Genomic DNA, 144179 nt, shown 5'->3' with positions numbered 1-144179 from the left:
GCCCTTTTAAATTCTGGTTTAAACAACCATTAAGCATACATGGATCTTTATTTCTGCTAAATTTATTTTGAGGCTGCTAAACCTAAAACGTTTGTTCAAGTTATTTAGTTGTCTTTGTAGGCCCACGTAAGTCACCAATGAAATGATCAAATCATTTACATGTGCTTGGTGACTATCCCTCTCATCACCGATCTTAGGAGTGAAATCTTCAAAATGATCCAGAAATCTAGGAGATCAGAATGTAAGGGGTACAAAAGTGCATCCTTGCTTCAGACCACTAGGAGTGTAGATTCTGGACATTATGCCTCCCCATTCAACAACCTAATGTATGAGAATTACAAATTCAACTAAAAAGACTTTCAAATTATCTTACGTATGAATAAATCATTACCTTTACTAAACTTTGCATTTGTGTTCCTTGCATCAGTTCTGCTTAATAATGCTCTTGGATTTGGTGTGAACATATGTGCCAGAATTTTAACAGCAAAATGCCCAAGTATGGGCCGGGAGTCAGGTACTGAGACACTTCATATTAATTTAAGGGTCAATACACTCCTACTGGGAGTAGAATGCAGGTTTATGAGGAGTAAGGGCTGAAAAGTACTATAAAATATGTTTGCTTTAGGACCACTTTGCCTGGTATCCATTTGTCATTAAAGTGGCTTCCCCCTTCGATAGCTCGTTCATCATTTAGGCCCGATTACGAGTTTGGCGGTCTTTTGGCAAGACTGCTGCAGTTGCCAAAGACCGCTAGTGTTGACAGTATCCCACCCGCCTTATTACGAGTCACACACAGCACACAGCCAAAAGACAGCCACAAATCTGAAACCGGCAGGACGACCGAGGGCCGGATGTAGGCGGTCCCACCACCAGCACAGCCACACCGACCACATTCCGCCCTCCATATTACGACCCACAAATCAGCACAGCGGTCATTGCACGGAGGAAAACCATTGGAAGTGAGAACTGCCACGGTCAAAAACACACCTCAGCCAGAACATCACACCACATTGGACAGTTCGAATACCCCACACCTGGCACACATTCAGACACACCTACATACACCACTATAACACACCCCCATACAATCCACAGTCCTTTGCAACTCAAACAACGATCACAGACAGCGAGGAGCTAACATCATATGATTTTGCGCGTGTACACCATAGACACTTTTACACATCTCACTTAGCACACACCACTCAACTGCATGAACAACACTATACACACATAGACATAGCACATAAACACCACAAAACAACCAGCACACACAACCTAGCACCCCCACCTCATCAAGCACCCTACACTGCACCCTTGCACACAACACCCCATTATTTACAACACAACCACCATGTCCCATCAAAAGCACCCATGCTTTACAGACAAATAGTTGTGGGTCATGGTTGAAGAAATCATCAGGGTAGAACTACAACTGTTAGGAGCACTAGTCCAGCAAACATCGATTGCCAGGAAAATGGAGTTATGGCAGAGGATCTTCGACAGGGTCAACTCACGCACAAAGGAGGACATCAGGAAGAGGTAGAACGACCTACGAGGGAAGGTGCATTCCATGGCATCACAACATCAGATTGCCATCAACAAAACTTGCCACGTTCCCCCACCTCCAACCCCAGAGTTTGCATTGTGGGAGGAAAAGATGTTGGCCATCCTGCATCCTGAGGGCCTGACTGGAATAACCGGAGTGGGCTCTGGTAAGTCACTAACACTCTCCTCGTACCAAGTACTCCTGTCCAGCATGCAGCCCTACCACACGTCACTCCCCAAGTCACTCTATCTTTGACTCCACCTCCCACCCAATCACCAAATGCCTCTCCCGTGCATGCCACTCCACCACTCAGCCACTATCCCCACACAGTCCCTGCCCATTGCATGGATACCACAACCAAGAACCATCACTACAACTCCCACAATTCACCCACCCAGCCACATGACAACCTGAAATGGCCACGTCACAGTGCAACACCTGAAAGCCTAACTACTGCACCCGCTACACCTTCTGCATGCTACGAGTGAGGACCACTACATGGCAATTGCAGCAATGCAATCTTGATTCCTCAATTCGGAATGGAACATGGTACACATTTCTATATTCATGACACACAAATTATATCAACAGTGCTGCATCTGCCATTGCCATAACTGGGGTACAAGTCGATCCACAGTATGCATCACATAATGTCAATACCAATCACACCTCCACTCTATAACTCGCTCTCATTCCATCCACAGGTACCCTTGTCACTACCACCATGCAGAGGATGCATGAGACAGCCAGCCCTCCCCAGGATGAAGGCCCCAGTGAGGACTACGCTTCTGGATGTCTGGACAGTGACGACTTACCTGGCCCATCTTTTGTTATTGGTTAGTCTACCACTACCAGCCTCACCCTGCTCACATCAGAGCCCCCCTCACCCTGTGGCATCAACAGCACAACCAAACACTCGTCCCCAGACCTGTGTCCCAAGGAATGTTCAATGATCAGTGTGCCCCCACAGTGCAGGGACCAGAGTTGACCCCTCACACCCAAGACAATGAAGGTTCTGGTCTAACTGGGAGTGGGCACACAAAGCCAGGGGCGCAGGCACAGGGGTCAGGGTGTGTGGGAGAGATGCTGTAGAAATGAGGATGGGGACCTCAAGGGACTCAACTGACCAGGAAACTATCTCCCAAGCCCTGGGAGCATACCAGCAATCCTAGGACAAGATGGGCCAGATACTCACCATTTTGCAGGTAAACCAGAGGCTGCAGAGGGAAAGACATCAGGAGGCCATGCAGCAGTGGCAGACTCACAATGCCACCATGGCCTCCATTGCAGGGGTCCTAAAGGAACTCACCACCATCCTGCATGCTACCTCCACCCACCAGCAGGCCCCTTCCACTAACCACATACCAATGAAGCCTTCAACATCTGCTGCAGCTAGTGGAATGGAAGCCCTGCCTGAGAAACCAAAAGCCACTGGTATCCATCCCTCTGTAGTCGAGGAACCCCCCCATAGACATGATCATCCATCCAGACATCCTACAGGAACAGATGCCAAGACCAAACCCACTGCCAGGAAGTGACCCTCTCCTGAACATTCTCCCTTGTATGCCACTGAGATACCCTACTGGCTGGCTAATGTCATGTCTCCAATATTCCATTGGCCCTTGGACACTGGACCTGTAACACCTACAGCTTGGCTACCTACTCTGATAATTTAATTCACCATGCCCACACTCATCACCTATTGGACAATAGATACACAATAAACACCATAGAACACAGCTACTGCATTTGTGTCTTTAATGTAACATGTCCCAATGTGTGCTCAGCAGAAAGAAATGCGTGTCAATCCACATTCACCATAGGTCTGTTACAGGAACAGCAGAGGGAGGAATCACCAGCAGGTCACAGAGAACCTCAGGCATGTTCCAAAATCCATTTTTCAAAGGAGCCACTAGTTCAGGTAGACACCAGAGTAGCTCCACTAATTCAACCTGCAAATAGACCAAGACAGGGACAACCATCAGGATAGGAGTCATGGTGGCACACACAACACCTATGCAGTACATTGTAGCAAACACCAGTGTGATATGTCATGTGGTATGGGAAAACAGTATACCATGCCATATCCACAATCTCTGGAAACACATTGCCATTGCTCGCTAGCTCACAGCTGATATGAGCCAACAAACAACACTTACAACTGTTAGGAAAGGCCAGTGTCCATTAATGGCAATGGGAATAGTCAGGATAAGGAGTGATACACACTACCCAAGCTATAGTTGTCAAAACATTTGCATTGGAGTTTGCAGGACTGAGAACACACCACATGCCTGTACATAGGAGATGTCAACCTACCAACCTGCATTATCAACACATGTCAGACTTGATATGAGTAAGACAGCTCCTGATGGACAATCCGTCTCCCACCACAGGCCACACAGAGGGATAGGTACACTGAACACCTCCACTGATGTAGCTGACCAGGAGGAGCAATGTCAGGAGGCAGATATGAAATCAGAGACTTGACAATAAACATTATACATACCTGAAGGTCACTGGAAGTATTGGTTGATCAGCTCAGTCCTAGAGTCAGCTGTACCTTCATCATCAGCCTCAACATCACTTCGTATGTCACCATCATCAGCCACTGGTCCAGCTGCCATGCCCTCATCATCCAGTAATGCTATGTGATGTCTCAGGGCCAGATTATGTAGTATGCAGCAGGCCACAATGTTCTGGCAGACCTTTTGCGGAGTGTAGAGCAGGGCACCTCCAGATAAGTGGAGGCACCTGAATCTGGCCTTCAGTAGCCCAAAAGTCCTTTCTATTACACGCCTTGTTGTGCTGTGGGCCTCATTGAAATGGTATTCCCCATCTGTTGTAGGATATCTCACTGGTGTCAATAGCCAGGGAAGGTTAGGATAGCCAGAGTCACCTGTGTGCACAAAGGTAGGACCAATCGCTCTACCTGTAGAGACACATGGCAGAATGTGATGATGTGACATCACAGTTGCACACATAATATTGCATACATACCAATTACCAAGGCCCTCTGTCTCTGTAGTTGTGCCATCATGTGTGGGACATTGCTGTTCCTAAGAATGTAGGAGTGATGCACAGATCTAGGAAACTTGGCCGTAACTTGGGAGATACACTGGTCAGTGAGACACACCACCTGGACATTGATGGAGTAAAAGTGTTTCCTTTTCCTGTACACTTGTTCATTGGCCTGGGGATGAACCAAAGCAATGTGGATACCATCTATGGCCCCTATCACATGAGGGATTTGTCCCAAATCATAGAAGTCAGCTTTCACAGTGGGCAAATCCGCACATTTGGGGAACTGATGTAGCAGTCCAAGTGTTTCAGAAAAGCACATAGTACATCCTTCAACACAAGACTGAACATGGGCTGTGACATCCCTACTGCCAAGCCCACTGTAATCTGGAAGGAGCCTGAGGCAAGGAAGTGTAGCACTGACGAAACTTGTAGTGTGAGAGGCATGGGATAGGGATTACATATGGCAGCCAAGATATCTGGCTCCAACTTATTACACAGTTCCATGATGGTCCGATGATTTAGACAATAGATGTGTCTGATGTGCCTCTCCTCTGGGGTAGCAAGGTGGACTAAGGGGTGATACACCTGTGCATGTCTCATTCTCGCCATTGCACGGTATCTGGGACATAGAGAGGGAAATGTACAAATTGATGTCCACTATACACAAGCTAGCTAACACTAAACTTGTATCACACAATAAACACTATAGACATGGTGCTAAAGTTTACACATTCCATTTAGGGCATGTTGCCATCCTAGCTGCCCATTGCAGCCCCAGACTAACAGCATGTCACACACAAACCATGTGTTATGTTCCATGTTACAGCAGCCTATATCCCCAGAATGGTACACGCATGTACCAATTCAGTACCACATACGGTTACCCCACCTATGAGGCAGCAAGTAGCTGCACATGTACTGGAATTGACAGCCGCACATCTTACTCTACAGTGCCATTATTGGCACATGTATGGGCCCAGTCATGAGGGCAAAACATGTGCCAAATCTGCATGATGAACAAAGGGCTGGCGTGACGCACTTGTTTTTGAAATGTGTCTAAAATGGTAGCCATCTTTCCTACATGCACAGAATAGATGGAAGAGAACTAATTCCGACTCCGTATGTCGTCATGGTGGTAGGCGGTTTCAACCACGTTGCAGCTCCTCATTAGATAACATTGTTGCTAATGGGAGAATGGCGCCATCAGTGAGGTCATGTACGTGGCGGCTGTGACCGCCATTTTCTGCCGTCTAGCTCACTTGACTCCTGACACTTGTGCAAGCAAGACCTCCACTACATGATCTACTGTGTACTGTCTCTGGGAGTCATCATGCCACGTCCTGCAGGTGATAGGGCTCCAGCCTTCACTCAGGAGGAGTTGGAGAAACTTGTGGATGGGGTCCTACCCCAAAATTCACAGCTGTATGGGCACCAGAGAAGTTCAATTGTCCTGTGTGATAGGGTGTGTGTGTGGCTGTAAGGTGTTGCCACAGTGCACAGGGAATGGATGCATGCTGGGGGCATGGTATAAATGTGTTTGTGGCGTGAAGACACATTAGTGTGGGCATGTGATGTGTATGATGTGTAAAGTCCACTGTTGCTTATGTGGTGCCATTCTACATGACTTTTTCCTTCGGTCTGTGTCACCCATGCAGGTCAGCGCCCATCAGGAAAATGGGATCTGGCGTGCTGTTGCCAAGCAAGTGGGGACCCTGGGGGTCCATAGCCGGTGGAGCACCCACTGCAGAAAGTGGTGGGAGGACCTGAGACGCTGGGCTCAGAAGATCACGGAGGTCCAGCTGGGCCCATTCTCCCAAGGAGGGAGGAGTGCCCATCGGACTCTGTCCCCCTAATGGCCCGAACTTTTGGTGCTGGCCTACCCTGAGGCAGATGGGCGCTTGAGAACAGCATAGCAGCCACAAGGGAGTAAGTACAGGCTCTCACCTCACACATGACAGGCCTTGTTTGGGATTGGGTGGCTTACTTGTGGGCAGATGTGCATGTGGTCAGTGGTAGATGCACATCGACAATGGGTATCAATCACCGTGGCAGGCTCTGAATCGATTGTGTTTGACAATACAATGCTGTCAGTGTATAAACAAATGACATATTTGATGGCTGGGTGAGTGTGGACACCCTACGCTTGTCTCAGACCAGCTTCTTCCATGTGCATCAATGTACCTGAGGTGAAAGTGCTATCACATCAGTATTTGTCTCCCACAATTACTAAAGCTATCATTCTGTGGACTTGCCTTTCCAGCAATGGTATGGTCCTAGATGTGGTAAGTCCCCTGGGAGGTCCCTTGAGGCTAATCATAATGTTTGCATGTCATGCATGACGTTGCGCTGGCAATTACAATGCTGCTATGCAGTGTTTCAGCCTTGACTGAGTCACTAAGAGAAAAGGTTCCCACAGTATCAGGTTTTTGACCCTTGCAACTTGTTTACCCAATGTGTATTTGCAGAACAGGAGTGTCATTTTAATGGTGTGGCCTGCCATAATATAATTGAAGAGATGTACATGTTGATCTGCCTAAATGGTAGGTAGGTATTGACCCTTTTTCTCCCTCTCCTCCTCTGTGTTTGTGTGCATCAGTATCATCAGGTGAAGGAGAAGGGGCACCGGAGAGTGGGAAAGCAGCAGCCTACCGGACCCAGGAGGCTGATACCAGCGTAGCTGAGGGAACCAATGGGATGGAGAGTGAGGGGAGTGCCACGAGGGAGACTAGATTGTCTACATCATCTTCAGATTCCTCCTCTGGTGGGCACTCCCTGGTGGTGGCAGACCCATGTGGGACCAGTCCAGCACCATCCTTGTCCGCCATCCCCCTTACCAGCACTTCCCTCCCTGTAGCTTCTCACCCAGTTGCCTGTGTCTGCCACCCAGGAGGGTGGGCATCTCCTTTGCTGCAGGCACCTCTGCCCCTGCCCCAGTCAGCTCTGCTGCCCTCAGTCAGGAGGCTATTGACCTCCTGAGGTCCATATCTGTGGGTCAGTCAATCATTGTGAATGCCATCCAGGGACTGGCAGCTCAGGTACAGCAGAGCAATGCCTGCCTGGAAGGCATTCACGGTGCCCTGTCTGGCCTGCAGATATCCTTTCAGGCTCTGGCCTCCTCACTGATGTCAGCCAGTGTCCCTTTGTCTTCTGTGCCCCTCCAGCTTCCTCTGTACAATCTCATACCCTTTTCCCCACACCCATCCAGAGCGCACAGTCAGACCGCCATTAATCCACGTCAACAGACATGGTTCGCAGTGACAAACACAAACACCACTGGCATGAATACAGTGTTCTGCTTTCCTTCTCTTATCTTATGAACGAGCTTACAAAACCTCTCTGGAATGCACTTCTTAGTTTAAAGAAGACATTTATTGTTATTATTACCTCACCAGGAGGTTCCTGAAAGACGAAATTAGTAGGTTGGAAGCACACGTTCAAAAGTAGTCGCAGCAATGAAAGCAAAATATATCAAAGTACTTCTCAGTTGCAATGTACACAGCAAATACATGTGATTATATTATAGCATAACTTCAAAGCAAAGTATAAAAGTTCAAATTGCATCACCGTAGGGCCTATCACTCCGCTTCATCTTTCTGGGGCCTGCAAGTTGATGACTCTGGTTCAACTGCAAGAAAGAGATTTTCTACCCTAACTGGAGACAGGCAACTGATGTCCGTTCCTGTCTGAAGTCAAGATATTTCTCCCTCGCTGTTGCCCAGGGCCATCATTAAAAGCAAACTCAGTGTGAGAACCGAATAAACCTGGAGAGAGGCCAATTCTCCAAACTTCACTCGCTCTCAGACTGGATTGAGAGGTAAACACAAAATCTACACGCTCTTATCAGCTAGGGTTTGGTGTGAAAAACACAGCTTGGTCTATCATGTGGAAAAACACAGCTTGGAAAAACACAGCTCATCTGCAATGTCTCAACTGCAATGTCTAACTCCACGTTAAAGCCAATAGGCAGCTAACCTAAATACCAAATGTAATGTCTAATGCCATGTTAAGGCCAATAGGCAGCTAAACTGAATACAGAATGTAATGGCTAATGCTATGTTAAAGCCAATAGGCAGCTAACCTAAATACCAAATGTAATTTCTAATGCCAGGTTAAAACCAATAGGCAACATTGAACAACTAGTATGCGCAGTTGTGAAACACAAAGTCATTGGTGAAACACAATTAATAGCATAACACTCCACCCTATGACCAATGAATTTTTGATTACGTACCTCTTATTTCAAACAAAAACAAAAAAACAAAAACATCAACACCATAAAAAAAGCATTAAAAGCAAATCAGATTTGAATGATAAAAGCAATCACTGTAAAGCAATGGAAGCGGATTAACATATTGATCTCATACCCTTTTAAATCAGATACATCTACAATGAAAATACTGAAACTTATATACTCTGATAGAGATAATAACTGATTGAGCAGTGTCTTTAAAACAGCAAGTGGATGTAGCATGAGTTCTACTCATGTAAAGGTGCACGGTCCACCTGAAAGGTTTGCTGGAATGTAAGCGAAAGTCAGAGTTTCACACGAAAAAACACAGACTGTTAACTGGTAAGGTTGCTTAGTTCCAGTGGAAGAATGTAATCAAACAAGTTGACAAACTTTATATTGATCCCATGTAGAACTTGAACTGAAGGCGCCAGTTGCGCAAAATGGATCCATGGGGTTTGTACTTTAGTCAATCAGGTTCAGGTTGGGGGTTCGGTCCCTCCCCAGGCCCCACACGCACACACCCGAAGGGAGACCACACAGCATACTCATGGTCAGTGGCGAGTCGTGGTAGGATCTGCAAAAGAAAAAAGTATGACTTTTCTTGCAAATAACATTTGTCATCTGAAATGTGCCCTCCCTTTTCCTTTCTTTGTTTTATAAACAGCAGGATGTTACTGGGGCCCTTTGTTATGATTTCTGCAGGTTCTGGAGGGTCATTTGGGGATTCAAACCGCACCTTAGCACTGAGGTTTTTATCTGATGCACCACAGCTTCCCATTCCTTGCACTGTAAGAAGGGCTGGGCAGACTCCTTCTCTACCAAACCTCCATGCACTGCACTTTTGACAAGTTGGGCAATTCTGTCTCCAATCTGTATGAATGAATCAGTTTATTTTCTAGTTATCAGCACAATTTTGATTTCTCCTTGGTAATCTGCAGCAATCACTCCCCCTAAAACCTGATCAATTTGCCATATCTGTCCTGGTAACTTTCCTCTCCCCAACTAATCTTTGACTGTTTGTGGGACAGATTGCTGTTGTGCATGCTGACAAATAGGACATTGCAAAATCACAGTTTTTATCAAATCTAGGGGAATGTGCATCTCTCTAATGTCTGCCCACCTGTAAGTGGCTTTTTCTCCCAGATGTCCACATTTCTGGTACACCCACTTAGCCATCCCCACTATGTCAGAATTCTGAGTGGACACTTCAGACTCAGATTTTTTCTCTTTAACATCTGTAAGGGAATTGAACCAGTTATGTACAAGCCACGTGGAAAACCAAACGGCTAAACCATTGGCAGTGAAACAAGAATCAGTGTAACAATGACACATCTCAAGCAGCTCTTGCTTTAAAGTCTGACACACATTGTACAACTCTGTTCCTTTTCCTGTGGTAGACAACAACTTTTCAGTCAATGAATCATTAGTCAAACAAACATGCCTTTTATCCTCAGGGGACACAACTTCAAATGGTGCTCTCCATCTCGTTGGTGACTCTTTTACCTGTGGTACTCCCTGCACCCTCTCCTCCTCCTGAAAAGGGGTTTGTGACACCTGTTCATGTAGGGCTGCAGTGACTCTAGCCCTGTCTTGCAAGTACCAGATCCAGTGTATGATACTAGCCTCCTGTGCCTGTCCTAAACTGTGAGATTCAGGTGAACTCATCACCCACTGCATGCTTGATATTTCAGGTTTCAGAATTACATTATCATTTAATGTCATTTTCTCAGTATTCACTAGAGCCCAATAACAAGTCAAAAGCTTAATCCAAAGTTCCAGGGGCACTCTTGTCCTCCCCTGTTCCTGGTTTACATGTATATCAATGTTTCCCTCTTGCACTGCGCAGAAACATAAAGTCTGAATTATTTCATTTGCCAAATCAAAAGCGCACAGTTGCTCATGTTTTTTCCTAGTTACTTTGTACCAAAGTGTTAAGATTTCACTCTGATGAGGGCTATACTGTTTCCAAAAATCAAACAAGCTCATGAAACTCGGTGTCTCTTGCTTAGTGCAAATAGTAAGAAACTCTAAAATCTTTTGTTTTACTTGTGACAACATCTGTCTATTTTCTGGGTTCCACTGAATTCCCAGAAACTGCACATTTTGCGACAGTACTTCTGCCTTGTCTGAATGAATTTTAAACATCGTACTTTGCAAAAGCGGTCTGAAAATAACATTCCTAACTCTGTTCTCAGTGTTATATGTTAAGGAATGCACTTCAACTGCCAAAAACTGTGGGCTGCTCTGCAGATCTGTGCTCTGCTCACACTGGCCCACAGCTGTTTTAACCTCCTCATTACTTGAATGGGAAAAGCCAGATTCTTCTAAAACAGCAGTTTCATAGATTTCTGCATTATCTTGCAATAATGTGTTCTGGCTACTTTGCTCACGTTAATTCTTATTTTCATGTTCTAACTGCCTACATCTCTCCTGCATTTTTCTGTAAGCAGACAAAGGTATCCAAACCCTTCTGTCAAGAACAAAAGGAACATCATTTCTTTCAAAAGGCACATTTTCTAAATATTCTTTCAAGCACTCATCCCAAGACGCACACAGTCCTGATAAACATGAAAACATGTTTTTCACAGCACCATAAGGCCGTTCAACTTCACATTCATTTTCAAACATGGTCTGCCGTGCTTTTTTAATTCTCTAAACAACAAAAAACAATTATACTTTTAAATAGTGCACTTCCAATCTCTAACTCGGACTCACAGACTGACGATTCATGCCAAAATGTACTGCTTTCCTTCTCTTATCTTATGACCAAGCTTAGAAAACCTCTCTGGAATGCACTTCTTAGTTTAAAGAAGACATTTATTGTTAATATTACTTCACCACGAGGTTCCTGAAAGATGAAATTAGTAGGTTGGAAGCACACGTTCAAAAGTAGTCGCAGCAATGAAAGCAAAATATATCAAAGTACTTCTCAGTTGCAATGTACACAGCAATTACATGTGAATATATTATAGCATAACTTCAAAGCAAAGCATAAAAGTCAAAATTGCATCACCGTAGGGCCTATCACTCCGCTTCATCTTTTTGGGGCCTGCAAGTTGATGACTCCGGTTCAACTGCAAAAAAGAGATTTTCTACCCAAACGGGAGACAGGCAACTGACGTCCGTTCCTGTCTGAAGTCAAGATATTTCTCCCTCGCTGTTGCCCAGGGCCATCGCTAAAAGCAAACTCAGTGTGAGAACCGAATTAACCTGGAGAGTGGCCAATTCTCCAAATTTCACTCGTTCTCAGACTGGATTGAGAGGTAAACACAAAATCTACGCGCTCTTATCAGCTAGGGTTTGGTGTGAAAAACACAGCTTGGTCTATCATGTGGAAAAACACAGCTTGGAAAATCACAGCTCATCTGCAATGCCTCAACTGAAATGTCTAACTCGACGTTAAAGCCAATAGGCAGCTAACCTAAATGCCAAATGTAATGTCTAATGCCATGTTAAAGCCAATAGGCAGCTAAACTGAATACAGAATGTAATGGCTAATGCCATGTTAAAGCCAATAGGAAGCTAACCTAAATACCAAATGTAATGTCTAATGCAAGGTTAAAGTCAATAGGCAACATTGAGCAACTAATATGCGCAGTGTTGAAACACAAAGTCATTGACCAAACACAATTAATAGCATAACATACAGACAACACTTACCTGCACACACAACAACATCCACTCCCTACACTGACCCCCAACCATCCCCTCCTTCACAGACACTACATGACTCACATCTGCTGGCACGACACCAACACTCCCTAATCTAGTCACTAGTCCCATCATACCTACAGGCACCACACTTCCAGACCTGCATACATCCACCCAATTCACCACATCCGCATTGACCACAACTACCAACACCCCCACATGCAGCACATCCACCTTACCTGCAGGCACCACCCATCCACCATTGCATCTCCCTGCTCCTCATCCTTCCTCTTCCCAAAACATCTATACGCCCGCACACACACACCCAACAGACACCCAGCACACACATGCCTTTCACCCATGCACCTGCACCCAAGATACCAACAAGAACACACTTCACAACTACTCCCTCTCCCTCCACTCCCAAACGCTTTTCCCATGACTGCCCTTGTGTCCCTAAGAAAAGATTTCTTTACAAGTTTTCGCTCTTCCCTACCACCCTCCCATCCCATGGTTCCTCAAAGCGCCCTGTGTCCCTTTCCGAGCCCAGCACTTCCACCTCCCAGTCCTCCCCTGCCACCTCTGGTATTGCCCATGCCCCTTCTCCTGCAAAAAAAATCAACCCCCCTAAATCCAAGGTCACCCCTCCCAAGCCCAAAGTGAGACAGCCGCCCCCAAAGACTAAAATTAAACCAAAGCCCCCGCCAAAACCAAAGCCCAAGCCCAAAGACCCCCCTCCTAAGCCATAACCCCACCTCCACCATCCCCCTCACCCCTGAGGTGCCTACATGACCCCTTGATGCCCCTTCCATGTGGAGGCCATTTTGCAGGCAGGAGTCAAGTTGGGGCAACGACAAGTGCCATATGTACCTGGGGCACTTGGACATTTTTGACTGGCCAGTTGGCCTATTTTGTATATAGTTTTTCAGAGTTTTATTACTGCCTAATATATATGGGCCAACCACATGTTGGTTTCGATGGTGACATACTTGTCTTCTCTTTCTTTCAACATGGATGTGTTGTATTTCTGCGATTTGGTTTGCGTGTGTTATGTGTATGTGATTGTGTTGCAGCATGAGTTGTGTAGCTAACTTGTGCATGATACTTGGTGTGATGTGTCATGATGGTGTTGTGTGGCATTGTGTGGTTGTTGTGTGTGGGTTCATGTGTGGTGATGGATATGTCATGTGCATTGTGTGTTGTGTGGAGGTGGTGTGACAGCTGATACATAGTATGGCAGTGTTTTAGTATTTATTGGTTGTGAGCGGTTGTTACATGTTGCTGTCAGTATGTGTTGTCATGTGGAGGTGCACAGTGTTCTTACTTGCCAATGCGTTTGTGTGGCTGTGGTAGTGATATCGTTGTGTGAGTCAGTGGTGTTGTGTATGATTGTGTTAGACAGTGGAAGTGATATGTGCATGTGGGGTGGTGTGTGTATGCCACGTGTATGTTGGCTGTGATGTGTGTAGTTTGTGTGTGCGTGTGTGAATGTTGGTGTGTGTGTGTGTGTTGGTATGGGTGTTTGCATGTGTGTGTGGTCATCGCTAGGTGTTCCGGCTGTGTGTGTTGTGTCTGCGTGTATACTAATGGCTTTCCCTCCAGTGTGTGATAGGTGGGCATACTTACGGTTGTTGTCTTCGTCGCTGGGTCAAGTAATGTCCGAGCAGGAGCAGTAGGAAGACTTCAAATTCAGGTTTCCTGGCAGCTCTGGACGTGTCTGTGTTCTTGAAAGTGAATGTCTCCTTTTATACTGTTCGTTTCCGCCAGAGTTTTGGTGTCGGTCTGACCACCCCGGAAATCCTGGCAGTGGACAACCTCATAATGTGCTCGGCGGCAACATGGTCCCCGCCGGACTGGAGATTGCTGCCGGCATCCGCGGCAGTCCGTCTGCACTGGCGGTGCATAGGCTGTGTTCCATTGGGAACATCGCCATGGTAATATTATGGGGTCATCTCCACCAGTCTGGCGGCGGCGTGACCGCCACCGCGGCGTGACCGCCACAGCAGCGGTCCTCAGACCGTCAAACCCATAATGAGGACCTTATTGTATACACTTACGTTGTTCTGAACTGTTCCGTTTCATTTTGATCCCTTCCCTAGCCCCTTGTTTGTTGGAGTCTGTATGTCTTATTTGTTTGAAGTTGATTAGCTGATAGCTGATACATGTTCCCTGATGTCTTCTGGGGAGGTTTGCGGGCAAATGTCAGCTTGGAAGTAAAATGTTTAACATAAAAGTTCCCACCACTGTTACTAACAATTCTCTGAGTACTTTGTTCTCACATTCAAGCCAGAGTTATGGGGCCAAAACTAGGTGTGCCTACCACGCCAGGCAGGGCACAAGCATCAGCGTCATTTAGCGGTAACCAGGAGTCGCAGCTGCGACCCCTGGCTTGCCCTTTGTGACCCTTGGCACTGCCTTTGCAACCCCTGCCTGAAAGGTGGCAAATCTCACTGTCAGGAACACAGTAGCAACTCGTTCAGTTGTGACTCCATTCTCTTTGTTTTCTCTCAATTGTTTTTTACACTATTAGTGAATAATAGCATATCATTCACTAATAGTACAATAAATATGGGGCATAATTAGCTGGAATATACCCTTCTATGGCAGCTGAGGTAAGTGAAAATGCTTTTAAATGTAGGATGTGAGCAAGCTTGAGGGTGAGAGTGTGTTTATGTGAGAGTGTATGTAAGTATGAATTTGTTTGTATGTGTATGAACGTGTGTGTGAGTTAAAGTGGAGGTTAAAGGGCTTGTGATGTCACTTCTGCTACTCCTAGCATTTTGGTGAAGAGACGTCCATGGGCACAAGTCTGAAAAAAAGAAGTGAGGGGATTAACCAAGTTAGGCAGTACACAAATCACATCACAGGAAGTCACATCAGATCTTAGGACCTCACAAATATGTTTTGCAGGTCCCTAATGAGTTAATTTAAGTTCATTATGAGTATACATGCAAACACTCCTGATTTAGACAGAAGACACGTTTTTGTACGGTGCAAATAAAAAAATGTTGCTTTCCTCAACACATAGCTTCCTCTGCCCAAGGACTGTACAAGCTATCTCCCACAAGTATATTAGTCCATATTCAGCACATTTCTATGTAGATGAAATTGCTCTGGCTGTCTGCGCATGTAACACTTACTTGACGCAGGGTAATGCAATGCAATGAAATGTGCTGCCTTGCCTACAAGGTTTTTTTTTTTACACAAATCAACACAACCTGGATTTGTGTGGCACTGTGAATCCCAAAATAGATTTTGCATTAGGGTTGTGCCAGAAAAGTGAAAAAAAACCCTGATGCAAAGTCTGCCCTTCAATTAATACAGTTGTTTTTTTTTTTAATCTTCCATAAAGAAATTGGCCACAAGGAGAAAGGGGACAGTTAATCTGTTCTGCTTAATTGGTTTCAAAGTCTGAATTTTGAAATTTCTTATGGGGTTAAAGCACCTGCTGCAGATATCTTTTGGTTCCCAGTAAATCAGGGGAAATAATACAAATGGTAAGATAACGTTGGTGGTTAATGCATTTGCTGGAAAGATTTGTGTTTTGTCTAGTGGCCGTTTTGACTCAAAATAGCATAGATGGTTGATGTGTCTCCTGCAAAGCACATCATGTAACATGCAGATGACAGATTTTTATATTATGTTAACAGGTAGGTGGGCTACTGCTTTCAGCATAGAGATACTTTTGTTACTTGCAATTCATAAACTGTAATCCTTCTAAAATAACACAGTGAGCTATGAAGGACAATATGTGACTCCTACGCCCTGTAACCCTCACTGTCTTATGTAACATATCCTGATCATTGATGTACAAACTTGTATGATTTATTTTCAGTGTAATGAGTATGTGTGATGTAAAGGGCTCTGGCACCCCGCATTTTGATGAGTAGTTCTATAACAGAAATAAAAAATAGCTCTATTTAAATTGTTATTTTGTGAGAATATTGGAGCAGGCCAACACATCTGATATTCTTACAGGGCACGCATATTTCTCATACACAGGGACTAAACAAAGTAAAAATGTGCCTCTCTTAAGTACCTGTAAAAGTGCTTACGAGCTGTGTGCCTTTGTTTCCCCTCTACTGCATTTGCATCTAGGTGTGAGGCTCTAGATAGATTCAAGACAAGGTTACTCCAACAAAAGGACGCTTTGTGGCCTCTTAAATTCAGCCTTTTTTAAGGCCCCTGGTGGAGTCTGAAATTGGAAAGACACCCTTGCCCCCTCACTGAGTGCACTTTGTTGCTCGGATTAAAAGCAGACATCATGCAGACACTGCTGAATCTATCCTGGTGTATAAAAATTACACAGGGACAAGTGCAGCATTTCACAGTGGAGTGCAACTTCTTGACAGGGTGGAGACATCCACCCGCATGTATTCTCGACTTGTATCGTGAGGGCAGTAGCATAACAAAGGCCCCCACCACCCCTGCTGTGGGGTGGGGAGCCGAGCTCCAGGGAGCCCGCTCAGCACAGTACACTGGCCTGAGACATCCTGAGCGAGTCCAGAGAGGGGGACCCATGAACTGTCCAGGGTAGCCCCATCAGGATCAAGTTTTGTTAGGCCACTGTAGCAGGCAAACCTCTAGGGGTAGTAAGTAGCACACTTGGCGTAGGACACTTGTCCAAGGATGGTCAACAATTGATTATTGATTTATGTTGAGGGAGAGAACTCCATCGTACTTCTCTCATCTTTTTCACACCTAGATTGTGGAGCTGAGATTCTGCCCACCTGTAACTTCAAACAGCTCGGGATTAAGCTGTTAAGAGAAATAAACCGACTCTATCAGGCTGCATGTGCTGCATCAGTCATTTGGGCATAGGTTTTCTGGACGATTTTGTACAGATCTGCCCTTTCTTGCTACAGCATAGGATATGGACCCTACGGGAGGCCTCCTATAATCAACAAATTGTTAGAGACTGTTTAGTTTAAGGAGCCATTGTCAATAAAGTATAAATTGAGATACTGTAGAACAGACTTGATATTTTTACTACACACCTGAGATACTTGTGCCGCACTTTTAGGGTTTCTTCGGTAAGCTCTTTGAATATGCAAAAGCATGGGAAAACCTATATTGAACTCCGTATTTAAAGTGCAAGTATTTCATAATTTGTTCTGCATGACTGCACTTATGGACTAAGGCCATGGTACCCAACCTTTTGACTCCTGAGGACACCCACTGAATCATTGCTGGAAGCTATGGACCCCCAAGCAATTTCTACAATTTAAATTTCAAACATTCATTTAATTTGCAAATTATACATAAACAAGAACACACCAAGCAAATACTAAATTTACTAAAGATATAATTATTGAACAAATATGCAAAAATCAAAACATTTTAATGGGAAGGTTGGCACTGCATCTCTGCAACATTTTCAATGTTTGGTTTTATTTAGGAAAGTTGAACACTCAAGTCAGATTCTACATTTCCCAAGCAATTTCTGTTTTTATTTTTTAGGTACATAAGATCTGAGAAAACGTATTCACATAATTATTGTGGGCAACGGAAGTATAATCATAAGGGCCACTCTCCTCTCCATAACTTCTCTGTCACATGTAATTCACTTTTTATAGCACCTCTCATACCAGTGTAGGGTGTTGGAGCACTTTATAGGGACTACAAGGTGTAGGATTCACATGTCAACCACACTGTTAGGCATCTTCTAGGAGTGCTTGGTCTGGAGAAGCAAAAATTTAGGATTCAGAACATAACATAGTGATTAGCATTGACTTTAGTAATACAAATATATTTCTACGCAAGCAAACCTTTTCTAGCAGCATAAGAAAAATCAAAGACTGGGAAAAAAACATAACTTTCTTATTTATGCCATGCAGTTTGCATGCAGCTCTGTGATGGAAGTTTATAGCTCACTGTGCTAGATTAAGATTGTAATTTATGAACTGCTCAGTAATAAAAGATTCTCTGTACTGTGCTATGCACATAACATACTGTTCTGTGCATGATACACTTTCTTTTCAGAAGGCATATTACCCATCTGTTATCTTAGATGAGTCAAAACTGCCACTAGACAAAACTCCCATCTTTCTCCAGCAGGTACATTAATCACCAGAGTTATCTTGACCGTTTTATTTTTGCTGGAAGAATGACTGTGCAGTGCTTTTAAAACTGCTGCACAAATGAAATGAAAAATATATAAAAACACATCTTTTCTGTCAGAGGCCCCAGCTGGAAAAGGGCCTTCGTGCAGGCCCAGGCCTGTGGACCCCCTGGGAGTGTGTCACGGACCCCTAGGGGGCCGCGGACCACCGGTTGAGAACTGCTGGACAAAGGAATACCTCTGGTAGTAGTGCATGACTGGGGCACGACTGCAGCCTACATAAACATGGGATGTAAATATCTGGCCTGACCGCTTCGAGGATTGTGGTCATGCCTGAGTAATATGTTCTTTGGCCCTATGAGCATGGCGTGACTGGTGCACTGTTTGACCACGTGAGCAAATACGATAAGAGCAAGATTCTTGTAAACATGGTACGAAGTGTGCACTGTTTGGACAAGTATAAAAAACACGATAAGACTATCTAAATGACAGGTGGTTTCTTATTTAATCAGATTGAGAAACACATCTCAAATTGAAGTAGTCACGTACAAATAATTTCAATGTGCAGTGTCCAGGTGACAATTGCTATAAAATCTATTTTCACATAATCGGACGCCGGGGAATTCCCGAGCATCCAGCATCGAGACTCACCAGAAATCTGATGTAGTGATGTTCGGTTGTGTGCATGGAGTGCGTGCATAGCTATCACATTTCAATGTGACCAAGTGACTATAATACACTAATGGTAGTAGTTGATAAAAAGTAATCGAGGTAATCAATGGGGGGGCTTGACAGTCCTGATGAAACCCGGATGACCTACAGAGTAACTCAAAACCAGCTGAAACATGTTTATCAGCATGGAAGTCATTTAGGGGTCGCCAGGCGCCGTTGCTCCAACCTCTGGCTAGTTCGTTGCGACTGCTGTCACTGCCTTTTGGACTCCTCGCCTCAGAGGTGGCAAAATCAGGGCCTGGAGTACAGGTGCAGCTTGGCCTTATGGAAGTTGCTTGGGGCTCCACTTTCCTTTTTTTTCAGTCAGTGTTGTTTTACGCTAATAGCGAATAATACATTATTAACTATTAGTGTAATGAAAGATGGAGTACAATTAGCCCGAATCTGACTCTCCTTGGTTGAAGAGGTACGTAAAAAAACCTTTTAAATGTATGTTGTGTGCATGCTTGCGAGTAAGAGTGTGCTTATGTAAACGAGAATGTGTGTATGAGTGAATGTGTGTATGAGTGAAAGTAAAGTAAAGTAAAGTGAAAGTAAAGATGAAATAGCGTATGACGTCACTCCCTGGCATTCCGGTGAATTGATGTCCATGTTTATCAGGCACATGGAGGAGTTAATATACATTCCAACTACATCTAATTTTGTTTTATTCGACCAAAGGTGGCCTAAGATTAAATTAAAACACAAGGGTGTTCCCCACAGGCAATACATCTACCAGGCGAGGACTCAGTGATGAAGCATACCACACAAAAGTGTGTGGGTGGGAGTCCTTTTATAAAAAGAGGTAATTTTCAATTTTAAAGCTAGGAGTAGGGATAAAACAGTCTAGTTAGGATAGATTAGTTAGGTGATTAGTTAGGTGTACGATGCCAGACATTCAGTGCAATTTCCTTGTGCATGTGGAATGACACTTATGAGCCTCTGTCATCTGTCAAGTCTGTGTGGCCCACTCAGATGGCACTGCAGAACGGACAACAGCAGAGACATATATAGTGACTGTTGTCCAAAAATGAGTTTGTGCTACTTTGCTCTAGTGAGTAGCTAGGTCTAACATCCTTGTAACACTTGGTTGTGTGAGGTGGTGCCTATGGGGCATATTCCGGCTTTGATCTTGCCACAGCAAGGATTGGAGCTACTGTTGGTCCTTGAAATAGTGCTTGCACTGTGTCTGGTCAAAGTATAGGTAATTATTGTTGAGGATTGAGACTGACATATGGTGCAACCTGTTGTCATGTGTGTATTTTACTTGGCCTTCAGCTTGTACCCAGATTAGCTTCTGAGAACACATCTGCCCATTTTCTAGTATCTTCTAGTATGACGGACCTTTTTAGGAGAGGTAAGAAGAAATCAAAACACTTTTAAATCAATTAACAGTGTAGCCCAGTTGGTCACACATTAAATCTCAGAGGCGGAAGTTTAGGTTCAGATGTTTATTACAAGTTTAAGGGCAGAATTGACTTATATAAATGAGTCTCAGAAACATACTATGGAAGTGTAGAAACACCAAAGGTGAAGTACAGCATCTATTCAAATTAAATCGTACAAGCATAAAACATACAAGTATTTCAGTGGCAGCAATACAAAAAGTAAGAAACCATACTTGGGGATCAGAATCCAAATTACGATCCTCATGTTTAATCATCTGAAAACTAACCTAAAAAAATTCTCTGGAAATGCAGGAAATTAATAATAGTCATAAGTGTCAGCATAACAGAAACTTCTGTAGAGATTCTACAAGAGAGATGTGCACAACATGAAGCCACTCAGCCAATTTATGAATAGAGAGATCTTTACCTCTCTAAGGGCCAGATGTAGGTACAAAAAAATGTGCGATTCGGAAATAGTGACTCCTTGCGAATCGCTATTTCTGACTCACAAAACGAGATGCATGTAAAAATCACTATACCAAATAGCGATTTGGTGCGGAGTCGCACCGCAATTTGCGACCTTGCAATTTGTGAAATCGATATTTGCGAGGTTGCAAATTGCGCACGGGTGTGGTCCGGACTCGCAAATTGCGACTGACTTGCAAATTGCACGCAGGTGCAAATAAAATAGGGAAAAACACACTTCCTGGTTCTGAGTGATGACATCAGAACCAGGAAGTACCCCCATGGGACAGGGAGGAGCCTACCCAGCCCAAACAGCAGAGTCACACCCAGCTGAGAGGAGCTACTTCAACAATGGCATCTCAGGACAAGGAGACACCCAGTGCTGGCAGGAAAAGAAAACTGAAGTTTTCAGAGAAGGAGCTGGAGGTGCTAACAGAGGAGTGCTGCCTGCACCATGATGTATTGTTTGGAAGGGCAGCAATGAGTGTCCCTGACTCCCAAAAGAAAAATATCTGTCAGGACATCCTCACCAAGATTAATGCCATTGGAGTCAGCCACCACACCATAGGTGAAGTCCGCAAAAGGTGGTATGATCTCCGGTCCAGGACCAAGGAAAGGGTGGCTGAGCGTATGAGGGAGATGCATGGCACTGGAGGAGGCCCATCTACAGTACCACCCCCTACAGCCATAGAGACCATGGTGGTGACCACTCTGGAGCGGGAGGCAGTACTTGGAATTGGATATTGACAGTTCAGCTCCAGGAACATCCAAAAGTAAGTACCAAAATTAACTTATTTACACCACTTTATGCACCATGCACACAACCACAGTAGACATAAGCATGCACCTCCAGATCAGCTCCATTCCTATATTGCAACCTATAGAACAGTGCATTATGGGCAATGTAGTACAGTAGTCCAAATATTGAGAAGTATTTATTCGGAGACATCAAACATATGTGAGGCACTGACAGTGTTTCCCCTGTGTCCCACAGGTCTCCCACAAGGACCCACCAAAAGCCCTTCTGTGCAGGGGGATGAACCATCCACACACACACAAGACGAAGCAGACATAGAAACTGCTGGGGAGTGCATGACAACACCACTCTTCCAACATGCACCAGAGGACATGGATGAGCCTGATCTGGGTTTTGAGGCAGCCAACGTGACACCGGGGCCAATGATGAGGGAGAGTCGACCGCATAGGTCAGCTGTCTCTGTGCAGAGACGGCAATGCCAAATGTAGTCAGTGAGTGAGGAGGATGTCACCGACGAACAATTGTTGGGACTGGAGGCACCCTTACTGCAAAGTCACCTGCTGCAAAACAGACACATGCGGGTGATGAATAGGAACCTGAATAGACTGCAGCACACACTCTCCCAGGGTTTTGCCAATGTGGACAACCAGTTCACTGCTATGAACACAAACATGGCATACCTTACCAGTTCCATAAACAACTTGGTCATGGAAATGGTGGCAGATAGGGCACATGCAAGGCGCAAGGAGCGCAACACTGCTGCCTGTTTGGACAGACTAAGTGTTTCAATTGGGCACCTTGCAACCACAGCAACCTGCCTGTCAAGGCGCACAGTGAAGCTGCAGGTTGAACTTGGCCATTTTGCAGGTGATGTGGCAAGAGGACTTGGGAGCATCAGCCATGCAGTGGACCTGCTAGAGACCAGCCAGGCAGCAATGGGCATTGGCGATACCCCTCAGGTTAGCGAGGAGATCTCCAGTGTCAGCAGTGTGTCTGCCACTGATGCACGAATCCTGCAGAGTAGCAGTGCCTGGCAAGGATCAGTGGACGAACCTGGATTGAGCCATGGTGGCCGTAGTAGCAGGAGGCTGTCAGCTACCAATCTGTGGTGTGACTGAGGCATATGAACTAAATGTGTCAGACTTTACTTTTTGCTTTCTTCATGCAGTTTAGTTGACTATATTTTCTTCATTACATTCCTGAAATTAAAGGGATAATGTGTTGTACTACACCATTGGGCTATGTGTGTCTTACATTAGTGAGTGTTGTCATGGTTGCCATGTACCTGCCAAAGTAGTGGGTTGCAATGTGGTTCTGTCTCTGTCTGCCCTCCATTGCGATGCTTCCATCCCTAGGCTGTCAGTGTGGTAGCTCTTGCTCCTCATCCTCCGAATCTGTGTCCTCAGGGGTGAGATATAGCCCATGTCTGGTGGCGTTGTTGTGTAGGATGGCACAAGTAGCAACAATCTTGCATGCAGTTTCTGGGGCATACTGGAGTGCGCCTCCACTTTTGTGCAGGCATCGGAATCGTGACTTCAACAAGCCGAACGTCCTCTCTATGACAGATCTGGTCCGAAGATGTCCTATGTTGTATTGCCTCTCAGTCTGATTGGCAGGTGTTAGGTACGGGGTGGGTATCCATGGTCTTATGGCATATGCACTGTCACCTGCGTGACAAAAGAGCCAAAATTAGCAGGACATCACAGGGTTACCCAGTAACATGTATTTAAGACATCAGAGTGTACTACACAGTACCTAATAAATATCCTTCGCCAAACTCCCCACGTTCTAGGCGTTGGTGTACCCAACTGTGCCTGAATATGTATGCATCATGTGTACTACCTGGATATTTAGCCACAATGTCAGTAATTACATTATGGGCATCACATACCATCTGGATGTTTAGTGAGTGGGTACATTTCCTATTGCGGCACACATATTCCAGATTTGCAGGTGGGCAAATTGGTATATGTGACCCATCCACACACCCTATTACATGGGGGAAGTTGGCAATTATGTAGAAGTCCAACTTGGTGCTGTTAATTTCCGACTCATCCCTGGGAAGGTATATCTATCTGGACATGTGTGTGAGTATGGCATCTAGGAAACATCTGAAGAATCTTGAGAGGGCACTTTGGGATGCCCCACCTGCCACTGCAATCACCCCCTGATAGCTACTCGAGGCCAAGAGGTGTAGTGAGCATAGCACTTGCACATGTGTGGGGATGGCGCAGCTGCGCATTGTCTGGCTTTCAAGCTGAGGTTTCAGCAGTTCAATGATCTCTAGGATAACTGTGCTGCTCAGTCTGTATTTATCATAAATCTCCTCCTCAGTCTGTTGAAATAGAATCTGCCTGGTTCGGTATATCCTCTCCTGTCTCTGCCTCCTCCTCCTCTGCTGGGCAGCCTGGACTCTCCTCCTCCATGCAATCACGTATAGTGCAGCCAATGTGAGAAAGCCAGATGCCTTCTGGGTCTCCTTTTATACTTTGGTTCTGGTTACCACCTGTTCAGAATCAGTGCTAATCTGGGTTTGCAAAACGGGCTTTTCTGCGACTAGTCACAATTTGCGATTGGCTTGTGCATTCGGTTTGTGACTCCCAATTTGCGACTTCGTAATTGCAAGTCACAAAATCAGGTTGCAATTTTTGGGAGTCGGTAATGGGTCGCATCGCTATTTGGAACTCCGAAATGGCATTGGTACATACCATTTCGTTTTTTGCGAGGACGCAAATAACGCTGCAATCCATTTGCGACTTGCAAAAGTTTCCTACATTTGGCCCCAAATCTCAAGGGAATCCACTCTGGTCCGAAGGTAGAAAGGGTCTGCCCCTCCTAACTAATTAACACTACTTTAGATCTTGTTGAACCTTCGAGAATCCCAGTCATCATCACCAGTAGTTTTCATCTATTATGTGCAGGTTGTAATTTTCAACTTCCGTTAGACTTTCATCTCACAAACCAAACATCACAACAACCACGGGTACCTATAGTGTCCAGGAGCTCTTTTGTTTGTTAGCTCTCCTTGTCCTTGCCAAAATATCCTCCCCTACCGCTTTATCCTAAATACACAACAAGCCTTTCATTAACTGTATACTTGTGCAGACTCACCTGCAAATAAACAATAATGCAATGTGAGCAAAACTCCTCGTTGCAGGTCAGGCACATTTCAAACCTTCACTTGAGTCAACTTAACAAACACTTCAATGCACATTTGAAATACATAGTTATACATGCATTTCTAATAAGAAAAATAGGTAGTGAATAACTGCGATTATATAACATTTAACCGTAATACCGTAACCCCAATACATTAATATATAAATGCATAATTGTATTATATTGTAGTTGACTAATGTCATTATCAAAAAATACATATAAGGTTTTGCATTTCTACTTGTGAATGTACCATGAATGATGTTTGCTATGCACCCCTCAATATCAATACATTAAAACACATATTACATATGTTGTTGATTACAGTTTTTATGTTCCTTTTTCAGCGCATAATGGCACAGCCAACTTATGCTTTCTCACTTATCTTTCACATGCCTACTTTTTCAAATGTATCTTACCTCACCCATGATGTGTAGCTCCTTTGCTTATGCATTCACTCTGCCCCCTTCTAAGCTATAGTACAAGCTGAGGAGTCAAGGACGTTGACCTCGTTTTCTTTGGTCTTAGTGAAGTTCCTCCTTTTATGTGCAATGTTCAGCATCTCCACAAATGTGGGTCAAGTTGCAAAACTGAAAATGGGGTACAGTGCAGCGCTATGAGCTACTTTTATTTATGTGATGTTAGTGCTGATATGCATGAACTATGAATCTAAAGTTACAAATATATCACTAGGATGTATTTTAGGTGCAAGCGATTGTTCTTTTCTCAGCAGCAAAACTATGTTATTCACAAGGTTCAAGAAAAGAACATGTCTGGACTCCATTCTTGAAACATCAAGATCCAGCATGCATCTGTAAAGGTCATAAGTGAAGATATAAAACAGAGTGTTAGCCAAGATATATTGCCTCAGAACCCAAGCCAAACTCATCCTTAAGTAGATTCACATATCTCATTGGGCAAAGTGACCAGATTCACACCTTCTTTCTAAATGCACCTGGTCAGAAAACTGTATGCACCGAATTCAACACTTGCTTTAATATGATGGATATTGTAGAAGAGTGATCAATTTCACAACCGCTTCGAAACTGATCATGTGCATCAACAATACCTACATTTCTTCCAGACAATTTTCAATTGTATTTTGAAACAAAGTGCCACATTCTTGTTCAAAGGAGGTTATGCAATAATTCACTATGCAGCATTTATCTTCCATTTTATAATCTGGCTTGATTAGATTGCATTGAAGAGCTACATTTTTCCAAGCCAGGTGGAAAATTGTGGGCCACACTTTTTTTCATACAAGGAGCATCCCATTCCATGAAGAATTTTTTTTTTCCCTGTGGAAATAGGTTATATTTTACCAAGCAATTACAGTATTTGACACCACAAAATTATAACGGACACCACACTGCCTCATCATGTCATCTTTACAGTGATACTGCTTAAATGATAGAGTAGCTGTTCTATTAAAAATGTTCCTTGCATCGGGTTTCTAGTCTTACAAACAAACCCCTAGTTTTTATATCAGATGTTTGACCTTATACACTAGTCACGTGTGCATAGGTTTTTCTGTGAGTCTGTCTATGGGGGTCATTATGAACACGGCGGTGTTTACCACCGTGTTCATGCTGGTGGTCATTTCACTGACCGCCAGCCCCCTCGAGACCCTGCCGGCCAAATAAACAACATTCTGCTGGGCCGGCGGGAGGAACAATGTTTCCGCCCGCCAGCCCAGCAGAATGCAGGGCTGGGACATTGTCGGTAGCTGTGCGGCGGGTGCCGTAAATCGGGCAGTGACCTGCACGACGGGGCACTGCACGTGGGCCCCGGAGCACCCCTTTCAACAGGGAAAGGCTGGAGGAAAAGGGATCATTATCAGGAGGGCAGTGCTGCCCTGTCGGATAATGATTTCCGCCATTGTCAAGCTGCCTGTCGGCGGTAGCCTGTCAGTGGTGGAAGGCTGCCTGTGGCGGTCCCCACAGCCTTCATTATTTGGTGGCTGAGACCGCCATGCCGGTGGCCGTCATTAACGCCACCACCGGCATAGCGGTCTCAGCCGCCAATATTCATAATGAAGGCCTATATTTGGTTTCTGTTGTGTTCTACGTGACCCACAATTCCAACATAAAATAGAACCCATGGAACATGCCATACTTTATGTTCTTGGTTGAAGCTTGTAAAACTAGTCACATATGTTACACTTGGTCTCTTATATGTATCTCACAGATTTCAGGGACAATGAATGAGTTTGTATAGTACTACTGCTTCAGTACTACTTCGCATACAAAAACTGCAATTCACCAAGGTACGTGTCGACCTAGGCCTACACTTGTCACATTTCTCATACACAGAGTTCTCTGCCTTGAGTGCCTACAGCTATCTATACATTTAAGATGTAAATGTGGAAGTGGCAAGGTCAAGTGACTGGAAAATACATAATATCTATAACTAAGTTCCAGGAGTAGTAAAATGGGATACAAGGAGGGACCTTGAAATACAAAAACTTACCTACAAAAAAGTCTTAGTTGCAATTCACTTGTTTCACCTGCATTTAATCAAATAGTACTTAGTTCAGGTGAGCCCTGAAATACGTCACACAGCACACACATACAGTCAAAGGTGCTGTAAAGAAATCACATAGAAATCAATGAATTCAGGGAATAACATTACCAACACAAAGGGAAAATGGGGAAATATAAAATGTTAGTGCACCACCTAACGTAGCACATCCATTAGATGCATTTACCTACCGAAATGCCAAACTGATTTGCAAAATACCAGTTCAGAAGCATACACCCACAGGGAACATGTCCAATGGCACACCATGTCAGAGGACTACAGAGACACAGCTAGCATTTTACAGGCAAACCAATCCTGGTTTTTGCTTCAGGTACTAAGATGCATCAACAGCAAGTGCACCACCACATTACCATACCACAATCACTGCTGGTTCGGTGACAGGTGGCAAGGTAATTGTGTATCATTGCCAAAATGCCACTGGTGTTGAGTACTAAGTATGGCAGGTACTTCAGCCACTCCCCAAAAGCGTACAACATTTATGTAACAGACACCACTAACACTCCAATAAATTGGAAGCTGAACAACAACTTGAAATGTTAACTTGCCCTTCTAGAACCTGCACATGTGTTACATCTTGAGGGATGTTAATGCTCACATCTGCCCTAGGGGAAAGCACCCCCCAAGCAATGTTTATTAATGATACTGCATATTTAACTCATCCTCAGCCATATCCTTAATTTTTCATCATAATTACAGTGTCCCAACCAAGTACATAATCATTTTAAACATAAAAAGACTAATTTTGTTTCTGCTTGAAAGTTCAAGCCTTGATAAACCTGATCTTTGATTGAATACGTTTTACATTTTGCCATTAACAATTGAGTAGGAGAAAAGCTGCAAAGAATTTCCTTGTAAATCAAGGCTTTCGTGGAGTTTTTATTAGCTCTGATAACCAAAGATAAAATTAACAAATTGGATATCTAATGATATGAATGAAACAATACGCAGCTAAATCTGGATCCGACAATGATGATTTCAGGGTTTTAAATTAATTTACAATAAAAGCATGGGCATTCAGAGGGGAACATGGCGGCCGGCTACGGAGCGTGGCTGGGAACTTTCAGGTTTCTGGATAGCCGACTGTAGCTATAAAGGTACGCCTGATTTTTCTAGCACAATACTTTGTATTTTATGAGCAACATTATCGTGAATCCTTACCTGGAGTGCATGCATTTGAGGTTGGAGAGCGGAGCTGGCCTCGGACTCGGCTGTGAGGCGGAAGGAAGGGAGCCAGGAAGGAACGCTTCGGGAGCTGGCGTGTGGGTGGAGGCTGCCTGGAGTGTGCGTCGTAGGAGACGCTACTTGTTCCGTTGCAGCTTTCAGCGGGCGAGCCGCACGAGAGGCATTCTCCATCGAGAAAGGAAGTGCATGGGAGCCAGGGACCGGTGTGCCTCAAGAGCGCAGAGGATTTGTTATATATGACGCCGGTTAGTCGTTGTGCCTGTGTAGGCTCCGGAGGTTCCCTGGTAGCCCTAAATTCCCAGGCACAAAGCCCACATAAAGGTATGGTGGGTCCTCCTGAACTAGATATTAGAGCCACATCCACTAAGAAAACAGGGGAAGGGGGCTGCCCTCAAAGCACCAAGAGGGGGATAGAGAGGTAGAGAAGTGGGCTGACTAATAGTGCCCTAAAGACCAGTGACTGCCCAGAGAATCAGCAGTCTAATATAAATTAAAAAAAGGAGTTCCTCCCTCAAAACACTCATTAGAGGGTTGTAGGGGGGGCTACGTCACTTTTGTCTTTTCTTAAATCTCTTCCTAAAGGGAATAGGGGTGCGCAGGCCTTGCAAGAAGTTATTGCTTTCCCCTCTTCTTCGGGGGTCCAAGTTTAAAGGAGCAAGATCTGGAAAACAGTAACAAAGACCCAGCTCAACCACTTTTCAGTGGCCAAATGGAGGCTACACACCCATTTCCTTCAGGATCCCCAGACCCCCTGCTGCCTCACAGTCCGGTTGTTCAGAATCTTTTACGCTCACTAACAAAGGAGATTAGAGAGAAGTTTGAGGTTTCTGAGCGTAACCAAGGGAAATTAGAGACATATGTGAAGCTTTGGAGAGCAAGATAAATATGCTAACGGAAAGGATGGGAAGACTAGAAGTGGCGGTGGAGTAACAAGATAGACGGGTGCTTGCCAACAGCCAAGATATCTCTCAGCTGAAAACCGGAGAAAAAGTACTTCAGGATAAATTAGAAACTTTGGAAAATAGTATGAGGAGAAATAATATCAGACTGCTGAATGTCCCAGAGAGGGAGGGAGGAGAAGATATTAAGGGCCATGTACTTTCCTTGATTAGAGATTTTATTCATAGACTAGCTCACCTTAATTTGGAAGAAGACATCCAAAGAATTAATTGAGTCCCTTTTAAGAGAAATGTTGGAAGGAAAGCCCCAAGGAAAATATTAATACATTTTGGAACATATTCCATTCAAGAGAAAATTCTCTCAGAAGCCCTTAAAATGGGCAGATTCTCAAAAGGTGATTGGGCTTTTCGTATACGGTATGACATGTCAAGGGTAACGTTGGACAGACAGTGGGAGCGGGGAATTACATGCAGGAACTTAGGTCCTTAGGAGCAACAGTCCAGATGAGGTTTCCAGCCACCTTGGTAATTATATGGAATAACAAGATAAACAATATTAGGAATCCTAATGAAGTCCGTGCTTTTGTAGAACAGATTAAGGCATTGCGTTGGATCATGCTTGAGCTCTCCAGAAGAGAGCTCAAATGGGGCAACTTTATGTCTCTCCCAAAGAAAGACTGGAGGGTTCCCTGGGAGGGGGTGCGGTTGGGGGGCTCTAAAAGTTCTACGGGTTATTTTTTCACTAGATGTGGGAGCATGTGGGAAAATGGCAAAAATAATCGCCCTCAGCTATTCTATATTTAGGTCAGGCAGGGGTTCATTGGGCTTCTTTTTTATAGGTAATGACTAGACACAAGTTTGTCAAGCTGAAGAATCTCTCTTGGAATGTTAATGGCCTCAGGGTTAAGGGGAGAAGGAGGAAGATTTTTGAATTTTTTAAAATTATAAAAGAAGAGGTGGTTATCCTTTAGGAGACCCATTTATTACGGGAGGAGTGGGAAGACACTCTTAAGCAAATTAATTAGGTGGGTTATAGTGTAAGTACTAATCAATCTTGTGTGGTTAAAGGTGTAGCAATCCTTATTAACAAATCTATAAAGGTAATGGTGGGCAATGTAACAGCAGACTCCAAAGGAAGACGGTTGATTGTAGAAGTAGTTCTGTATGGGTTCTGGTTCACAATAACAGGATACTATGGCACCAACATAGATTACCCTGCACCCTTCCAGGCTTTATACAACCATTTACTAACAGCTAAATATCCAATCCTACTGGGAGGAGATTTCAATGTATTGTTGGTTCCTGTCTTGGAAAAGTCTAGCCCCAGAGGAACTGTTAATTCTCCTAAAACAAGATCTTGGGTGAAGCAGGCAATGGTAGATCTTGGCCTAGTTGATATTTGGTAATGGAAAGGGGGAGAAGGCTCTAGATTCACATTTAATAATAAAAAGTATGGTCATCGATCTAGGATAGAATTTTTCTTAGCGCACAGAAGTCTATGCGGAAAGGTTAACTATGTGGGGCATGCTCTGGCACATCTTTTTGACCATTCAGCGGCAAAGCTACACCTTGGTTTCAATATACAGCCCTCTAATCCTAGGTGGACAGTAATTCAGGCCTTATTCTTGGATGAACTGACTGTTGAAGGTTTAAAGCATGACACTAAAGAGGTTTTGCCACAAACTATGGAACTGCCACTTTACAGCTTATGTGGGACGCATATAAGGCATATATTAGGGACAGACGTGTTAATCTGGCTGCATATAAGCACAGGGAGGAGATGGAGCAGTTGAAGAGTCTTGAGTCTGTTATATCCACTTTGAACGAATTAATGCATAATGCTTATCAGTTGGAGGATAAACAGCAGTTGGGATGGTTGGAAGTCAAACTGGAGAGGGCTAGAACAGATCTGGAGTCATTTCTAGAAAAGAAAAACAGGAGAAGATGGGACAGTGGTCGGTATGTGCACTATGAATATGGTGAAGGTTGTAGTAAGCTTTTAGCCTGGAAAACTAAGACAGACTGTGCAAGGAACTATACTACATTGATTAGATCTGAGGTCACATGCTGGAATTAGACCTAGAAGAAGCCTTCACCTCCTTTTTTCAATCGCTTTATACAGATGCCTTAAGGGACTCAGAGGAACACATCAGGGGATTTTTTAATGGAATTCACCTTCCTGGCTTGGAGGAGATTGCACCGTAGCAGCTGGAGAGAAAGATAGAGGAAAACAAGGTGCATGAAGCAATAAAGAGTTTGAAGAAGGGAAAAGCACTGTGTCCAGATAACCTTCCAAATGAACTATACAGCCTTCTTAGAGATGAGCTAGTTCCAATAATGTTGGAGCTGTTTAAATATGTTTTCTTTGAGGGTATGGAAGTGTCAAAATCATGGAATGAAGCCACAATCAGGCTGATTTTAAAACATAGGAAAGATTGGGCCCAGTGTGTGTCATACCCACCTATATCGCTATTGATTTCTGACCATAAACTTCATACATGTATTTTATATAAAAGACTTGAGAGAGTAGCCGGTAGTTTGATGCACGTGGATCAGAAGGGTTTCATCAAAGGAAGACAACTCCACAAACGTATTCATAATTTATTGGGCGCAGTGGACTTGGCACTCCAGGATGGGGGCTCCTTTAGCGGTTCTTACTTTTCATGCAGCCAAAGCTTTGGACCGGGTTAAGTGGTCTTTTTTGCAGATCACCATGGAAACCTACATTTTTATTAGGGCAATTAAGGCTCTGTATGAGTACCCAACAGTTAGAATATTGATTAATGACAAGTTGCCACAGAAGGTCAGGATCGGGCGAGGGACCGACCAGGTCCACTATCCCCTCTTCTTTTTAATTTGCATATTTAGTCTTTGGCATTAATGATTAGAGAGAATAGCAACATTCTTCCTTTTCAAAGGAATGGTTGGGAAAAGAAAGTTGCATTATACGTCGATGACCTTATGATCTACACTAGAGATGTGGTTGGTTCTCTTCCTAGTATTTCATCTTCATTAGAGAAATTTGGTAAGATGTCAGGCTACTCTGTAAATCAGGAGAAAATGGAAATGATGTGATGGAATGTTGCCTATAATAGCCCACTAGTTAAGCAAGAGATAAGATACTTGGGGATTCAGATAATGGCTAATTTAGAGGAAGTTGAAAAAGTTAACTTTGATAGAGCTTGGGCGGGCACTAGAAAACTCCTCAAGACGTGGGCTGGTCTTCCCCTGTCCCTAATAGGAAAGTCTAACATTTTAAAGATGATTATTCTCCCAAAATGTACCATTCTGTTTAATGCAATTCCAATGGAATTTAAGGCGTGCTGGTGTAAAAAACTACAGAGGGACCTGACTGCGTTTGTATGGGCATCTAAGGGAGTGCATATTGCATGGAAAAAGTTATGTAGAAAGAAAGAATATGGGGGAATAGCAACACCAAATTTCTTCAAATATTATCTTGCCTTCCAGTTAAAGAATGTGAGGATTCTTTTAAACGATAGATCGAATTACACCTCTCTTTTGAAGGCAAGTACTCAGCATCTCTTGAAAGCGGGTGACTACTTTTCATATAAATTTGGCCACCCGAAATACTTCAAGAAGGTTTGCCTGAAGATTCTTAAAGATGCATGAAGGATTTGGCACAGGTTCAAGGCGCCTTAGGGATAGCTTATTACAGCAGTTTGGCCTCCATTTTGGATTCACCTGGCACCGCTGAATGTCTTTAAGATAAATTATCACTCCTGATAAAGGCCAATGGGGTATAAAATGGGGGCAAATTATAGAGGATTTCAAGTTGATACCTTGGCCCACATTTACGGAACAAGCAGGAAACATGATTTTTAAGTTTAAGTATTATCAGGTGGCAAGTTGGTTTAATACCCTTCAGAAAGAAGGAACTGGGAAGAGTATTTTGGAGGAGAAATTATTACAGACATCTGCCATAAAGAGGCTGCTTTGTGGTATCAGGTGCTATTAGAGGCAGCGGAAGAAGACTTATCTCTTCCAGAGATGAGGTGGGGGAAGGACTTCCTAGCTTTAGATATTGTTAGTCTTTGGAAAGCAGGGTGGTCTAACTTTGGTTTACGGTTAAATCTACTTCTATGAATAAAAATCATTTGTTTACATTATATAGGGTGTATTGGTCACCGGCGAAATTGACAGCTTTAGGAAAGGCAAAAAAAAGCTGACCTCGCTGTGGAGATGGGAGGGCGAATGATCTTCATATGTCTTAGCAGTGCCCAAAGCTTGGAGATTTTTGGGAAGCTGTTGAAAAGGTACTCAAGGAAGTAATAAATCCAGAAGTGGGGGTAAGCCTTCCGATGATCATTTTTGAGATATTTAAAAAAGACACTCAGGAAATAAAGCTTCCCAGGCATCACATGCATTTGTTGTTTGTGTTGATGCTTTTGGCAAGGCGAGAAATTTGTTTAAAATGGGTTCTGTCATCACCCCCTACAGTTCAGGAATGGCTGATGTTGATTAATCACTTGTGTGGTTTGGAACTCATCGGTCCTCCTAGTAAAAGAGATGAATTTTGGTTTATTTAGGAGAATGGTTGTCAAGTAATAAGCTTTCCTGGGGTACGTTGGCCCTGCTGAAAGAGTCTGATGATTAAGTTCCCCTTTTTCCACAAGGTTATGTCCGAGCATGAGATTACTTGGGAAGGGTGTATGGATCCTCCGGGCACTTAATAACTGCCATTGGTCTAGTGTGGAGAGAGGGGAGTGGTGTGCTTCGAAAGGCAGAGACCCGTTGATACTGTGGGGTCTCTTCCCAGGAATGCACACCCATGGCTCCCACATGCAGGAGTGGAATATTATGAGGACACAGTAAAAAAAGCATCTAGAGAAGTATTGTCAAATTGTGAATTATGCATGGTGAGAGAAGTATTGCTCAATATAACAATACTGGGATTAGTTAAAAATCTGCAGCCTTGATAATGGGGCCGACTGTACATCAACTGGAATTATTGGCAAAATGCTTGATAACATTACCAAGACCCATACATCTTGTAGCTTATTTATTAACATGTGCATAACAATTCAGTCTATGGTCAACTTAGAAAACTAAATAAGCATAATTACTAAAATATTCAATTGGGGGGGCATTCATGGCCCTTATATATTCTGGTTTAAAACATTGAAAAAACATGGTTTTCGGTTTTAGATAAATTTATATTGAGGCTATTAAGCCTATTGTGTTTGTTCAAACTATTTAACTGAATTTGTAGGCCCACTTGAGTCACTGATAAAATAGTCAAATCATCTGCATGTGCGTGGTGACTAACCCTCTCATAATCGGATTTAGGAGTGAAATCATAAAAATGTGTTTCCGCCAGCCGGCCTAGTGGAATGATGGGCTGGGACATTGCGGAAGGCCCCACATGGAGCCGTCGTCAATGTCGATGTGCGGCATGTGCAGCAGAACCCGTTGCGCAGATCCTGCGTGACAGGGCTCTGCACGGGGGCCCCTGCACTGCCCATCCCAAGTGCATGGGCAGTGCAGGGGACCTCAGAGAGGCCCCGGAGCACCCCTTCTGCCAGCCTTTCCATGGCGGGTGAGACCACCTGTGGCGGTCCCCACTGTGCTCATTATATGGTGGTCGTGACCGCCATGCCGGTGGCGGTAATTTCCGCCGCCACCGGCATGGCGGTCTCGACCACCAAGTCCTTAATGAGGGCCTTTATGTTATTCTATTTATGGATAAATCTTTATCTTTATTGAACTTTGCGCTTGTGTTCCTTTCATGAGATCTGCTTGAAAGTAGCTCTTGGATTTGGTGTAAAAAATATTTGTCAGAATTTTAACAGCAGAATGTCCAGGCATGGTTGGGAGTCAGGTACTGAGGCGCTTCATATTAATTTAAGGATCAACTAGGTCTACTAGGGATAGAATGGAGATTGAGGAAGACTAGGTGCTGAAAAGTGGTATACAACATCTATGCTTTAGGACCGCTTTTCTTGGCATCCATTCATCACTGAATTGGCTTCACTATTTGATTGCTCATACGTCCGATTAGCGTCACACACTTTTTTTGTTCAGAACTGTTTGGTTCCATTGCGATCCCTTCTCTGTCTCCTTGTTTGGTGGAATCTGTCTTATTTGTTTGTTTTGAGTTTTCTATCTGAGAAAAGTATTCTGATTTTCTTAGGAGGGCGTCACCCACTCACCCACTCACCCACTGTCACCGCACACTCCCCACATTGGCACCAGCCACTTCCAAAGCTGGCTTCTCCAACCTTCAATTCTTGCTCCATGCTACATGCCCAAAACTGAAGTGCAGCAAGCAAGTAAGGTGCTTTAACCTGCCTTTCTTAAAAGAGAGTGCTATTGAGACATGGGCTCTCCCAGACCATTGTTTTGCTAATATGTGTAATTACCTTCACTGAAGGTATAGAGCCTTTTCTGCTATCTCGAATAGGTTGAGTCAGAGGAAGCTGGTAATAACTTTAAAAATGAAGGCCATATTTGCTATGCTCCTGGATTCCCTTGTGTCACGCATGTCGATGCAAGACAGCAAACATATTAAAGTGACATTTACAAAGCTACGCAAATCGAGATTTGTGTGGCTCTACATCACTTTTTAGGTGCAGAGTAATGCAAAGCATCTACTTGTGCTGCCTTGTCTTACACTGCATCAGGTAGGCGTTACATGGGTGGGGCATGGGTATTCCCATACATATACCCAAATATATTTATGCAAACCCTGATTTACTAAAGTCTGTAAACCTGGATTTCCACCAAAATAGTGCATCTACTTGAGAGAGGTGTGACAAGGACAATATTTATTTCTCCTCATTAATTCCTCTCTTCATGTGTTCTGAATTATGTATGAAGGTATCCTTTCTTGTAAAAAAACTATCCTGCCGTAGCGCAGGCACATTTGCATCATGGCGCAGTAGATGGGCACATTTCTGCTCTCTCCCTTTCCCGCATCGCACTGCAGGAAATTGCCTTGCTGTGGTCCCAGAGGACTGTATTCTCCTTCACCAAGTTGGTCAAAAACTCCATCCCTTTAGGCAAGGGGCATTCAAGTGCTTCAAGATTACAACAAGGTGGCAAGGCACAGAGAGTTGTCAGGATGACAAAGGGAGTATGAGGAAGAATGTTGGTAGGGGAAGGGACACTGAGATGTGTTTTAAAGAGACAACAGAGGCAGAAGGGGGGGGGTGAGAGAAAACAGAGAACCAGAGAGATGGCTTGAATGGCAGAGGACATTGTTTGAGTTCTGTGAGAAGTATCTGATGGACAATTAAGAAACTTGCAAGAGAAAAAACGGAGGGAACGAGGCATGAGGAATAAAGGCACAGTGGCATGTGGGACACAGGGGGAAGAGTGACAAGTACAAAGACACACCAGATTTGGAGATAGATAAACGAGATGTAATGGACTAAAGTATGATGACTAGACAAGAGGGAGGAGAAAAAAACAGTAGATGAAATTGAAGGGGGAAGAGGCTTCGTTATTTGGTATTTAGAGATGCACTGGCTAGCCATTTATTGTCAAGTACAAAAAAAAGGCGATGGCAATGAGTATGTAGCTCAGTTTAGGTTACAACATAGAGAAATGAGGTGCACAGAGCGATCCGAAACAGACAAAAGAGAATTATTGAAGCTTTCGTGAGACCCACAAACATTGACACATGGATGACCGTATTCAAAATTGATGCAGGATGCCAGAAGAAAGTGTAGGATTATGGAAATATATGGATGTGATAAGGACAACTGACATCCTGTTTGAGAGGGCTCACATGGCTTAGATTTGAGGAACAGATTTACTCATGGAGGAGCATGAATGCAGCAAAAGCTTAGGTTGAAGAAGTGCTGCGACTCATACAGTGAGTGGCACTGCCCATACAGCATTTTCCAGGGAGTCACACCCCGGAGGAGGGCAGAGAGAGAGGTTGGCAGAGGAAAAAGTGGAAAGCCCTGCCACATGCTCGACCTTTTTAGGCTCTGAGCTCAACATCGTGGAAATGGGGTAGCGCTTGGCTTTTGACTAATTGCATGCTTTGCAGGAGATGATGGTACAGTTGCTAAACAGGATGGAGTGCAACATACTCTTCATACAACTCAGGAGGCCTCCTAACTTTGTGTGCAAGGTGATGACCCCTGCATGGAGCATTCAGGAGACAGTTAGCATTTTCATTGAATGGAACATAACGCCATACCAACAGATAAGAATGATGGACAGAGTACAGAAGGACTTGAGCATGTGGCATGTCGACCTATAGTGGGTTGACAGCAGGCAATACCCTAGACCGGATAATGGAAATATTTCTGGATATGCTAGGAAAGGGTAGTTTCAGAGTTGTACTTGAAAAGCGGACCACAAAAGATCTAAAGGACTGAAGGCCAAATATATGAGTGGGGGTGCGTTGCTCTTGCACCATGCAACATGGTGCATGTGTGACACAAGCCCAAAATGAGATTTATCAAGCCACGCAAGGCCCCCTTGCGTGACCCTGAAAGGCTTAATGAATAAGGAGTAATGCAATGCAGCACAAATCGCTGTGTTGTGACACTCTGTCCCAGGGAGGAGGTGCATGGGTGTTGCACGGGTGTTCCCACAAAACACTCATGGATTGTGACACATTCCCAGATTTACCAAAAGTGGTAGACCTGGGAATGCGCCAAAATGCTACAGTTTCTCAGGTGAGGCTTAGCAAGGAGAAATGCCTTTATTTCTGCAGCACACAGAGAAAGAGGGCATGCCTCTTCCCTGGTGCATGACAAGAGTTCCCACTCACACAGTATTAAATGCAGCATCCCTTATGGCTTATGGGGAATTGCTGCATTTTATACGTAACTGCACAAGAGAAGAGGATTAGGCAGAAGCGGATGCACTAGATAGGTTTACAACTAGAAGCTATTCTCAATCTGTTCTCTCCAGTGCCAGGTCGAAGGTCCAAGTAAAGACACAAGAACTTTTTGCAGATAAGCAAAGAGAGCCTGTAGAAAATCAGATTAGAATGATTATGGGAGTCTCCAGAACTCCCCCCGATTTATGGTATCCTAAAGAAAAACTGGCAGATACTACAAGCTGGCAGTGTTATAAGAGATAAGATTCCACACGGCCACTAGTGACATACAGGAGGGGTACCTCTTTGAAAGATTATTTAGTCCAAGGCCATTTTGTGAAGCATGAACAGCAACGAGGTGATGTGGAAGGGTTTTATCCATGTCTACACTGTAAAGCTTGCAAATACAGTGACAAGGTCCGAGAACAGGATGTTCCAGGACCAAAAACAAAGGGCAGAATCAAGCATTTGAACTGCAATTTAGATTACACAGTATATTGTTTAGTGTGTCCCTGCTACAAATGCTAGGTAGGCAGTACAACACTCCCAGTAAAGAAACGGGTACTCCAACATATGTGTGCTTTAAACACGAAGGATCCTGCATATCCTGTTACAAGACATTTTAAGCTGGAGAACAAGCGCAATAGCAACAAATGTAGGTTATTTTGCCTGGATCGAATACCCATGGGGGAAGGTAGGGGCAATCAAACCCAGAAATAGAGGCGACTAGAATCTAAGGTCCATATTTATGGAAAGTTAGCGTAATTTTTTACACTAAAGTGGTGCTAACGTAACTCCATATTTATATTTTGACGCTAGACCCGTCTAGCATCAAAATATTGGAGTTAGCGCCATTTTTAGGAAGTGTCAACCCACCTTGCGTCTCATTGCGACAATGAGATGCAATGTAGGCGTTCTCATCCAAAAAATTACGCTAGCCCTGTAGCACCATATTACCCTCCTGACTCAAAAACAACGCATACCAAGGAAGCGGACCGCAAAAATGACACTAAGGGGGTCATTCTGACCTCGGCGGTAAAAGCCGCTTACCGCCGGTCAGAAGACTGTCACAATACCGCCGCGGCCGCGGTCAGCCGCCACGGTCATTCTGACCCACAACTGCCAAACCTCCAAAAATCCGACCTCCATTGCAGTCCGCCACATCAGCGGCCCGCGATAAACTGGAGATGACCAAACCTCCACCGCCACGCCAACAGAAATACGCCCATGCCATTACGATCCACAAATCCACGCGGCGGTCTTTCAAACGCGGTAGTCTATTGGCGGTACACACCGCCGCGGTCAAAATACCCAGACCTTCACAAAACACTACCACATTGGACAATTTGAAATACACACACCTGATACACATACAAACAACACTCCCACACATCCAATACAATATAAAACACACACCCACATCACCCACAAACCCCTACTACCAAAAATCAGAGACGAAGGAGAGAGAGACACATCAGAGAATAGAGAGCCAGACACACAGAGGCACACTACAACATCACACACACCACATAGTAGCACAAAGCACCACACACCAACACACTCATCACCACATACACCACCCCACACCTCATCCACACCACCCCATGGCACCACAAAGACACCCACGCTTTACGGACCAAGAACTCAGGGTGATGGTGGACGAAATCCTAAGAGTGGAACCCCAGCTCTTCGGGTCACAGGTGCAGCACACCACCATAGCAAGGAAGGCGGAGCTATGGCAGCGGATCGTGGACAGGGTCAACGCGGTGGAACAGTATCCCAGAAATAGGGACGACATCCGCAAACGATGGAACGACCTACGGGGGAAGGTGCGCTTGATGGTGTCGCGACACAACATCGCGGTGCAGAAGACTGGCGGAGGACCCCCACCCACCCCACCAGAATTCACAGCATGGGAGCAAGAAGTATTAAACATCCTGCATCCTGAGGGCCTCGCTGGAGTACCTGGAGGAATGGACTCTGGTAAGTCCTATCTCATATACTTCATCCCCCCCACCCCACCAGCATGCCAACCCACACCCCCACCCTCACCCCCAACCCACCATCACACATCATCCCTGAGAATGTATCCCTAGCACAACCCACCCAACCCCTCACCAACCCTTGCATGCCACCACAAACATTGGACACCCATTACCTAAGCATGACCACTGCACATACCCATCCCCCCCACAAACCACCCTCACAACACCACCCACAAGGGAATGCCTGCACTGGGGGACAAGGGCACCCATAATTTGCACGCTTTTTCACACACAGAAACAATAACCATACTCTCTCACCCCATGCAGGACCCGAACGCCAACACACCGGTCAGGAGGGTCCTCAAATGTCCATCCCACCCCCGGAACAGGCCCCCAGTGAGGACAGCAGCTCTGGCGACCTGGAACCTGATGACCAGCCCGGACCATCGGGGACCTCTGGGCAGTGGGTTCCCCAAACACAGACACAGGCCACAGCAGACCCAAACCCCCCTGGGAACAACAGCACAGCTCCCACCCAGCGGGCCCATGCCTCTGTCTCTAGGACAGGTCAAGCAGCGGTGTGTCTGCCACTACAGGGCACCCAGGCTAACCCAACACCCCAACAACAACAGGGACCTGGGGGCAGTGGTAGTGGGCACACCGTCCAGGGGACAGAGGCCCAGGCAAACAGGGCAACTCGGAGGGCTGCCGTGCGACAGGGGGGGGAGGAGAGGCCCAGGGAACCCACTCTCCAAGAGGCCCTCACTACCATCATGGGAGCATACCACCACTCCCAAGAGACGATGGCGACGGTACTGGCCAGGTTCACCGAGATACAGGCACAGCAGGAAGAACGCTACATGGGGTTCAGCAACCAACTCACCACCATCGCTACCGCCATGGGGAGCATGGTCCAGGCCCTCAACAGGATAGAAGACACGTTGCGGGACCATGTGGCACCACACAGGGCCACTGTCACTAGCCAGGAGCAGCCTACCACCTCCGCCGGCGCTAGTGGACAGGAGGCCCACACACAACGACAGGCTAGAAGAACCCCACCTCCTGCTGAAGAACAACCACCCCGCAAGAGGAGCCTAAGACCCAAAAAAAAACCAGAGTAGCATGCCAAGACCACCGCCAGCATGAGATACCCCCAGAAGTCATCCCACTGTCCCACATTGCCACCCTGTCCAAACTAAAACAGCCCCTGCTCCATCCTTCCACAGGCATATGGACAATAGACCTGTCAGACTGAGAACTGGACTCTGCCATGGACATCACTCCACCCCCACCCATCACCGTCATCATATAATGTACCATTATCTAAGCACACAAAATAAAACCATTATTGCACAGAAAACCGTTTGGAGTCATGCTGTATTCTCAAAAAATCGTACAACACATAACAGTTCACAATATGTGATGTCAGTTAGTGATGACAACATACCAATGTCAATACGCTGTAGTACATGGCCAAACCAAGCAGAAGTCGGGCTATGAGTCATTAAGCACTGAGAAGGGAAGGGAAAAAGAATATGTTATTTAAAAGAGCTGGGGGGGAATACATAAAGTTGAGATGCATGAGGCTCTAAGTAACTGGGAAATGGCGTGGCTGAACCTTACCTGTGTGCTACTGAAAATACTGTTGTATGACAGCTTCCCTGTTGTCTGTTTCCTCACCGTCGTCTTCCTCCTCTTCACTCTCCACAGGCTCCACGGCTTCTACGACACCACCATCTGGACCATCCTCCTGCAGGAAAGGCACCTGGCGTCGCAAAGCCAGGTTGTGAAGCATACAGCAGGCCACGATGATGTGGCACACCTTCTTTGGTGGGTACATTAGGGATCCACCTGTCATATGCAGGCACCTAAACCTGGCCTTCAGGAGGCCGAAGGTCCTTTCAATGACCCTCCTAGTACGCCCATGGGCCTCATTGTACCGTTCCTCTGCCCTGGTCCTGGGATTCCTCACTGGGGTCAATAGCCACGGCAGGTTGGGGTAACCAGAGTCACCGATTAGCCACACACGCTGTCTCTGTAGCTGTTCCATCACATAGGGGACGCTGCTATTACGCATAACATACGCGTCATGCACTGACCCAGGGAACTTGGCATTTACATGGGAGATGTACTGGTCTGCCAAACAGACAACCTGCACATTCATAGAATGGTAATTCTTCCTATTTCTGTACACCTGTTCATCGTCATTTGGGGGTACTAATGCCACATGGGTCCCATCAATGGCACCAATGATGTTGGGGATATGTCCAAGGGCATAGAAATCACCCTTCACTGTGGCCAAATCACCCTCTTCTGGGAATATGATGTAGCTCCTCATGAGTTTCATCAGGGCAGACAACACTCTGGACAGAATCTTTGAAAACATAGGCTGAGACATTCCAGATGACATGGCCACTGTTGTCTGGAATGAGCCACTTGCAAAGAAATGGAGGACTGATAGAACCTGCACTAGAGGGGGAATTCCTGTGGGTTGGCGGATGGGTGACATCAGGTCTGGCTCCAGCTGGGCACACAGTTCATGTATAGTGGCTCGGTCAAGTCGGTATCGGAGTATTATATGGCGTTCTTCCATTGTCGACAGGTCAACCAGCGGCCGGTACACGGGAGGATTCCTCCTTCTCCTCGCAAGTCCCTGCGGACGGTGCCTAGGAAGGACAACATGGAGCACTGAGTCAATCAACTCACAGGTACGTACAACACAGCTTGCACAGTACACGAATATGTTTTGACTGCTATGTTTGTATGTGTGCAAATGCAAGGCCTAGGCCTGTGTGACGCAGTAGAATTTAAGCCATGTGGGCCCTTGAAATGGCGGCTGCCTGACCTCTAAACTGGGACAATGGGATGTGAGGTCAATGCGCTGGCGTGGCACACCGTGGCGGTAGGCGGTCGAAGACCGCTGTACGAAGTCGCATTGGTTAACATTGAACCCTATGTGATTCAGGAGCCAATGACGATGTGCGCCGGCGGTCGCGGTACGCACCGCCGCGGTACGCACCGCCGCGGGTGTGACCACCATTTTCTATCTGCTTAATCACTCGAGACCTGATCATCCACAGGAGAGGACCTATACTGCAAGTGCTGCTGTGAACTCGGTCTGGAAGTGACAATGGCTGCTGCGACTGGGGAAAGGGCCCCTGCCTTCACGTCTGAAGAGTTGGAGAAACTCGTGGACGGGGTCCTCCCCCAGTATGCGCTACTCTACGGTCCTCCAGACCAACAGGTGAGTACACTGAGTGCACATTGAATGGGTAATGCCTGTGTGGAGTGGGGTGGCTGTCAGTTGGTGGGGTGGGGAGAAAATGAGGAATGCAACGCACGACTGATGAGAGTATGGGCCACATGGCAAGGGTGGGGAGGGGGGGCATGTACTCCAAACATGCAGAAATGTGACGTTTTCTCTTTCCCACCCTGTACATGTCAAACAGGTGAGCGCCCATCAGAAAATCGATATTTGGCGTGCCATCGCCAAGGAAGTCCGGGCCCTGGGGGTCTACACCAGACGGGGCACCCACTGTCGGAAGAGGTGGGAGGACATCCGCCGCGGAACCCGAAAGACCGCCGAGTCACTGCTGGGGATGGCCTCCCGACCTAGGAGGGGTGCCAGTCGTACCCTGACCCCCCTGATGTCCCGGATCCTGGCGGTGGCCTACCCTGATTTGGATGGGCGCTTGAGGACATCACAGCAGACACAAGGGGGTGAGTATCAGCACATTCTCCTATCTATACGCGCAGTGGAGGCGTCTGGGTGGGGGAGGAGGGCTGTGGGTGACAGTAGGCCAGGGCGCTTTCTTTAGTGTAGTCCCCTCCCTTAGACATGGCCCTGTGCCCCCGCCCACCACCTCTGTAGGGTGCCAAGTGCAGCTATCCATGGTCCAACATCACCCATGAGCGCGTCTGTTGTCCCTCGACCTGTTGGCCTAGTCAGAAGTACAGAGTAGTGTACCCCAAGTTCGCGGCTTAGTGCATGAGGCACCTGTGTCTGTCCTCTCCGCCAAGGCTATTGACAAGGCATGCACTCAACTTTGTTTTCTTTCTCCCCCCACCCTTATTCTTTGTTTCTTGTGCATTAGCATCATCAGGCGGAGGAGAATTGGCGTCGGAGCACGAGGGAGCTGCAGGTCACCAGGCCCTGGTGGGCACTGACACAGACACCGACGGCACCAGTGATCCAGAGGGCGAGGGGAGCACCACAACGGGGGCCGGTGGAGACACCAGCGACACGGACACGTCCTCGTTTGGGAGCTCCCTAGCGGGGGCGGCAACATCTGTGCCCCAAGCAACAACAGGTACAGCCGCCACCCAGCGCACCAGCACCGCCCTCTCAGCAGCCCCTCAGTCTTCGCTCCGTGCCCGTTCGCCCAGGAAGGCGCGCGTCTCCTTCGCCCCAGGCACCTCAGCCCCTGCCTCTGTTACCCCTGCTGCCCTCAGTGCGGAGCTCATTGACCTCGTGAGGACGCTCATTGTTGGGCAGACTACCCTTTTGAATGCCATCCAGGGGGTGCAAACGGAGGTGCAACAGAGCAATGCCTACCTGGAGGGCATTCATTCGGGTCAGGCTGCCCATCAACGAGCTTTCACTTCTCTGGCCTCAGCACTGACGGCAGCCATTGTCCCTGTCTCCAGTCTCCCTCTTCTAACTGCCTCCAGCCTTTCTCTGTCTCCTGTTCCTCAGCCTATCCCATCCACACCATCTGACCAGCCTGCACACACCTCAACACCCAAGGCCAGCTCATCCAAACATAAGCACCACAGAACACACAAGCATTCACCCAAGCAACACCCAGTTGCAGACATACCAACAGTCACTACCACCTCTGTGTCCCCCCCCTCCTCCTCATCTCCCTCCTCCCTCCCTGTGACGTCTACACTCACACCTGCATGCACACCAACATCAGCCAGTTCTTCCATCACCAGCACACCCTCCACTACAGTCCTCACACGTGCAGTCACCACCCCCACTGCCATGTACACGTCCCCTGTGTGCTCTCCCACTGTGTCTGTCACCCCCTCTTCCAAGACACATAAACGCAGGCAGACACCCAAACAACAGCCAACCACCTCACGACAGCCTACGTCTCAGTCACCTGCACCCAAGGACAGCACACCTGACTCTCCTACAACCACATCCTCTTCCTCCACTTCTATCTCCACTACTCCTACCCTTTACCCTGGTCCAAAGAAATATTACCTCTCAAATGTTGACCTCTTTCCCTCCCCTGACCCACCCCCTCCATCTGGGAAAAGTCCCAAAGGCACCTCAGCCACCACCAGCCCAGCTTCCAAGGTACAAGTGGTGCATGGAATATGGCGTCCACCCTTTGGCGGCAGTGACACTTCACTGAGCAGCAAGGGGACTGGCAGCCCCCCCCAGGCAAGAGGACCCGGAAAGTGAAGGGCCGCCGTGAGCGGACTGAGACGGCTGCCCCCAAGGAGGTGACTCAGGCCACTTCACCTGCCACAACAGCCAGGGGAGGCAAGGGCCCGAGAGCCCCATCTAAGGAGCGGAAGGGCAGCAGGGCGGAGAGGCCAGCCAGCAGGAGCGCGGAGCAGGAGGGCCCCACACGCCCCATCCCGGCTGCAGGGGACGACACCAAAGGGCCCAGGACTCCGTCTCCGAAGGGGCCTGACACTGCACGTTCGGAGGGCGAGTGAGCAGGTTGTCCAGGCCAGGTCTGACTCCCTACACTGACTGGAAGAGCACCGCTGAAGAGGGCCCCGCCGTGAAGACAAGCACCGCTGAACAGGGCCCCGCCGTGCAGAAGAGCACCGCTGAAGAGGGCCCGCCGTGAAGACAAGCACCGCTGAACAGGGCCCCGCCGTGCAGAAGAGCACCGCTGAAGAGGGCCCCGCCGTGAAGACAAGCACCGCTGAACAGGGCCCCGCCGTGCAGAAGAGCACCGCTGAACAGGGCCCCGCCGTGAAGACAAGCACCGCTGAACAGGGCCCCGCCGTGCAGAAGAGCACCGCTGAACAGGGCCCCGCCGTGAAGACAAGCACCGCTGAACAGGGCCCCGCCGTGCAGAAGAGCACCGCTGAAGAGGGCCCCGCCGTGAAGACAAGCACCGCTGAACAGGGCCCCGCCGTGCAGAAGAGCACCGCTGAAGAGGGCCCCGCCGTGAAGACAAGCACCGCTGAACAGGGCCCCGCCGTGCAGAAGAGCACCGCTGAAGAGGGCCCCACCGTGAAGACAAGCACCGCTGAACAGGGCCCCGCCGTCTCAAGCACCGCTCTGCTGGGCCCTTCCTGTCAAGCACCGCTCCGCTGGGCCCCGCCGTCTCAAGCACCGCTCCGCTGGGCCCTTCCTGTCAAGCACCGCTCCGCTGGGCCCTTCCTGTCAAGCACCGCTCCGCTGGGCCCCGCCGTCTCAAGCACCGCTCCGCTGGGCCCTTCCTGTCAAGCACCGCTCCGCTGGGCCCTTCCTGTCAAGCACCGCTCCGCTGGGCCCTTCCTGTCAAGCACCGCTCCGCTGGGCCCTTCCTGTCAAGCACCGCTCCGCTGGGCCCCGCCGTCTCAAGCACCGCTCCGCTGGGCCCTTCCTGTCAAACACCGCTCCGCTGGGCCCTTCCTGTCAAGCACCGCTCCGCTGGGCCCCGCCGTCTCAAGCACCGCTCCGCTGGGCCCTTCCTGTCAAGCACCGCTCCGCTGGGCCCTTCCTGTCAAGCACCGCTCCGCTGGGCCCCGCCGTCTCAAGCACCGCTCCGCTGGGCCCTTCCTGTCAAGCACCGCTCCGCTGGGCCCCGCCGTCTCAAGCACCGCTCCGCTGGGCCCTTCCTGTCAAGCACCGCTCCGCTGGGCCCTTCCTGTCAAGCACCGCTCCGCTGGGCCCTTCCTGTCAAGCACCGCTCCGCTGGGCCCTTCCTGTCAAGCACCGCTCCGCTGGGCCCCCCCGTCTCAAGCACCGCTGCGCTGGGCCCTTCCTGTCAAGCACCGCTCCGCTGGGCCCTTCCTGTCAGGCACTGTTCAGGGTTCACTGTGCCCACCATGCATCCTCCTTGTCCAGTGGGGACATTCATCCACCTGATGGACTGTGGCTTTGCACACCCCAGGATGGCACAGTGGGCAAGCCGCCCACTGTAGGGACTTGAGAGACTGTGGCTTTGCACTCCCTAGGATGGCACAGTGGGCAATCCACCCACTGTAGGGACTTGAGAGACTGTGGCTTTGCACTCCCCAGGATGGCACAGTGGGCATGGTGGGCCCATCGTGGATCTGGCGTCGTGGACTCATGTGGCTGTGGTGCCCCCCCCTTCCCTTCCCCCTGAGGTGCCTGTAGTTTTGTCACCAGATGCCCCTGCAGTGTTCTCTCCAAAGGACTCAGGTCTCCTGTGTGGGCTTTGCCCTTGTTTCGCTACACTTTGGCCCACGGACATGATGGATTCGTAAGATGTGCAGGACTACTTGCTTCAGTTATCCACTGCTGTGTAAATAATTTGTTTATCAGAAGAAAGTTTTGATGGTTGATAATACTTTTCTGAGACTATTTTGTTCATAAATATTTATTCTCAATTTGGTTATGTGATTGTATTTTTTACGGGTGTTTGGGTGGTGTCACTGTGACTTGTTGCTCTGCATTGGTGTGTACATCTTGGGGGGTGGTGGGGGTCGCATATGTGTGTGCCCGTAACCTTTCCACCTCCCCCCCTCCCGTGTGTCGTAGGTGCAGTACTCACCGTTGACGTCTGCGGCGGAGTTCGTACTCGTGGTAGATGAGCAGGTAGACGAGAGCAGGTATGATGTTCAATTCGGGTTCCATGCTGTCCTCCGTCCTCGTGGAGTGCGTAGAGGTGAGCGTTTTCCCGTTCGTAGTCTGTTTCCGCCGTGTTTTTATCGGCGGTGCTCCCGCCCCGGAAAAGGTGGCGGATTGGTGAGTTGTGATAGGGTGGGCGGTACATTGTCTGCCGCCTGCCTGTTGGCGGTGACCGCTGCGCTGTTTGTTTGTCCCGCCGTGGCGGTCGGAGTGTTAAGTTGGCGGTCTCTGTTGGCGGTTCCCGCCAGGGTCAGAATTCCATTTTTCGGACCGCCAGCCTGTTGGCGGGTTGGCCACCGCTTTATCACCGACCGGCAGGGTCAGAATCACCCCCTAAGTCTGTTTAGCATAAAATTTTTACTCCTGGTCAGACCAGGCATTAAAAAGAGGCTCACACACCACCACTTAAGGAAAACACATAGAAGGAGCATTTGCAACCTCCAGGACAACATGGAAGTGGTACTGCTCCAGCTTGGCCCACACTGCAGACAGCAGGTCCCTCCACCACCACTACAGCAACCCCTAACACCACCACAGCAGCCACAAAGGCAGCACAGAAAGCGGGGGAGGATCTTCAGACAGCAGACAACCATCCTTTGCCTCACGGAACAAGATGTCATCAGGATGTACCGAGTGATCTGGGATTCCATTGTATGCTTGCTGCACTATTTTGCGCCACACATCACAGCAAGGGTGCAAACCCATTACAAAACTCCTTGCTGTCCTTCATATGCTGACATCTGGATCTTTTCAGATAACGGGCGCAGAAGTGACTGGTGTGTCCCAGCCATCCTTCTGAGTCTTCCTACCTAAGGTCCTGGATGCAATCATATGCCTCAGACCCCACCACATATGCTTCCCAAACACCCAGCAACTGCAGCAGGAGACCAAACAAGGTTTCTACCAAATTGATGGTTTCCCCCATGTGCTGGGTGTAATGGACTGCACCCATGTCCAACTGGTGCCACCTGCAGCAACCGAACATCTATACAGGAACCACAAGCACACCCATTCGATCAATGTGCAGGCCATTGTGGACCACCGTGGGCTCTTCACTAACATCCGAGTAAAATGGCAGAGGCCATGATGGCTACATACCCCACCATTCCACTATCAACGAGCGGTTCCAGTATGGGCAATATGGCAATGGCCTAGTCGCAGGTAAGCCATCATATTAATCATTACACACATAACACACCAACCATGTAGGACAAACAAGACATACATCACACTAAATACACATGGGCAGAGGAACACAGATGTACAGGCAACAACACATATGCAACAAGTCACACTACACCGCAATCATTGCACATCATAAATACATACATGCACATGTAAATGCCACAGCTTGACTGGCACACCACGTGTGGACAGGTGGAGCTATATCCCCTTTGCATACAGAAGCTGCTCACAAACCACTACAAGTGTCCACTGGTCGACAACTAAATACCGATTCCACACACATTACACCAAACAAAGAATAGCTCAGCTATGTCAATGGCATAGGCCATGACCATGTAAAGAAAGTCACACATAGGCACAGCCCCACATTAATCATGATGTGCAAGCCTCTGGCAGCACCTATATCAAAAGCTACCCAAGTGGTACCATTTCCAACTACATATTATCTACACATACCTGACATACCTGTAGTGTGCACATACACCTGTCTGCTGCATTTTGTCACACCCATAGGAATACAAATTAACCTGCCATGAAAGACCATGGGGCAGAATCATGAGAAAGGGTGCAGCATCTACTCCAGTGCCACCTCACATGCGCCCCTTAGTACCCCCTAACACCACCATGACTGTTCTGTATACTAGAAATGGTCCATTATGATGCAGAGTTTGTGCAAAACTGTAAACATCACGGATGCCATAGTAGGACTCCGTACGAGTATAGAGGACATACCTCACCTTTCATGTACCATACATGGGGACCCATGTGAAAAATAGGCGTGCCCCCTCCCAAAGCCTGCACTGTGCATGTGTTGAAAGTGTCTGTGATAAATCATGTATTGGAAGCTAGTAGATACTACTGCACAAAATCAGATAGTTCTACAAATGTGTGATTCACACTCCTGTACACTTGATTGCTGGCACAACCATCATCTGCCATAAAGGGTCACTAAGTGTTGCACTGCATGCGTAGTGCCACATGGTAACATGGAGGGCAAAGTTTGGCTTTGTAGGGCTACCATGGTGTCTGTACATGTGATACCACTGTGGTGCAAGGAGGTGGTAGGTTCCATCCAACAATAGGACACTGACTCAAATATGGACTACACAACACATCGTTGCAATGGTTTAACCATCAGTTTGGAATTAATATGACAATTCCCAGATCCCTGAGCTACTACCCAAGATTGTCATGTCCATCAACACAGACCGATGAAACCATTTCACAAAAATAGGAACATACACTATACCACATGCAAGTCTGAGTCACAACTCCACCCGTAACTAACAACTGCCATGGTATATTCCAAACTACTATCAAGCTTTACCAACACATCTTCTCTCATTCCTTTGCAGCCGATCAAGGTTACGGCAGACAGCCATTGGTAATGACTCCATTTGCCAATCCCACAATGGTGGATGAGCGTGCATATAATGAAGAACACACAATGGGGTGGAGAGGACATTTGGGCTTCTGAAGTCAAGGTTTAGATGCCTAGCCCTGACAGGAGACAGCCCCTTGTATGCTCCACCACTGGTATGTAAAATCATACTGCATTGTGCAATCCTCCATAACATATGTATAAGAGCAAAGGTACCCTTCGATGAACAGGTTGACGTCCCCAACGAGGAGGATGATAATTGTGCAGCTAGTTTGGAGGGGGAACAACAGAACACTGCCGCAGGAGTTCGGAGGAGACTCCACATAGTACAGAACTTTAATACCTAGTGACTGGACTATCATCATCACATTGTAAATAGCACCAATAAGATACTTTGCACTTGAATCACCTTGGTCTACTCATTCTCCATTACATATACCATTGGAATGTAACTCAAACCTCAGGGAGCAGGTAAGAAACACAATAGTTACAAGTATGGTAGCAACATCGTTTGTGATGTATGAGGGTCTACTGCCTCCATTTCACATATCAGTGACACGCAATTCATGAGCATGGGACTCCTGAAGGCCTAAATCCATACACCACAAACATATATTGTGCCGTCAAGTGGGCAATGGTGCTGATTCCTGGCCCTTTCCCCACATCATCACCACACCTGCCAGGATGTATGCAAGGGGGGCACACATATGGTAGGGGCTGTGATCAAATGGTGTTTAAGTAATGTAGAACTAAACACTGTCAAATCTCAGGGTAATTGCTGCTTTGCCTGCACAGTATATGTGTGACAAGGGGAGGACATCATTGGTAACTATGGACCTTTAGTAGTTGTATGGGGATTGTAACCAATGTTACAGGCAGAGTCTGCACTGTGTATCCATGGGATTATGTCCTGACACTGCCACTGGGCACAACCCTGACACATGGTTGGCTGTACCTCACTTATGGCACACACACGTTGGTTGTGGAGTGCGCTATGGGTTGCCAGACTAATGAAGCAGCTTTGGGTGCTGATTCACTATCCAAACATATGACCCATTGTCATGATCTAAGAATTAAGGGCCTCATTATGAACACGGCGGTCCAGACCGCCATACCGGCGGCGGTGGAAATTACCTCCACCGGCAAGACAGTCTGGACCACCATATAACAAACAAGGGAAGACCGCCACAGACGGCCCTCCGCCACATCCAGGCTTCTGCCGACAGCCAGCTTGCCTGACGATAGCGGATTTCTCTATCTGACAGGGCAGCGCTGCAGCAGCGCTTCCCTCCGGATAGAGAACTCTTGTTCCTCCAGCCTTTCCCTGGCGGTTTCCCCCACCAGGGAAAGGCTGGCGGTCGGGGTGCTCCGGGGCCCCCCTCCGATTTACGGGCAGTGATATGCGCCATGGGTGCTGCTGCACCCGCCGTACTGCGGCATTGACGACAGCTCCATGTGGAGCAGTCGGCGATGTCCTGGCCCAGCATTCAGCTGGGCCGGCGGGCAGAAACACTGTTTACACCAGCCGGCCCAGTGGAATGTATATTATGTGGCTGGCGGGCTCTTCTAGGGGCTGGCAGTCTATGTTTAGACCCCCGCCGTGTTCATAATGAGCCCCTTAATGGGACAATGTACCACCAAATGATTGTCTGGGAGGAATGTAGTCAGAGTGTGTTACACTCCCTTTGTACAAAAGATGCACACTTTTCACACAAATCTGCTGTCTTGACACATGCTTACAGCAATTCCAGATAAACATGTGAAGACTGATGTACGGGTGTATGTCCTAGGTGGCTAAGGGTTTGCTAGTACCAACAATGCTTGACATGTGTCAGCATGGTTACCTAGTATGCTCTGTATAACAACATCACTCAGCACATAGCAATACACACCACTTATTGTCACTCACATGCCAGAGCAAGTTCAAGGGTGCAACAGTCACAAAATATCCCATACATGTTTTGGGCTCCAACATGGCAATCAGGTGTGGGATGTGCAACCATCTCCAGCAATGTCCACAAATGTCAGATACACATCAAAAAATGAACGGGAGTAGAAGTAGCCATATATGTTGCATTTGCCTAATGAAAAAAAAGCAGCCCGCCGAGATAATTTCACACATCAACATCATTCTGTCATGGTAAGAGTTACCTAGGTTGTGGCATGCTAGAATAAATGCATATCCATTTTCAATGGAGGATGTGGATGGCCAGCTGAGAGATACCTACAGATACTTGCAAATACAACATGGAAGGTCACTTGGAGACAACACAAGTGCTGTGGCAGGTGTAATGTCATGTGTGTGTGGTACTCACTACATCTCACAAATATCAGCAATGGGATGGTAACAATCATGTAGCCAATAGTAGAAGATGTGTGCATCTACAATTTACACAAGTCACATGTTGCATCCTGTCCATGTATGACCAGACAATGTTGCTGTAGAAGATGTGTGCAAGGTGGAAGCAGCCTAAAGAATGGGAGCAATGTAGGAGATAATATATACCTTGCAAGTAGTGGGAGAAGGAACACCCATAGACCAATACTGACTGTGCAACACATCAATGTCTACATGTGAACATCCAACATATGTACAGAGTGGGTGGCCAGGTCAGTAAATAAACCAGTCATGTTTGCCACTACCATAACCTAGTAATTGCCCATCACATGCCAACATTACAGGAGGCAGTGACAGTTACACCATCTGTTCCCTGGCACGTTCCCTAAATAGAAGTCACAACAGATATACATCCCCTAACCAAGCTGCCCATGGAAATTACTAAGGACATTAAATGATGAGACATGTCCAGTACGAGGAAGTACCCAGTCCTCTGTACATGAGAGGGGAAGGCTGACTTCCAGTACTGCAGTGGAAAATGTGATATCCCAGTCCATTTGATCACTATTGTGCATGTGTCTGTCTGCTGGGGAGTGTACATTGCTCCTGATTAGCAATCATGAAGAGGCCAGATCCCCGCTCAAAACGCCCAAACACCACTGCGTTGGCTACATAAACATATGACACTTTCAGGAGCCTGATGGATGTGCATAGTGGCCTGAGTAATCTGGGGCTCCGTAAACCTGCCCCTTCACATGCAACAATGGGTTTGTGTTGCCATAGAAACTCCCACAGTAGTGATGAAGAGTAGGCTGTCATCTATGCCAGACTGCAACACTGCTACACAGTGGTATGCCATGGTATGTGGCAGTCATAACAAACACATATCTCAGCACACATGTACCACTGAACTGGCTCAGGCATGGTAATGTGTATAGGATTCTGAACAAAAGGCAATCTACCACAAATGCAACAGCATATCTATTACAAGATCACTGACTGAAAGCAATGACCTTCACATGTGTTCCGACATACGGAAACATAGGTGGCACTGATATGATTATACAGGCATTTATCAAAGTCCCTCATGTGTCCATTCATGAAGATAGTTTTGTGAGGTTTCACATCCCATGGACAACACTGTGGTCATATGTTATTGAATTGACACTACACATATCTTTATACCCACACGGCATATAGCAACCTTAAGTGACACATGTGTATATACCATCTCCTGCAACTAAAATGCATGGGGTACTATATGTCACACGTGTAGCAAAGCATCATGAAGGCAAAACCAGCAACAACCCAAAGAGTGGACATAGACGCACACACAAATTGCCAGGGGTAATGTGATGTCAACCCAGTCCTAGTCCACTGCATCCTCTGATTACAAATTGTCATGGTTGTCACATGCCTTACCATGTTTCAGACATAGGTCATCATACATTTTGTGTTGTTAAATGTGTACATTTGTATATCAGACATAACAATGTTGTACTCACAAGTAAGTGTTCAAACACATGTACACTCATAGTACACATGTGCTAACATATATGTGAACACACTGTAGCTACACATGCATATATGCACAAGGTATGAGTAATCACATGCAGCAGCCACATAAACAAACCTATAGGTTCAACATACCTATGTCACTGTAAAGATATGACTGGATAGTTCCACACATGTAGCCATACCATAATTACAACATTGTTGCATCGCCCATGTGACATGATAAGTGAATCTGAACCTGGCACTCAAGGCCTAAATTGCTAAATTCCACGCATTTCTGTCATGCGTCAAAAATGAAAGATGCAAACTGCTCAAATCTATACTCAACGTCAGAAAAATGACGCCTGGCCATTGAGCGTCTATCAGACATCCACAGGCCTTTTCACGCTCAATAGGGAAATATCGACGCATGACCAACAGGCGTCAAAAATATAGACGCAAACGCCTAAACCTCATACTTTTCTCCACAGCTAAAAGACACGTGGACCCTGAAAGCCTATCACACGTCCACAGACCTTTTCATCTACAATGGGGAAAAATCGATACATCACCATCATGCGCCAAGAATATAGACGCAAACACCTAAACCTCATACTTTTCTCCACAGCTAAAAGACGCATGGACCCTGAACGTCTATCGCACATCCACAGGCCTTTTCACACACAATGGGAAATAAATCGACACCTGACTGTCATGCTTCAAAATTTTATACACATACACCTATACCATATTTTACTACTAAGCATGAAGACGTCGAGCCACTGAGCATCCATTGCACGTCCAAAGGCCTTTTCATGCAAAATGGGGAAAAACTGACGCATGACCATCATGCATCAAAAAAAACTATGCATGACTGGAAGCGTGACGCACACGCCCAGGAACTGATAAAACAGGACATCCTGCCTGCGTACATGGTACAGTGAGTTCACTTTCACTTTCACTTCACAGTCTTATTGTCTGTGTCTGGGTGAGGGTGTGTGAAGCTGGTGCTGTTGGTGAACTGGAGTATTTGGAGTGTTTTTGAGCTGTGTTCTATAGCTGTTGCGTATTTATTGTCTTTTAATTTGTCTTTTGTATTGTAATTGTTCTGTATCTGTCACTTTATTATGTGGTGTTTTTTCTGGGGTAGGATAGTTTGTTGGGTATTTAGGGTAGTTGGGGTAGTGTAGGGCATTTGTTTTCCTGCCAACTGCATTTGCATTGCATAAAGTCATGCAAAGGGAGTATGGCCAGGATGTCGGCGATGAGCTGGGGAGCTCATTTGGCTGGTACAACATTACTTCCCCTTGATGCTGGTACTGAGTGGCCATGGGATTCAGGACTACCCTACAGAGGCCAGGAATCTGTGGTGGGACAAGGTGCTCCACCACCTGACTAGAGTCTTTTCCACCGGAAGGAATGACCACCAATTGAAACACCGTTGGGCTGACCTCATCCCAAGGGAGCAAGATATGATGGATCACCTGGGCATCGAGATTGGTGGAGCAGTTGGTAAGTATCTCATTTCCGTACCAATTCCATTATTTACAAGTGCATGAAAGGTGCTGATTTGGTTGAGTGCAGCATGTCATGTTTAAGGATCTGGACTTGTTGTATGCTACCTGTATGAAGAGCCCCAGCACCACCTTACGGCTGCCAATCTAATGTACAATAATGAAGCTGAGGCAGAGCAGATGTGCCATCTTCCCTGCACAACCATTACAAAGTGTTGTGATGCATGCATAGGGCAACTCGGTTTTGAGCAGCACAACTTGAGGCCTGCGCCATGCATCATGTGTGGGAGGGCAGCCAAAACCCGTTTGTAGTGGCAAATGCACAAGCCTCTGTGAAAAATGAGAAATACCCAAACCCCATTTTTCATGCACTTTAAACAGCTGCTGAGAGCAGGTGTTATACGGGGGCATATAAATGTATCTGATGGGCCCCTATGTACTCAGCAGAAATCGTGATGATCTGTTTTGTTGCAACTCCTGCTGAGTACATAATTTTCCACCATGTAAATAGATACAGTTGAACCATACCTGCATCACACTGTGCCTTAATTCTCATTAGGCACACACATGGTGGGGTTAAGGGGTGCACTGAGGGTCACAAGGACTGTACTGATGCACTTGGTGCTGCACCACTGTCCTTCAGTCTGCCCCTTTGTGTCATTGGCCAAGGCCACGGGAGGGAGCTTGACTATGCAGTGGGTCTAGACTACTAGCACTTTCCTCTTCCTGTACATTGTGTATCACATACACCCCAAATTACATCTATTACCACAAACACATGTGCTGAATTAGTACCACAGGCCTGCCACATCTTACTAACAGTATGGGGTTGCCCTGCATCTGCTCCATCACTGGCACATTACTCAGAAAACTGCACCAACACATGCATCCTTGGACCACAGAGCAAGTGTGTCTGTGTTCAGGTATATGTCTACGTGCATGTTCTTATCCCTCTCTGGACAAATAATGGTATACCATGCCAACAATGCTGACCACACAGTATTGGTAATACATCCGTAATTTCAATCAGTCAATGTGCAGGTAGGTACAACTATTTAAACATGAGTAAACTCCCATGGCATTATTGCTTGTGTGTGCCTTGTGATGGCACATACATATTAGAAACTACAAACAAGGATGTATCACAGCATTCCTCAACACTTTGGAATAACCCCTGGGCAGTTGTTTGTCAGTTTGCGGTGACAATGAGGTAGATGTCTTCAACATCTGTTGGAGGCTCAAAAGCTATGGGTTTCACAATGGGATGGCCACTGCAACAAGCATCTCATGTCCTTCAGATGCAGTATACAGCGTCATTGAGTCCCATATGGGCATTGAGGTGTAAAGCTAACAAACACCTGCATGACAATGCAATGTATATATGGTGCAGTGAAAAGCGCCACAGGAGTGTCTGGGAAAGGGATGGTTTGTAGGTGCCTGGGCCTCCATTATCTGAGACCATGTGTGATTGACTGATCATAGATGTTTGTCAATTGCTCTGATCTACCACTAGGTTGACTTGCTCACTCAGCCTAACAAGTTAATAGTAAACAATGTTGTCCATTAACTGATATGTACAAATATCACTAAGCAATGTTTTACATTAATGTCCTGTAGGTGGTTGACCACCCTACACCGTTAGTGAGGTGGCCTGATTTGAAGACCCATATGCAGCCAGTAAGTGTTATCTTGTGTGTCATGTGTGCCAATCCAGGGTTTGGTGTGAATCAGTCTGATGTGTGTAATGCTATGAATAATGGTTTTGCCTGACCAATGAGATGATATAATTGGAGTTAGGATGGTGACATCATGTCTGTTGGAATGTTGAGCATTGAGAATGGCTAGGTTGTAGCACAAGGGGCAACATTTTCTGGCACGGAATTGTGGGCATTAGGAAATGGAATGGCTGGCCACATATTCATTGATATCTAGCATGATAGGTGTCAGAACAGCTGTTTATGTAAATAGCATGCCTGTTGAAAACAACTTTGTCACAGCACTATTGACAGCACTGTGTGCCACACATAGCTTACACTTACCACAAGATGGTACAGATCTAGGTTATATATAAAGAGGTCTCTAGGGGGCTTATGCTGGAGACAAGTGCACCACAGGTGCCTCAGTACCCTTCAGATATATATTGAGGCTGTAGTGCCGCAAGGACCCATATTGTGCTGGACAACATTCAGTAGTGTACACAATTAGGAGATAACTAAGCTCCAGATGGTTGTGGGAAAAGTGAATGCATTTTCCCAAGCCAGATTTCAGCAGAATTAACAACATAGTCCTGCCGCCATGATATTTGTGGTCGATGTAGGTCACATCACATGTGTATATGAGGTGGATTCTGAGTGCGTATCTGGTACTTTGATGATGTCTGACATGCATGTGCACATGACGTTCAGTATATAAGAATACATTCACAGCATCTAGTGCATTGGCAAACTCACTGTGTGTGCCGTTTTACACATGTAGCACAACACAGCACAGGATAGGGAGCATTAGTTCTGTAATGTGTAGACAACTTTGATGTGCAGGGCAGGCTTTGCCAATACTTTCTGGGGATATTGCATTATTCGTACATGTGGGCACTTCATGGGCAATTTTGTGCCCCTTGTAACATGGTCTTAAACCAGGACACATAAGTGAAGATTTACCAAACCTTAAAAAAACAGTGGGAAGTTTCCAGACCCCCTATCAGATGGCCCCCAACTTGCATCCATGATGGCTGGGCAAGCCTTGATGTTTCACCAGGGGTGTCAAAGTGGTGAATTAGATGCAAAGCCCCCCTTCTGGACAAGGACACAGGAAATCCAGACTTGTTGGGACACGTGATTCTCAAAAGTTTGATAAAACAAAGGTTGATCAAGTACAATTTAATCCACTCACCTATAGGTCCTGATGGTCAACAATGGATAGCCGTCATCCCAGTGACACGTGCATGATACTGTAGATGGCTGGTAAGAAATAGTCATAGATGAGGAGTAAGCCATTGTTGAGGAATGTTTGGTGGACTGCACATGCCATCTGCAGATGTAGTGTACATTATACGTCTGTTCAGCCTCAACCCAATGCTGAATGTAATGCTTGATTCTCCTCATTTTTCAGCTGCTAATTTGACACCTGGCCAACGGTATGCATTCAACAAAAGGGCTGAAAGGTACAGGCATATTATGGAAGTGGGTGCCGGATACTACAGGATGGGAACGAGGTTCTGCAGGGAAAAGGCAACTGGGGAATGGCATGCGTTTGCACATGGGGAACCTCCACAGCAGCCGCAGAAAAAAAAAGGACAATGTGGGCAAAACATTAGGTGTGCAGAGGTCCTCTGCAGGTCCAAGCCCCTCCATGTCAGCTGCACCTGTTAGAAGCCTGGCACCTGTACAGCCACCTGCTGTGGTCATGAGCAGCCAATTTGAAAGGACATGAGACAGGACATGGCCAACATAATGGCCAGACTGGACAGATTGGAGAAGGAGAGTGCTGGGGATGTTGCAGTTCATCAAGAAATAACTAAATAATGTAAAAACCTTGTTTCACAGCCACCCAGTTCCTTCTACTGTTGTACATATTTTTAGATTGGGTTTTAGATGGGTAGTATTAAGTGAATGTAGGGTAGACATAGATTAGTATAATTATAGCTGGGGGTGGGTTTTTGTACATTTTTGTATGGGGGTTGGTGAGGGGTCATGTTTGGGTATTTGTGTACAAATATATATATATGTATATATATACATATATATGTATATATATATATATATGTATATATATATATATATATATATATATATATATTTGTTTAGGACATTAGGCCATAGGTTAGGTTAGTACATGTGTAGTCATAGTTTATGTTGTCCTACTTGTATCTTGCCTCTTAAGGGGGGTGGGGGGACAATGTTAGATGTAGTTGTAAGTTAAGTTAAGTTAGTTTAGGTTATTGTAGTGTAGAGTCGTTTTTAGGATAGTAGTAGGTATATGGTTGTTAACATTTTACAATAAATTCTGTTACTATTAGATTCATTTTTTTCAAAGTTGATTGGGTGTTTGGGGGTTCTCATGTGTGCACTGGTCTAGTTGGATGGATGGCTTAGGTTATGCTTGCTGTCTTGATTTCCAAAGATTACCATGTGCATTCCATATGGCAAATGAGCTTTCAGATTGGCTTCTAAATAACATCAACTAGTCCAGACATTTCCCATCCACTGTTCCAGCAATTCACAATGTGTATGTATACTTTATCTTGGACAGGTAAGTATGGAACTTCAACTGTCATTGGTGGGGTTCTGCACTTTTATTGTTCTCTCACAACAGGTAAAATTGGAACTGTATCATATAACACTGGCAGGTGCTCATCACTGATAAGGTTAGCTTCTTCTGTACCACACAGATTAGTTGTACTGGTACTCCCATCTGCGTAATTTACCTTTGACTTGATTCTGAGCATGCATGCCATATGTCAACTTCAAAGGATATCTGTTCACTATTTGTATAGAATACTCAGTAAGTTGTTTGTAGCCGACAACACCATCATTCACCTTTCGCATTTTAGGATCCTAGTGTGTGGAGCTTTGTGTCTGACAGTAAAGCACTCATGTACTGATATTCCGTACTCATTGACATGTATTCACACAATGCAATAATTTAGCTGAGTAGATGGATCACAGTAAACATAGAAATGCGACATGTATACAAGGTGCTATATTTACAGAGGCAAGTGTTTTTTCAAATGCTATACAATGTCCAGTTCACAGACCCCATGAGTGAACGTTAGCCATACATAGCACAATCAGAGTCCAGTGATGAGGGACATATCATGAGACATGGTTAGGAGTAGTGTGCATTAGTGAGGAGGGTAAAAATTGCCAGTTGGTAAGAATGGAGACAATGACAGTACAAAGCAGACAAGTCAACAGTGGTTGGGTGAAGAGAGCACATTTCCTACTGTCACAACACTGGCATGATCATAAGCCCAGAACTAAGGAGAACCTGTCCATGTGGCACAGATTGGTACTACCAGGTGCTTTTCCTTGTGAATGTTATTCCTTCCACATCTTCATCCTCTGATGTGTGTGGTGCCTCTTGTGCCATGGCTGGTGCTGTTGTGGGACACACACACACTTTAGGGAATAGAGATGCGGGGTCAAAGGTCCTGGCAGTTGCCATTTGTGGGAAGACATAACGCACCACTGCAGCAAGGAGGAACTGCTGATTTTTCAACACTGCAGCAACATCACGGTGGTAGGCAGCCATGTTTTGCCAGAGGACGGCCACTTCCCACTGTATGAACTCCAGGGTATTCTGCATAGCCCCCAGCCTATTGTCTGTTATGCTACTGCCAGTTTGGGGGAGCAATTGTTGTAGCCTCTGCCTCATAACAGCAGCTATGCCGGCCAGGGACTGCTGGAGTCCACGTAGCAGGGAGTGGGAGCCTCTGATGGCAGCGAGTTGTCCTTATTTGGACTGAGGCACCTCTGCACTCCCACTAGGCTGTCTGCCATGGTCTCCATCACCACGCGCACCTGCTTGGCCAGCTCCTGCTGAACTCCTACCACTGTCCTCTGAAAGGTGATCTCTGGGTCCTCAGAGTGCAGGGCTGTGTCAGTCCTGGCAGGTGGTGTGTGTTGGTAGCCGAGTGGTTCATGTGGAGATCCCGCAATGCTGTGTATCTTCCCTGTGACTGGAGGTGGTATCTGTAGGCATCTTAGTCACATCCTGGAGAGTCGCCATCAGCACCCACCAGCAGAACACCGCCAGGCCATATCATGTGACCGCTGGCGGTGGAGGTGCTGGAGGTAGCAGCACCACCTTATCACCATCCGCCAGTATGGCCAGGGCCGGATTTCCACCCTTCTTGTGACGGAAGTCCGTCTGTGGTCACAATCTGGTGAACGGGTGGTAGCTGCAGAATGGTCTTTTGGAAGCCGTCACCGCTGCAGTAGGCGGTTTATACCGCCAATGTCTTAATGTGGCCCTAAGTGTTACATTGTGCATCACACATGGGGCAAGCTCACAAGGAATTTTGGGGCATATTTAGGTGCCCTGAGCCCCACATGAATGTCACTTTTGGTGAGGCTCTGGTGGCGCAATGCCCTACACCGTATTTACAAGGTGGCATAAAGCCACTTTTTGTGGCTTAACACCACCTTGTAAATACGGCCCCTTCACACGCAGCACTTTGCATGGAAGGTGAGTTGCGTTGGCTCTCATTATTCTAATGAGACTACTGGATTTGAGCGGCAGGATTGCCAGCAGTGTGGAAGACTGAGTTTAACCCACTACAGGTGACACCTGTCGCCCCAATCTGGGTTTTGCTCTGGCTAACTAGGAGTGCCTCTTCTCCAAGATCAGGGACGATTGGGCAGCCGAGCGCATGACACAATTGATTCCTTAGGGAAATCATGGTCACTCAGATCTCATCCATTTCTCTCAGTTACATTAGTCTCACATATGCAAGGCCAAGCAGAGGCAGTATATGTTTCAATAAGGTTTTAATGAAGCGGCTGCATCCTAGATAATAAAGCATGTACTGCTATAACCAGGACGATGAAGCTTCAACAGGATTAAAATTGTGACAAGGAGAGTAAAGCATAGAAATAACACTACCATATTGTCACTAGAGTCAATAAATTAATTCCTACCTTGGCTATAATAGAGCACAGCATGTTGAGCTCTAATTCGGCCTTCAGGTTCCCCTGGGAAGACCTCATCCCCCATACCTGAGCAAAGGCCTGATGTCTGCATAAGCAGTTGTAGTGAGGCGTTCAGCAATAAACATACAGTCGTGGTCATCTGGCTGGAATCTCCCTCTAACACGTATGGACAAGGAAGTGTTTTTATAATAAAACAGCTAATGTTCTAAGAAAATGTCCCTACGTAAGGATGTCTGTGTTTCTATAAATACCAGAGTCAAAATGTTTACCACGTTCACCGGAAATCTATCTTACTGTAGCCTTGAGAGAAGCATAGAGTGCTTACTTAAGAACACAGTGCTGACCTAAGCAAAGAATAGCTAGATAGAGAGAAATAAAACAAGCCCACAAAATGTGGCTATTGCTAAAATAATAAACAAAGCTGAATAAAATATATCTAGTTTAAAGTGCACAGCGGCAGGCCTAGTGTGGTAAAATAACGTGCATAGAGCTATAACTAAAATGACTACACAACAGGTGCGTGCAATAGGTGTTGCTGTGGGCGTGCCACAGCAACACCCATTGCGTTTTGACACTGCCTTAGATATACAAGTTTTCGTAAACTGGAAGAAGCATCAAAATCTAATGCCAGCCCAGGGATGGCTTTAGCATGGCAAAACAAGGTGAAATGCTTACATTTCTCCTCGTTTTTTGCTTTTTCTATATGTGCTGTATTTTTTAAGTTGTATGTGTACAGGGGCTTTGACAATATGCAATGGGTGTTGTCATGGCGTAGCCACAGCCACACTATTTGCATGCTCCTTCCAGGCAATGTGCTGCACATTTACATGGTGGCTTATAGCCCTAGTGAGTGGCCTATGTCCACGCTGTGTATATGTTGGAGTGCATAGCACAACCAAAACGTCAGTACAAGTTTGGCTTGGGTGGGGATGGCGCATCTTGATTCAGGCCCTATGTGTCCCGATGCAACCCTTTTGCATGCATTGAGTGTGTTCTATGTGCCTCCCCTCTCTGCCATTTGTGGAATTCTAGATACCCCCCCACTTGTAACTTACCCTGCATTTGTGGTGGTTCTTGGTAGTCTACGCTGTCCTGTGATTCCAGTGACCAGCTGCTTTGGAATGACCACCTCTATCATCTCCTCCAGCTCATCTAGATCCTCCTGTGGGGCAGGACTTCCACCTCCAGTCTGCAGTGCTGCCTTTTGGTTCCTGGCTAATCGTGCCAGTGCTTCTTGCACTCAGTGATAGTCATCTTCACCTCTGCCACACTGTCATATTGTGTCTCCCCTACCAACTGGCAATTTGGAGGTGACAAAGAGCTGCTGTTGGTAGTCCGTCACCTCTATGACCAGGATGTCATGCCACTCCTCACTAAAGTGACACTTGTGCTTTCTCTTCTTCTTCTCCTGGGACTTTTCTGGACTCTCCAGGCCTGAAAACTCCATCTTCTCTTAAAATTGCAATTTGTCCTGCTTGTACATTTTTTTTTATGCTAATGAGGTAAAAAATGTTGCTAACCTGTTTTGCCACATATTTACGTGCCGCAAAAAGGTCTAGCTCCAATTTTGCAGCATTAGCGTCATATTTCCTTACTGCATGTCAAAATGGTTAACGTCATTTTTTTTTACCCTAGCCATTCCTGAGAGCCATCATGTGTCATTTCTTAAATATGGTGCACGGATGGCGCTAGGGAATGATGTTAGCTTGTGGTAAAAACAATTACACACAACTGCGCTAAACATGGACATGAGTATATCATCACTTTCCAAACTGAGATACCTGTAGGCCTAAAACATAATGAGGATATGTGGGTACATATAGGGGATTGGTCATGGTCTGAAGCTCACAAAAATAGCCACAGTAACATTCGCCCATACAGGGATTTATTTATTATTGTTTTTTCACAGTTTTTTCCTTTTTTCCTATTTTCTTTTTCTTTTTCTCTTTTCTCCACCTTCCTCACTTCCTTCTCATGTATGGGTAATGATTAGAATTCAAGGAAAATTGGTTCTCACAATATTTTGTTACAATGTGAATTTAAGTGGGAGCCTAAGCTAGGTTTGATAGGTGATTAATGTTTTAAACAAATGTCACAGGTGGTACATATGTTTAGAGGAGAAGGGTGAGTAAGAGTCTCAACACAAAGATGGGGACAACAATTTTGATATTGACAAAATTATCATGACATCTAAAATTGTACTGTATTCTTTAATTCAATGCAGGAAGTGTTGAAGGATATAATGAATTTCAAGGGATAAGACATTTAGGGCCATATTTATACTTTTTGACGCTAAACTGCGCTAACGCAGTTTAGCGTCAAAAGATTTTGCGCCGTCTAACGCCATTCTGAAGCGCCATGCGGGCGCCGTATTTATGGAATGGCGTTAGCCGGCGCAAGCGGACCGGCGCTGCCTGGTGTGCGTGGAAAAAAACCACGTAGACCAGGCAGCGCCGGCGTAGGGGGAAAATGGCGTATGGGCGTCTTAAAATGGGGCAAGTCAGGTTACGTCGAAAAAATCGTCGTAACCCGACTTGCGCCATGTTTTTTCGACGCCCATCCCCCATCAACATGACTCCTATCATTGTAAAGATAGGAGTCATGCCCCCTTGCCCAATGGCCATGCCCAGGGGACTTATGTCCCCTGGGCATGGTCATTGGGCATAGTGGCATGTAGGGGGGCACAAATCAGGCCCCCCTATGCCACAAAAAAAAAAAAAATATATACTTACCTGAACTTACCTTAATGTCCATGGGATGGGTCCCTCCGTCCTTGGGTGTCCTCCTGGGGTGGGCAAGGGTGGCAGGGGGGGTCCCTGGGGGCAGGGGAGGGCACTCTGGGCTCATTTTGAGCCCATTTGTCCCTTAACGCCATGCCTGACCCAGGCGTTAAAAAGCGGCGCAAAAGCGCCGTTTTTGGCCACGCCCACTCCCGGGCGTCATTTTTGCCCGGGAGTATAAATACCACGTAAAGGCCTGGGAGTCATTTTTTAAGACTGGAACGCCTCCCTTGCATATCATTAACGCAAGGAAGGGGTTCACGCTAAAAAATGACGCACTCTCCGGGCACTTTGGCGCCCGAAGCGTCTAACGCCATAGTATAAATATGGCGTTAGTTGGCGTTAGTTTAGCGTCGAATTTGCATCGAAAAAAACGACGCTAATTCGGCGCAAACGGAGTATAAATATGCCCCTTAATGACTTTGCCGGGTGAAATTCAAAATATTTAGGCTGTACATGACTTGTTTTGCCATTAATATATGGAGATTTTCACAAAGGTAGTAAGTCCAAGATGGCTGCAGTCTTTGTGGAAGTTATAACTGAGACTGGTCCCATGAGGAAATCCTCTTTTTATTCCAATGATTTATTTTTAAGTACAGGTTGTTTTAAAGGGTAGTGCTTAAGTGCACATCATTGACACTGAGAAAGGCTAAGTGCTGAAAAAGGCATCTGCTGCTGTTGGAATAAATGTCATTCAAGAGTGCTCCATGAGTGCCCATCATTCTTTCAGTTTGGAGAGGCTTTTTGTGATAGTTGTGAGGGGAATGCACCCAGTCCAGGTAGGGACCACCACTCTAGTCAGGGTAATATAAATACACACTAAAAGATAACCTGTGCTCACCCTGTGGAAGCTTGGCACAGAGCTGTCAGGCTAATCTAAAGAGGCAATGTGTAAAGTATTTGTGCAACATGCACACACAGTGACACAATGAGAACACCACAAAAAGACTCCACACTAGGTTAGAAAAGTATATTATGATTTTATAAATAATTTAAGACCAGAATGACAACAATCGAATGAGCACAAGTTGAGAATTAAATTTTAGAAGATTAAAAAGAGTTCTAGCCCTTAGAAGCAAACAGTGCTGTAGGAGTTACTTGAGGCCACGCCAGACTGGGGGCAAAGTCAACAGTTCAAGCTGACTGCGATGAAGCACGGGCCAGGTACAGGAGTCACGCAGGCTTGGTGAACAGAATATGTTGATCCTGGTTGCAATAGCAAGAAGCAGAGCACAGGCGAGTGATGCATCAGTGGATGTGTTGATGAAGGGGCCACAGTCGATGTGATGCATTGATTTTTCACATGCAGTGGTGGTGAATTGTTGGTTTCCGAAAATGAGCTTTGAAGCTGCAATTCATTGATTCTGAAGCTGAGGAGCTGTGTTTCTCCAAGCTATCGAAAGGATGTGTCAATCGTCCTTCAGCAATGGTGGTAATGCAGTTGTTTCAGTGCTAGGTAGATTCCGATGCACCGGGTGCTGCTTCCAGCAGGCATGGGGTGCGTCAGTCAATGCAGTGATTCCAGAGGTGCTCCTCAGGCCTTAAGTGTGATGCACTCCAGCAACAGGATCTATACCTAGGTGGCCACTTCCTGCAGGCAGGAAGTGTGTCAATTCCACTGGTGCAAGTATCTGGGTCTTCCAGTGAACCAGGCACAGGAGCAGGTGTAGAGACTTCGATATCCCTGATTCTCTAGCAAGAGGAGGTAAAACAACAAGCCCCTGGAGATCACCTGGGATGCAAGGCAGAGTCCAGCTCACCCTCTGCAAGGTCAGAGAGCAGTGGGAAGAAGGACAGCACATCAGAAAAGCAGTCTGTTAGAAATGGGGTTTCTGGTTGACTGGGGTATGCACCTAAGCCAGGGAGAACCCACCACACTAGTGAGGGTAAAGGAGTTACACACCCAAGATAACCCCTGCTCACCCTGTTGGTAGCTTGGCCAGAGCAGTCAGGCTTATCCCAGAGGCAATATGTAAAGCGTTTGCACAAAACACATACACTAGTGACACAATAAATACACCACGAAGGGGACTCCACACAATATTATGTAAAAATGCATATTTTTCATAAATCATAGACCAAGCCCACATAAAACAGTTATTACTTTGCCAACTAGGCAATTGCCAAGCATAACAATGGGTGCAAATATAAGAAACATTTCCCCACTGCATGCCATGAAAAAACATCACAAAAGACACAGGGGGTCATTCTAACATTCCCCGCCCGCCAATGTTCCCCCGTCAAAATACCGCTCCGTGGTCACAAGACCGCTGAGGGTATTTTGAGATTTGCCCTGGGCTGGCGGGCGGCCGCCAAAAGGCCGCCCGCCAGCCCAGGGCAAATCTACCTTCCCACGAGGACGCCGGCTCCGAATGGAGCCGGCGTAGTGGGAAGGGGCGACGGGTGCAGTTGCACCCGTCGCGTATTTCAGTGTCTGCTTTGCAGACACTGAAATACACAGTGGGGCCCTCTTATGGGGGCCCCTGCAGTGCCCATGCCATGGGCATGGGCACTGCAGGGGCCCCCAGGGGCCCCGCGGCACCCCCTACCGCCATCCTGTTCCTGGCGGGTCGAATCCCCATGGCTGCGGAGCGCGCTCCGCAGCCATGGAGGATTCACCCGAGCAGCGGAAAGTCGGCGGAAGACCGCCGACTTTCCGTTTCTGACCGCGGCTGAACCGCTGCGGTCAGAATGCTCGAGGGAGCACCGCCAGCCTGTTGGCGGTGCTCCCGTGGTCGGTGACCCTGGCGGTCACCGGCCGCCAGGGTCAGAATGACCCCCACAGTATTGCACATATCCTATTAGCCCACTATCTGTGCTCTTGTCAGCAGAGAACATGACCTGCATCAATTTCAGAACACAAAATTCAGCAGGTAATAAAAAACACATCTATAACCATAAAAGTATAGGGCATAGTGCTCCTGGGTTCCTATTACATATTATAAGGCAGTTTAGATACCCAACGTAGTGTACAGGAACACCTGCACTCCTACTACACAGTATATAGTTCACAAACAGTGCCTAGGAAACACCTAGATCAAGCCCTCCTTGAGGACTCACCCCGTACCACTGAAGTGCAGTGGCTCCGACATACGTCCACCAGGGGGGAGAATGCCAAACTTTACCTTTCAGTAAGGAGATCTCCCCGAAATTTTCCTCAGTCCGAGAACGACTGCTCTGGGGCAGCAGCATGTCCGAAACCCTCCGGGGCTTCTCAGACCGTAGCTAATCCATTATGGAGCCCATAACGGGGAGACCTCCTGGACTCTCCTCCTCTTGGACAACACAAGGGCTCGACAGCAGCTGCCCATGCCCATGCAGTGCAGATGCCAAGCCCAGTACCTATTTGGGTGCCCCAAGGTCACTTCTGACCCAGGCACAGCATCCTCTGTTGCCCAGGGGGCTCTGGGGCAGGCGGCGGCAGTAAATCAAGCGGAGAGAAGCACCACAACACTCAGTGCCTCCACTTCAGAAGTGGCTGTCTGCTTTTGTCTCAGGGGCACCAGAGAGATCGCGCTTCGTCCACATTTGCAGTCACTACCATTGGGCACCGCTGTACTCCTTCTTCATCCCCGGCCCTCCTCACTGGTGGGGGCCTCACAGGGTCACAGCAACCATCCCGCAATAAGGGCACAAGAAGGTAGAACTCAACATGTAGTACCCACATTTTAAAACACTGCACCCAGGCTCCACAAAGCTCTCAAAATGTGCAGGGGGAGACAGCAATGAGGTGCTCAAGCCCAGGATATTGTGTTCACCAGGCACTATGGCTGCAGGGCCAGAGTTAACACTTGAGCATCAGAAATCCAATGCTGTCCCCTGGGAGAACGCTGGGGGCACACAGGAACAGATAAACAGCAGCAGGCCAGCGCATCAGGGTCCCTGGGGAGAAGCAGCAGTCCCTCTTGTGATCCAGCAGGCCATGGGTCAGCACAACACACAGGTCTGCCCTGATGATGGTTCCTCCTAGCAGCATAACAGTTCCTTTTGGTAGTATGCAGAACCAGCAGTATCTCGTTTCAAGTCCACACAGTGTCTGAATACCTGGGGTCCAACCCCTGTACTTTTACTCAAAATGTCTTTGATCTAGGGGGCGCTTCAAAAGAAATTTAGATGTGCACAACACCTTCATTTTAACCCAAACCCTGGCTCCGGACATCAGCAGGGAGTAAACAATCCCTTTGTGTGAGGGCAGAACACAGCCTATACAAATGTAAGTGCACCCCACCTCTCTCTCCCAGCCCAGGAAGACCATTCAGTATGCAGATGTAATCCTGTTACACCTCCACCCTCCCTGTGTGATGGCTGTCTGGAAAGTATGCACGAAGCCCAGCTGGGATTCTACCCTAGACGTGGATTGGAGTCAGGCTGCAAAGCACAAGAGTCATAAGCAGTGAAATGTCCACTTTTTAAAAGCAGCATTTCCACAATAGTAATAAACAATCCCCCTACACCAATAAGCAGGATTTCTCACTATAATTCCAAACATTCCAAACATGCACAAGCTAGTCCTCACAGATCAGAAATTACCACTTGGACATATATAAGGGAATTCCTCATGCAAATCTATGAGAGAAGCAGCACTCACAGCAGTGAGAAACCAGGGTGTTTGTCACTACTAGGACATGCCACACAATGAAGGGCACATATCCTACATTTTACCTACACAGCACCCTGCCCAAAGGGCTACCTAAAGCCTACCTTAGGGGTAACCTACATGTAGTTAAAGTCGAGTTCCAGGATTGACAAGTAACATTAGATGCCAAGTCAATGTGGCAGTAAAGTGCGCATGCAGGCTTTGCAGCAGCAGGCCTGAGGCAGGTTTGAAAGGCTCCTTCTGTCGGTGGCGCAAGCTGCGCTGCAGGCCCACTAGCAGCATTTAATTTACAGGCCTTGTGTATAGGTGATACCACTGTACAAGAGATTTCCAGGAAAATTAAATGTGCCAATCAGGTGTATGCCAATCATACTAAGTTTAGAAGGAAGAGCATATACACTTTAGCACTGATCAGCATTGATAAAGTGCTGTGAGTCCCAAGGCCAACAAAAAGAAGGTCAGATAAAACAGGAGGAAGAATGCAAAATGTTTGGGGATGACCCTGCAAAAAGGACTTGATCTAACACAACCCCCACCAGCCTAAAGTCAGGGTAGACCAATCAATACCTTGATGGGCTTCACTGCTTGCGGCAATAGAACATGGACCCTGGCCCTCAACTGCAGGGGCATGTTTAATTTCTACACCAATCCAAACCCAGTTTGATCCCTTTGTCTATGCTCCGCAGACAACGTAAGCTAACCCTTGGGGGCTCCTTAGTTGTCGGAGGCCAGAGCCAGGCCCCAGGCCATCCAGGGGCTCCTGGTCTCTGAAATCTCTCAGAGTGGAGGGGGTAGTCCTAGGTGCATGACATCCTCTCTCCACTCCATTTTCCAACAGTTCAGTAGTTCTACCTTGGCACTGGTCCCCCACCCTAGGGTTTGCACCTGTAGGTTGGCAAGGGGTCAGGGGTGAGTCTCTCCTCCCCCATCCCTCTTTCCGGGGTTTCGCACCCTCCTATTAGGAGTGGTACCCCCAGACTTCAGAACTGTCAAGGCGCTGGTGACAGCCATCCTGCACAATTCTCCCACCAGTTCAGGGCCACTACCCAGATACTGGTCTCACAAACCTGGATCTGCACCCTTGGAATGAACCGGGGGTCAGCGGTCATTCCTTCCCTCCCCTGCCCCGTTCCAGAGTTCTGCAGCCCCCCCACCAAGGAGGGCACCCCCAGAAGATAGAGCGGTCGGGACGATTGTGTAAACTGTCCCCACCCTCCAGGTCAGGGGTGACATCCTGAACCTGACCTTCCAACCTAGGATCTGTTCCCTTAGACTGGATTGGTCCCTGGCAAGCCAGGGCTTCCTGGGGAGTATTCCCCCCCAAAGTGAAATACATATTTAATCTTTGTGTGCAAGTCTGCCTGGCGCTGGTCTACCAACCCATGTCCATCCGACAGATCATGGAGCCTCTTTCCCAGACAAGAAGTGGGGTCAGCAGGGTGATTCCTGAGGGACTCCTGTCTCAGCGCTGGCCCCCGACATTCTGGTTTCCCTACTGGGGTCTGCCTCCCCTTCTCATCCAGTCATCTGGCCTCCTGCACCATACACTTCAGAGTGGTACTGCCAGACACCAGAACAGGCAGGACGCTGGTGACAGGCACCCCCCCAAGTACTCCCAACACTATGGGTTTCCCTTCAGCAGATGGCCTCATGGTACAGACTAAGGGAGTCATTATGACCCCGGCGGTCGGTGTTATAATGGCATTAGTACTGTCAACAGGCTGGCGGTACACACCTCCACATTATGACATTGGCGGTTTGACTTATTACACTGACCACCACAGTGGTAATGACTACAGTCTCCAGCCCAGCGGCCGTCACTAGGCCGCCCACAGGAATATGACCCCGCTCACCACCATGGTTTTCAGGTCTTTTGACCGCCACGAAAACCATGGTGGTAGGCACTATCAGTGCCAGGGAATTCCTTCCCTGGCACTGATAGTGGCCTCCCCCAACCCCTCGCCTCCCCAGAGACCTAAGCACACCAACCTCCTCCCTCTTCCGACCCCCCCGAAATACACACACCTACACGCACAGACATACACATGCATATACACATGCATAACCACATTCACCCATGCATGCATACATTCAAGGACACACACATCCACATACACTGACATGCATACAAGCACACACCCATTTAACACATCACAACATACATGCACACACACTGGTGGCGGTCTACTGGTGTGACGCTGCTGCTGGCATCTTGCTGCCATCCGCCGCCATGACCGTAGCTGGAATTCTGCCACCCTTCTGGTGGAATTCCAGCTACGGTCATAATATGGTGGTTGGCTGGTAGCCATGGCGACGGTCTTTTGGCAGCCGTCGCCGTGGCGGTAGGCGGCATTTACCGCCTATGTCATAATGAGGGCCTAAGCAAAGCAAAACACAAATGATGGACGGAATGCGGAACCAATCAAACATTCACTCCCAGACACAGATCTGGGTTTGATCCATCAATTCTTTTGCTCACCATGCCACCCCAGTTTGAACCCACCCATATGCAAATCAGTCTTGACCCTGATCCTCATGGGAACAGTCTTGCCCAAATTGCCAGGCCAGGACCTTCCTGAACCGGAAACAAGTATCCTGGGACCGGTTTCAGGGCTTCACCCTTCATCAGCCAGGCTAGCTTGAATCCAGTGGCATTGTGAGCCCGGGACCCAAATCTGGGCATACCCAGCGCACTTGTGGCGGCAAAAGAAAAGCAAAACACAAATGATAGACGGAATGCGGAACCAATCAAACATTCACCCCCAGTCACAGATCTGGGTTTAATCCATCAATTATTTTGCTCACCATGCCACCCCAGTTTGAACCCACCCATATGCAAATCAGTCTTGACCCTGTTCCCCATGGGAACAGTCCAGCCCAAACTACCAGGCCAGGACCTCCCTGGACCACAAACAAGTATCCTGGGACCGGTTTCAGGGCTTCACCCTTCATCAGGCAGGCTAGCTTGAATCCAGGGGCATAGTTGGCCAGGGACCCACATCTGGGCATACCCAGCTCAGTTATGGCGGCAAAAGCAAAGCAAAACACAAAAGAGGCCCTAAGTTCCCTTCCTGGGGTTCTTTTTGGGTACTCTGCAGGTTCAGGGGCTGAGCATAGGTCAAACTGGGAAGTCTCCCACCTCCACTTCTCTTTCTAGTTTGAGAAGAGACATGTGACTCTGCACCCAGCCCACTCCAAGTAGATCTGTATGGGCCACTCTGAACCTTACTTGCCCTCATTTGGGAACAATATGAGCCACTCCCTTCAAGATCACTCCCAAATACCTTCCCAGGGTCTGCCTCCTGTGCCAGTTACCTGGGAGAAGAGAACTTACAATCCAGCAGGTGTTGGCATAGCCCTGGAAAACACCAGAAGATGTGCTCTCTGACAATCAGATTGAACAGCCTTCAAAAGTGTTTGCCGTGCTACCCTTCACCCATCCCTACAGTGCTTTGCAATAATCCTCTACAAACCCCCAAGACTGGTGAGACTGTTTACTGCTGCCCTGAACCTCAACCAATACTACTCTAGGGTGAAACCATACTTCCTTATCATTTCTGCCTTCATGAGGGGATACCCCTGCCTGCCACTCCCTTCTAGGGCCAGTAAGGCATCCCTCCTCTCCTCAGGAAAATAGCTCCCCAGGCTAGTCCCCCAATTCTCCTCAAGCATCCTGCACACTACCAGAGCCTCCTCACATTCCTGCAACCACTGATGTATGTCATCCCCCTCCTTGAATCTAGGTAGCAAGTCTGTAGGTATGTGAGGGTTGTTCCTGACTCTAGTCTCCAAATTGCTGCCACCACTGGACTCTACCTGCAGCATAGGTGAGTCCAGAATGCTCAAACTACACTCAAGTGTCAGATTTTTCCAGGCAAAGGCCCTTTCAGCCTCTGCCAGCCATCATATCTCTCCACTTCAGTGCTTCTCGCCTCCACAGCCAGCCACGCTAGCTGCAACTCCAGGTCCCTCTCCTTCCGCCTATCTCTGAGCTCCTCAGGGGACAGGGAATGGGAGGCGACACCGCTCCTGGCACTAGACACAGGAAAGTACTCCCTATCTATGGGGCCCTCCCTGTCTACTGGCATACTCACCTGGTCAGTCTCTACTTCCTGATCAGTCTCTTCGGGGACACTACCCTCTAGGGGTATGGTCTGGGAACCCTCCCACTGAGAACCCTCACTAAACTCAGGGTCTCCATCAGAACCACCACCTCCCTGGTTCTGTGTTAACCTTCTTTTACAGCCTCTTTAAAAAAGTACAGGGTTTTCATGATATCTCCACTCTCTGATAGTCCCCTCTTTCTACAGAAAATCCTTAAAACGTCCTTATTGTAATACAACAGGTTGTCTAGGACAAAGGTTAACCCCATTTTGACAAGATATCAAAACTACAAGTGCAACAACAAAACTCCCAGGTGTAAGAGCTGAAACAGGAAAAACAACCAATGAGAGAATCAGGAGAAAACAAGATACGTAATGGTCTAAGTGCAGAGTTTGTAGTTTTATAATGAGTCACTATGGTATTGTGCAAATGCAAGTCCTATCCTCATTGCTGATCACCAATGTTAGAAATGTGGTTCCTTCTTGGCTACGGTATGTAACTAAGCCATGCAAAACCCACCACTCTAGTCAGGGTAAGGGAGCTACACACTAAAGTTAATTCCTTCTCACCCCCTTAGTAGCTTGGCCAGAGCAGTCAGGCTTATCCCAGAAGCAATGTGTAAAGCTTTTGCACAACACACACATACCAGTGACACAATAAATACACAATGAAAGGAACTTCACACAATATTATGTAAAAATAGATATTATTAATAAATCATAGACCAAACCCACATTGAACAAGTTATTACTTTGACAACTAGGCAATTGTCACACATCACGATGAGTGCAAATACAAGAAACATTGCCGAATTGCACATGTCATGAAAATACATCACAGAAGAAACATTACTGTGCATATCCTATGGCCCCTGAAACAGTATCTGTGTTCTTTTCAGCAGAGAAAATGACCTACATCAATTTCAGAACACGAAATGCAGCAGGTAATAAAAAAAACACATCTAGCACCATAAAAGTATAGGGCACAGTGTTCCTGGGCTTCTATTACATAGTAGTAGGTACTTTAGATGCCCAATGTAGGGTAGGAACACCTACACTCCTACTACACAGCACACAGTACACAAACAGTGCCCAGGGAAAACCTAGATCAGGGCCTCCTTGAAGGCTCACCTTGCCCTACCACCGAAGTCCAGTGGCTTTGAGGTATGTCCACCAGGGGGGTGGACGCCACACTGTACAGTCAGTAAGAAGACCTCACTGGGTCCCCTGTGCATCAAGCAAACTCCCTACACCCTTACTCAGTCTGAGAAGGACTGCTCTGGGGCCGAAGCGTGTCTGGAACCCTCCGGGGCTTCTCACACCACTGCTACTCTATGATGGAGCCTGTGACAGGGAGTCCTTGTATCTAAACAGGGTCCCTGAGCTAGATACAGAGAGTAACACACAGGGAAGCAATACTATGAGTATAACGTAGTTTACTCTCCATTAACATAGCAAACATAGGAATGGAAATCTTAAATTCAAATATACAACATACAATATATTTCAATTTAGATATTTATTATAGCTAAATGGGATAGTCTTGTCATTGAATGTAAACTCTTTTGCAACAATGGCTGAGTCACAGGCGTGGCATTGGCCACATTTGTAATTGCCCGTAACTGGATTAGATCCTGTTAGTGACTTTTGGCCAAAAGTAGATACAAAATTGGTAGCTGATTTCACCAAATGGTTCCGTAGGTTTTTGTTCCTCCTGAAAGCGAACAATGGTTTTTCAAGTTTATCCGCTTCAGTATTGGAATTCAAAATGTGCCATTCTTTGTTAATAATACCCCTGATTTGATTATTCAGGGTAGAATGGTGAATCACACAGGCTAGCCGGTCACTGGTCTTGCATCGTTGTTTTGAAAACAGGGCCTCACAGTTGTAAAACTTGGCTCTTTTTAAGGAATCTTTGATGGTTCTAATCGGATAACCTCTCTGCTCAAATTTGCACGTAAGATCTGCAGCATGTTTCAAAAAGTCTGCCATGCTGGTGCAATTTCTCCTGAGTCTCAGGAATTGTGAAAAAGGAATAGACTGCTTCTGGTTACGGGGATGGAAACTATCAAAGTGAAGCAGCGTGTTCCTAGCCGTGGGTTTAGTGTATAGGGTCATAAGCGGTGTTTTTTCTTAATTAAGTCACTTGAGTTGGTCTGGTTGCAAATCTGACATGATTCGAGTCTTCCCCCTATGCAAAGAATTGTAATGAATAATTTTGATGTTTCTTTGATAGGCAGATTACAAGATGTACGTATGCCAATTATACTGAATCATAAAGTCCTGATGAAGGTGTATTTATATTTTTCTTCACTCACCGAAACGCGCGTCGGCTTGTAAATTGGCATGTCTTGAACATTGGCATGAAGTGTTTGAAATTGGCAAATTTGAAGCCCTGACCAGGATTGGCTACCATCAGGCCTGTAACACGAGAATTTGAATCAGGAAATTATAACCTAGAATTGGCTGTTATTATGTTGAAATTTATACAATCCAAACTACAACGCATAATTGTAGCATCAAAGCAGTAACTTTATTGTGCGGTTTAAATATCCTCTCATGTATTAGGCGGTTGTAAATTTGTATGTATATTATTTTGTGATTTTGTTGGTTCTGTGTTATTTGTTTATTTTTGCGTATTTACTGGTATGTTATTTATGTTTTCATATATGTATGTTTCATTTAGGGTAGGGGGTTGTGTTATAATTTTTTTGGTTGATTCTATGTTGATTATATTATGTGCGAACTGAATGTTTAATTAGCTATAATAAATATCTAAATTGAAATATATTGTATGTTGTATATTTGAATTTAAGATTTCCATTCCTATGTTTGCTATGTTAATGGAGAGTAAACTACGTTTAACTCATAGCCTGTGACAGGGAGACCTCCAGGAGTCTCCTCCTCTGGGACAATACAAGTACTCGATAGCAGCTGCCCACGACCATACGGTGCAGTTGCTGATTCCAGCACCTTTCTGAGGGCCCAAGTCTCTTCTGGCCCAAGTGCTCTGTTGTCATAGGAGGCTTAGGGCTGTCATCGGTAGTGAATCCAGCAGAGAGGAATGCCATGGCACCTCCGCTTCAGAGTGGATGCCTGCTTCTGCCCCAGGGCACCAGAGAGAGTGCACTTCATCCACACTTGTTGGTTGCAACTGGTGGGCAACGCTGTACTCCTTCTTCCTCCCTGCCCAATCCTCACCAGTGGTGGCCTCAGAGGGTCACAGCACCCAGCCTGCACTGAGAGTATAAGACGTTAGCACTCAACTGCACCCTAGCTCAACAGAGTGCTCAAAATGCGCTGTTGGAGACAGCAATGAGGTGTTCCATCCAAGGATAGCAAGCCCAACAGGTGCTATGGCTGCAGGTGCAACACTTGAGCTTCAAATATCCAATGCTGGCCCCGGAGATATCAATGGGGGCAAACAGGAATAGAGTAACAGCAGAAGACCAACACATCAGTGTACTTGGGGTGAAGTGGCAGTCCATCTTGTGATCCAGCAGTCCACAGATCAGAACAATAAACAGGTCAGTCCTAATGGCAGTTCCTCCTGGCAGCATAACAGTTCCTTCTGATAGTACGTAGAACCAGCAGCATCTCGTTACAAGTCCACACAGTGTCTGAAAACATGGGGTACGACCCCTGTACTTATATTCAAAATGTCTTTGATCTAGGGAACACTTCAAAAGAACTTTAGAAATGCACAACACCCCCTTTCAACCCCAGCCCTGGCTCTAGGCATCAGTAGGAGGTAAACAAGCCCTTTGTGTGAGGGCTGGACATAGCCTATACAAATGCAAGTGCACCCGCCTCCCTCTGTCCCAGCCCAGGAAGACCATCCAGTATGCAGATGTAATCCTGTTAAACTTCCACCCTCCCTGTGTGATGGCTGCCTTGAAAGTATGCACAAAGCCCAACTGTCACTCTATTCTAGACGTGGATTGGAGTCAGGCTGCAAACCACAAGAATCCTAAACACAATGAAACGCCCACTTTCTAAAAGTGGCATTTCCACAACAGTAACCAAACATTCACCCTACAACAATAAGCAGGCATTTTCACTACCATTCCAAACATACCCAACAGGCCCATGCTGCTCCTCACAGATCAGAAATTACCACATAGACATATATAAGAGAATTTCTAAGGCAAAACTATGAGAGGAGAAGCACTCATAGCAGTGAGAAACCAGATAGACTGTTTGTCACTACCAGGACATGCTGCACAATTAAGACACATGTCCTACCTTTTACTGACACAATGGTCTTCACTACAACATTGGTGGTAAATCCCGCTTACTGCCGTGCAGAAGTCTGGCAACACACCGCTGTGGAATTCCGCTACAGCTATTATGATCCACAGCTCGGAATCTGCCAAAATCCAGACACCTACACAAGTCCGCCACACCAAAGGTCAGTGATAAACTGGCGATAACAAAACCTCCACCGTCACGCCAACAGGAATATGCCCACACTATCACGACCCACGAATCCACGCGGCGGTCTTTCAACCGCGGTAAACCATTGGCGGTACACACTGCAGCACTCAAAATACACACACATTTACAAAACACAACCACATTGGACAATTCGAAATACACACACCTGATGCACATACACACACCACTCCCATACACTCAATACAATATAAAACACACACCCACATCACCCACAAACCCTTACGACCAGAATTGCGACAGAAGGCCAGAGAGAGACACCACCATCAACAAACTAGTATCCACAGGCACTCAACACCATCACTCACACAACATCGACGCACCTCACACAACACACACAAACACATCCCCTCACACATCACAACACATGCCACCTCACACATCACCCACACCACCCCATGGCACCGCAAAGACACCACAGGTTTTCTGAGGAGGAGCTCATGGTCATGGTGGAGGAAATCATCCGGGTAGAGCCACAGCTATTCGGATCACAGGTGCAACACACCTCCATAACTAGGAAGATGGAGCTATGGCGCAGAATCGTGGAAAGGGTCAACGCAGTGGGACAGCATCCAAGAACACGGGACGACATCAGGAAGAAGTTGAATGACCTATGGGGGAAGGTGCGTTCCGTGGTCTCACAACACCACATTGCAGTTCAGAGGACTGGCGGTGGACCCCCATCTCCTCCCCCACAACGAACAACATGGGAGGAGCAAGTCTTGGCGATCATACATCCTGAGGGCCTCGCAGGAGTAGCAGGAGGAATGGACTCTGGTAAGTCAAATCTTTATATACCATATCCCCCACTATACCTGCATGCTATCACATACCCCCACCCTCGCCCTCACCCCTATCACTCCAACTCCTCACATATGACCCATTATCACAAATCACACATCCCAACACCAAGCCCTGCATGCAACAACAATGCATGGACACCCATCACCAAAGCATGTCCACTACAGATACCCACACAGACCCCAAAACAATTATCACACAAGGTCCTACACAAAAATGTAAGCACTGGGGTACAGGGTCACCCACCCATTGCACACCATGGCACACACAGATGCAATAATCATGCCTTTACACCCCTGCAGGACCCCTACCCAATGTCACCGGACAGGAGGTTCCAGACATGTCCACCCCCCCACAGAAGAGGCCCACAGTGATGACAGCAGCTCTGTCCAACTGGATCTAGATGACCAGCCCCGCCCATCTGGGACCTCAGGACAGTCAGTTCCCCTCACACAGTCACAGGCCACCACATAGCCTCCCCCCTCAGGAAACACCAGCACAGCACCCATCCAGCGGGCCCATACCTGTGTCCCCAGGACACGTCAAGCAGCAGTGTGTCCAGCACTACAGGGAACCCAGGCAAACCCACCACCACAAGAACAGCCGGGACCTGGGGGCAGTGGGCACACGGTTCTGGGGACAGAGGCCCAGGAAAACCGGGGAACTGGGAGGTCTGCTGTGCGACAGGGGGAGGACAGGCCCAGGGAACCCACTCTCCATGAGGCCCTCTCCAACATCATGAGAGCGTACCATCATTCTCAGGAGATGATGGTAATGGTACTGGCCAAGTTTCAGGAGACCCAGCGGCTGCAGGAGGAACAGTATTTGGGCTTCAGGGAGGAACTCAAGTCCATGAACACCACCCTGGGCACCATTGTAGGGGTGCTGAAGGACCATGTGAACACCAGGAGGTAGACTGTGACACAACAAGGGGCCCCTGACACTAGCCTAGACGATGAACTGACAACCACCTCCGCCAGCGCTAGTCGACAAGAGGCACCACCACAGGACCACAACACCAGCTCCCCACCCCCTGCAGATGGAGAACCACCCCGCAAGCGGTCCCTGAGACAAAGACAGAGAACAATGCCAAGACCCCGCCAAGAAATGAGACCACCTTGAATGTCATCCTTCTGTCCCACTTTGTCACCCTGTCTACCTTTAAACTGCCCTAGCTCCACTTCCTATGGCCCTTTGGACAATGCACCTGTGAGACAAATAACTGGACTCTGCCATGGACATTCCTCCACCATCACCCCTGACCATTTTATAACCCCCTCCACTATTTAGCACTTAAATAAACACCTTTGAATCACAAAACAATCTGGAGTCAGTCTGTGCTTTCACAAATGTGTATTTGCAATAACTGAGGAAAATAGCAATGTCCATTCTATTGTCAACATACCTATGTCACACACTACTGGTCCATGAGGTAACATAGCAGAGGTCACACAGTGGGACCCACATATGTGAAATGGAAAGGCAAAGTGACAATTCAGGATCCATACACTAGGTGAAAGTGACAGACAGATGATAGGTCTAACAGTTTTATTAGATGTAGGAGGCAGTGATGTCTTCTTACCTGTGTCTCACTGGAAGTATTGCTGGATCACGTTGTTTCTGTTGTCTATGTCCTCTTCTTCTGCCTCCTCTTCTTCACTGTCCGCAGGCTCCACAGCTGCCACAAGACCTCCTTCTGGACCATCCTCCTGCAGAAAAGGCACCTGTCGTCGCAAAGCCAAGTTGTGCAGCATACAGCCGGCCACGATAATCTGGCACACCTTCTTTGGTGAGTAGTATAGGGAACCACCTGTCATATGGAGGCACCGGAACCTGGCCTTCAGGAGGCCGAAGGTCCTTTCTATCACTATCCTAGTTCGACCATGTGCCTCATTGTAGCGTTCCTCTGCCCTTGTCCTGGGATTTCTCACTGGGGTCAGTAGCCATGACAGGTTGGGGTAACCGGAGTCACCTGCAAATGTCGAGGGAAATCTGCTAGACACACACTAACCCTTAGGGACAACCCCAGACCCAGACAACTATTCACAGGGTATAGGGTCCTTGTCTTCACCTATTAGCCACACATGGTGCCTCTGGACTTGCTCCATCACATAAGGGATGCTGATATTCCTCAGAATGTAAGCGTCATGCACTGAGCCAGGAAACTGGAAACTTGGCATTCACATGGGAGATGTACTGGTCAGCCAAACACACCATCTTCACATTCATTGAATGGTAGCTCTTCCGGTTTCTGTACACCTGTCCACTCCTGTGGGGGGGACCAAGGCCATATGTGCCCCATCAATGGCACCTATGATGTTGGGGATATGTCCCAGGGCATAGAAGTCAGCTTTCACTGTAGGCAAATCCTCCACCTGAGGGAACACGATGTAGCTGCGCATGTGTTTCAGCAGGGCAGACAACACTCTGAACAACACGTTGGAGAACATAGGCTGGGACATCCCTGAAGCAATGGCCACTGTTGTTTGAAAAGACCCACTTGCCAGGAAATGGAGTACTGACAGGACCTGCACTAGAGGGGGGATTCCTGTGGGATGGGGGATAGGTGACATCAGGTCTGGCTCCAACTGGGCACACAGTTCCTGGATTGTGGCACGATCAAGCCTGTAGGTGACTATTACATGTCTCTCTTCCATTGTCGACAGGTCCACCAGCGGTCTGTACACTGGAGGATGCCACCATCTCCTCACCTGCCCCAGCAGACGTGCCCTACGGATGAGAACAGCGAACACAGAGTCAGCCAACACTGTGGCAGTAAAAAAACAATTTTATTGCACACATTTGTCAATACGCTATGTGCCTGTCTCTGTGTATATGCAAGGCCTATATATGTGTGACGCATTTAAAATTAATGCCATGTGGCCCCCTGAAATGGCAGCTGCCTGTCCTGTAATGTGGTACAAGGGGATATGAGGTAACTGCGTTGGCGTTCTACACCGTCGCGGTAGGCGGTCGAAGACCGCGGCGCAATCCTGCATTGGTTAACATTGGGCCCTATGGGTTACAGGAGCCAATGACGATGTTCGCCGGCGGTGACGGTACACACCGCCGTGGACGTGACTGCCATTTTCTGTCTGTTCACTCACTTGATACCTGATCTTCGACTGGAGAGGCCCTACACTGCGAGTGCTGCAGTGACCTCAGTCTGGAAGCGACGATGGCTCATGTGTCTGGGGAAAGGGCCCCTGCCTTCACATCGGAGGAGTTGGATAAACAAGTGGATGGGGTCCTCCCCCAGTACACGCTACTCTACGGTCCTCCAGACAAACAGGTGAGTACACTGTGAGCATGCTGTATGGGCAATGCCTGTTTGGAGTGGTTTGGATGTAAGATACGGGAGGGAGATGAGGCCTGCATGATCGGACGGTGAGTGTATGTGGGTCAGGGCAAGGATGGGAACGTGGAACAATGACTGTGACGGTCCGGATGGTTAAGGTTTTTCCTTTTCCCCTGTACTATCCCTCTAGGTCAGCGCCCACCAGAAGAAGGATATTTGGCGTGCCATCGCCAAGGACGTCCGGACCCTGGGGGTCCACCACAGACGGAGCACCCACTGCCGTAAAAGATGGGAGGACATTCGCCGCTGGAGCAAGAAGACAGCGGAGGCCCAGCTGGGGATGGCTTTCCAAAGTGGGATGGGTGCCTGTCGCACCATGACCCCCCTGATGTTCCGGATCCTGGCTGTGGCGTATCTGGAGTTGGATGGGCACTTGAGGGCATCACAGCAGCCACAAGGGGGTGAGTACCGTCACATCCATCTGACTCTGTGCGCTTTGGAGGTGTCTGGGTGTGGGAGCTGGGCAGTGGGTTCCCCTAGGCTAGGGCGAGCTTTGTAGGCAAGGACCCTTTGTGAGGCAGGCTAAGTGGCACCCCATCCCCACCAGTGGTAAGAGCCATCCACACCTAGTCAGGCTCCTGTGACTTCCATGTGTGCAGCAATCGGGCATAGGCCATGTACCCCATGTCCCTGTGATTAATTAGGGAACTCTAAGTGCATGGCGTAGTGCAGAGGGCTGCTGTGTCTGTAGTGTCCGCCGACGGTAGCTGTATTGTATGCACTGAACATGTCTTTCTTCTTTCTCCCCCCACCTTTTTGTGGTCTCCCTGTTCTTGTGTGCATTAGTATCATCAGGCGGAGGAGCTGTGCCACCGGAGCAGGAGGGAGCTGCATCCCACCTGGCCCTGGAGGGCAAGACAACGGAGTCTGAAGTCACCAGTGGGACAGAGGGCGTGGGGAGCTCCATGGCGGGGACAGGAGCTGAGACCAGCGACACCGACTCTTCCTCTGATGGGAGCTCCCTTGCGGTGGTGGGCCCCTCTGTGCCCACCGCATCTACAGGTACAGCCGCCACCCCCTACCAGCACCGCCCTCCCAGTAGCCCCTCAGCGTGTGTCCCGTGGCCGCTCACCCAGGAGGGTGGGCATCTCCTTCGCCCCAGGCACCTCGGGCCCTGCCCCAGTCAGCCCTGCTGCCCTCAGTGAGGAGGCTATTGACTTCCTGAGATCCCTCACTGTTGGGCAGTCAACCATTCGGAATGCCATCCAGGGTGTAGCGAGGCAGTTGCAACAGACAAATGCATACCTGGAGGGCATTCATTCTGGCCAGCAATGTTCCCCATAAGGTGCGCGCGCGGGCGCGCACGCACCCTTCATTCCCCCACCGCGCAGTCCGCTTTTTAAAGCGCGCACGTTTATGCAACGTTTATGCAACGTTACGTCGCTGCCTGCATATGCGGGAGAGGACGTCAGCGCTGCGTTTAAAAAACTGAAGCAGCGTGAAAACAGGGTCACTTCGCGAGCAGGACGGACACAGCTGGCTTCTTCCATTCAACAGGTACGTGTATTTTCTTTGATTTTTTAGATATGCCGGAATCTGTTGTACTGCGAGGTGTTTTTTCCCCCAGGGGCTGTATTTCTGTGTGCGAGGTTGCTGCACCTTTTGTAGCCTCAACTATGCATAGGCAAAGGAGAGAGTACAGTGCAACGTGTGGGTAGGTGCAGGGGGTCAAAAGTGATGTTCACATGGCAATTTGGGACAAAGGAGCCGTTGGGAAGGAGTCCTGATTCATCGGAAAACAGTACTGCATGTACACCCACCTCAGATATCGGCAATCCGTTTCAGTCAGACCCCATCTCCCTTATCTGCGACTTCTGTGTGTGATGTCCTCTTACATGCTCTTTTTGTCAGGCAGACTGCATAACAGAGATATTGAGGTTAGCCAGCATTTTAGGGCCGCTGCATATGCAGATACAGCTGGGTCCGAGGCAGCAAAAATGCTCCTGCAGCCTATAGTGTTAAGGCCACGGATAAGAAAGCGAAGTGTGCTGATCCTTCCTGAGCCCAATATAATGCTTCCAGTCCATGCTGGGCGGGCGATGAGTGACGAAGGGATCCAGAGCTCAGGAGACCATTACGCTTTGCGCAAACCATTTCCCCTGATCTGAAACTTTCAATGAGTCCAGCTCGAACCTGGAAAATAATCCCAGCTCATCAAGGTTAATCTTTGCTAATTTTCTGAAGAAGGACTATGCTTTACGGTGCTGTCTTCAGAAAAAAATAACTTGTTGACAAGACCACCACCATGCCACCAGGGTATGGTGGGCAGCTGTTACTGTTTCTTTTTTTTATCAAAGTGAATTCGACTTTGATGGTGGGAACATTGAAACACAAACTCAGTAGGAATCTTTTCATATCGCTGGCTGGCCACCTGAGGCACCAGTGGCACCAAATCTAACATACCACTCATATGAGGCCAGCATGCCATTCTGTAATTAAGACCCACTGTCACCCGCCTGTTCCCTGCTGTGCAGACAACCATATCACACAATTCTTGATGTCACTATCATGTCGCACATTTGAAGCCGGTTCATATTCAAAACCACCTGTCTCTTAACTCATTATTATGGCACGTAAAAACCTAACAATAGCCTCTGCCACGTGCATTCTTTACAATAAGCATCTGTTTATCTACCTTTAATTCCCTCAAGAACACCTTTTGCTTAGTTCACTTCTTCCAATGCCTCTCACTACTGCTTGGGAACACTGTCTAAACCACTGTCTAAATCACGCAGCGCCTCCAGTCCCTGACTGCCTTCCTCTCCTGTGAGTGTGCTCCCCCCTTCTTGCCCGTGTACCCCGAGTGCTTGTGCTTGTGCTGACTAAAAATCCCTTTTCTCTCCTTGTATCCCGTGCGTGTGCCCCCGAGTGACTGAAATTCCCTTTTCTCTCCTTGTATCCCGTGCGTGTGCCCCCGAGTGCCGTGCGCCGTCCTCCCCTCTCAGCCCCTCCTTTTTAGTAGATTTTAGTAGGCTCTTGTTCCTTTTTCGCCGTCTTGCCGCTTTTTCCCGCCGCTCCTACCGCGCTTTTCCCGCAGTTTTTTGCCGCTCTTTTTTGCCGCTCTTTTTTCCCGCTTCCAGCTCCCCTGCCCGCCCACCTCCCGCCTCCCAGCTGACCCCGCCTCCCCACCTACCCCTTAAATGGCGGCCGCTGCGAGGCCGCGCTGCTGGCGCGCTGCGACGCGCGCCAAAGGCGCGCCTAAGGCAAGCCCGTCTGCGGCCGTCCGCGTCTGGACCGCGCCCAGCGCCCGAACCCCTGGCCCCCGCGCCCCCCGCGCCCCCCGCTTGACCTATGACTCCGCCACCCTCGCCAACCTCAACCCCGGCCGCGCGCCGGGCTGCTACCGCGCCACCCCGAAACGAACCCACGGACCCTTCACCTGCAGCAACTGCCGCTTCACCTGCCTACGGACCCACACCGCCACCACCAAGAACGACGCCCCCGGAAGCAACCTTGAATGCATCCTGGTCAACACCCGCTCCGTCCACAGGCACGCCATCGAACTGTGGAACCTCATCAACTCAACGAACCCAGACATCGCCTTCCTCACCGAGACCTGGATGAACCCCTCCTCGGCACCCGACATCGCCATAGCCATCCCCGACGGCTACAAAATCATCCGGAGAGACCGCTTCAACCGCACCGGAGGAGGCATCGCCATCGCACACAAAAGCTCCATCAGCATCTCGACCCACACCGACAACTCACTTCCCGACGCCGAACACCTCCACTTCGCGATCCACATCGACCCCAAGACAACCCTAAGAGGCACCCTCATGTACAGACCACCAGGACCCCGCACCAAGTTCAGCGAAGACATCGCAGACTTCGTCAACCCCCACGCACTCTCATCCACCGACTACATCCTCCTAGGAGACCTCAACTTTCACCTGGAGAACCACACCGACAACAACACCACCGCCGTTCTAGACAACCTCGCCAACCTGGGACTGAAACAACTGGTCAACACCCCCACCCACTACGCCGGACACACGCTCGACCCCATCTTCTCCTCAAGCAAACACATCACCTTCAGCCACACCACCGAACTCACATGGTCGGACCACAGCTGCGTCCACTTCAGCTTCAAGAAAACCACCGTGCATCACCACACCCGGCAACCACCAAAAAGACACTGGAACCGAATCACCACAGAACAACTCGCAGCAACGCTCTCCCTGAACCAACCCACCAGCACCAGCAACCCCAACGAGGCCGCCAACAACCTCACCAACTGGATCTCCGACTGCGCCAACCTCCTGGCCCCTCTGAAGACCCAAACCAACACCAACAACCACAAGAAAAACTCCTGGTTCACCACCGAACTCAAAAACTCCAAGAAAGAATGCCGCCTCCGCGAGAAGACATGGCGCCTCAACCCGACAGAGGAAAACCTGACAGCTCTCAAGGACACCACCCGCCAACACCACCAACGCCTCAGCACCGCACGAAAAACAGCCTACCAGAACAGACTTGACAACAACGCCCACAACAGCAAGGAACTATTTGGCATCGTCAAAGAGCTCTCCAACCCGGACGCAGAATCCAACCCCATCCCTCCCTCACAGGACCTCTGCGACTCCCTCGCGACCTTCTTCCACCGTAAGATCGCCGACATCTACAACAGCTTCACGACCACCAACATGAACCCGCCCCCGGAAGCCGCAAACGACATCTCCACCATCCTCGCCTGGAACCCTACCACCACCGAGGAAACCACCCGCGTCATGAACTCGATCCACTCGGGATCACCCTCCGACCCCTGTCCTCACCACATTTACAACAAGGCCGACAACATCATCGCACCCCACCTCCGAGACGTCATCAACGCCTCCCTCACCACCGCTACCTTCCCTGAAAGCTGGAAACACGCAGAACTCAACGCCCTCTTAAAGAAACCTACAGCAGACCCCACCGAACTCAAAAACTTCCGGCCTATCTCCCTCCTACCGTTCCCCGCCAAAGTGATTGAGAAAATCGTCAACGCTCAACTCACCGCCGCCCTGGAAACCTCCGACTCCCTCGACTCCACTCAGTTCGGATTCAGGGCCAACCACAGCACCGAAACCGCCCTCATCGCAGCCACGGACAACATCCGAGCCCTGACCGACAAGGGTGAAACCGTGGCCCTCATTCTCCTGGATCTCTCTGCAGCCTTCGACGCGGTCTGCCACCGCACCCTGATAGACCGCCTCTGCAGCGCCGGCATCAGAGGCAAGGCCCTGGAATGGGTCATCTCCTTCCTCTCCGGAAGGACCCAGAGAGTCCGCCTCCCCCCCTTCAGATCCGCAGCCACGGAGATCATCTGCGGCGTACCCCAAGGATCCTCCCTCAGCCCCACCCTATTCAACGTCTACATGACCCCCCTGGCAAACATCGCACGGACTCGACATCATATCCTACGCCGACGACACCCAGCTCATCTTATCCCTCACCAACAACCCCACATCAGCAAGGACCAGACTGCACGACGGCATGAAGGAAGTAGCGACCTGGATGACAGACAGCCGACTGAAACTGAACACAGATAAAACGGAGGTCCTCATCCTCGGCCCTACCCCCTCCGCATGGGACGACTCCTGGTGGCCCCCCGCCCTAGGCAGCACTCCCCAACCGACCAACCACGCACGCAACCTCGGCTTCATCCTGGACTCCTCCCTCTCGATGACCAGACAGGTCAACTCGGTGACCTCAGCGTGCTTCAACACCCTCCGCATGCTCCGCAAGATCTTCCGCTGGATCCCCATCGACACCAGGAAGACCGTCACCCACGCCCTCGTCACCAGCCGCCTGGACTACGGGAACACTCTGTACGCCAGCATCACCACCAAGCTGCAGAGGAAACTTCAACGGATCCAGAACGCCGCAGCACGACTCATCCTGGACATATCTCGCCACCACCACATCTCCGGACACCTGAGAAAACTCCATTGGCTCCCGGTCAACAAGAGTCCTCACCCACGCACACAAAGCCCTCTACAACCTCGGACCCAAACTCATCAACTCCCGCGTCTCCTTCTACACTCCTCCACGCACTCTGCGCTCCACCGGTCAGGCCTTGGCAGCCGTTCCCCGCATCCGCAAAACCACCGCCGGAGGAAAATCCTTCTCTTTTCTGGCAGCGAAGACCTGGAACTCCCTGCCCAGTCACCTTCGCGCCATACCCGAACACCTCCCCTTCAGAAGGCAGCTCAAGACCTGGCTCTTCGAGCACTGACCCCCTCCCCCCCAGCGCCTTGAGACCCTTATGGGTGAGTAGCGCGCTTTATAAATGTGATTGATTGATATACATGTCATAAACATGCGTAATTCAGGATTTTTCTTGAAAGATATGTACCCTTGACCGTTCTTACCACAGTATAGTGGGTATGGTTTAGACTACAACGATTAGGAAGCAAATGAGTGGAGTATTAAAGTCTTACTACTGGCCACCTTTTGCATTATATTCTTCTTCCCGATAGTAGCAGGACAGACTAAATCAGGAGACCACACTGATGTGCATTCATACAGCTCATTTAATTTATTACTTCTACTATGCATTACTGGGATCCATAAACAGAGCTAGCCTTCAATCATGTTTTTTTTCCTGTGGATACCCAGCAGGGAAGATCACTCCTTCCCTTCATGTTTTCCTCTCTTCATCTTAGACATTCAGGATGCAGATTTGAAATGGTACTCTTGTATCTTAACTTTGTTGTCAGGAACTTAACTTCAATTTACAATTTTTTTCCCCAGGTCTCTCCTTCTCACCTGGTTCTCTTAAATGCGTAAGTAGCTTTTTCTGGCCATGCTAGTTTTTTAAACCTACACTGACAGTTCCCAGGTCTTCTTTACTTTGAGAATTGCATGACAAGTATACAAGTTTGAATGAATTAGAATTATATGACACTTAACTTCAACTAAATGGAAATGATGATTCAAAGACCCCACATTTGGAATGATCATCTTCATTTTAGCCAGTTGCTTTGGTCACACATCCAGTGCTCAAACTCTTGCAAAAAAGTTGAATGAGCACATTTAATGGCACCTTAGAAGGGCATAGTGGTGATATCCTGTTTCCTGACTTTCCATGTTCCCCATATTCCTATATGTACCCAGGAGACTATTGTCATTGCCATAATCAACCTTTTTATACTTGGGTTTGTTAAAAGCCTTGATTTAACAACTCACATTGTCAACTGAAAAAGAGTAGTTTTTGTCCTCTCTCATTACAGCTGCTGTTTATGTCAAATCATTGCACTTCATGTGCCCCAACATTTCTAAACTAAAAAATATGCCCCTTGAAAAGTCACTGAAATTTTGTTACTTTGACCGCCTTTAGGTATCTGATATGAGTTTTTTATGTGAAACTCCTACACAAGTTAGTTGAAACTGTCATCTTTCTGCTCGTGTTTCATCCAGCAGCTCAGGAAAGACACTACATTCTAGTTATCTATTTTCATAATACCACTCTGCATCACTGATGAAAATAATGTTTTGGGTGGCAGTATACCTCTATACATCAGGTTAACTTGCAGTGATGGCCAGTTATAGTTTGAACTTTGTGCCCTGCCTCAATTTGCACTGTCACTTACACCAACATGGGTCTCTCATTTTATTATTTTTATATATATATATATATATATATATATATATATATATATATATATATATATATATATATATATATGTATCCCTTATTTGTGTTTATGTATTTCATTTGAAACCCAAGTTAAGAGAGCCTTACGATTGGGTCAGATGGACTCATGTGGCATTTGAACTGCTGCAAAAACCACAAGGTGATGGGTGAAATGCTTGAATTAATCTCAACCACTGGCAATCACTCGGGTTGCATCTCCATCCACTGTTGTTTTGCCCACCATGCCACTTTAGTTTGGACACAGCCAAACGCAAATCACTCTTGACCCTGCACTTCATGGGAACAGTTCAGTCCAAACTGCCAGGCCAGGTCCTGAACCGGAACACAAGCAACATAGGACATGTTTCGCCCTAGTTAGGGCTCTTCAGCTAAGTATAGCTTGGTTCCAGTGGGACAGTGAGTCCAGAACCAAAGTCTGGGCATACCTGGTGCACTTGGGACAGCAAATGCAAAACAACAAGGTGATGGATGGAATGCTTCAATTAATCTCAGACACTGACAATTGACTCTGACAATTGAATGAAACCAGGCTGTTTCCAATGGTTCTTAACAATCACCATATGGGGGGAAACAACACGACCCACTGTTTGAATAAGGCAAAAATCTGTGACAGTGGGTTTCATAATTTCTACTGCTTCCCAATGTTCTTTCCTGTAAGCCATTAAACAAGCCTTCAACCACCCCTTATCATTTGTGGTGATTTATACCAGATGGTGTACCTAATATACTTTTGCCACAGAGTGTGGGCCTCCAGTGACACAACAGGCAATCAGTAATAATACCATAGTTTAAGTAAGCCTCTTCATTTAGCCATACTGAACACCATAATATTAGAGGAGCAAGGCTAATTTGATCCTCCACATACTCAAGACCAGGCTCCTGGTGTGCTATAAAGTGGGGAGTGGACGGGGTGCACTCAACAACCGCCAACAAGCTGTGTTCTGTACTTGTTGGTCCCTTGCTAAATATCTATATTCCCAACCCCAGGCACCATAAACTAAGGAGGGGAGACACTTCCTCCTATAAATTTCAAGGATTGGGGGGGAATCAGCTAGCCAAGGTACTAGCAAACTGCACTGGAGTAACGAGTGACCCTATTTTAGATACACAGGGCCTAAGAACAGGCTTCATCAAAAATAACCCCTAAATAGGAGAACTATCTCACTATCACAATAGTTTTACCGTTTATAAAAGTTGGGTGTGGTTTTAGTGTTTTTTGGACCACATACCATATTATGGCCCTCATTACAACCTTGGCCGTTGAGGCAGCGGGTGCCAGAATACCACCAGTGCTGGCAGTATTTCTGGCTCCCTATTTTGACTTTTCCGCTGGGCCAGCGGACGGCAACAGAGTTACCGTCTGCTGGCCCAGTGGAAAGGTCACATCAACATTGCTGCCGGCTCGTGATAGAGCCGGCGGCAATGCTGATGTGCAGCGGGTGCAGTAGCACCCGTCGCGCATTTCACTGCCCGAAATTTGATGCCCATCTGAAGTGCATGGGCAGTGCAGGGGCCTCCAGGGGCACCCCAAGTCCCCCTTACCACCAGTCTTTCCATGGTGGTGTTTACCACCGTGGCCAGGCTGGCGGTCGGGGACTCATATAGTGGAGTGAAGGGGCCGGTGGTATGGCCATGGCTATTGGGTGACCTTTCTAGTATATTTCTCAATTCTGTGCGGGCTTGTCTTTTTGGGAATTGTTAGCCAGCAACTCTACTGGTGGGGTGGTAAAAGTGGAATTTTCTCAGAAATAACATGGTAGGCTTCATTTAGGATGCTAAATGGCGACATTTTAATTTGTCCTGCAGATTAAGGAAGTCAAATGTAAGTGATTTAGTTATATGCAGGGCCCCTGGAATTATGTGGTGGGAAAGTACCAACTTAAGAGGCAGAGTTGACCAATTTGTGACAAGTCCAATTATGCGTGTACAACACCAGTAGCTAACTCACAAATGAAGACCTATCGGATTGCAAATTGTTTATTTAGGTTAAGCACTCGAATGCCAGTTGCAGCTGTCTCTTTCTAGATGGGGACATATGTGGCCTTCCTGTTGCTTGCTGGCAAAAATGTGCCTGGCGGGAAACGGTTTTATATAGTGACTGCTACTGGGTGCAAAGCCAGAGTGAATGATGGAGATATTAGATGTAGGCTGTTAAGACCACATTTTTTGATTGCCACGATCCGAAAGCTGACTGTGCATATCATGTCGAGTCCACTGCCTAAGTGATTGCGCCGTCTGCACTGATAAGCAACCAGATTTCCCATGTTGGGAAGGCAAGGCACAGTCAGCCTCCCTGTAGGCACGGTTAAAGCAAGCAGTGTCCAATACTGTAAATGGCATGCTGTCATCTTATTCCTTGACTAGCTTATTTTGCTTTAAAGGGGGCTGGTGTGTGACCAAAGTCAGTTTTTGAACTGGAAAATTTTAAGTTATGGCTTTGAACACAAACAAATAAATTGCGTAATACTGAGGGAGCATCTGATGTGAAGGTACTAAATGCTTAGCCATACACAATGTGCCTCTGAAATGTGAAACACCATCAGCCTACCACCCATTGGCAAAGCCAGTAGGTTGTACATATGCAAAATCGATTGGCTCTGACAATGTTTTACCCATGTGCACTAGCATGGCTGCATTTCAGCATGGCTAGAAAGTTGGCATTGTGGAATTGAGTGGCAGTGTTGTATATTGGAGTGGCATAGTGCATTATTGCAGAGTATGGTGTTGAATTAAGTGGAGTACAATGCAGTGTTGTAGAATTCAGTGTCAGTATATTAGAGTGGAGCACAGTGGAATGGTGTATAGTGCAGGGGTGTAGTGGAGTTGTGCAGAGTTGTGTGGCCGGTACTGATGTAGTGGTGAAGAGAGCATTGGCACAGGTGTAGCATGTAGTGGTGTGCACTTGAGTGCAGTGGTGTGAAGCGCCAATAGTCAACATGCTTTCAGTCTATTAGCCCATTTTTTTAATCTTCACAGTGAAGTGTAACCTGCCTCACCCAGTATAATGCCTTGTTTTGATCAAGTGTTTTCACTGCACTTCAGAAATAACCATGTGCTACATTTGTGTTCCTAATGCAAGTATTGTAAAATACTTGCATGGTTCATTTTAAAAGTTGCTGTGCTAAAAAAACCTTTTGTATGCAACTATCTAGCAAGATTGGCAGTGTAAATCCTCACTTTGAAGCCAAAGAGAGAAGTAAACAAGCATCCTTGAAAGACCATTCATTGCACAGCAAATGTGATGCGATAAGAACACGATCTACCGGTCTGTTTACAGAAAGGACTCAGAAGGTTGATTCAAATAAGGTTTGGGGAGGTTACAAACTGCAAGTGGACAGCCTAAAACAACCAGCAAATGGAAAGCAGGAAAACTGTTTTACACATAGTATTAACATGTTGATGCATTCAAAAGCTATCTACAGGAATAGTTTTACAGTCCTTTTTATGGTGTAATGCTCTGCCTAATTTGCCCCCTTGCAAACTGAACTCCACAGCACACTTTATTAAATCCTCTACCTTTGCAGTCAGAGCATAAAAGTAACCATTAATCTTCAGGATAAAATAAGCAGCAAATTGTAAGGAGACATAAGCTGGCACTGGACTTCTGTCGTTGAACCCACAGCAAATGTGACAAGACAACAAGACTTAAAGGCACCTTCATTGCTCGTTCACTGTCCGAATGAACAGAACACTTTTCTTTTGTCAGCTTGCCAGAACGAGCCAGTAGGCCTAAAAATGTCTCACCCTTAAAAATCCGATTAGTCATAGCGAGTGGCCAAGCAGATAACTTGAGGCCTGTAAAGGCTGCATCATCGAATGTCTAACGTGTGATGTAGGTTTCCAAATGGATGATAATATGGAACCAGAGTTCATCTAAACTGAAAGCCAAGGTAACTACTCACTTGCTCTGAAACTGTCATGCATAATGTTTTTGCAACTCCTATAACCTATGCTAAATATCTTCTTTCCAATTACAGCCGGCCAACATTTGGATTTGAACGGGCAGGCGTGAGTACCAAAGAAGACCAGGTAATTCTGTAGACGTTCCAGGTGGGATTAAGGGTCTCTACATAAATCACTTTCATAATCCACACCTTTGCTTCTATTACAGGTTTGTCGGAGCGAGCAAGTTATAGATTTGAATGGACCGACATGTGTAGAAGCATAAGGACCAGGTAATTATTTGGTAGGTACCCATCTGGGTCACCTGGCACATTATAATATGACAACATGTTGTAACCAACTGTTAACCATCTTTTCTTTTGCTGCAGGCATCTCAGACAGTGCTAACATTGTTTGGAAAAGGCAGACGTGACTACAAGCAGAAAGACCAGGTAATTATTTAGTAGTTTGTCCTTGTAGTACATCTGAAATACTGGAACACAAGCATGTTCTGTAACCATTTTGTTCTTCTATTGCAGGGATCTTAGACAGTGTTACATATACAGGCAGGTGTGAGATCAAAGAGAAAACCCCAGGTAATTACTCGCTAGTCGCTACTAACGCTAGTTGCAACATTTTCCAAGAGATAGCTCAGTCTTGTCTGGAAGACTGCATTCAATATCATAAAAAACAACTTTAAGTAATGTTCCTCACTTTAAATAATGTCCGTCTTTTTTTGCAGGTTTTGCGGCACAGAAGGCTCAGACTGACTACCACCAAAATGTTCAAGCGCAAAGCATTGACTTCTGCAGAGAGCAGTGCTTCACCACAAAGGAAGAAATGCAGTCTTGTGTTCAAAGAAGAATGGCTGAAAGAAATTGTGGAGACTGAGACACAGAAGTCCCGGAGCAAGGTTCGCATACAACTGGGAGAGCTATTTCTATACAATCCAGAAGTAGGCCTGATCTGCAAAGTATGTGCAGAAGCAAAGATTACAGGAGACTTCTCGACTGGGAAGAAATGGAGTGATGGATGGAAGCTGGACTACTTGAAACGCCATCTATGTAGCAAAGTTCATGAATCTGCTTTGGTGACACTGAGAAATAAAAGTGCTGCTGCCAGGCTGGGTTTTGGAGTGTGCACCATGCTAACGGAAACCGCCAGTGACAGAGCAAACAGACTAGAAGTGGTTGAACGGCAAAGATCCCAGCCTGAGGAGATAAAGATTCTCATCAACAATGTGTTGCTAGCAGTCAAAATGAACACGTCAATGTTATCTGTTCAAGACATCCATGACTATGTTGCATTGTATGTGAAGATACCAGACAGCTGGAGGAGCAAGAACTATGCCTTTGAGTTTTTAGAGGCCATCAACAGTGTGATACGCTCTGACTTCATGGCAGAACTTCGCGGTGCTCGGTATCACACATTGATAATTGATGAGAGCACAGATATTTCAGTTACAAAAATGCTCATCCTATACTTCAAGTTCCGATCTGTAACATCAACAGAGCACAAAACAGTGTTTGGGGGAATTGTAACTCTGAGTGCATGCAATGCGGAGGCTATCACTATAGCTGTAAAAGACTTCTACACTGCCAATAAACTGGACCTTATGAAAATGGTCATGTTCACATCAGATGGTGCATCAGTGATGCTGGGAAAGAACAATGGTGTTGCTACCCGCCTCAAACAATCCATTCCCCATCTAGTTGAGCAGCACTGTGTTGCGCACAGAGAAGATTTGGGAGTTGATGATGCCTGGAAAAAAGTGCCGATGATCAGGGAAATGGAAACATTACTGAGGACTGTCTACACTGTGTTCTCCCGCTCACCTGTAAAGAAGTCCAAGCTGGACGAACTTGCTTTGGTCACTGAATGTGAAGCGGTCTCCTTTCGGCCACTCAATGAAGTGCGGTGGCTTTCAAGGCATTTTGCTGTTGGTGCACTCTTGCGTAACTATGAGGTTGCTCTCAAATACTTTGATCATGAAAGAGTTGAGGAGAATGACCCAATTGCTAAATATTGCTACAAAAAACTATCTGACTCAAACTACCATATTTCCTTTGCAGCACTGAACGACATTCTGGGTGAACTTGCATCTTTGTGCAAGTTGTTTCAAAAAAGCTCTTTGACCACTGTTGAAGCTGTACAGTATGCAAGAGCAAAACTTGGCCAAATAAAGGGACAGTACTTGGGCAACACTGTCTTTTGGAGCAACACAGTAAGAGATCTGATGGCTTTGTACAGTGAGGACAGAGAGTATGATAGTGAGCCGATGTTATCTTTCATTAAACTCCTTTGTGAGCACATGGAAAGAAGGTTCCCAGAAGATGAGTTGAAGGAATGGACAAGCTTTGATTTCCATGCAGTAACAACACAATCACAGTTTGATTTTGGGACTGAGAATGTACAAAGACTTGTTGAAAAGTATAAGAAGGTCTTGGTCCTGGGTGATTGTGACACCCCTGATGATGTTGTTCAGCAATACCGAGATTATAAATATGTGGTGGCAGAACATATAAAAAGCGGATTGTTTAGGACCTTTCAAGACATGGTGAATTTCACCCTGCGGAATGCTGCACAGTATAGTGTTGTATCTCAGCTTATTGATGTCTGTGCAACTTTCCAGGCTTCAAGTGCAGACTGTGAACGAGGATTCAGCCTCATGAACTCAATCAAGTCCAAATTAAGAAACAGACTTGAAGAGAGTCACCTAGATATGCTCATGAGGACAAAGGCCTACCTCTCAAATGGGAAAGTTGACTTAGAACGAGTTTATCAGCACTGGAAGAATGGCAAGGACCGGCGAGAAAAACAAACATGTCAGACATCTAATCTTGGCACCTGACTTGTCTAAACTTTGATGCAGCTTCTCCTACAGTCCATGTGTGGGTTGGGTAAGAACATTTCTCATCCTGTCTCTAGGCAGGGGCTTCATGGCATTCATCAGTAGTGTGTTCATCAAATTGTAAATGTTAACTAATTGTACAACATCCTTTATTTGATGTGCATGGCCCCCTGAAGCACCCTGAGAGTATTCATTAAATTTCACAATGGTTCAATCTCTGTTTTCTCTAACTGGGGTGTAGGTGGCACATAACAGGTAATGTCCTTGGGGTGTGCCATCAGGTCACCATACTAACTTAATGGCCTATTATATGGAGCAATGTTCATACAAATATCCCCTTTTTGCTTTAGTGGTAAAACAAAGCAATGGAGCGGCAAATGCCAAAGATCTTGGTAGTTATGCGCTGCGCTCGCGTGAATTGTCAATTTCTTGGCGCACATATCCTTGGCTGCAGCGCACAGAGATCTTACACTGCGGCACACAGTGGAAAAAAATTAGAGGGAACATTGCTGGCCAGGCAGCCCAACAGCGAGCATTTCAGGCTTTGGCCTCTGCACTGATGGCAGCCATTGTCCTTGTGTCCAGCCTCTCCCCTCCAACTTTCTCCACCCAGACCAAATCCCCAGTACCTCAGCCTATCCCAAGCACACCATCAGACCAGCATGCACAAACCTCAACACACAAGGGTGGCTCTGGCAAACATAAGCACCACACATCCCACAAGCACTCACACAAGCATCATACCCATGCACACATACCAACATCCACTACCTCCACTGTGTCCCCCTCCTCCACGTCTCCCTCCTCCCTCCCTGTCACGTCTCCACTCACACCTGCATGCACTACATCTTCAGCCACCACCTCCATCACCAGCACGCGCATCACCACACACTGCTCACGTGCACTCACCACCCCCACTACCATTCACACATCCCCTGTGTCCTCTCCCAGTGTGTCTGTGAGCCCTCCTCCCAAACTACACAAACCCAGTCACACACCCACCCAACAGCCATCCACCTCACAACAGCCTCCAGCCCAAGCACCTTCACCCAAAGTCAGCATACGAACACCTCCTACAACCACTACCTCTTCCTCCACTCCCAAACCCCCTCCATCTACCCGTCCCAGTGTGTCAAAAAAGCTTTTCCTCTCAAAGGCTGACCTCTTCCCTACACCTCCCCCCGTCCGTCCCCTAGGGCCTGCCTTTCCAGGTCCCAACCCAGCACCTCAGCCACCACATCAGCGGGCACAGTGATGCCAGCAATATCCGGATTCTGGAGTGCGCCAAGCAACAGGGCTGCCAGTGTCCCAAGGAGCGAGTCCGAGGACATTCCCCCACCTCCAAAACAGAAGAAGTTGCCCACATCCTGGAGGGAGAAGGCCAAAACACCTGCCACCAAGGGCTCACCCAAGACAGTAGTTGGGAGTGGCAAGACAGCTGCACCACCATCCCAGGTGGGGAAGGGCCTGAAAAAGAAAGGCAAGTCAATGTCGCCGCCAACCTGCATGGCGGACAAGACCGCCACCGGCACCGCCACATGCACCGCCGCCACGGACACCACCGCCAGCACCCCAGATACTGAGCCCTTCACCAGCACCGCAGAAACTGTGCCCTTCAGCAGCACCGCAGTCAGTGAGCCCGCCACCAGCACCGGCGCTACTGACACCGCCGCCAGCACTGCGGTCAGTGAGCCCGCCACCAGCACTGCCGCTACTCACACCGCCGCCAGCACCGCAGTCTGTGAGCCCGCCAACAGCACCGCTGGTACTGACACCACTGCCAGCACGGCAGTCAGTGAGCCAACCACCAGCACAGCAGTCAGTGAGCCAGTCACCTGCACCGTAGTCAGTGAGGCCGCCACCAGCACTGCTGGCCCAATGACCGCCGCAAGCACCGCCGCTACTGACCCCGCCGCAAGCACCGCCAGCGGCCACGCGACATCCTGAGCCAGTGGCACCACCGCAGACATGGCTGCCATCCCCAGGCGTAATTCGTACGAGGCTGGTGGTTAGTTCCAGGGGCCTGGGCAGCTTCGATGTTGCCCCACCGTCAGTGGAGTGTCACATCCACTACCTCAGTCCTTGGCATGATATAGCACTCTGGGCACAAAACCCCCTCCAGAACCAGTGGAGAAAGGCATCCACTACCTCAGTCCTTGGCAAGATGAAGCACTCTGGGCACAAAGCCCCCTCCAGAACCAGTGGAGAAAGGCATCCACTACCTCAGTCCTTGGCAGGATGAAGCACTCTGGGCACAAAGCCCCCTCCAGAACCAGTGGAGAAAGGCATCCACCTGAGAGACCGTGGCTTTGCACTCCCCAGGATACAGCAGTGGGCAAACCACCCACTGGAGAGACTTGAGAGACTGTGGCTTTGCACTCCCCAGGATAAAGCAGTGGGCAAACCACCCACTGGAGAGACTTGAGAGACTGTGGCTTTGCACTCCCCAGGATACATCAATGGGCATGGAGCCCCCTCGTGGAGCTGGCATTGTGCACTCATCCGGCTGAGGTGCCCCCCCTCCCTTCCCCCTGAGGTGCCTGTTTTATTTCGATCTGATGCCTCTGCAGTGTTCTCTCCGTTTCGATCGAGTATCGAGTGTGGGCCTCGCCCGTACATTTTGGGCCCAGTGGTCCACGGACTATATAGGTGCAGTACCTGGACTTGAATTCTTGGTGTACATATTTGTTTATAGTGTATATATATTTTTGACTAATGGATGTTTATTGTTTACAATGGTTACAATCATTTCCTTTTGTCCTTGTGTTCTTCCAGGGGGGGTTGGGGGGTATAAATGTAATGTTTCAGCATGTATTGGTGTGTGTGTTGTTGTGGGTGAGGGAGGGGGTGTTGCGTGTTGCGTGTGTGTGTCACTCTCTTTTCCCTCCCCCCTCCCCTGTGTTGTAGGTGCAGTACTCACCATGGTTGTTGCCACCGTCGGTCGTGCTCCTGGTAGAGGAGCAGGAAGAGTATTGCAGGGAGTATTTGGAGTTCAGGCTACCTGGCCTCCCGGTTCCCCGTGGGCTGTGTAGAGGTCGGTGTTTTCCCTTCCAAGTCCTGTTTCTGCTGTGTTTTTGTTCGCATTGAATCCGCCCCGGAAAAGGTGGCGGATTGGCCTGTCATAATAGTGCGGGCGGTACATTGTCTTCCGCCTGTCTGTTGGCGGTGACCGCCATGCTGTTTGTTTGTACCGCCGTGGCGGTTGGAGTGTTAAAGTGGCTGTCTATGTTGGCGGTTTCCGCCATGGTCATAATTCCATTTTTTTTCCACCGACCTGTTGGCGGTTTTATCGCCGCTTTACCACCGACCGCCAGGGTTGTAATGAGGGCCAATATCCTATCCATCGGGCTACCTAGGGCCTACCTTAGGGGGGACTAACATGTAGTAAAAGGGGAGAGCAAAAGGAGAGTTCCAGGCTTGGCAAGTAACTTTAGATGCCAAGTTAATGTGGCAGTAAATTGCACTTGCCGGCCTTGCATAGGCAGGCAGGAGACAGGCTTGAAAGGCTACTTTTGTGGGTGGCACAAGCTGCCCTGCAAACCCACTAGTAGCATTTAATTTACAGGCCCTTCACATAGGGGATACCACTGTACAAGGGACTTGCAGGTACATTTAATGTACCAATCAGGTGTAAGCCAGTCATACCAAGTTTAGAGGGGAGAGCACATGTACCATAGCACTAATCAGCAGTGATAAAGTGCCCAAAGGCCAACCAAAAGAGGGTCAGAAAAAACAGAAGGAGAAAGGCAAAAGGGTTGGGTTGGGATGACCCTGCCAAAAAGGCCTGGTCTAACACAGTCTTTTCAGGTCAGCGGTCGACAGAGTAATAGTCCTTGATGCAGAACCAGATCTGTGACTGGGGTGAATGATTAATTCTGCATTCATTTGTGTTTGTTTGCTGTTGTTTGTTTACTGTTGTCGGCATAAGTGCGCTGGGTATGCCCAGACGTGGGTCACGGGATCACTATTTCACCTGATACAAGTTAGCCTGGCTGATGAAGGGTGATACCCTGAAACGGGTCCCATGATTCGTGTTTCTATTCCAGGGAGGACCTGGCTCGGCAGTTTGGGCTGGACTGTTCCCATGGGGAACAGGGTCAAGACTGATTTGCATATGGCTGGATCCAAACTGGGGTGGCATGGTGAGCAAAGGAATTGATGGATTTAAATCAGATTGGTGAATGTTTGATTAATTCCGCATTCCGTTCATCATTTGTGTTTGTTCACCCCAGTTCTTCTACCAGAGTCTGGTTATAAATCTAGAAGTGTCTGATTTGGGAGGGGGAGGTCAAAGACCCAGTATTTATACCCAAATTTGCCTTTGAAGTGGGGATGTCTTTGAAGTGCCCACGTATGCTATCTTTCTCAGCCCTGGCTCCAGACTATCAGTAGAGGGTAATCAGCCCTTTGTGAGGGGACAGGCACTGCCTATTCAGGAGTAAGTGTCAGCCCCTCATGTCCTTCCTGCCCAGGAAGAGCCAGCAGAATGCAGATGAATGCATATGAGCACTCAGACACACCTAACCTTCCTGTGTTTGTGGCTGTCTAGAAGGACTGCACAAGGTGTAGCTGTCACCCATCCCAGATGTGTATTGGAGACACCCTGCAGATAAACAGAGCTATAAGAGCAGAGAAATCCTCACTTTCTAAAAGTGGCATTTCTAAAATAGCAATGTTAAATCCGACTTTAGCAGTAAAAATTATTTCTCATTGACATTCCAAAGATATGATGCATGATACAGCTATTCCTTTCTAATCAGGAATTACAGCTTAAAAGTACATTAAGGAATTCACAATGTTAACCTATAAGAGAAGTAGGCTTCACAGTAGTTCAAAATGAATTCATGTGTTTTTCATTACCAGGACATGTAAAACTTAAAGTACTTTTCCTAACTTTGGAAAAAGCTCGCAGGAGAAGACACAGAGGGAATGAGGCAGGAGGAATGCAGGAATAGTGGAATGTGGGATGAATGGGGAGGAGGTGAGGAGTACAGAGACGCAACAGATTTGGGGATAGATAAACTAGATGCAATGGACAAAAGTATGACAACTACTCAAGAGGGAGGAGAAAAAGACAGAGGAGAAAAACACTGTAGATGAAAGTGAAGATAATTCCTTATTTGGGTATTAGAAATACACTGGGTAGTTATTTATTGTCAAGTACAAAAAAAGCGATATGGTACTGAGTATGTAGATTTGTTTAAGTTACAAAATGGAGAAATGAGGTGCACAGAGGGATCAAAAGCGGAAGTAAGAAAATTTGTGAAGCTTCTGTGAGAACCAACAAAGATTGAGATATGGATGACAGTATTGAAAATTGATGCACGATGAGTAGGGTTATGGAAATATATGGATGTGATAAGGACAACTGACATCATGCCAGAGAGGGCAAGCTTGGCTTAGATATGGTGAACAGATTTAGTCACGGAGGAGCATGAATTCTGCAAAAGTTTGGGGTGAAGAGTTGTGGCTGCAGCACATACAGCGAGTGGCACTGCCCATACAGCATTTTCCTGTGTCACACCCAAGAGGAGGGAAGACAAGGAGGTTGACAGAGGAAAAAATGGAAGGCCCTACCACATGCTTGGCCTTTTTGGGCACTGAGTATAAGAGATTGACAACTCACATGAACGGCAGGTTGTCTGCAGGGCGATGACTGTTCCACCGGTCCTTCCAGGACACCTCTCAGCACTGCCGATGTAATATGGGAGTCCCTGAAAGTGCCCCCAAAAGGGTGGGGGGATTGAATGAGGGAGAGAGAGAGAGAAAATATATTGGGCCTGGTTACGACCTTGACGGAGGGGATTACTCCATCCCAAATGTGACAGATATCCCAGCCGCTGTATTACAATTTCAACTATATCCCACGGAACTTGTAATATGATGGATAGAATGGATAAGAGTAACACACAGAGTAAAAGAGGACCTGGATATGTGGCACATAGTTTTGTTGACCTACAATTGCATGACAGTATGACAGCAGACAACCTCCAGACTGGGTGGTGGAAATATTTTTGGATATTCCAGGAAAGGGTGGTTTCGGAGCTTTACTTGAAAGGCAGGCCACAAAAGATCATAAAGGAGCGAGGTCTATATATTTGAGTGGGTTTAAATTGCTGTTGCACTGCACAACATGGTGCATGCACGACACAAGCCCAAAATGTAGTTTTTCAAGTCACACAAGGCCACCATGTGTGGCCCTGAGTGGCTGGATAAATCCAGAGTAATGCAATGCAGCACCACAACTCTTTGTGTTGTGTTACTCTGCCCCATGGAGGTGGTCTATGGGTGTTGGGTTGGTGTTCCCATGCAACACCAAAGGATTTTGACGCGTTCCCAGATATTCCTAAAGTGGTAGACCTGGGAATGCACCAAAATGCTACACCTTCCCAGGTGAAGCGTAACAAGGAAAAATATCTTAATCTCTGCTGCACACATTCTGCATCACACATAGAAAGAAGAAATACTTCTTCCCTAGTGCATGCCAAGAGTTCCTACCCACCAGTCTTAAATGCAGCATCCCTTATGGGGAATTGTTAAGTATCAAATGTAACTGCACAAGAGAAGAGGATTATGCAGCAGCAGACACATTAGATAGGTTTAATATTAGAGGTTAATCTCAACCAGTTCTCTCTAGAGCAAGGTTGAAGGTCAAAGTAAAGACACAACAAGAACTTTTGGCAGATAAGCAAAGAGAGCCCATAGAAAATCAGATTAGAATAAATATGGGATTCTCCATGAACTCCCCACAGATTTATGGTACCCTAAAAAACTGCAGATACTGCAAGCTGACAATGTTATGGGAGATAAGCCACTACTGACATACTGTACAGGACAGGCACCTCTTTGAAAGATTATTTAATCCATGGCCATTGTGTTAAGCATGAACAGTAGTGAGGTAATGTGGAAGGGTTTTATCCATGTCTAGACTGTAAAGCTTGCAAATAAGGAGAATAGGTCAAAGAACATGATATACCAAGACAAAAAACTAAGAGTAGACACACGCATCTGTTGAACTGCAATTCAGATTACACTGTATATTGTCTAGTCTGTCCGTGCAACAAACTTTACACAGGCAGACTTAGGCCCTCATTACGACCCTGGCGGTTGGTGTTAAAGGGGCGGTAATACCGCCAACAGGCCGGCGGTAATTACCGCCAAATTATGACCATGGCGAAAAGATCTCTGATAGACAACCAATATACCACACTGACCACCAGTGTGGAAAAAACAGGCAGCACGGTGGTAGCCGCCTACAGCCAGGCGGAAGCCACTGTTCCGCCCACCATATTAAGACACAGCAAACCGCCACCTTTTCCGGGGCGGTACCAACAACATCAAAAGCCTGGCGGAAACAGAGCTCAGTAGGGAAAGGACTCACCATTGGAGACCCAGGGAAGAACCACGCTGCCATGGAGCCCGAGCTGCATGTCTTCCCCATGATATTTTATGTGCGGCTCCACCACGAACATCAATTCCGGCGAAGATGACGACAGTGAGTACAGCCACCTAGCACATAAGGGAGAGGGAGAGGAAAACAACAGTGACACACACACACCCCTCCCCCAACACCATACACACAATCAGCTGCATCACAAAAACATTTTTACCCCGTAACTTGGATGAATAATGCAAGGACAAAACAATTTTGAAAAAGGCAATGTAAAGAGAGTAACACATCAAGACAAATAAGTTTTCCAAGATAATAGATATATACATATATCCACAAAAAGGGACACCACCCAGTCCACAATGTTCGTAGGCCAGAGGCCAAGGCCACACATGTCACCTTCATCAACGTAGAGAGAACTCTGCAGGGGCATCAGTTGATAAATAGGCAGGGCACCTCAGGGGGACGGGGTGCACCTCAGCCGGGGGATGGAACAAGACCACTGGTTGTAGAGGGGGCAACAATCCCTGTGCTTGATCCTGGGGAGTGCAGGGCCACAGTCTGTGGAGTGGGTGACTTGCCCACTTGCTCTTGGGGGGGGCAACATGTCCTGTGCTTGATCCTGGGGAGTGCAAGGCCACAGTCTCTGGAGCGGGTGACTTGCCCACTTGCTCTGGAGGGGGCAACAAACCCTGTGCTTGATCCTGGGAGCGCAAGGCCACAGTCTCTTGAGTGGGTGACTTGCCCACTTGTTCTGGAGGGAGCAACATGCCCTGTGCTTGTTCCTTGCAAGTGCAAGGCCACAGTCTCTTATGTGGGTGTCTTACCCACTGGTTCTGGAGAGGGCCTCGTGCCCTGTGCTCTTGATCCTGGGGAGGGCAAGGTCACAGTCTCTCAGGTGGGTGTCATAACTTCTGGATTTGCAGGGGGAAGGACGCACAGCAGCCCATGGAGCCAAGATTACACACTGTCCGCCGGCGGTGACGGCTGCTCAGTGGTGGTGCTGCTGCTGGTGGGGGGAGGCTCCTCCCATCCCCTACAACCTTGGACGGCTGCCCACTGGAGGTGGTGGTGGTGCTGCTGGTGGGGGGAGGCTCCTGCCCAACCCCTGCAACCTCGGATGGCTGCCCACTGGTGGTGGTGGTGCTGCTGCTGCTGGTGAGAGGAGGCCCCAGCCCATCCCCTGCAGCCTCGGATGGCTGCCCACTGGTGGTGGTGGTACTGCTACTGGTGGGAGGAGGCTTCAGCCCCTCCCCTGCAGCCTCAGATGGCTGCCCACTGGAGGTGGTGGTGCTGCTGGTGGAGGGGAGACTCATGCCCATCCCCTGCAAACTCAGACGGCTGCCCACTGGAGTTGGTGGTGCTGCTGGGAGGGGGGAGGCTCCTGCCCATCCTCTGCAACCTCGGACGGCTGCACAACCATGGTTGGTGATGGGGGCTCGGTCACAGTTCCTGCCCCAGGCCCCTTGCTCCTCCTGCCTGCTCGTGCAGGCTCCTTGCTCTTCCTGGCAGCTGGGGCAGACTCCTTTACCTTCTTAGCAGCTGCTGGGGTAGGCTCCTTTACCTTCTTAGCAGCTGCTGGTGCAGGCTCCCTGGTCTTTCTGGCAGCTGGTGCAGGCTCCTTTACCTTCTTAGCAGCTGCTGGGGCAGGCTCCTTTATCTTCTTAGCAGCTGCTGGTGCAGGCTCCATTCTCTTTCTGGCAGCTGGGGCAGGCTTCATTCCCTTGACGCTGCCTGGTGCAGGCTCCTTCACCTTCAGGACATGTGGCCTGGATCCTTTTCCACCACAAGTGGGTGTGGTAACGACTGGGCCTATGGACAGGGTGGCTGAGGTGCTTGGCTGGGTTCTTCCTACCTTGGCCATACATGCAGGATGGGGGAGGGAAGAGGTCAATGGTGGATAGGAACAGTTTTTAGGGACATTGGGGTGGGAAGAGGGAGGAGGAATGGGAGTGGAGGAAGAGGGAGTGGTTGTTGGAGGTGTCTGTCTGCTGGTGCATGGGCTGGTTGCTGTTGTGAGGTGGGTGGCTGTTGGGTGTCTGAGTGCTTGCGTTTGTGTACCTTAGGAGGGGGGTACAGACACAGTGGGAGGGGACACAGGGGATGTGTGTATGTCTGTTGTGGAAGTGTCTGCCAGTGAGGTGTGTGTTCTGCTTGGTGTGGTGATGATGCTGGTGGTGGATGATGATGTAGTGCATGAATAGGAGGTGGAGACATACCACAGTGTACAGACACCTAGTGGACTTGGCAGCAATGGAGGACAGGCACATTATCCTCACCTATAGACTTGACAGGGCCACAATCACAGAGCTGTGTGCCCAATTGGAGCCTGACTGATATCTGCTATCCGTTACCCCACTGGGATCCCCCCTTTTGTGCAAGTTCTATCAGACTCCATTTCCTGGCAACTGGTTCTTTTCAAGTGACAATGGGCTTGGCAGCAGGAATGTCACAGCCAATGTTCTCAATAGTGCTTAAAAAAGTGTTGTCTGCCCTGATTACACACATCTGCAGCTACATTGTATTTCCCCAAGTGGAAGATTTGGCCACAGTGAAGGCCATGTTCTATGCAATGGGACATATCCCCAACATATTTGGGGGGATTGATGGAACACATATTGCATTTGCCCCCTCCCCTTCAGAATGAACAGGTGTTCAGAAATCGTAAGCGTTTCCACTCTATGAATGTACAGATGGTGTGCTTGGCGGCCAGTACATCTCCCACATCAATGCTAAGTATCCTGGGACGGTGCATGATGCCTTTGTCCTCAGAAATAGCAGCATCCCAAATGTGATGGGCCAACTACAGAGGCACAGGGTGTGGCTAATAGGTGAGCCCTGGTTCCCACCCAGTCTTTGTTGGTGTATGGGTATGAGTCCTGTGGCAGGGCCTCCTGGCCACTCGCAGCAGCGGAGGAGGAAGGCTGTTCAGATGTCTGGCTAGTGGCAGGGGCCCGCTGGTGTGTGACTGCCTCCCTCATAATATTTGCCATGTCTGCCAGCACCCATGTTATGGAAATCAGGGTGTTGTTGATGGTCTGCAAGTCCTCCCTGATCCCCTGGTACTGTCCCTCCTGCAGCCACCTGTTATCCTGCACATTGTCCAGGATCTGGCACATCCTGTCCTGGTAATGTTGATATGCTTCCAGGATCTCTGCAAGTGGCTCCTGGAGAGTCGGTACCCTGGGCCTTTTCTCCCTGTGGCGCACAGCACTCCTCCCAGTTTCCCTGTTGGCCTGTGCCTCTGTCACCTAAACCGTGTGCCCACGGCCACTGACCCCAGGTCCCTGATTGTCATGGGTATGAGGTGTGGCCTGGGGTCAGAGGTATGGGTATGCTGGGTGGGTGATGTGGTGGTGTTTCCTGATGAGGGAGGCTCTGTGGTGGGTGGTGTGTAACTGGGCCTGGGTAACCGGCTGTCCAGAGATCCCTTATGGGCCAAGTTGGTCATCTGGATCCTGAAGACCGGAGTTGCTGTCATCACTGTGGGCCTCTTCTGTTGGGGGACTGGATATTGCTGGCACCTCCTCTCTGGTGACATTGGCTGGGGTACCTGTGGGGTTGGATTTGCCCTGGCAGCTTTCACTTGTGTACGTTGGTGTATGGTGGGATGATTAGTTCTCTATAGCGTGCATGCTTCAGTTATGAGTGTCAATTCAGGGTTGAGAGTGGTTTACATGCATTGGTGGAGCATGCAGGGCTTGGAATTGGGATGAGTGAGATGTGATGGTGGGGTGTGTGGGTAGTGGTGGAGTGAAGGGAGTGAGGGTGGGGGTATGTGATGGCTTGCAGGTAGGGGGGGTACTAGTAGTATAGAGTTGACTTATCAGAGTCCAGTCCTCCTCCTGCTCCGGCCAGGCCCTCAGGATGTAGGATTGCCAAGACTTGCTCCTCTCATGCTGTTAGTTGTGGGGGAGGAGGTGGGAGTCCACCGCCAGTCCTCTGTACAGCGAGTTGGTGTCTTGCTGCAATGGAACGTACCTTCCCTAGTTCTTGGGTGCTGTCCCACGGCATTGACCCTGTCCAAGATTCTCCGCCATAGATCCATCTTCCTAGCTATCAATATCTGCTACACCTGTGCTCCAAATAGCTGTGGCTCTACCCTGATGATTTAATCCACCATGACCCTTAGCTCCTCCTCTGTGAAGCGGGGGTGTCTTTGTGGTGCTATAGGTGTTGTGTGAGGTTTGTAGGTGAGGGTGTGTTGTGTAATGTGTTAGGGTGTTTGATGTGGGGTGCGTGAGTGGTGTATAGGTGTGAGTGGTGTGTGGCTCTGGTTGTGTCTGTGGTCTTGCTGTCTCTCTTGTGGCAATGGTTTGTAATGGTAAAGGGTTGTGGGTAATGTAGGTGTGTGTTCTATAGTGGTGTGAGTGGGTGGGTGTGGTGTGTGTATTGGTGTAAGGTGTGTGTTGTTTAAATTGTCCTATGTGGTGTTGTTTTGTTTGTGTGTCGATTTTGAGCGCAGCTGTATGTATTGCCAATGGTTTACCGCTGTTGAATGTCCGCCGTGGTGATTCGTGGGTCGTAATGTGGTGGGCGTTGTTCTGTTGCCGTAACGGTGTGGGTTTTGATACCCCCAGTTTATCACTGACCTTTGGGCTGGTGGATTTGTGTATGTGGCTGAATAGTGACAGATTTGTGTATGTGTGTCATAATATGGTGAATGGATATTCGCTGCGGCGGTAGTAGGTTGGCAGCAGTCAACGTAGCGGTAAGTGGGATTTACCGCCAATGTCATAATAAGGGCGTTAGTTATTTTGCCTGGATCGAATAACCATGGGGAAAGGTGGGGGAAATCGAACCCAGAAATTGAGGCGACTACAATCTAAGTATATCTTCACTCTCCAAACTAAGATACCTGTAGGATTAAACTACGATGAGGTACTGTGGGTAGATAAAGGGGATTGATCATGTTCTGAGGTTCACAAGAATAGCCATAGTAACAGTGACCCATTCAGAGCTTTATTAATTATTATTTTTTTCACTATTTTATCTTTTTTCTTATTTTCTTTTTCTCTTTTCTCCACCTTCCGCTCTTCCTTGTCATCTATGGGTAGTAATTAGAATTCAAGGAGATTTGGTTCTCATTATATTGTGTTACAATGTGAATTTAAGTGGCAGCCTAAGATAGGGTTAATAGGTGATTAATGATTCAAGCAAATGTCACAAGTGGAACATGTGTTTGGAGGGCAAGGGTGAGGGAGAAAAATTCTCAACATGAAGACGGGGACAACAATTTGAATATTGACAAAATTGTCATGACATCTAAAATTGTACTGTATTGTTTAATTCTATGCAGGAATTGTTCAAGGATATAATTAATTTGAAGGAATGTCATTTGATGACATTGATTAGCGAAATACAAATTGTCTAGGCTGTACATGGCCTGTTTTGTCATTAATATATGGAAATCATCGCAATGGTAGTAAATCCAAGATGGCCACCATCTTTTTGGAAGTTTTTATTGAAACTTGTTTCATATAGAAATTCTCTTTTTATTGCAACAATTTGTTTTCATCACAAGTTGTTTTAAAGAGTGGTGCTTAAGTGTACATCATTAACACTGAGAAAGTCTAAGTGCTGAAAAAGGTATCTGTTACTGTTGGAATAAACACAATTCAAGAGTGCCCCGTGAGTGCCTGTCATTCTTTCTGTTCAGAGAGGCTTTTTGTGATAGTTGTGAGGGGAATGCATCCAGTCCACTCTAATCAGGGTAAGTCAGATACACACTAAAAGATAACTTGTGCTCAACCTCTGGAAGCTTGGCACAGAGCAGTTAGTCTTATCTAAAGAGGTGATGTGTAAAGCATTTGTGCAAAACACACAGGGGGTGATTCTGACATTGACGGGCGGCGGAGGCCGCCCGCCAATGTTCCCCCGTCAAAATACCGCTCCGCGGTCACAAGACCGCTGAGGGTATTTTGAGATTTGCCCTGGGCTGGCGGGCGGCCGCCAAAAGGCCGCCCGCCAGCCCAGGGCAAATCTACCTTCCCACGAGGAGCCGGCGTAGTGGGAAGGTGCGACGGATGCTGTTGCACCCGTCGCGTATTTCAGTGTCTGCAAAGCAGACACTGAAATACCTTGCGGGGCCCTCTTACGGGGGCCCCTGCAGTGCCCATGCCATTGGCCCAGGGGCCCCGCGGCACCCCCTACCGCCATCCTGTTCCTGGCGGGAGACCCGCCAGGAACAGGATGGCGGTAGGGGGTGTCAGAATCCCCATGGCGGCGGAGCGCTCTCCGCCGCCATGGAGGATTCCCCCGAGCAGCGGAAAGTCGGCGGGGGACCGCCGACTTTCCGCTTCTGACCGCGGCTGAACCGCCGCGGTCAGAATGCTCGTGGGAGCACCGCCAGCCTGTTGGCGGTGCTCCCGTGGTCGGTGGCCCTGGCGGCCACCGGCCGCCAGGGTCAGAATGACCCCCACAGACAGCAACACAATGAAAACACCACAAAAGACTCCAAACTAGGTTAGAAATGATTTTATAAATAATTGAAGACCAGAACAACAATAATCCAATGAGTACAAGTCGAGAAATTAATTTAAGAAGAATAAAAAGAGTTCTAGCGCTTGGAAGTGAATAACACTTTAGGGGTTACTTGAGGTCACCCCCGACAGGGGAAAAAGCCAACAGTTCAAGCTGACCTCAATGGTGCACGAACCAAGTAAAGGAGTCACGCAGGCTCTGTGAACATAGTACGTTGATCCTGGATGCAACAGTGAGATGCAGAGCACAGGCAAGCGATGCATCCGTGGATGCATTGATGACGGTGCCACATTTGAGGTGATGCATTGATTTTTCACAAGCAGTGATGGTGAATCATTTTCCGAAAATCAGTTTTGAAGCCGAGATGCATTGATTCTGAAGCCATGTTTCTCTATACTATCCAAGGTATGCATCAATCGTCCTTTAGCGATGGTGGCAATGCAGTGGTTTCAGTGCTATGTCAATGCTGATGCACGGGATGCTTCTTCCAGCAGGCAGGGGACGCGTCAGTCGATGCAGCAATTCCAGAGGTGCTGCTCAGGCCCAAAGTGTGATATGCTGATTTCACTCGAGCAACAGGGTATATGCCTAGGTGGCTGCTTCCAGCAGACAGGAAATGCAGTGAACCAGGCACTGGAACAGGGGTAGAGACTTTGATATCCCTGAGTCTCTAGCAACAGGAGGCAAGCCAACACGCCCTTGGAGATAGCCTTGGAGTGCAAGGCAGAGTCCAGCTCTCCCTTTGCAATGTCAGAGTGCGGCAGGCAGCAGGACAACACATCAGAAAAGCAGTAATTCCAGGTCAGCAGTAAAGCAGAGTAATAGTCCTAGCAGCACCACCACAGTTCTTCTGACCAAGTCCAGTTGTAGGTCCAGAAGTGCCTGATTTGAGACCCAGTACCAGTACCCAAATGTGCCTTTGAAGCGGTGGTGATTTCAATGAAGGGTCTTTGAAGTGCACAAGTATGCTTCTTCCTCAGCCCTGGCTCCAGACTATCAATAGAGGGTAATCAGCCTTTTATGTGGGGACAAGAACTGCCTATTCAGGTGTGTCAGCCCCTCCCACCCTTCCTGTCAAGGAAGAGCCATCAGAATGCAGATGAATGCTGATGAACACTCAGAAACACATAACCTTCCTATGTTTGTGGCTGTCTAGAGGGACTGCACAAAGTGTAGCTGTCACCCACCCCAGACATGTATTGGAGACAGGCTGCAGGCACACAGAGCTGTAAGAGCAGAGAAATGCCCACTGCCTAGAAGTGGCATTTCTAAAATAGTAATGTTAAATCTGGCTTTAGCAGTAAATATGATTTATCATTACCGTTCCAAAGATATGAAACATGATTCACCTACTCCTTTCTAATCAGGAATTACAGATTAAAAGTGTATTAAGGAATTCCCAATGTTAACCTATGAAAGGATTATGCCCCACAGCAGTGAAAAATAAATGTATGCATTTTTCACTAGCAAGACAAAGTACATGTTCTAACTTTTACTTCTTCAGCACCCTGTCCTATGGGCTACCTATGGCCCACCTTAGGAGTGACGCATGTGTTATAAAAGGAAAATTTAAGACATGGCAAGGAGTTTCAAATCCTATGTCGATGTTGCAGTAAAACAGCACACAGGCTCTTCAGTGGCAGGCCTCAAACATGTTTACTTTAAAGGGCTACTTAGCTTCTTAAATAGGTGGCACAATCACTACTGCAAGCCCACTTGTAGCATTTAATTTACAGGCCCTGGGTATGTGGTATACCACTTTACAAGGGACTTAAAAGTAAATTAAATATGCTAATTGTCTATACAACAATGTTACTGTGTTTAGGGGAAAAGCACATGCACTTTAGCCCTGTCAGCAGTGGTAAGGTGCTCAGAGGTTTAAGGCCAACACAAAGAATCAGCAAAAATATGAGGCAAGCAGAAGAAAAGTTTGGAGGAAGACCATTCTAAGGGCAACAGGTGTAACTCCGCTCAGGACCAGTCAACTTCATAAGAAGAATACTACAAAATAAATGTAGAAAACAGAGGTCTGTGTGAGCCCCTTGAGAGTTCATACACTAGGTTTATTAGGCCAAAGAGCTATCTCGCTAATGCATTGTGGTTAAAAAGGGATTCTAAGCACTGTCAAGTTGACTACGTGTAGAGACATTCTGCTGGGAAAATAACGAGTGAAGTGGCTGTTAATGATTATATAGTAGACTCTCTCTCACATTTTCTGTAAAACCAGTACTGCGTAAAAACACTTCCGTTCTCGGTAAAACCTCTATCACTCTTTCATGAAACAATTGCTAATAGAAAGACTGAGTTGGTGTAATTTGCTTTTTTCATGCTGTGTCTATCCCAGGAGTGGCTTGCGGCGCATGGCGGGGGCAGAGACACGTGTAGCAGAGAGTGCTGGGGGAGATGCGGGGGAGAAAAATTAATTTAAGAAAACACCTGAATCGCCTTCGCCGCCCCTACCAAGCGCTGCTCCTCTCGCCTTCTTTGCAGCTGCAGGCACAGGCTCCCAGCCTGCTCTGCAGCCAATCTGAACGCTGCTGTCATGCTGCTAACAGAACGACAGCAGCGTTTGGATTGGTCGGAGTGCTGAGCCAGGGCACTCCACGGCAGAGTGGGAGTTTCTGCCTGCTGTCCCCAACCCAACAATGCAGTGCCTGCATTTCTGGGTTGGAGAGAGCCTAGGGCCTCATTCTGACCCTGGCGGTCTATGACCGCCAGGGTGGAGGCGGGGGGTAGCACCACCAACAGGCTGGTGGTGCTACATGGGCAATTCTGACCGCGGCGGTAAAGCCGCGGTCAGAAAAGGGCAACCGGCGGTTTCCCGCCGGTTTACCCCTGCCCAAAGGAATCCTCCATGGCGGCGCTGTGGATTCCGACCCCCTTCCCGCCAGCCTTGTTCTGGCAGTTTTGACCGCCAGAACCTGGCTGGCGGGAACGGGTGTTGTTGGGCCCCTGGGGGCCCCTGCAGTGCCCATGCCAATGACATGGGCACTGCAGGGGCCCCCTAACAGGGCCCCACCAAGATTTTCAGTGTCTGCCACGCATACACTGAAAATCGCGACGGGTGCAACTGCACCCGTCGCACCCCTTCCACTCCGCCGGCTCCATTCGGAGCCGGCATCCTCATGGAAGGGGGTTTCCCGCTGGGCTGGCGGACGGCCTTCTGGCGGTCGCCCGCCAGCCCAGCGGGAAACTCAGAATTACCGCGGCGGTCTTTTGACCGCGCAGCGGTATTCTACCGGCGGGACTTTGGCCGGCGGCAGAGGCCGCCCGCCAAAGTCAGAATGAGGGCCCTAGTGTGCCTGCATGTTTGGCCATCCTGAGACGGCTGGCCAAACATACATGTGCATTGAAGAAGAGTGCTATGCACTCTCCCTCAATGCTTGTCACAGCCTGTGGCCCCCCTCCTTTTACAATAAAAGATAATAAACATAGTTTATTATCTTTTTATTGTAAATGTTTGACAGCTGCTGCTGCTGAGGAGGGATGCGATGCGCCTTCGCCTTAGCGGAGGAGCAGCGCCTAGCTTATCCCGTACCTTAGCCAGCGCTGCATTGTGAATAAAACATAAATTGCATGACAAATATTGTGAAGACTTGTGTTAAGGCTCTTAGAGTCACCAAAATAGGCAGCCCCACTAAAATTATAACTGCCGGAGTCCAAAGTTTTCCTCAGAAGCCCACAGCTGATGCTTTAAAATGTTGAAGTGAGGAATAGGTAGGGACCTTGTAATGGCACCACCGCAGTGAGTGTTGCTCCAATGGTGCAGATTGGCTGGCTCACACACTGTTCCTGACAAGACAGGAAATGGCAGTGGCTCCCATTCAGACAAGCACAAATGTTGGCAACGCTGTAGCAGCAGAACTTAAAAATCCCAGAACCCCTCCCCCCATTTATTGATTATAGGTCTGGGAAAAGGGGGAAAACAAACACAATAAGAGTACAATATCCCACATGCCCTGTATGCCTTCTATAGTCCCTCTAATTGCTCAATGGCCTGACCAAAAACAATATTCAAATGATGTAACTTTTTCAAATATATTTTTTATTTATTTTCATCATGTTAAATATGTGCTACTATGCTTTTCGATTTGCACATCCAAAGCATTATTTACAATTATTTTACAATTTGTCATTTTTCTAAAACCCATTTGTGGAAAGAAAACAAAGAAAAATGATTTCATACGTTTCACATACATTTCACATAAAAACACTTTACTGTGTATGTATCATTTGTATCTGTAATTATAACTTTTTTTCCACCCTCATATCACACTCCACTCTCTCATTCATACAGAAAGCACACACATAGAAAAGATCTCCTATTACTGCCGTTATGGTGTTGTGGTCTAGGATATGTGAGCTGAGGAGGGCTGAGCAAGGCCATACCTATGAGGCCACTCAAAGCCACTTTGTGTAGCTTTACATGGCCTTGTAGATATGGCCCCCTTTCATGGATTACTCTGCGTGAAAGGGGTGTTCCATGAGTGTTGCTGCAGGTGTTCCCATGCAACACCCATGGAATGTGACGCATTTCCAGATTTACAAGGTTTCAAAAACCTGGGAATGTGTCATTTTCCTAAGGGTGGCGCAGAGGGGAGAAATACCATTACTTCTCCCTGTTTTTTCCTCTTTCTATTTGTGCTGCATTCTTCTGCACACATAGAAGGAAGAAAAAGCCTCTCATGATTGTTCCTGTGGAAGAAGGTGTCCCTTTCTGATCAGAAACAGCACAAAAACAATCATCCCTGCAATGCAGGCTTCCTTGCACCATGGTGCAAGGGTTCCTGCGTTGGCCCATGGCAGAAATTTGTGTGCCAGCGCGAAGGAGAAGGACAGAAATGCACCGTATCTTGTAGCTACAGAGCATTCCAGCCCTTTTGTTTTAAAGCAGGGCTTCACAACAAAAAGACTTTCAACACTGACCTTCTCCAAAAAGTTTGTAAATTAGCCCCTCAGTCTCTAAGAGTCTGCTCTAGTCAAAGGGCAAAGGGAATTTGAATCTCTAACTGGCTAAAACACCTGCATCCCATCAAAACTCAGATAGTTGACGTCACTGTCATGTCAGTAACTTTCCATGGTTTATACATGAACGTGAATGGTATCTTCTCATTAGACTTTCATGTCTCAGTCCAAGCATCAGGATGACCTTGGATCATTCTCGCCTTCAGGGATCTGGAGGGGAGATATTCTTCACATCTCCTCATTAACACTCCCCATACTTCCCACACCTCTTTATCTACAGCTAGCATTAAGCTTTTTATTAACTGAAGACTCTGTTGATGCACCTGCAATAAAGAAATACACAGCAAGAACAAAACTTCCATAGATCTCAATGCATATTCAACTAGATGGTTATACATGCATTTGACATAAATAGTATAAATGGGGAATTACTATGGATTGTCAATTACCTAGTATATCATAATATACATTGAATAATACTTCATACATGTGATTTGCATATGATCATTCTACATTTCTACTTACAGATATACTTCAGTTCACAACTTTCAACGCTCTTCGTTTGTGTGAACACAGTTAACCACATATTACATATGTCATTGAATACATTTCATCAGCCCTTAAGGAATGCATATTGGTTCAGCCAGATTACGCTCTCTCCATCCCCCCTATGATGACATATTAAATCATCACAAACTCTCTTCCTTCTCAAATGAGACTCTCTAGAACCTGGTTGTTTTCACCAGCTTTTGTCTGGACTTCTTTAGACGTTTCATATCATCATAATATTTACACTGACTATCCTCTAGCTCAAGAGCTGCCTCTTCCTCAACTTTCCATTCTTCATTCTCTGGAAAAATCAGAATCCCACTTGCAGGACTATTGGACATAGAGCAATAACCAACAAAGGCTTTAAAACAAAACCCACAACTCTACTTCTTAATTTTCTAAAACATTTGCCTATAGCAGCAACTCTCTCACCAATGGCTTCCCAGGTACCAGTTGCTTCCAAAATCTGCAAATCTTTCATCAACCCAGAAATATTCCGGATATAGTTCTCCAAATCCTTACTCTTGTACAGGATGTAAGTATAGCACTGCTGAACTTCCAAAATCTGACAGACTCAGCCCTCCTTTGTGAGTGAGATATCTAAAGCAAGACGATTCTGCAAAACCACGGATCTTATAGCTACCATTTCAGAGACTCCAGCTACACTAGTAGCCAACATATACATTATGATAGACACCATTTAAAATTACTCCCATAGATGGAATCAATGCACCAAATATATCCCCTACTACCTCTACAGCCCTAACACCTTACTTAGGTCTAGAACCTTTTCTTCAAATAGGGTCATCAAGAGGTTCTATTTGATAGATCTTGGGGAAAAATACACCTAAATAACATGTACCACACCATCCCTTGGGCAACTTAAAATAAGCACATTCTCCACAGATAAAATAGAATCCTTCCCATCCAAGCACAACGTATCATTCCCTTGCACCTCAAAGGTATGATCACTTTTACTCTTTCCTACAAATATATTGTCCACTTCAGACCTCTCCATCCAAATACACAATCTTGCCTTATGCTTCCAATATAATGTCAAGGCAGCCAAATTTTTAACTATCTCAATCAATCAACATTTGTATAGCGTGGCACTTTTACCTTAGGGGGATACTGGGAGCTGGGGTGTGAGGTCTCCATTGAAGAGGCAGGTCTTGAGTTTCTTTCTTAAGCCTGCAAGGGAGGGTGCAGTTCAGAGGTGAAGGGGCAGGTTGTTCCAGATCTTGGCAGCGATGTAGGAAACGGAAGGGCCTCCATTGCAACGGATTCGGGTGTGTGTGCCAGGGCTAGTGAGGAGGAGCTCAGGTGTCTGGTGGTTTGCTGGAATTTCAGTTGGTGGTTGAGGCCTTGTACACATGCGTAAGGATCTTAAACTGGCATGTTCTGGATGGAATGCCAGTGGAGTTTTCAGAGGTGGGGGTGGGGAGGACCCATCTGGTGAGGTCCAAGACGAGTCTGGCTGCCACGTTCTGTATGGTCAGGAGCCTTTTGAGGAGCTGGGTGGAAATGTCAAAATAGAGTGCATTGCCATAATAGAGGCTGCTGGTGATGAGTGCCTGGGTGATGGTTTTCCTGGTTTTGACTGGGATCCATCTGGAGATTCTACAGTGCATACAGAGGGTGTGGAAGCAGGAGGAGATGACTTATTGGTTTGTGGCCTCATTGTCAGTTTGCTGTTGAGGGTGATACTGAGATTGGATGCGTGGTCTGTTGGCCTGGGGGTGGGTCTGAGTTTGGCTGGTCAGTAGCTGTGATCCCATAAGGATGTGCTTCTCCTGGAGATCAGTACTTCCATTTTGTCTGAGTTGAGTTTGAGGCAGTTTGATTTCATCCAGTCTGCTACATTGGACGTAGCATTATGAACGTTAGTTCTAATGGCAGAGGGGTTTTCAGTGAGTGAGAGGATGAGCTGTGTGTCGTCTGTGTAGGATATGAGTTTGAGACAGTGGGATGTGACAATGTTGGCTAGGGAGGTCATATAGGTGTTGAACAATGTGGGCTGATGGAGCATCCTTTGGGTGTGCCGCAAATGATGTTCTTGGGATCGGCGGTGAAGGGAGGCAGCCGGATACTCCAAGTGTGTCCTGCCAGGAAGGAGGTGATCCATCTTAGGGTGTTCTCTTCTCTGTCGATGTTGTGCAGCCTGTTGATGAGGGTGTGGTGGGAAATGGTGTCAAAAGCAGCTGAGTAGTTAAGGAGGATTGGGGCAGCGGTCTCCCTGCGATCGAGAAGTGTTCTGATGTCATCTCTGGCTGCAATGAGTGTGGTCTCCGTGCTGTGGTTGGCACGGAAACCTTATTGGGAGTTGTCAAGCAGGTTGTTTTGTTTGAAGTATTCAGTGACTTGTTGATTGATGGCCTTCTCAAGTACTTTGGCGAGGTAGGGGAGCAGAGAAATTGGTTGATAGTTTTTGAGTTTATTGGGATCGGCAGATAGTTTCTTTAGGAGGGGTCTGATTTATGTGTGTATTCATTTGTCCACAACTTAATTGCCACATTCAATTATTCAGAGGGAAATGTTCTGGAAGGCCTATTCTAGGTCTGATGAGGCCTTGGTTTGGGAGGTGCTGAGGTGCTGTCTGATGTCCAATCTCCTTGTCACAGGGCCACCGTAAGAGAGACTTGCAGCCAGTTGTTATAATATATATATTCTTTATTAGAGTTTCTGTTCACTAGCAGTTTACGGTTTTGTTCTTTCTTTTTTTTGTCATATGTGCCTGTGGCAGGTCGAACAGTATAAAGACCACTGAGGCATTGTTTTTTTAGTGGTAAGTGTTTTATTTTAAGTTGTATGGTGAAATAAAGTGTTTTAACAAAAAGGACGATTGGCTTTTCCTGTCGTTCTGTTCTTCTTCTTTATCTTTTCCCAGATTGGTGATTCTATGTTGATCTTGTTGTCTTTACAGGTGAAAATACGGCCTTGCTTGCTCGTATGAATCCAGGATGATACCGGAAACAGAAGGAAAAGCGCTAAGGTAAGTATTGGGTTTATATCCGGGGTTTTTCTCTCTCTCTACTATCTCTGGACTGGGGAATAGGTAAACACAAAAAGGAGGGGGTTGGTGCCAGTGAGGAGTTTGGGGAGTGACGTGATCACATCTATTTTTTAGTGAAAAATAAGTGTCACTGATGTGCTAGTCGTGGTGCCCCTTTTATACCTCCCTTCCCACCCCTCCTCTATAACCCCTCCCCAGTCCCTTTTTTACTTATGCCCCCTTTCTGTGTCCACAAGGACCGTACCTTGTTTAGCCACGACCCTCCAGGGTCGTGGCTGGCTTTGTAGTGGTCCTCCTGTTGGTCTCCTTTCTCCAGGCTCTGGCACTTCTCTCTCCTCTCGTCCTCCTTCTGCTCCTCACTCTCCTCTCTCCTCCCGTCCTCCTTCTGCTTCTCGCGTTCCTTTCTCCTCCTGTCCTTCTGTTCCTCCTCGCGTTCCTCTCTCCTTCCGATCTCCTTCTCCGTGTCCGTCTCCTCCCGTCCTTGCAGCGCGTCTTCTCCTTTTCTGCCCCCGTCCCGGGAAACCGTCTTGGTTTCCCCGGTAACGCCGTCCCGCCTGCCTCGCTCTCGCCACGTCTCCCCGGCAACGGGAAGACACGGAAATGACGTATCGGCACCGTCCGATACGTCATCCGTGGCTCCCCTCGCCGGGAACGCCCGGTCACACACCTCTCCCCATGAACGGTCCTGCTCGAGGACCGTAGCAGAGTCTGGGAACCAAGATAAATAATCAGCTGGGGTCTGTTGGGGTCCCGGTATGTGACGGACCTGAAAGGAAAATGGTTGTAGTTCAAGGAACCATCTTAAAATCCGTGAATTGGTATCCTTATGAGCAGACAACCAAGTGAGGGGAGCATGATCCGTAAAAAGTATAAAAGGGCGGCCCAAAAGGTAATACTGTAAGGTATCCACCGCCTATTTAATGGCCAAACATTCCCTTTCAATGGTTGGATAGTGTTTTTCCCGGGGAAACAGTTTTCTACTGACATATACTACCGGGTGATCCCTACCTTCCCCGTCGGGTTGGGCCAGTACTCCCCCCAAACCGACATCCGAGGCATCAGTGTATAGATGAAAAGGCTTCGAAAAATCCGGGCACCGGAGTATTGGATCTTTGGTCAGATATGACTTCAGTTGCTCAAAGCTAGCTTTCTGTTGATCCGAAAAAGGTGCTAACCTATTAGGATGGGATTTAGACAGAAGATCCGTGAGAGGGGCGGCAAGGGTGGAATAGTCAGGTATGAACCTTCTATAGTAGCCTACCAACCCTAGGAACGAGCGTAAATCTTTCTTTGTTGTAGGATTAGGTGCATTTAGAATGGCATCTACCTTTTTTGTTTGAGGTTGTAGGCTCCCTTGACTAATTTTGTAGCCTAAGTATGATATGTCGGGTGTTCCTATAACAAACTTTTTGGGGTTGGCAGTTAACCCAGCGGTGGTGAGAGTGTGGAAAATCTGTTGTAAATGTTTTAGATGATCGTTCCAGGATTCACTAAAGATCACTACATCATCTAGATAAGCTGCTGCAAAAGACTGAAATGGGTTTAAGAGTCTATCCATTAACCGTTGAATGTAGCTGGTGCTCCATGGAGACCGAATGGTAGCACGGTGAACTGATAAAGACCGGACTGAGTAGCAAAAGCTGTTTTCTCTTTATCCTCTGGGGCTAAGGGAATCTGCCAATACCCTTTTGTCAAATCTAGGGTAGACATATATTTTGCTTTTCCTAGTTTTTCTAGGACGTCATCTACTCTGGGTATGGGATATGTGTCAAACATTGAGTTTTCGTTAAGCTTCCTGAAGTCAATACAGAATCTAATAGTACCATCAGGTTTTGGCACCAGAACAACCGGGGAGCACCAGGGACTAGTTGATGGTTCTATCACTCCTTGTTCTAACATTTTCTGTATTTCAGTCTCCATAATCTGTTTCCTCGCCTCTGGAATACGATACGGCCGTAACCTAACAATTTTCCCTGGTGTAGTTCTTATTTTATGGGTTATCAAGGTGGTTTTACCTGGCATTACTGAAAAGAACTTCCGGAAGTGTTCTAGTAAGCTATATACCTATTCCTTCTCTGATCTCGTTAAGGTTTCATTTACTTCGGGTAGCCCCTCCTCATTGCTGTGTTCGGTTGGACAGAACTCGATATTTAAGTTGGTACTAGGACATAAGAATCCAGCCATTACTCTGGAAGTGTCTGAGTTGTCTGGTTCTTCCCATTTTTTAGGAGATTTATATGATAAATCTGGGTTTTCTGAGGAGTGTTCGATATTTCAACCAGGTAGGTGACAGGAGAAACAGCTCGTAGTATCTTATAGGGGCCCTGCCATTTGGCGATTAGTTTTTGTTCAGATGTTGGACGCATTATTAAAACCTGATCTCCTGGTTGTAAAACCATTAACTTACTCCCTCGGTCATAATATTGTTTTTGAGTTTGTTGAGCTCGTTCCATATTTACTCTGACTGTGTCCCATAGACCTTGTAGCTGAGACCGTAAATTGTGGGCATATTCTAGAAGGGGTCTTCCTCCTTCTTCTGCCTCTTCCTCCCATGTTTCAATGGCCATATCTAAAAGGGATCGCGGCTGTCTTCCGAACACGAGCTCAAAAGGGCTGTGGCGTTATACCGTTCCACCAGTCCATCCGTCTGGGGATGGTATACCGAAGTTCGAATTTGGGAAATACCTAGGGTCTTACACACCTGCTTCATGAGAGTAGACATAAAGGGAGTCCCCTGGTAGGTGAGTAGTTCATGCGGAAACCCAACTCGAGAGAAAATGTTGATCATTGCTTGGGCAACCGTTTTGGTTGTCATACTTTTTAATGGAACGGCCTCGGGGTATCGGGTGGCATAGTCAACCATGACTAGGATATATGTGTGACCTTTCGTTGATGGTACTACAGGCCCAATCAGGTCCATTCCTATCCTACTGAATGGAATGTCTATGATGGTTAGGGGCATTAGAGGGGCTTTCTTAGGTCTACCTGGTTCAGTAAGTTGGCACCTGGGACATTGGGAACAATATTTGCGTATGTGGGCGAAAACTCCCGGCCAGTAAAACCGTAGAAGGAGATATTCTTGTGTTTTTTCCCTCCCATAATGACCCCCACCTGGTTGACAATGAGCCATAGTTATGACCTGAGTTCTATAATGTTCGGGTACCAATAATTGTTGTTTATGTTCCCCCGCACCAGTAGTGGTTATCCTGTATAAGAGGTTTTTCTTGACTAGGAAGTAGGGACCCACCTCCTCGGTTTCTTCCTCTCTTGCTGACTTCCAGGCTTGGGTGAGAGAAGGATCTTCTCTTTGTTGTTGGGGAAAACTGACAGGGACCTCATGTGTTTCGGCAATAAGACCGGTGCTCTGTCCTGGTATCTCTTTTCCCAGGTAATTCGATTTTTCTATTCGTTTCTCTCTGCGTGACAATTTCCTACGGGTTGTGGGGCATTCTATAACGCTGTCCGAAAAAGGTGCTTCTTTCCACCAATCCTGGGTCAGTTTGGGTTGTCTAACGTAATCCAGGATTTCTTGAAAATGTTCATAATCAGTTCCAATGATACACTCCTCAATCAGGTCTGTCATTATACCCATCGGTAGGATATCCATGTAGTTTCCCCATTTCACCGTTATTTCATGTAAAGGGTATTGTTCTTTATCTCCGTGAATACAACAAATATTCACCCATCGCTCTGTTCCTTTATCTACCATGTTAACTATGTCGTTCCTCACCACAGATTGGCTACACCCTGAATCAATAAGGGCCCATACTGCTCGTCCATTGACATTCAGGGTCTGTTTAAACTTCTGGTTACCTCTTCCGGTACACAGTACCCGTCGCCTAGTAACTCCAATCTCCATTGGCTCACTACTATCCTGCTTTCTCGGGCATACTCGGGCAATGTGGCCCCATTCCCCACAGTTCTAACATTGGGGTCCGGCTATCGGTGGATGGTCAATCAGTCTGCGAGGAACTGGTTCCTCGGAAACGGCTCTTGGAGTGGTTTTAGGGTTGGAAGGCCCTGGTTTTAGACTGGGTCGGGGTGATACACTTCTTATGTCTGTCGAGCGATGATAAGCACATGCTAAGTCAATCGCCATGTCAGTATTCACCTTTGGATGTTGACGGATCCAGTGTTTTGTGGCGGTAGGCAGGGCCTCTAGATATTGCTCGAGAACAATCGTTTGGATCACTTCCTCCCTACTATTTCCGGAAGGGCCCAACCATTTCAACGCCAAATCCTTTACCCGATAATAAAAGGTTCGGGGATCCTCATTCGGACCCCATTTGATTTTCCGAAATTTGACCCTATAGTATTCAGTGTCATGTCCCACACGTTCTAAGATACTAGTCTTTATCTCTTGGTATGGCGTGGTTCCACCCGGGTTTGCTGCTTGATATGCTGCTTGTAATATTCCTGGAAGTAATGGGGCGACATACTGACCCCATCTATCCTCAGGCCATTGGGCGGATGACGCCACTCTCTCAAAATTAGTAAAAAAGGCTTCGGGGTCTTCTCCATCTTGATATTTCTGTAACACAGAACTGGGGACATTGAGGTGAACCTTACTACTAGCAATAGTCTCGGTCAATTTCTTCATGGCCGTCTCATGGACCAGTTGATTATTTGCAAGGATTGTTGCCTGACTTTTCAAAGCCGACTGTAAGGCTTCCCTGTCCTCTTTGGCTTCTCGCTGGTGTGCCTCCCACACCAGCTGCAGATGTCGCTGGCCTTCGGCCAATTGTTTTATCATATCTTCCAACAAGGGTTTGTCACTCATTGTTATACTGTTCGATTACTGCGAGGAGGTCCAACGGGACTATATCCCACTTCTGACACCACTGTGGCAGGTCGAACAGTATAAAGACCACTGAGGCGTTGTTTTTTTAGTGGTAAGTGGTTTATTTTAAGTTGTATGGTGAAATAAAGTGTTTTAACAAAAAGGACGATTGGCTTTTCCCGTCGTTCTGTTCTTCTTCTTTATCTTTTCCCAGATTGGTGATTCTATGTTGATCTTGTTGTCTTTACAGGTGAAAATACGGCCTTGCTTGCTCGTATGAATCCAGGATGATACCGGAAACAGAAGGAAAAGCGCTAAGGTAAGTATTGGGTTTATATCCGGGGTTTTTCTCTCTCTCTACTATCTCTGGACTGGGGAATAGGTAAACACAAAAAGGAGGGGGTTGGTGCCAGTGAGGAGTTTGGGGAGTGACGTGATCACATCTATTTTTTAGTGAAAAATAAGTGTCACTGATGTGCTAGTCGTGGTGCCCCTTTTATACCTCCCTTCCCACCCCTCCTCTATAACCCCTCCCCAGTCCCTTTTTTACTTATGCCCCCTTTCTGTGTCCACAAGGACCGTACCTTGTTTAGCCACGACCCTCCAGGGTCGTGGCTGGCTTTGTAGTGGTCCTCCTGTTGGTCTCCTTTCTCCAGGCTCTGGCGCTTCTCTCTCCTCTCGTCCTCCTTCTGCTCCTCACTCTCCTCTCTCCTCCCGTCCTCCTTCTGCTTCTCACGTTCCTTTCTCCTCCTGTCCTTCTGTTCCTCCTCGCGTTCCTCTCTCCTTCCGATCTCCTTCTCCGTGTCCGTCTCCTCCCGTCCTTGCAGCGCGTCTTCTCCTTTTCTGCCCCCGTCCCGGGAAACCGTCTTGGTTTCCCCGGTAACGCCGTCTCACCTGCCTCGCTCTCGCCACGTCTCCCCAGCAACGGGAAGACGCGGAAATGACGTATCGGCACCGTCCGATACGTCATCCGTGGCTCCCCTCGCCGGGAACGCCCGGTCACAGTGCCCTTTCCGATCCTTGTTCTTCTTTGAGGGTTCATGGGGTCTTCATTTTCTTTCTTCTTTTCCTTCCAGATGGTGTCTCAGGAGGCGCATGGGGAAAAGAAGAAGAAAAGACTGTTGGTGGACAGATAATTATAACCCCTATTTTCCCTGGTCTGTCTTGCTCTCCTTTGTTTCTGTTTTCCTCTAACTGTTTTTTTCTTCTCTTTTAGTTCTTGTACTGAGTTTCTTGTTTACTAGCTTTCCTTTTCTTCTTTCCTTCTACTGTCTATTCTTCTGCCTTTCCTGTCTCTTTTCCTGGTTCTGTGGTATCTTCTCCTACCCTTTCTGTCCTTTCCTCTTTTCTGTCTTTTAATCGAGGAGTTGGTTATCCTTCCCCTCCTATTTCTCTAATATTTCAGACAAACGCTATATTTAGAAGAAAATAAAAATACGAAAACTTGAGTCTGACATCAATCTTCACTTTCTTTTGTTCTGGTACTTTCTTTCTGTACTTTCCTTCCACAGCCGTTATTATACTTCACAGCGATACTGGTATGGAACCAAATATCAAAAAAACACAAATAAAGAAAAAAGAAAGGGAAAAAGAAACAAAGAAAATACCCAGCCTTGTCTGGTACTCCATCCTCCTGCCTCCCGCCTGTTCCACTGTTTCTGTTCCCTGTCCTAAATTGGGGCTGTACCTGGCAGGGCCACGCTCTCCCCAGTGCGTGGCTGGTCTTTGGGCCTTGCTGCCTCTTGTTCCTCCACCTGGATGCTGGGACGAGGGTCGGGCCACCATTTTCGGGTTCCTCCTCCTGGTCCTGGCATAGTTTATTTTGTTGCCGCTTCGTACGGCGCTCTGCCTCCTGCTGCTGTGTCCGCTGCACTTCTCCGCTGTTCGGCCTTGCGTTGTGCTGCTCCCACTGGTGATGACACTGCCGACAGGCTCCTCCCTTCAAAACCTCCCGATATGAGTTTAAAAACCCCTCCTTCTTTCGGAGACGCTTCCTGAATGCTTTGCTGTCGACTACGTCTGGGTCATGGACTCCGGACTGGACGATGCCCCCAGGGTACTGTTGACCCGGAACATCGATAGTTGGCCCGGCACATTCACCTCCCCTAGACAGTGGCTGTTGGAGCCACATGCCGGAAGGATACCTGGATAGATAATCCGCATTAGTTAGAAGGGAGCCTGGCGAATGGTGAACCTGGAAGGAGAAAGATTGAAGTGACAAAAACCACTGGAGTACACGGGCATTGGTATCCTTATGGTGTGCCAACCAGGTTAAGGGAGCGTGATCAGTAAGCATGGTGAGGGGGCGGCCTGATAAGTAATACCGTAAGGATTCAACAGCCCATTTGATCGCAAGACATTCCTTCTCAAGGGTCGGATATTGTTTCTCGCGGGGTAAAAGTTTTCAACTCAGATATACTATGGGGTGATAGAATCCATTCTCATCCTTCTGTGACAACACTACCCCTAACCCTTGATCAGAGGGGGGAATGGTTTCTGAAAATCTGAACAACACAGTGCAGGTTCTGTGGTCAAGAGGTTCTCCAGCTGTTGAAAGCTGTACTGTTCAACGTCGGAGAGAGAGTTGATGTGATTGGGCTTATTTTTCCCCAATAAATCAGTGAGGGGGTGGTTATTTCCGAGAAATGAGGAATAAATCATCTGTAATAACCTACCATCCCCAGAAAACCCTGATGTGGGGTATTTGTGTGATGGCCTGTACTTTTTCAATTTGTGGCCTCACCATTCCATGACCTATGATATACCCTAGGTTCTTAATAATATCATGTCCTGTCTTACACTTTTTGGGATTTGCCATGAGCCGGCTGCTCTAAGGGCGTGTAATACCTGTTTTATATGCAAGATATAATCCTCCCAGGTAGTGCTATAGATAACTATGTCATCCAAGTAAGCAGCTGCATACTCCTGAAAGGGATGCAGCACCATATCGATGAGTCGTTAAAAAGTAGCTGGTGCTCCATGCAGACCAAAAGGGAGGACAGTAAGCTGGTAGAGTCCTGAGGGGATGGCAAGGGCTGTTTTCTCTTTGTCTTCCTCCTTAAGGGGAATTTGCAAATAATTCTTAGTTAAATCTAGGGTGGTCATATATTTGGTTTCTCCTAACCGTTCCAGTAGATCATCAATCCTAGGCATTGGAGAGGTATCAAAGTGAGAAAGAGCATTCACTTGTCTGAAGTCAATACAAAACCTGGTAGACCCATCGGGTTTCAGGACTAGGACTATGGGGGAGCACCAAGGACTGGAAGAAGGTTCAATAACGCCAGCCTGGAACATTTCCCTGACTTCCTGTTCTACCAGTTTCCGTCTGGCCTCCGATATTCTGTATGATTGTTGTCGGGCCACTCTATCCCCTATTGTACGAATATGATGGCGTATCATGTGGGTTCATCTGGGGATTTTGGAAAAGACATCTAAGTTAGCCCTCACTATCTGGCATATTTGGGTCGTTGTTCCGAAGATAGAACCTCACCAAGTTGGGGCATAGTTATATCTTTCTGTTCGTTTACCTTTGTGGGATACATCAGAATCTCACCTTCAATCCCAGTGGTTTTATACCTATTCCTGAGGGAGTCATCATTATCATACCATGTTTTTAGGAGGTTGATGTAGTATATTTGCTCCCTACCGGACCCACTGGGTATTTAAATTTTATACGCTATGGGCATAACTTGTTCAAGGACAGTATATGGTCCTTGCCAACGAGCAAGCGATTTGTTTGCTGTTGTGGATAACAGTACTAACACTTTCTGACCTACTGTTAGGGTGTGGGGTTTACTGTGTGTATCATAATGGGTTTTTTGTTTCTCTTGGGCTTCTTTCAAACACTTATGGGCTTCTTCCCATATGGTGTGTAGGTTTTCTTTTAGGTCTTTAGTGTAGGTGAGAACATCCTTAATTTCTTCCTCCGTCTCCTCCCATTGTTCTGCCAACATGTCTAATAAAGTATGGGCTGTCTACCAAAAAGAAGATCAGAGGGGCTATGTCCTGTGGATGACTGTATATGGGTTTGGAGGGCGTATAGAACTAGGGGCAACTTTCTCTCCCAGTTTTTTCCTGAGTCACTAATGACCTTTCGCAGTAAGTTTTTGATAGTTTTATTGTAACTCTCCACAAGACCATCTGTTTTAGGGTGATACACTGATGTCCTGATTTGTTTTACCCCTGGTATTTGACACACCTCGGACATCAGCCTGGACATGAATGGAGTCCCCTGTTCTGTAAGAATCTCTTTGGGAAAGCCTACTCGAGAAAAGAACTCTATCATGGCCTGTGCTATGTTCTAGGTGCTCATGCTGGCTAGTGGAATGGTCTCAGGATACCGGGTAGCGTAATCCACTATGACTGTTAGGTATTGGTGTCCCTTTACGGAAGGAATTAATGGACCCACTAAATCCATTTCTACTCTTATGAAGGGGACTTCTGTTATAGGAAGTGGTTGAAGTGGAATGGTGGGATCGAGGGAGGGGTTTATCAACTGGCCTTTTGGACAGACCTGGCAATGCTTTCTAATATCGCTGTACACCCCTGGCCAAAAGAACCGTTTGGTTATAGCCTCCTCAGTTTTCTCTCTACCTAGGTGACCCTCACCATTGTCATCGTGAGCTAAGTGGAGTACTTGTTCCTGATAGTTTTGTGTGAAGGTGTGATGGGATTAGCGGTCTCTTTTTGATACAGTCGCTTTTGCTTGCGTTTTTGTGCTTTCGTGAGTTTCCTTCTTGGGCAACTTCCCTCTATGTTGGAGGATACAAAGGAAGCCTCTTCCCACCAAGACACAGGAAGATTATCCTGATTTGCAGTGTTTAACAGTTGAGGGAAGGCTTCATAGTCTGTCCCTATAATCAGATCTTCCCCTAAAGCTGGAATCAAACCTACAGAAAGGCATTCCTCTTGCCCTCTCCAATGTATCTCTATGTTGGCGACAGGGTAGGTTCTCCTGTCTCCATGTACACAAGTAATTAATACCTGGGTATTCGGGTCCCACTGATCTGGTTTTACATATGCCTGATTCACCATACTTTGACTGCACCCGGAATCAATAAGAATGCTCCTCTTCTCCTTGTTTACCAACATGCAGGTGGTATACTTTGCCATGCTGTGTCCTAGCCATAAGACTCGTCCTTTGGTCATTCCTATCTCCTTTGGTTCGCCCTGCTCTCTCTTGAGTGGACAGTGTCTTGCTATACGTCCCCATTCGGCACAATGAAAGCATTATGGGCCTGTCATGAACTCTTTGGGGGAGGGATGATGAGGGTTACTTGATCTTTCCATACTAGGATCTGGTACTGGTTTGGCAAGGAGGGGTTTAGGAGTAGAGACCCGTTAGGGTACAGGACTGTTTTTAGGATAAGACCCCCTAAACTCAGGAGCTTGGTGGAAGGCACAAGCGAGATCTATAGAAGTACGGTTATTGAGATCAGGATGTTGTCTGATACAATTTCTTGTAGTGGGTGGGAGGGCGTCTAGGTATTGCTCCAGAACCACAGCTTCAAAAATATTGTCTTTGGAGGTTTCTGCTGGATTTAACCATTTTCCTGCCGCATGGTATACTCTATAATAAAGGGTGCAAATATTTTCCTGTGGTGTCCACTTTGTCTGACGAAACTGAACTCGATAGCTTTCTTGGTCCAGACCTACTCGTACAAGAATGGCTTTCTTGATTTCACTGTATGGGGTTACTCCTCCTGGATTTACAGCCTGATATGCCACCTGCAGATTGCCGGTTAATCAAGGAGCAATGTACTGTCCCCATTTGTCTGTTGGCCAATTGGCAGAACTTGTGACCCTCTCAAAATTCGTAAAGAAAGAATCCGGGTCTTCGTTGTCCTGATATTTTGGTGGACACTGCTTGGAACATTGGGGTGTACCCTAGTACTGGCTACGGTTTCTGTGAACTTCCCAATAGTGGTTTCATGCACCAGTTGGTTATTCGCAATAATCGTAGCCTGACTCTTTAATGCATTCTGTAACTCTTCTCGTTCTTCCTTAGTCTCCTTCAATTGCTCCTTTCAAACCAGCTGGAGCTGTCTCTGTCCTTCCGGTAATTGGGCAGTCATATTGACGAGGGATGGTTTTTCTTCCATTACGCAACCCTGTATGCTCTGGGATTGTCAGGTATAATAATCCCACTTCTGATACCACTGTACAGGGCCACCGTAAGGGGGACTCACAGCCAGTTGTTATAATATATATATTCTTTATTAGAGTTTTCTGTTTACTAGTAGTTTACTGTTTTGTTCTTTCTTTCTTTTGTTGTATGTGTCCTTTCCGATCCTTGTTCTTCTTTGAGGGTTCATGGGGTCTTCATTTTCTTCCCTCTTTTCCTTCCAGATGGTGTCTCAGGATGCGTATGGGGAAAAGAAGAAGAAAAGACTGTTGGTGGACAGGTAAGTATTATCCCTATTGTCCCTGGTCTGTCTTGCTCTCCTTTGTTTTCTGTTTTTCTCTTATTGTTTTTTTCTTCTCTTTTAGTTCTTGTACTCCATTTCTTATTTACTAGCTTTCCTTTTCTTCTTTCCTTCTACTGTCTATTCTTCTGCCTTTACTGTCTCTTTTCCTGGTTCTGTGGTATCTTCTCCTGCCCTTTCTGTCCTTTCCTCTTTTCTGTTTTTTAATCGAGCGGTTGGTTTTCCTTCCCCTCCTATTTCCCTAATATTTCAGACAAACGCTACATTTAGAAGAAAATAAAAATAAAAAAATGAAAACTCGAGTCTGACATCAATCTTCACTTTCTTTTGTTATGGTACTTTCTTTCTGTACTTTCCTTCCACAGCCGTTATTACACTTCATAATGATCCTGGCATGGAACCAAATATCAAAAAAACACAAAAAAAGAAAAAAGATAGGGAAAAAGAAGCAAAGAAAATACCCAGCGTTGACTGGTACTCCGTCCTCCCGCCTCCTGCCTGTTCCACTGTTTCTGTTGCCTGTCCTAAATTGGGGCCGTACCTGGCAGGGCCACACTCTCCCCAGAGCATGGATGGTCTGTTGACCTTGCTGCCTCCTCTTCCTCCACCTGGATGCTGGGACGAGGGTCGGGCCACAGTCTTCGGGTTCTTCCTCCTGGCGTCTTTCCCTTTGTTGTCGCTTCGTACGTCACTCCGCTTTCCGCTGCTGTGTCTGCTGCACTTCTCCACTGTTCAGCCTCACGTTGTGCTGCTTCCGCTGGTGCTGTAGCTGCAGATGGGCTCCTCCCTTCAAAACTTCCCGATATGGATTTAAAAACCCCTCCTTCTCCTGGAGACGCTTCCTGAATGGTTTGCTGTTGGACTACGTCCAGGTCATGGACTCTGGACTTGATGGTGCCCCCAGAGTACTGCTGGGCCGAAACATCGATAGTCGGCCCATCATACTCCTCTTTAGTCCACTTATGTCTGCTCCTAAAATGTTTGTATATTTTTGAACTAGCTTTTAATTCTCTTTTCCTGTCTTGAACTAAATTTGGAAATTTCTTCTCAACCTCTGTCAACATATATGTCAAATTGTGTCAGTGTGCAGGAAATGTGTCTAATGTTGTAACAGTTTTAAAGAATCTTGCAATTATTTTCAACTCCAGATGGGCAGGATAACAAATGAAGTGTTCAATTATAGGAATTTCTGAAAGAACTAAATCAAAGTTTGAAGAATAATATTGATAATGTCCTGTCCCATTAACTACACTCAACCAAAGACTACAGGTAATCCCATAAGTCACAGGAATATGATGGTATGTAATACTCCCTACAGCTGATGCAGGCAATTGTATGCATACATAGCAATCCCCCACATCCATAGTATCAATGTACTCGTAGAGTAACCCAAAATATTCATTTGCAGAATAATCATCCATTGAATCATCTACATGTAAAGACTTTTCATCTAACTTGTCGGTGTTTCTAATTCTAGGGCCTAATGTGTGCAGAGGAACACTAGAAGATAATGGGGGTCATTCTGACCTTGGCGGTCTTTTCGCAAGACCGCCGAGTTACCGCCGCGGTGAAGACCGCCGACCGCGGCGGTATGCCGCTGTGCACATTCCGACCGCTGGGAGCGTTCCGCCGGAAAACCGCCAGCAGCCACACTGGCGGTCGGCGGGAAGGTGGAGACTGGTCAACCTCCACCGCCACGCCAGCAGAACACCGCCCACAGAATTACGACCCACATTTCTGTGTGGCGGTCTTCTGTTGGCGGTCACCTCCCCATGGCTCCTGTCGCCTCCCGGAGGACCAACGCACAAGGTAAGTTGATCGTCCGTGAGGGGAGGGGGTGGGGGGTGTTGTGTGATGTGTGCGTGCATGGGGGTGTGCGTGTGAGTGTGTAGAGGGGGTGTGTGAGTGCGTGCATGCGGGCGGGGAGTGCTGCTGTGCCTATGGGCAATGTGTGTAGTTCGGCGGGTGCGCATGTCGGCATGTATGTGTGCGGGTATGTGTCCCCGTTGTGTATGTGTGTGTGTAGGGGGTGTGTATATGTGCATGTTGGGGGTGTGTGCATGTCGGGGTGCGTGTATGTGCATGTCGGGGTGGGGGTGGGGAGGGGGTTCGTAGCACCTCTGGGGGGGTGGCAGGGGGGTGGAGGGTGTGGGGGGAGGACTCGGGGGGGCAGTGGGGGGTGGGGGAGACCCCTATCAGTGCCAGGGAAGGAATTCCCTGGCCCCGATAGTGCCTACCGCCATGGTTCGCATGGCGGTTCCCGACCGCCAGAAACCGCGGCGGTAAGCAGGGTCATGATACCGTTGGTGGTCTTGGGTCGACCGCCGGACCGGAGTGCGCAGACTCCAGCCCGTCGGTCATGACCGCCGTGGCTGTGGGGAAGTGGCGGTCGATCGCGGCGGTGACTGCCGCGGTCAGAATGCAATTTTTTTGACCGCCGGTCTGTTCGCGGTCCGACCGCCGCCTCTCCGCCGACCGCCAAGGTCAGAATGAGGGCCAATGTCTCCTCTACTGCTGAAAATACTCCTTTGCTTCCATGACTTCTCTGCAACCACATCTACTTATGGTGAAATGCAGCAACAATAGAGTTCTTCTCTGTAAATTTCACCCTTGCAAAACTGCAAAGTTCAAGCAATGAATAACAGATATTTAAATCTTCTTGAGACTTTTTTAGCGCTCCTCCATGTTCTTCTAAAAGGTAACCCTCTTTTCTTCTTCTACTCGGGTTTAGGTATTCTTCTTAATCCCCTATCAAAGTCAACGTGAATGTCGCTAATAACTATACAATCGAAGGCAACAAGAATTTGAGATATAATTTAAACAAGATGCTCTGTTAAGGTTTAATTAAATTTGTACTGTCACTCCAATACTCCTAAAATTCCTTATCTCTCTCATTCGAAGCAAAGTATGTCCATTCAGGTGAAGGGTACCACTGACAGAATATTCTCTTTCTTTTAGACCTCCTTAGAGTTGCACCCTCATCCTCACTTTCCCTTACATTGGAGTCCTCAACATCTTTAGGAATTGTCTGTGGCACACGCCCTGTTGGCAAAATCATTTTCTCTCTTTCTTGCCTTCTGGGCAATTGGTCTCCAGCTTCCACTCACTTTCTATAAGAACTAGTTCCTTGTTAAGGTCTGACTTTGAACTCCACTTGTGTACCACCACAGGACAATGTCCAGTTGCTCCTGCTTCAGCTTCACCTATGGCTTGCTCCAGATCCCCCTTAGACCGAATGAGTGCTGCTTCAGGCACAGTTTGGTTCCCAACAGCTTGACTTACCTGCTCCTGTTGCCTCTCCCTCATCCCCAGTACTTCTGGAACAGGTGATTTCATATCAAGGGGACATTCAACTCTGTGAGTATGGGAAGCGTGAATCCAATTGAGGAAGCCTCCACACTTCACACCAGTCATTGTGACCAGGATGACCTAGTACAGTGCACCCCACCCCACCAGGGTTCTAGACATGTTTTACTTATGTGTTTCTTCACCAAGACACATAACCAGGACTGAAATCATGGCACTGTTCCTGGTGCAGACAGGCCATAACTTCTCCAACCTGATGAGACACAGCACGTACCACTTCAGCTACTCCCTTACAATAATCGGGACCATATCATCTGTAACATCACAAGCGCGTTTGCAGGAAACACTGGCAATCTCATCACCCGCCCTATGAAAATTTTGTGGGGAGAGAATCCAGAAATTGCTAGCAATCTCATTACCCTCCCCACTTTGTGGGAGAGAATCCAGTATTTCGATCAGTCTGTCGACTCATCAACACAAGATGAAAAGTATCAGGCCATTTCAAAGATGTTGAAACACACACTTTTGCCAATCTAGATTTCAGTGTTCCATTCGCCTACTCAACAAGACCCGAAGCCTGTGGTCTATAGCTGCATTGTAATATCTGTTCCACTTGCAGTGCTGCACATAACAGTTTCAGAACTTTATTATTGAAATGAGTCCCATGATCTGATTCCAGAGAGGTGGGAAAGCCAAATCTGGGTGTGTGTTACCTCAACAACAATTTTGCCACAGTGAGACTATTATTCATTCTGGATGGGTATGCTATGACCTAACGTGAGAAGATGCACACAATGACCAAGACAAATACCTAAACCCATTGCACACATGCATCGTAATGAAATCAAACAGCATCCTGTTAGAATGCCCTCCTGATCACCTTATGTGACTCAATGTAACCACAGTTCTCTTCCCAACATTGTTTTGTTGACACGAAGCATATATGACACAGTGCGTCTGCCATCAGTCTGAATTTAGGATTAAACCATGTCTGCCTGACCAATCTCTCCCTAGCATTCTTACCGACATGAGCCAGACCACGGAAATGCCTTGCCGTGGGACGTAACAAACTATTTGGTAACACTGGTCTTCCATCCATTGAAACCAATTTGTCATCATCTCTCTTAACACAACCTGCTCTGACCCAATTCTGCTATTCTGCCTATGACACTTCCTCTTGAAGACTCGTCACCTCCTCCCAAGTACCAGCTGTAGTCAACAAAAGGTTGTAGTTAGTCTCAACCATTCCTTCATTATTATATTCCCCATTAAAAATATAGGCCCTCATTAAAGACATTGGCGGTAAGTGACGCCTACCACCATGGCAAGGACCGCCAAAAGACTGTCGCCTCGGCTACCAGCCACCTGCCATATTATGACCACAGCTGTATTTCCTCCAGAAGAATAGCGGAAATCCGGCTGTGGTCATGCCAGTGGATGGTGGTAAGGTGGCGCTACCACCACCAGCAGTGCCACGCCAGTAGACCGCCGCCAGCCGTATTATGACTCATAATACGGCCTGGCTGTGTTCTGCTGGTGGGTGCTGCTAGCGGTAGCAGCGCCCCCTCCAATCTCCTGCTGGAGGACCCGCTGGATCCATGTAAGTCGGGTCTCCGACAAGGGAGGGGGGTGTTGTGTGTGTGTGAATGTTTGTGTGTGCGTGGATGCGGATGTGTTTTGTATGTTGAATGCGTGTGTGCATGTATGGAGGTGTGAGTGCATGTATGTTGTGTTATGTGAATGCATGTCTGCGTGAATGTATGAAAGTATGTGCGGATGTGTATGTGAATGGATGTATGCATGCGTGGATGCATGTGGGAATGGGTGTGTGTATGCGTGTGTGTGAACGGGGACATGAATGTAGGGGTGGAGGGTGGCTATGGAGAGGTGGGCGGGTGGGAGACTAACTAGAGGGGGAGGGAGGAGACCCCTATCAGTGACAGGGAAGGAATTCCCTTTCACTGATAGTGCCTACCGCCATGGTTTTCGTGGCGTTAAGAAAGCTACGGAAACCATGGCGGTAGGCGGGGTCATAATCCTGCAGGCTGAATAGTGACAGATGCTGGGCTGGAGATGGGTATCTCCAGCCCGGCGGCTGTTACCACTGTGGTGGTCAGAGTGGTACATTGGCGGCTTGGCTTCAGCCGAACCCGCCAATGTCATAATATGGCTGTAAGTACTGCCAGCCTGTTGGCAGTACTTACCGCCATATTATCGCCAACCGCCGGGGTCGTAATGACCCCCATAGATATTAAGGGCACAGTACTTACCAACTTCTTCTACATAGTTATTGCACAAGGTCACATAATAATTTCTAGAACAATGTGCAAGGCACTTGACTACTGCAAGTTGTTCAGGGAACTGTAATGTATTGAGGAGGTTTCTCACTTGGTCGCCATTCCAGATTTGATATCTAGAGGACGTCATAAATCCCCTTTGGGGCCATAGTTGATCGAAGTAATGAATGACAGCAAAACCATATTGACTATTGGTAGAAATTGGCACCTTCAATTGATCATAGACACAGCATGACCTAGTAAGACCAAATAGTTTAGCCATTTTTGCGGAAAATGCAGAAAATACTCCTTGAAGCCAGGAAGCCTTACATCATTTCTGAAAGGGTACAGAAAGCATTAACCGCTCTCAGGCTTCCTCCACTGTCTCGTAAACATGAACCATCAGTATAAAGGGCAAAACCAGATTCTGGTAATGGTTCATCTCGTATGTGCGGTCTCGGCTTGGTGCATAGTTCAGTAACATTGAGTTAATCATTGTCCACTTCCTTTTCATCATCACTTTCATGACCAGGTACAGGTAGTAAGGTAGAAGGATTTAGAACACCACAGCATTTGACTGTCACATTTTCAGCATCCAATATGGATTGTTCATATTTGGTAAGACAGCTGGTTGTCGGGTGCTGGGTTCCTTGTCAACAAAAACTCTACAGAGTGTGGAACATACACAGTTAACGGGTGACCCAGAAGTATAGTTTCTCATTTCTCAATATTTGTGCTAACTACTGCTACCACTTTAAAGCAACCAGGCAGCGCAAAAGCTACAGGACCTAACATAGCATTTCATGGCATTTTCATGGGTGTGCTTGAGCACGAGAGACCACAGCCGACCCTCTCACTGCAGTAAAGTGTAAATGACTTGTTAAAATCAGGCATTCCTGGGGCACAACAGAGACTTTCTCTCAGCTCAAGGAAAGCAAAGAGACAGTTGGTGTCCATTGGTAGCGGATCAGACACATCCTTGTGTGTCAACCTCTGTAAAGGCTTGGCCACTAGGGAAAAGTTGGGAATCCACTGACAACAGTAGCCTACCATTCCCAGAAACATCCTAACTTCTCTCTGTGTGGTTGGCGGACTCATTTTCAATATGGCTGAAATTCTCTCTTGCAACACTTTCCTCACTCCTTTCAGAATGTGCAGTCCAAGGTATTGAACCTCTTTCCAACAATATTGCAACTTTACTGGGGATACTTTATGTTTATTCTCAGCCAGGTGGTTCAACAGCATCTGGTGTCCTGTCAGCAAGCTTCCTGAGCAATCAACACTACCATTAGGTTGTCAATACACTGTATCAGACCTGAATTACAAGGCATGACCAGGAACTCTAGATTGTATGAATCTGGTCAAAAATGGAAGGGCTCTCAGAATACCCTTATGGGACTCTGCACCATGCCAAAACATGATTTCCAAACTGAAATGAGAGGAGGGTTGGCTAACTTCATGCAATGGAATCGACAAAAAGGCTTGGCACAAACCGATGGCAGTGAACCACTCGGCCTCACATGCAATATGAAACAATATCACAGCTGGATTTGGCAACAAGGAACAACAATGTTGTTTACTTTTCGAAGGCCTTGTACAATCTTGCATTTCCCACTTGGTTTATGGGAGAGTTACAAGGACTGCCCATTTTCTCTTTCAATATTCCATGTTAAATCATGGATTTGATTACAAGAGTGATCCCAGCAATTGTTTCAGAAGTCAAATTGTACTGTGGTGTTTTTGGGAATCCAGAATTTGGTTTGATGGAAATTCGGACAGGCTCAACACCTTTAATCAGTCCATTATCATTTCCTGAAAAATCCCACACTTCAGATTTAAGTGTCTCTTTCAAATCTGATGGTAGATTATCAATTGTCAGCAGATTTAGCAATGTGCAATGTGACCCATTATAGGTCAATTTAAAAGCAGCATCCTCACCATGTGTCTGCATCTCTATGCCTGCGGGTGGTACAAAAGATGGTACAGTTAAATTTGCAAAGCAGGTCCCTTCCTATGAGGTTTACTGGGCTGGAACCACATATCACAAACATATGCTTATCATCAAAGGATCCTATTTTCACTGACATTTGTGCAGTTTCCTGACTTGTCATTTGATTGGAGTAGGTTTAGGACTACTACTCTTCTTAATGTAGAATGGGTGACACCAGTGTCAACCACAAATGACACAGGGTGACCATCCACCTCATTATCTATGAATGCTCTGATCTACCTCCAAGGCTGCGCTAAGCACACAGTCTTCCTCCCCTTCCAGGCACTGTCAGGCTGACTGATTGGAACCATAGCTCTCATGGGTTTCAAACAAAGGAAATTGTTGGAAAGGATTATTATCATGAACCACATTGATATTGTTGAACCCAGATTCAGGTTTTGTCTAAGCCCTACAGCATTCTGCTGAGGCATCGGAGGTTAGGGGACTTGTATCAATTGATCTTGGGACTGATGACGCAGAAAAAGAAGGTCCGACATATATTCATATAAATTGTGTAATCAATATGTGTAATGTAGTGTGATTTTAGTAAAAGAAATAATGTACGAGGGAAATTGTGCCCTCAGGTTAGTTCGCCATCATTGTAAACGAGCTTTATTAATCACAAAGTATTAAAATTGTAGTAATCCGTCATAATCGCAAATGTATGCCATGATTTCTTGTTTGAAAACTGTTTTGCTTAGCTTAAATTTAGTACAGGCTTTGGCCTAGTTGCCTGGCTTCAAATTCTAACTGCGTGATTCTTTTTTTCCTTGAACTAATGAAACATATATTCTTGCTTGAAGTTGTATTTTTCCAGTAGAAACTGGCTGGTACACTTATCTCCAAGGTTTCGTGCTAAGCCGGTTACATCCCCTTTGATACAAGGTCAGTCTCTGCAGGTGCGGACAATGAAGGTACAGATACCAAAAATAATTGGCAAACCATGATACAACTTGTGTTCCAAGGTTCCAAGGCTAATGTATGCACAAATAAGTTCTAGTGAAAGACAATTTTCATTGGACAATTTGAAGCCAACCTATGAACCCTCCAATGGAGGACCCTGCAGAATTCGGAATGTTTCTTACTTAAACCCACCGGACAAAGAGAAGTCAGCCATTTTCCTTGATGCCAGTTTGAAGCCTGATGCCAGACTCCATTTTGGGACGACACCCTGACGCCCTTTTCTCTATCCGAGAGAAAGAGACTTTAAGAATTCTCAACCTAGAGACTTTAACTTTGATTTGCCCCCATCTTGCCCATGCAGTAACTTTGCCCTATTCTCCTTGCCGTTGCAAGGAAGCTTGCCCTTAACTTTGCCCCTTTGAACTTGCCCCATGCTGATCGAACCGGTACCTGAAGGACGAAGACTTTTCTTGAATGCTGATTGTATTTGGTAAATATGAAAGGATAAATGTATTATGCATTGTGTTTTTCCTTTTAGGTACCAACTGATATTTTGATAGGGTCCTAGCTAGAACTTTTCCAAATTTGTGTTGACTAAATTCGTTTTGCATGAAGTCCCACATGCCAATGCTAATTAGAGGTTAGTCGAGGTATTCATTCAATGTATCATGAAGAATTGAAATCTTGTTATGCTGACCGAATGTATGCAATTAGTCAAATACAGTTAGTCACATTGGTGATTTGCATTGCTATAACAGAGTGTATCATCATCCAGATTTTGCGTAGATTGCGTTTCTTCCGCCGTTATGGACAGCTAGTAATGTTCATATACATATATCAATTGGTTTTGAGACATATATATATCGTGCTAGCTTTGTTAATATAGGGAAACAAAAATTCACTAACTTTTAATAAACTGGTGTGGTTATTCATGACTGAAAGGTCATGGTGCGCCGAAATACCAACTGTTATTGATTTCTGATGTGCTATATTGACCTATTAATTGAGTATTGATTACCGATTACAATAATGATTGATTATTGATCTGAGTGACTCGACTATTGAGGATGAGGAGAGCCCGACTCGGTTAAAAGATTCACCGACCTCCAACGTGTCCAGATACAGGTAATTTTATAAGGGCTGGACGCGTTATCAGTAGATGGTAGCAGAGGATGGTTTCGCCCTTTGGGACCCCATCCGAACAATAGACAGAGTCAGGTTAGAATTTTCTTTGATAAAACAAGTTGGAGAGATGATGATGCCCTAAGTCCCCAATGACTTTCCCGGGATCTCGGAGCTTGCGAATGAGGAACATGAAGGTATGAGAATGGTCTCAGCATTTCTAGTGACGGTATGAGTGAAGTTAGGGTTTCGCGCTTGCACAGCTTATCGCCGCAGATTAATTGAGAAGTCTGTGAGGATTTAAGGAGTTAAAAGATATTAGAGGAGTGTTCCTCCAAAGGTGTGAGAGTAGGGAAGTCGTCGAACTTCATGTGTGTGTAGCGCTTTGAGCAGAAAAATTGTCCACGTGGTTGTTGATGTTGAGACGGGCCCTGCGAGGTCAAGAGACTCCGGAGTATGTTGAAAAGTGTATGTGACACTTGTTTGATGTTGTGATCTGGTCGGTTTAATAGGTTGATCGGGCGGGGTCAACAAGTCGGTATGAATGTTGCAGAGTGAAAGAAAACTTCGACTTTGAGATTTGACGAATTCTAAAGTGCACTAGAATAGTTCATTGATCAGTCGAGAGTAAAGTTTGCAGGTCAAAATTTGCTTGCGAAAGTGGGAAACCGAGAAAGATGGAATAACTGCCGAGGCTAGTGAAAAATCCCTAAGGTTTCTGAAGCGATTGTATTACCTTTCCTGTAGTAAACCAACAGATCTGTTTTATTCTTTTGGTTAGGTGCTCGCGTTATATTGCAGAAATTAGTTTATGAGTGAAGCCGAATGAAAAGAGGACAAGTCGCAGGACTTTGTCAGCCGCAGTGTGTGAGTGTGACGTCACTAGGAGCCGCGCTGGGATAGGTCGGTTGGTGAGAAGGGTCGCGCACGGATTGGACGCAGTCCGTGAAGCGCAATTGGAAGGGGAAAGGCAAGCGAAGAGTATTCCGGGAATTAAAGTCACTTATTGATTACATATTTTAGAAAAACAAAAGACGGAAAGATGAAATTTTTCAAAGCATTTAAGAGTGCCATGAGGGGAGACGTTTATATTAAAGCAAATGTAGGAGAAGAAACACCGCCTGAGGGTACACCAGCTTACATCGTCATTGAAGAAAAGGGTGTAGCGCCATGTCTATGGTTAAAACAATGGTGCAAATGAACAGAGAAACATGGAAGTGTAGCGTTCCCTATCCACGGGTCGTTTAATTTAAGGGTTTTAGAAAATCTGAGATTTGCGCTATACGACATGAAAGTACCTCCAAGGCCAGCACAGTTTGAGGCATTAGCAATTTGGGAGCTAATAGCTAGAAACCAGCAACAAAAGAAATTTGAGACAAGAATAAGAAAAGTAGAAAAGACACTAGCGGATGCTAGATGGGACAGCACACAAAAGGATTGGAGATCAGACGTATTGCAGGGAATTAAATTGTTTCCAGCGATTGCCGAGGAAGCGGAGACGGAAGGAAGGAAAGCCACCTGTAAGACAAACAGGAGTCAGTCCAGAGAGGGAGAGAGCAATAGAAACTCGAAAAGGGGAGACGAGTCAGATGATGAGGAGTTCATTATACAATTGCTGAATGATCGCCCACCGCCATATGTGGAAAGCGAAAAAGACTCAAGCATTAGTACTGCCCCTCCAGAACCAATACTGGGTAATGTAACGCCAAATTTGAGAAGATCTCAGAGGCCGAGCAGTTCTGACATGCCTTTCTCACCACGAATACCACGGGTTCAGAGAATGTACCCAGACGTGCCAACATTGAAACCTGCTGATAACTATCAGCCACAGGTTCAAAGGCACTGTTGCAATGAGCATAATGTGGGAATGACTTCCGATCCAATGGCGCAAGGAGGACAAAACTATCAGAGACCGACATTGATTCAAGCCGAATCAACACAGTTCTCGATGCCCCAAAAGCAGACACAAGAAGTGCGAGTAGTAGAAAGCCAGTTAGGTATGCCAGCAATGATGAACCATAATGTGGGGATTAACATGCCACAGAATTCGGGGAACAGACAGAATCCAGACGCGATATCCCTACCTATCACTGTAGGTCCACCAGTACCACTGTACATACAGGCAAATTCAAGCACCAGCGACCAAGGGTTAATGATACAGAATGGGACAGGGAGAAGATGCATAGAAACCACTCCAGAGACAACTCCGATAGCGGCACTGCCAAATGGATCTGGGTCCTTGTCGGAATTTAGTCCAATTCCAATTTGTGCTCCGTCAACCGTGGTAAGGTCACATCCACCACTATTAGTACCGTTAACCTCACAGACTGAAACATTACAGAAACCGTCAGTGGCAGTTGATGTAACTGCTACACTGATGGGACTGAACGCGCAACAGCTAACACAATGGTTCAACAGCCTGAACTCCCCACAGAGTGTATCTAGCGGGAAGGGAGAAGAATACCTGAATAAAATAAGGTTGGGTATGGAGGCAGATGAACTGGTTTAGGGAACAATGGGTTTGAACAGATTAGAATCATACACGGAGGAAGAACTAAGATACATGTGCCCTAGGATTACAAGAGAAGTGAGCAGCATACATAAGAAATTACAAGAAATTGCAGACAGACACGAGATTGATATAGGTAAGACTAAACACCTGAGTAGAAGTTACAGGTTAGATTTCGACACAAAAGACTTCGAACACATGAGATCCGCAGGGATGAAAACACACCTTAAAGAGATACTGCAGAGTGCACAGGTCTGGAGATGCTTAGACAAGTGGGAAAGCAGGTGGGTCAAGAAAAAGGACAAAAAGAAAGAAAATACTTCAGAACGAAGTGAGAAAAAACAACAGAATGACGATCTGATAACCATGTTACCAATGAGAGAGACAGCAGGGGGAAAACTTGTACATGTACCATGGCACAGGTGTGATATTCAATCCTTTACGGACGACTTTCCCAAATTGAGAGAAAAAACGATCGAGTGGTATCAACAAACAGATAGATTTGTGAAACTCGCGAAGTGTCTCTGGGAAGACCTGAATACCTTATTTGAGATTGTGGTTCCGGCTGATTTGTGGGAAGATTGTAAAAGGGCTGTAGGTTGGCCGACGAGTGAACCAGAGAGAGATAGGGACACAGGTGCGCCATCACCTACGGTAATGAGTTTGTACCACAAGGTGATCGAGCACTTGAAAACCAAGGTTGCGTCGAAAAATGTGGATTGGCAAAGGATTGACAGGACCGCTCAAGAGATTAAAGAATCTATACATGCGTATTATGAGAGGTTGTTGAAAGCGTTTAAAAATTACAGTGGCACGGAAACGATTGAGCCAAAAGACATGCTCCATTTTGTGTTCAGGTTTGTGGAAGGGCTGAGACCCGAAATCAGCCAGATGATTAAATCGCATTTGATTTGTTGGCAGTCAAAGTCGATCGATGAAGTGTTGAATTATGCAAAATACTGCAGCGATGAGATTGAGACAAAGCAGAAAAGATTGAAGGAAAAGGTGATGGTGATGCAGCTCAGAGCAGCTCAGACAGGTTTACAAGGTTTGCAAGGTTTTCAACAACAGATGCCGCAGCAGCAGCAACAGGGAAATGCTATGTTTCAGCCGCAGATGAGAGGCAGAGGCCGAGGAGGTTTTGTGAATAATGGTCCTGATTTGAATACCGTTATGATTCCAAATGGTATACAGGCAATGAAGAAGGTGATGCCATGTCACACGTGCGGAATTGTCGGGCATTGGAAACGGGAGTGCCCAATGATGGTGCAGGAA

The 144179-nt window shown here is 47.1% G+C and overlaps 1 long non-coding RNA gene across 1 annotated transcript; it reads left to right on the top strand.

The window, feature by feature from the left end:
- The first annotated feature begins 28739 nt into the window (after window positions 1–28739).
- On the top strand, window positions 28740–119566 carry LOC138247259 (uncharacterized). Its single transcript, XR_011194393.1, has 3 exons — window positions 28740–29031; window positions 119324–119365; window positions 119504–119566. It is a non-coding gene; the product is annotated as an uncharacterized lncRNA (long non-coding RNA).
- Window positions 119567–144179: the final 24613 nt, after the last annotated feature.

This window comes from Pleurodeles waltl, chromosome 7, assembly GCF_031143425.1.
Source record: "Pleurodeles waltl isolate 20211129_DDA chromosome 7, aPleWal1.hap1.20221129, whole genome shotgun sequence".
Lineage (NCBI taxonomy): Eukaryota > Metazoa > Chordata > Amphibia > Caudata > Salamandridae > Pleurodeles > Pleurodeles waltl.
Note: the sequence above shows the minus strand (reverse complement) of the source record. Positions and strands in the feature narration are given on the sequence as shown.